Genomic DNA, 118,886 nt, shown 5'->3' on the forward strand with positions numbered 1-118,886 from the left:
TTACATAAATTAATTGAATTAAAATTTAAAATTACAAGTTTTTATATCTAGTAACCAATGAAAAACCGAAATTCATTTTGATTGAAACAGTTACTTCTAAGAATTTAATCTACCATCTTTTCGTATATCTAGGAGTTCATCTTCTGCTAGCTATCATTACGAGACTTTAATATATGGTTAGCTAACAGTATTAGCATGAAGGGAAAAAAACAAAGGAAATTTAATTTGTTTTTTTTATTAATCTTGTTTCTTAATATATCATCATTATGAGACTTTAATATATGGTTACCTGACAGTACTTCTGGCTTGAATATTTTCATATTTTGGCCATATGTGTGGTTGAAGCCATAACAATCTTGAGATGCTTATAGGATTTAGGAATGGAACTTGATTAATCAATTAAAGGAAATGCCTTTATCAACTTGATTATTGCCCAAGCCTACCCTGGTACCCCAGACAACTCAACGATGTTCACGTGAATTTTACATGGGTAGGTTCATGTCTGTTTCTCATCCTAAAACCAGCTCCACTTATTCAAAACCTCAGCTCTGGTCCCAGAGCTGTCTTTTTAGAGCTACTGGTGGTTGACTCTTCATCCATCTGCTTTCATTTTGATTGCGAAATTGTGCTAAGTCGGAGATTAACAGAGAATCAAAAATTAGCTTTTCAGTACATAATTAGTCCGCATTTTATTGGCTAATGATTGAGATTTTTCAATACTAAATCAGGTTCAAGACCTTGGAAATATGGTACAGAATCTTGATCAGGACTAAATTGACGTCGGTGTAATGTCACTGCCAGATGACCACGACCCCAACATCGATCCACTTCTTAGAGCTACCTAACAAATATATAAAGTCAAATATAGCAACTTTCCCTCGGTGCCGTTTCATTTAAATGGTCGGTAAAAATTTTTTATTTTATCATTATATCGTTTTAGGATTGGATATCTTCTTTTCTAATGATCCAAATGAAGCAATAATCAGTTAGTGATTAATTGTATATAACATTGAATTAACCGATAATGAGATTAATTAACTTGATGAAAAAAGATTGAACTTAAAATTTATTACATTTTTATATTTTATGCAATGGTTCAAATACTGAAATTTAAATTTAATTAGCTACGTCTGGGCAAAAAAAATAAATTAGCTACGTTAGGTTTGGCCTAAGACATGCCATTTGTGTTGGTCGAAAATGTTTTCAACAATCAATGTTTTGGTCATCACTCACCATGGTTCTACTAAAATAAGTCTAACCAAGTTTCTTTTTTCCATGTTTCTACCAAAGGGTTTTGTTTTTAATTAGTTTGAAATTTTGGGATAGTGAAGATGATCATGACAGCATCTTATTATTATTATCTTGTCTTTTAGAACTGAAAAAAAGGCAGAGAATGGGCCGAAGATTTCATGATATATGACCAAGACAGTCTATCCTGATAGCATGATTTGACAAAGCCAGACTGTACAAAGTCTTCCCAAGTATAAATCCATAACAACGTAATGGAAGGGGTTTGGAGTTCTAAAATATAAATAACACAACCTCATGTCTATCACACTTGTTTACATTGATTCAAAATTAAAATTACGGTTTAGCATTTATCTCAATAATAATATCATGCAATCGAAATTTTTTATAGTGCAAAAGATTGAAAATTTGAAGTTATTGTTTTTCATAAATTCTAAAATTTTGAAGAAAAATTCGTGTAACGATATCATTTTTCTTAAGGTTTTATTTCATATTCACTGTATTGTTTACTCAATAAGAATGTAAAAAAATTGCAATCGATAAACCTCAAGGATATAATGAAACTCAATAACTAATCATGTTCTACACTAATAAAATTAATTTATCGAGCAATTACTGACATATTACAATATTACTAAACTTTTATAAAATTTTCTATAGCAAAACTTTATGAAAGGAAATCTGAAATTTAATGAAAAAGAAGAAGAGTTTTGAAATTTGTTTTTGTATATATTTTTTTAAAAAAATCAGATGAGTTTTATATAAACAATTAAGTGTTCATTTATCCTATATATATATATATATAACTGTTTATTTTAAATAGACAGAAACTATCTATTTGAATAAACAAAAATTATCTATTTTTAAATAATAATAATTACCGATTTGAACAAATATATCTATTTGTGTTTTTATAGAATTAACTATCCGTCTATTTTTGGACAAACTTAATCAATCAAGCTCAAGCTCCATTAACCACTTAAGTATAGCTATAGTGAATTTTACTACTTTTAATTTAAATGAATGTCTTATCATTTCCCTTTTTAATGTGAGATTATTTTTTATGATTTTAAAAAAAATTTCTAATAATTTGAATTCAAGTCTTTCTTTTTTAAAATTAAAAAAAATCAAAATTGAAATTAATATGATTTTGTCTTTGTGTTATGCGAAAAGGCATGTTCATCACGTATACATACCTACACGAACAAATATATAGCATATAACAAGAATAGATATTACTGATCAATTTTTGCCAATGAAAGCTACCTCTTGCATGTAACTTTTATATTTTTCTCTTGAGCTGCCATTGACAAAAATTTTTGTAATTGAAAAGATTCTAAAGATTTAAGATTAAATCTATAAGTTCGATGTAAACTTTCGTTGAAGTTTCCGTTTTCCCTAATTTAAAACGGAATAATCTTCCTTCACTTAAATTTTTTTATATAAAAGAAATTGAATACGAAACTTAGCTTAAATTTAATTATGTCTAATATCGAACTCAATTATTTTTCTCAAATTAACATTTGATATCTTTTATAAAATTATTATAATATTATAATTACCAAAGAGATCTTATTGTTAAAGTGATTTTATTGATCGAGATTTAAAATTATTTTATTTAGTTAACAATTATCGATTCTTAAAAATCAAATATCATAGTATTTGATATTATTAAAAATCAAATATTATTTTTTAAAAATATGAAAATAATCATACATATTATAATAATTATAAAATAATGGTTTTAATGTTGTTTAAAGATAACAATTTGTAAAAAATTAATAATATTTTATTTGTTTTATAATAAAATACAAATAAATAAATAAATTTGTTGATAGATAAATTAATTTTTATAAATAAATTATGTGAAGAAAATTGAATTAAAAAATAAAATTAATTAATTAAGTTTATAATAAAAGAAAAATAAAAAGATTATTTTATATATAAATATTTAAAAAATACAAAAATTATTTTGAATTTGTCATAATGAATTTTAATTTGAAAATATAAAAAATTACAATATAAAATAATTATAATTTTAGAAGAAATTAATCTTTTAATTCACATATTAAATGAATAATATTAATTATTATAAAATTTACATATCACTTCATCTTAATAATAATGTTTCTTATTTTTTTTATGAGAATTAGATCATTATTCAAGACAAATTACTCTAAATGATTTAAGATTACCTCCTTATAAAATCATTAAATACTTATCAAATATTATAATTTTATCACCGTACGTTTTGAAACGATCACCCATACCAAACATTACCAACACTAAACTTGAATATGGATAAATTATAGCAGCAAGATTTTGTTGTAAAGATAACCTTTTATCTTTTACGTGTATCCAAATTAAAGTGTATCAATGAAAAGAAAATGGGCAAATGAAATAGAAAAAGTAGTTGGCTGCAAAAAAATGTGTCATCTTCCACCACTTGCTTGCCTTTCAAAAAGAGACGCACTAACAAAAACCTTTTTCAGTTCCCATCCATGATTTAACCAATGGCCAAACCAGGTTCCAGCTCAAAAGTATTCTAAAGGTTATCAAAGGAATGAACACCCATTCCATAGGAAAAGAAAAAAAAAAAAGATTTGATAAAAAGTTATTCTCCACCATTTGCATGCGCATGGGACTTGGGATCAAATAAAGTTTGTAAGAACTCGGAACTAAGGACCATGTCTCGCATCTGGAATTACAATGCTTCCATCTGGTTTTGGAATTGAGTAATTGGTTTCTACTGATGTTTCTTTAATAATGAACTTTCAATTTTTAAATAGCCCGAGGAACTTAACACTGAAAAAAATGTTCTATTACATATCCGCAAAATAAGATCAAACAGGTCACAGCTTGCATTATTGGAATTAAATGCCCTGTCTCTGCCCAACTTGACTGCAGCTAAACACATGAGACATGCCTAACAAGTCAGGCTAGCTTCTTGGAAGTTCACAGATAACTCTAGTTCAGGCTCATACGCGTTAAGGGGAGAAAAATATGCGTCAACCATATCTTCAGACACTTTCTCCAGACGGGATGGATCCCACTGCATGCAATGTCAGGTAATCAGTGCACTAGCAAAATTGTTGTTTGTAAAAAATTTATCAGTTTAGAAAATGAAAATCGGAGAATACCTTTGGTGCAAAACATTTATCCACTAATCGTGCCCGAACTCCCTAACATCGAGCATAAAATGGGGTCAATAGAAAGTTACAGTACCAATTTTGAAGGAACCAAGTTTTATTTTGTACCTCCGAGAAGTCATTGGAGATCTGTCTGGTGATAGCTTGAAGGGTCATCTGATACTCGCGGGCAAGACATTGCTCCAGATTTTGGAATCTGCCTTCTCGTATCTGTTATATGGTCCGTTAATCAACCATTAATAGGCTGTGACTCGGGCAATTACTACATTTCTAGAGTTAGTTGGAGCAGGTCTTACAGATCTTAAGGAAACCTTCAAGCTCAATGGTGGAGCTGCTTTTAGTTTCTTCAAGGTTGAAATACACCAGTTGTCTTTTGATCTAGCTGCTTCAGCCTCCTGAAAAGATTAACTAGTTGTTATGAACTATTGACACAGATTCAGTTTGTAAAATTTTACTACTAAACTAACAGAAAACCAAGTGGAGGTGGGATAACCAGCCTGTCCTTAATTATTATTGTAATGGTTTCTGGTTTTTTGCAAATCCTTCAATAATTAAGTATTTAATTTAGTCTTACCAAAGCATTAATAATTTCCTCAACCATGCCATGACCAAAACATTTGTTTAGCATCTCCATCCTGAATGTCGTAATGGCAAAGTGAATTACAACATGCTATGTACAGAAATTAGAAATCGAATTTTAGTATAATTAAAAAAAAAAAAAAAACGTTGGTATGCATATAAACCTGTGAAGAATACTGCTTGAATTGGGACATTTGGGATCACTATATCTAGTCAGAAAAGTTTCCATGGCAGAAAAGTCTTTTGTAGATAATGTACTGAGTTGCTTTTCGATTACAGGAAGCGTCTGGTTATTAGACAAAGAAGAAAAGTCTTAACAGATTACCGGGCTAAAATTGGACAGTCAATACTTGGTACTTATCAACAAGAGATAAGGTTCAGAAGATGGACAAACTGTGCTCAATGAATAGTGAGTTGCAAGTCCACAAGCAAACATTTCTTCTCCGGTAATTGTATCAGCAGTCAGAGCCAGATATTCACCTGTGATGAAAATGCAGTACATTTTTGTTATACGGCAGCAAGAAATATCAGAAATGTTATGAAGTTTGTGCTGATGCAAATCTTCCATCAGTGTAAAAGCATCTGGTTCAAATGGTTTAATAACACCTTACTCAAAAGGTGGTCTAAACTTGAATGGTGTGCAAACTTAAGAGCCTACCTAAGTAACCTGGCAGGCGTGAGAGATAATAAGAAGCCCCGGCATCAGGATGGAAACCAATCAGGACTTCAGGAATACCAAAAACCTGCATTTATCTTTTGTGAGACAGATTGTATTAACAACTAAACTAGCTGATGAAAAGGTAACTGAAACTAAGATAAATGCACAGACAATAATTGCCTTGACGTAGGCTAGGAGAAAGACAGCTTAACTTTGATAGAAAAGAGATTATAATTGAATCAAATTTTAAGAAAGTACTTAATGCTTTTTAAGGCCTCACCAAGTGTTAAGCATTGTAAAGTGATTGTGGATGGTATCAGAGTCTTGTTAAAGGTAGAAACAGCATTGTAAATTAGTTAGATCGGATAATCTAGTAATCTAGTTGCTAGTTGGACAGCTAGAGATACTGGGAAACTTTTACAAAAAAATTGATTTCTTAACATTCCTATTATAGACTTTGATGTCTCCTTTGATTTCCTAGATTAATTGATTCATAAAGTATATGTCCTGAGTACATACGGTCTTATCTGTCGCAACACGATATGAACCATGAACTGAAATCCCTGCACCTCCTCCCATTGTAATGCCATCCAAGATAGCCACCTATTTGCATCAAAAAAGAATTTAAAATGAAACATTATAGTAACTATAGTACAGGAGATTCAAGCCTCAAACTAACTTCTAAAGAACTGAAGGGTGAGACTTGAGACTAGAGTCACCAAATCTGTAAATGGAAAACATTTTCCCAGGCAAAATCTAGTGACAAAAAAATCAGGCAATTAAAAATACAAATTGTCGTGGAGAAGTCCAAATACCGATGCAGATTTTGATGTTTATACTTTATTTACTTGTTAAATCAGAAAGAATAGTAGACTCACATGCGGCTTCAAATATGTACCTAAGAGGTACATGAATCTGTAAAATGTCCTGAAACATTCTTTACATTCTTCCACTCTTCCTGAAGTATACAGTAAAACCATCGTTACAAGATTGTTGGCTGCACGAATCAAATCTTCCCGTATTTCAATTATAGAAAATGGATTTCAATTCGGAGATGTAAGTTCAAAGTTAAAACCTTTGGATAAGGTTATCATGCAATTCCATAGAGTAAATTAAATATGTTTGAATAATTTTCTAATGTTATCCGCTAAAATATATTTTTTAGATCTCATTTTAGAATGTTCTAAACTTTCTCACCTTCATTTATTAATTGATACAGCTTGACGACATCTCCTCCAGAACAAAACGCCCTGCCATTTCCCTTCGAAAACAAAAAAAAAAAAGGTGACCAAGTTTGCTCGGATAAATTTAGGAAAAAATTTCCTTTCTGTTAATAGAAAAAATGCATTACTAGAAAGCCAAAAAAAAAAAAGTTTCTTACAGCTGTGGACTTACCTTGAGTACAACAAAATCAACACTAGGGTCGCTTTCCCAGGATTCATATAATTTATTAAGAAGAAGTCCCTGATAGTAAGTTTTAAAAATGAAAATATTAATGGTATATACTTTTGATAATAAAATAAAAAGAAAAGAAAATGGTAAAAAATGAACAAACCATCGGAGTAGTAAGAGCATTAAGGACATGGGATCTGTTAAGTATGACAGTTCGTGAACTAGCTTGCTCTTCAACCAATACCTTTAAAAAAAAGGGAAAATTTGCTGGTTATCCACTGCTTTAGTTGCCCTTTCAATTGTAAGCAACAAATAGAAGCCATTGTTCTTCAAAAGCTCACCAAGTTGTCACAATTGCCAGAGCTGTTGACGACAGAGCACAGGCTTCTGGTAAATGAGGCAAAACCACGATGCTTGTTGAAAGAACGACTCAATATTTTGAAGCTTTGCATCTTGCTAGCTGTTTCCTTTGAGATTTCTTGAGTTTGTCTTGCCTGCATTTGCTACTGCTGTATATGTCTATGGTTCATTTGCATTGCTAAAGTAATTCATTTAATTTAATTGCCACGTGAATAATAATTTTTCCCCTTACCAAACAAATCATAATCATTTTCTCTTTCCCAAAGGGATTGACCACTACTCTCCCTTTCAACAGTGTGAACATTTTTGGGAACAGAAAGAGAAAGGAACAGGATTAGAACGTAAACTCTCAAATATAACTAGTTAGGTTCCATGCTCCAAGCAAGATTCCAAGTTTTTTCTTGTCTAATTTATCCATTCTTGGAAAAGATTTGTCTACATTCCTCAAAACATGAATCATGAATATCATTGTTATCATAGTCAAAGGAATACACATATGTTATTATTAGATTCTTTGTTTTAGTAACTAAGTTCAATCCTTGCAACCTGATTACCAAAAAAATCAACCATACCATGATGTACGTATAGAACTTCAATATTAAAGTCAAAATTGGTTCCTTCATGCTTTTATCTTGGTTTTTCATGCGTTTAATTAAGCCACAGAAAGTCAAAAATCAAATTTTAATCAGCGTTGGAAACAATGCAACAAATATATATATATATATATATTCATATATATATATATATATATATATATATATACAGAATTAAAACGCACAGCCCAAGGACAGAGCTAGGCATTACTTATTGAACTTCAATATTAAAGTCAAATTTTGGTTCCTTCATGCTTTTATCTTTGTTTTTCATGCGTTTAATTAAGCCACAGAAAGTCAAAAGTCAAATTTTAATTAGCGTTGGAAACAATGCAACAAATATATAATACATAATTAAAACACACAGCCCAAGGACGGAAAGTCAAACAAATATATATATACTTGACGAACCGCATCTTATGTTGCATTCTCTTAAAATGCAATTAAGAATGCCTCCTTCTCCGTTCTTCTCCTTTTGAATTCAATTTTAACTGTGTTTTCTAGTTTTCACACATTTCACCGACCTCCTCCATTAAAGAGCTCAGCAACTTCGAAAATAGTTAAAATTTCCCTGTCTGATACACTGATGAAATATTTTAACTCCTTAAGCATGAAATAGTTTTCCATGGTGTAAAACATGAAAAAGAAATTAGACAAAAGAAGATTGGTAATCGAAATATCCATAAAGCCAAATAGGTTTATTTACATTTCCTTATTAACAAGTACAAGTTCTTTTTTCCAGTCATGAAAACACCCAAAGCCAAATCCCGTATGCAGAAGAAACCAAAGCATCACAATTAAGCATAATCGTCAGAAGCTGGGGATGGGGAATATGACCCAATAAAAATGTCACCATAGATCAGCCCAGCTAACCCTCCTCCAATCAACGGGCCAACCCAATAGATCCAATTATCAGTGAAGTTTCCACTGACAACAGCTGGTCCAAAGGAACGGGCTGGGTTCATTGAACCACCACTGAATGGACCTGCGGCTAAAATGTTAGCACCAACGATAAAACCAATTGCAATGGGTGCGATTATTCCTAGAGAACCTTTCCTGGGGTCAGCCGCCGTGGCATATACGGTGTACACTAGGGCAAATGTTATCACAATCTCCATTACAAGGCCTTCAAGAGCGTTCATTCCTGAAGCAACGCTGTGGGTTGGTATGCTCTGCAAGATTCAAACCATTGAAGAATTCGAGTAAATTAGAACTTTAGTCTGGTCTGAAGAAAAGTCAACAATAATAGGGCAGGTTCAGCCCAAAAATTCGTTCTTTGACTTGACCTTAGACCTAGCCCGTTAATTTTAAAACTTTCTCAAAACTTAAGATCAGTTCTCATTTCTCATCAAAGAACAAAAAAAAAAAGTGACTTTTTTTTATCCTTGTAAAAGGTATTTTTCTTGTTTTTACTAAGCTTAATTCCTTTTATGACTGATTAAAAAAAAAAATTTTAAAGCATACTCTTTCGTATCAATTTGATGCATTCAAAATTTTATTTTTTTGGTACTTTTCACAAGGATCGAATTTTAATTGACTGATTTTTTTTTTCCTTTGTGATTGTAATATAGAAACCATTTTAAGTTTTTACTTGCTATAATTAAGTTCTTCAATTCCCTACCAATCCGTTAGTAACAAACTGGAGAAGAAGGCAAGCAACAATGGAGCCAAGGCATTGGGCAATCCAGTAGAAAAAGCCAGTTAAGATGGTGATGTTGCCTCCAACGGCCAGTCCAAAGGTGACGGCTGGGTTTAAATGGCCACCAGAGATATTGGCTGCAATGGATACCCCAACAAATAAGGCAAATGCATGAGCCACAGCTATGGCCACAAGGCCTGGTGAGTCTAGAGCTGCATCGGACGTGAGCTTGCCTATAAAAAAAAATAAAAAACAATTTTAGTTAGCTACATCTCAAAAAAATTTATCCATACACAATCTTGTTATTTTTAGTTTCAAGGACGGAGATTAATTTTGCACTCTTGCCATAAGCAATAGCCGATCCAACACCAGCAAAGACAAAAAGCAAGGTGGCAATGAATTCAGACAAGTAAGCCTTGAGGGACCCAACACTGGAAGAATCACCAAAGCTACCGAAAGCTAACTTAACCATTTTGGCTCACAAAAACAAAGAGGAAGATTCAGAAACTGAGCTCAACACTGAGAAACCAGAAACCTGTGCCTCTCTACGCTTTTCTTTGGGTGAGTTTACAATTTATATATATATATATATATATATATATATATATATATTTATCGATAGATAGAAAGCTTATTAGCTAGTAGGTTAAGAAAAAAGAGCCATCGCCGGCACCGACTATGGGACCTACAGGAGTGACTGGCACCGTCCGATTGGCAACCGACCAACCGTCTTATGATAAATTATATAGGAATTATGAGCATAAGACAACTGACTTAACTAGTAATTTATGAAGAAATAGACAATGGTTTCCTTTTAAAAACTCTGAAGGATAAGTGTGTTTGCTATGGAATATTATGAAAGTATGCTCCTTTACATTATTGCTAGAGGTCCGATGTCATTTTCCTCCTAGCTTTATTAAATACAAATTGCGAGGTTGCTCGAACAATAATGCCAATGATTATGTTTAAAAATAATTAGAGGGAGTTTAATGTGCTAGCTAGGGACCTTAGGATTTATCATTTATGTATTTTGTCATGAAAAGAAAAAAAAAACTAATAAAAAAATTACAAATAAAATAAAAAAATTATAAATATTGAAATTTAAATTTTAAACTTAGATTGATTCTACCGACATTTTATCACATGCGCCAAACATCAATATCTTCATAGCTTATATCAGTGGTCGTCGCAAGTTAATTAGAGTTTTTGTACATGAATTTGTTGTTGGGGTTGTAATTTAATTAGATAATCTCTAAAAATCAAATTGTTTAATTAGTTTTCTCGTGATCAATGAAAGAATAAGAAATTAATTAATTTATCCATGAATTTGCAAAGTGATCATCATAGTGATAATTATTTTATTAGGCTTACGAACACAAGAATAAAATAAAATGTGGATAGATTTCAAAGTTTCTTTGAGAAAGAAATTTTTTGGAGCGCTTTGAAGCAGTATTTTTTATGTCTAGGTTGACTAGCTAGTGGAAATGCTTTAGCATTGTGCCTTTTATTGCTCTCTGCCATGGTGGAAATCTCTTTAGCTTGAAATTTATCCATGAATTTGCAAAGTGATCATCATAATGATAATTATTTTATTAGGCTTACGAAGACTAGAATAAAATAAAATGTGGATAGATTTCAAAGTTTATTTGAGAAAGAAATTTTTGGAGCGCTTTGAAGCAGTATTTTTTATGTCTAGGGTGGCTAACTAGTGGAAGTGGTTTAGCATTGTGCCTTTTATTGCCCTCTTCCATGGTGGAAATCTCTTTAGCTTGAAATTTTGTTAATTGCAAAGTTTAATGTTTTTCTAACATCATTTTGATTGGATGCAATAATGCCTAGCCTTTGTTTTATTCAAAATAGAGGGAAAAAAAAGGGTTTTCAAGCAAGACAAAATTGATCACCAAATGCATCCTTCAGTCTTGTCACTATAAATTAAATCCCAGCCTCAAGTAGGCAAAAAGCAAGCATTTTGTTGGGACCAAGTCTTTCCAGAATTTAGCCTTGACTGCAAGGGAACTGCATTTCCGAAAATTGTAATTGTGGTGGTTATGGTGTGAAACTGTGAATGCTTGAATAACTGATCATCTTTGTACCCAGTTCAAATACTTACATAGGAGTGCTATTTATGGCATATTTTTCATTTTTTTACAGCAATTTGGTGGTTAACGGAAAATTGTGTGTTAAAATAATGGCAATGGTGGATCTCAAAAGCAAAAGTTATTGCCCCAAAGTCCCGAAAACATGATATGACTTTCAACAAATTACTTGCTGCTTTCATTCGAATTCATCATGCAAGATCTTTTTATATGGATAGAAAATATGGGAAATGGGAGTTACTTTAAATGCTAAATATGAGAAAAATAAGATTTGGACATTCCTACAACCCTTTCTTTTCTCTAAACTTTTAAGTAAAATACTCTTTTTAACTATTAAACTAATTTATGATTTGAATACGAGTTAATTTAATTAATTCATAAATTCACATTTAAAAATTAATATTTAATTTTAAAATTTAAATATTCGTATTTATAATTTTTTTTTTATTTTCAAACTGAGATATGACTGCACAATATTAACCATCAAACTTAAAATCAATTAACAATAAGTGAAGAGACTCAATCTGAATATAAAATTATAAGATATTAAAAATCTATTAGATATGAGATAATTCACTTTAATAAACTCTCATTACATGTAAGCGAAGATGAATTTATCAATGCTGCACTTTTTTTCTTAGCAAGAACAAGTTACGATAGAATGCATTTTTTTTTTATCTCAACGAAATGGATAAAATGACTATTTCGATTTCAAAAATATTTATGATATTCAATATCTTGTCGATGGCTTCTCTTGCATTATTAAGTATGAGTGATTTTGTTAAAGAGTTGATAGTCTTTTTTAGAATAATTAGCAACCAAAAATATTTTTTAATATAAAAAATAGTAATTATTTTCATAATGGCAATTGAATGATATTAACTCATATTTATTCATTATGTATGTTACGTTAAATGTTCTATGAATATAAGCTATTTAATGCTCAAAGTTCTTATTTTATTGATTCTGGAATACAAGAGTTATTTGTTTTAATCTCTATATTTCTATAAGTAATAGGTCATATTACGTATAGATGAAGATAAAAAAACTCTTTCACATATTATGTGTAGATAAAGATAAAAAAAATTTTTCACGTGATAAATTAAAAAATGACAACGAAAAAATTTTTTTAACTTGATACCATGTTAAACATCAAACTCACAATTAATTAATAATAAATGAAAGAACTCAACTTAAATATAAAATTACGTTATATTAAAAATTTGTTAAATAGGAGATAATTCACTTTAATATTAAAAAAATATATGTACGAAATTAAAATTTATTTTAAAGTGTCCACCTATCAGCAATTTTAGCATGCAGTTACTTGGTTGGCATCAATCCCTGTTGAGTTGTTTCCCTTTAATTACTTTTTCTTTTGGATCTTTTTCTTGTTTGAAAATTTGGGTTTTTTCTCGACGTTGTAATCAAAAATTCAGCACAAGGGAGGACCGAAGACATGTCAATTGTCATGCCATACTTCACAACTTGGCATCGGGCCATTGATTGTAACCAGTCATGGTATTGTTAAGGCTTGGATGCTTTGTCTTGAACAAGGAATCTAATCCAATTAATCTCATATGTTACTCTCCTGACTGACTTACCAGGCAACAGAATTCTGGCAAAGTCAAGTCAGTGAAGAGTAGCCACATACTGTAGAAATCCCACTGATTTGCAACTTTCTTATTTTCAAATTTCTAACGGTACCTTTTTTCTAATTCACTTTTTCTAGAGATAAAAGAAAAAAAAATAGAGACAGAAAAGATCAGGTGAAATAACTCTTCACATTGAATGCACTCAACAACTCTGAAGTGATCAAATTGAATACAATGCAGGCAACTAGCTGGTCCCATTGTGGGTGATAAGTTTACTTCACATTCTTTTCTCTTTACAAACTTAATTCCATGTTCAAACGTGAGCATTCAACTTTTCTTTACAAACTATCTCTAAAGTCTTGTGCCTTTTATTACAACATCTTATAATCTTTGTCGGGTGTCGTTTATTTTTGTGACATTGAAACTTGTTATTGGATTGTGTGGGAGCAATAACATATAATACTCTGTAAATAATTATTATAATGTGAAAGCTTGGAATAGTGTGTAGAGTTGATTACACAGGAAATGGATGGCTTCCGTTTAGATCAGGAAGAAGCAGTTGCAGCAGGAAGAGGAAAGAAAGAGACTGAAGAGTCTTCTTGGTCATCACATCCACATTTTCAGGCACAACATAGGCGCTCTAAAAGGTAACCTTCACCTTACAGGTTTCTTATGTTGTTATATCAACTTGTTGGTAATAATCAACCGAGAATATGGAATCAAGTTTATGTAAAGGACAGGAGGGTATTCTGAGTTTTAGATACGTTGGACACTGTTCCTTGCTTGGAAGTATTGTTATTTAGGGAATTATTTTAACTGTCAATTTTTCTGGAGTTTTAAGGGTTTATTTTTCTTTGTACTTGAATAGTGTTTGCATTTTTTTTTTTCAATTTTCTCTTGTAATGTGGTATTTTCATAACTCATGGATTAGACTCTTAGTGTGCCCTTAACTTGATGAGCAATGGGATCTAATAAGTCAGAATATGGAGCAATCGGATATATGGATATCATCCCCTCTTGACCTTGGCTTACGGCTCTCAATTGAGGTGAAGCAGGGTTCAGGAGAATGACTGCATTCTTTTTTGTTTTGCCCCGATAGAGAATTACTGATTGATTGCTAAAGCTCAGCAATGAGCATATGAACCTCAAATTTTGATCTAATTACCTTGGTCATTTTTAGCGGAATGGTTTAGAAATTATAGCATCAGAAATTACACTTCATATTTTTAGCTTTTCACCATTCTGCTTCATCTGCAAGCTTCATTGAGCTTGCTCTGACAGTGAAGTGACAAATAATAAGGTCCTCAATAAGACTTTTGACAAATTGTAATTCTTGTAATTAACCATTAAGTTCTTACAAGGTTGATTTGATTAAATTTTAGTATTGCAATTTTGAGCATATAGTCTTTCCGTTGACTTATTGTAATTCTCAGTGTCAGTTAAATATCATTCTGACTGTTCTAGTACTATTCTTACTTTTCTTTCAGTGCGTCGGACAGAAATTCGGATGTTTCAAGAGGTGGAATTTTGCATCCCGGGAAGAAAGAGCAGAATGAACTATATGTGAGAATACAATTTCTGAACATGCCAAACTATGGCTATTCAATCTCATGTTATATCTTTTTGGCTTCAAGCTCTTCGCATTGTTACATTATAGAGGACTTAAACCATATATAGCCTCGAATTGCAGCGTTGAAAGAGAAGTATGAATACTTCTTCTTTGTTTTGCCATTTTATTGTTTTTCAAATGTGAAAATTGCAGGCATCTCCATTATCAACAAGGGCTTATAGGACTCGAAGTCCTCTTCATGACCGCTCTGCTTATAGCAACAAGAGTACTTCATGGAACCAGCGAGCCTCTTTGGAGAAAGATGTAAGCCTTGAAATTAGATAGCTTTCTTGGATTAGAATGTCGCTTCTGTAAATACAGAACATTCACATAAATAGATGAATGTTGCTGAGATGAATCAATGTGTAACTTTGCTTTTTCAGTTGTCACAACCTTCCTTCATAAATAGATGACTGAAATTAATTATCTACATCATACTGCAAATACAGTAAATAACGTGAGAGGGCCATTTTAAATACTTTAAAGTGTTTGGCTGAATGGCTGGAAAGTGTATTCATGTATCGAGATGGAGTAAAAATTCTATGGTTAAGGTGATGCCTTGGACCATAAATGGGTACTGACCCTTTATGTATTCTGTGAGAGACTTCATGTGCACTGTGCACATAAAACAATGGCTTCTTAATGCTTAATGGTTGTATTTTGATTTCTTTGCCGCATAATTTTCAGCAATAGCATAACCATGGTTTTCCCATTTTCAGATTGAACTGCTGCAATTACGTTTGCAACAAGAAAAATCTATGCGAACAATTCTTGAGAGAGCAATCGGGAGGGCTTCAAGCACTTTATCTCCAGGACATAGACATTTTGCTGCACAGGTAACATTAACTATGAGAATGTGACTTCTTAGCTGTTGCTGAAAACTGATCCTCAGCAAATATTATGCTGCTTTTCCTCCAATATTTTTTCATCAAACAAGAAAAGTCCCTCATTGTTAAAACTCCTTATGTAAAGGTGTGTGTTTTATTAACAAAGATAAAACCAACGATGCAACAGCTAGGCACACAGAATTGCTCATGTTTCTGACTAAAAAGAAAAATAAATCAATAAAAACATTTCAAAATTTCAGAGGTTTTGCTAGAAATCACTTCTGCAAAAATATAAGACCTTGGTCTACTCTCATCAGGTTTCATTCTCTACAAGACAAAATTTACAATTCAACGTGTAAATATTTCCAAAATTTTTCCAGATCTTGATACTTTAAATTGCCTGAATCTATTAAAACTCTTGAAATTTGTTTAACAAGTTTCACATCTTTCTAAATCCTTACGTGAGTTATCTAGAGGGCACTCTGCTTGAAAATAGCTTGACAACTGTATTGGTTAATTTCAGACAAAGGAATTGATTGGGGAGATCGAGCTACTTGAGGAAGAGGTTGCAAACCGTGAGCAACATGTATTATCCCTTTACAGGAGTATTTTTGACCATTGTGTTAGTCGGCCCCCTTCTGAGCAAAGCTCAGGCAAGGCTTCTCCTGCTCATACAAAGCATACATCAAGGAAACACCCCAGTATTATTTCAAGTGCATTTTGTTCATCAAAAAAGTTTCCTCTGAGACCTTTGCAAGCTCTAGTTTCCACAAATGACTCGGGGAAAAGAATCTCTAGAAGTAATGACGCTTCACAGTTCTGTGGCAAAAATGACATTCTATATGACAAGACATGTTCTCAGCCAGTTAAGGTGAGAAATGTGGGTACTCTAATTTTCTTTTTATTTTTTGTTATGTTCATTCTAAAGCTAATTTTGAAATTAGTTTGTAAAAATTAAGAGTTGCATACTTCTGACATTATCAAGGGCTTTGACGTCATAGATGTTAGGGCATCTTTAGCAAGTGCTCTCTCACACTATTCTGCATGCAATTTAAACTGCGTGACAAATCAAAGGGAAGAACACAAAACTGCAAGATTTAACAGATCCTATATGCAGAAATAACAAACTGGTTTACCTAGCAATTGATTTGAGAAAGATGGCTTTCCCAATATTTGATATGTTGCTTAGACTGAATTGAAATTTAATTCATCCTTGTTTAATATATATACCAATGAGAAAATTAAACACAATGATTGTGTTCATTTGTGGGACATCCACTATGCATTTTGTACAATACTTTGTGCTTCATATGGCTGGCCTGTCATATAATGCCATGCATGTTGTTTTCCAGAGTCCAGACATTTATTATCCTCACTTAACTTTTAGGCTCATGAGAAGGTTCAGGGTATGGAAAAAACCTCAGCGCTGCGGAACTTGAAAGATCATCAGTACCAATGTCCAAGCAAGTTGTCTGAGGAGATGGTCAGATGTATGGCAGCAGTATATTGCTGGCTTCGTAGTGCAACATCTTTGAATTCTGAGAAAAACCGATCACCTTTATTGTCAAGATCATCAACTAATGTTGTACTTCCTAGACGTGGCGTTGGAGAGGACCAAGATTTCTCTTGCACGTCCAATGTTGAAATATCTTGGATATCAACTGATAAGAGCCAATTTTCTCGTGCATCTTATGCCATTAGTAACTACAGGTTGGTTTATTATAGATACATATATAACTAAGCAAATATGGAGAGATTAGATAGAGATAGACAGTGAAAAGGCTGAGAGAAGAGAAAAACAGGGGAATGCTGTGTGTTGAGGAAATTAAGGTGCCCATTGCAGCATAAATTTTGGCGAAAGTCTTCCCAAAGCTCAAGTAACATAAGAGAAACTTCTGGATTTTTTTTTTCTTGCGATGCAAATCAAATGGTTTAATGGTTCCTTATCTTTATTAACCTACAGTATTTTCCTCTTATATTCACATTTTTGCATCATTGGTTAAATTTCAGAGCTCTAGTGGAACAGCTAGAAAAAGTGACGGTGAGTCAGATGGAATATAATGCCCAAATTGCATTCTGGATCAATGTGTACAATGCTCTTGTTATGCATGTAAGCTTCTATTTGTTTAAAAGCTCATTGATTTTTTCATTTTCCTTTTACTATACTTAACTCTCTTATTTGCCTTCGACAGGCATATTTATCATATGGAATTCCCCACAGTTCTTTGAGACGGTTAGCCTTGTTTCACAAGGTAGTCCTTTTCTTTATCTAAACCAAAAACAAATTGTTCAGGTCTCCTCTTCTTTATCTTAATGGAAGACTATTTCCTGAAAGATGCTTTATATGATTCCTCCAAACAACTGTTGTTAACAAGTGGCAGTAATATATTTTGGGGATTGGATGCATCTTCAATATCGTTTCATTATGCATGTGTGTATGTGTTGGGGGAGCTGATGCAGCTTCATTCTTCAGTCAGTATTCTTTCTTCATTTTGATCAAGTCGGTTATTAGGCGATAAAACTGAGAGGTTTTTCTGTGTAGTGCAGGCTGCATACAACATTGGTGGCCATATTATAAGTGCAAATGCCATAGAGCAGCCAATATTCTGCTTCCGCACACCTCGAATCGGACGGGTACTACTTTTTGCTTCTAGCAGTACCTAACTGAAATGTTACTATTTCATAACCTTGCATTATTCAGAAAATGTTGGTCTGATTCAATATGCTATAATTTGGTTTCTGATCTATCATTTGTTTCACATCATTCCCCTCCATTAACGATGATCTCACAACTTCATATGATCCTTTAATTCCTCGTTCTTGGCTCTGATGTGATCAATATGTGTGAGTTATTTACCGGTGTAACCTTTTATCCTTTGAATTCTGGAAATTTGTTTGTAATTGGGAATTTTGGAACTGGGGTTCCTTTGCTCACTTGGCTTATATATCAGTCACTGAGCCAAGAAACAGCAGTAGTATGGTAAAACCAGAAAGAGTCATTAGCTTGCTCTTAGTTCACTAACTTCTTGTAATGGAAATCACCTACCATAGCTTCTTTTGATGCATGGAAAAATTCCAGTTTCCTGATATTCACATATTTTCTTTTGTTTAAAAAACAGTGGCTAGAGGCCATCCTCTCCACTGCCTTAAGGAAAAAATCTGGTGAAGAAAGGCAGTTTATCAGTTCAAAATTTGGTCTTCCATATTCCCAACCATTTGCCTGCTTTGCTCTATGTACTGGAGCATTTTCTGATCCTGTGGTAAATTCTACTTCTCTTTTACATGGTAATGTGGTATGACTTCGAAGATTGTCAGACCACCATTTAATAGGGTTTACACATAGTTGATCCATTTCTAAGTCATATTACTTGATTTTTCAAGGCATGCTTTCTTGACATTGCCACCACATCTTAACCTGTTCACTGCTCATTTTAATGTCTGTAGCTAAAAGTTTACACAGCATCAAATATTAAAGAAGAGTTAGAAGTTGCAAAAAGAGAGTTTCTTCAAGCAAATGTGGTTGTGAAGAAGTCAAAGAAAGTATTTCTACCAAGAGTGCTCGAAAGGTTTGCAAAAGAAGCCTCTATCAGCTCGGATGACCTGTTGAACTGGGTTATTGAAAATGTTGACAAAAAGCTCCACAATTCAATACAGAAATGTATCGACGGTAAATCCAAGAAGAAGTCATCATATGTTATTGATTGGTTGCCTTATAGTTCAAGATTCAGGTATATTTTCTCAAAAGACTTGACAGAGAAACCATGGTGGGTGTGAGCTTGACTCTAGACAATTAAAGAGGTTTCTCCACGTCTTGTAAGCAATGAAACACAGCTTTTGGCTGAGGGGTGAGGTATCCTATTATCTTTACTTGTAATTCCAAGTCCATTCATTGTACATCCTAATCTTCGCTTTAACATATTCTTGCTCAATCTAGAATTAGTACCTTCTTGGGAAAAACAGTGCCAAGTTTAGCTACGAGTCTATGACATTTCTTATCTTGTGAGATCCTAATTGTTATGAGACAGTAATTACTGAATTTCGGCATCTGTAATAGTCTTTAGTTGAGTTTCAATATTTCCAACTAAATTCTTATCAAATGAATCACTGTAATATAGGCTTTACCTAGGTTTTGAACTTCAGCATGTTGGTCACAATCTATTTATGTCATCTCAAAATCTTTCTAAGTTTTCCAAATTAACTTTAAAATTGAAAAAGTCAACATTTTTAGAGGAGGTTCTAACCTTTCTCATTTTGGCATATATTCATAAGAGAACCATGTGCATCTTAACCAAATCCAAAAATGAAACCAGAGACCAACCTCCCTCCTTTCGGGCATAACCCTTTCCGTAAGAGCAGTCGACTATTACACTTTGTGTTAGTAACTGATGTTGCTGTGCATAGGCTTCACTAACATCCTTCAAATCAAATTCATCTCAGGTACACCATATCCATCAGGTTTGTGGCACACTGACCTGCTGCAGTCAGCCTTTGAGCATGAACTCAAGTTCTCCCTCAAATTTGGCGAGTTCCATTCGAAATCATTGACAGTCTCATCCTGAGATATCCTGTTGAGATTAAGATAAAGATAGTATTGAATACTTTAATTTGCTAAAAGCTCCAGTAGAGTAAGTCCCTTCCCGCCCATGTAATACAAACACTTAATCTCCTCAAGATTAGCCAAAGATTTAACACAAACAGCTACTTTAAAGAAGAACATCTGAGAAAATATTGAACCATAATCTCAACCCTAACCAACAATTAGCTCTCATAACTCACATCTAGATCTTTGGTCTTTTTATTCTATTATTACTTAATTTCTTCAACTTATTGCTATGGTTCGGAATTTACATGTACAAATCTCTAAATGGTAAACCCTAAAGTTTTTATATGTTGACAATGCAATTTTCAAAATCAAATATTTACCCTTATGCTCATATAGGCACTGATCAAGTTGAGATGCTGTCTTATATATAATGCGGAAGAAATATTATACAAGAATGCACTTCAACAGCTATTTGGTCCAAGAAAGCTTCAATTTCTGGGTTGGTTTCTCTTGCTGGGAGCGTCATGAAGAAAAGCTTGCATTAATAAGGAAATAATAGAGCGGTGGAGAGAGCATGTTCATGAAAAAGCGCAACCGGGGATTTCGAAAGCTTCTGGCGGTAGAAGTATCATTGTCAAAAAGGACTCTGATTTTGAGTTGTTTACCATAAATCTTATAGAGCATGTACGTATTAATCTTGTGGGATATCAAAGAAAACACTAATGATACTTAAATGGTTTCGATATCGTGAATGAGACACGCAAGCCAACAATAAGTCAGAGATGAAAAAAACCATCAGACACTTCCATCAAATTCGAACAGCATAAGCAGAAGAAATTCGCTTTTTTAAATACCAGATGCTGAAAGTTAATTAAGCCACCAAACAACAAAAAGAAATGGGAGATTTGATGGTAGTATCTAGCAGAAATATCTTGTGGGTTTCAACCTGTAAATGTCAAAATTAGATTGCAATCTAAAGCAAATTGAAGACGGAGCTTGCTCCTAACAAGTTTTCTTTTTCTACCTTTTTAATCTAGGATGGGGCAGGGGGGTTACAAACGGTCAAGGTGAATTCACGATTTTTAGATTCTTAAGAAATCTCAAATCTGGTAGTGGAGACCAAACAGGAAAGCCCGGCATTCTAGACTAGAATAAGCAACAGATAATCATTATATGGATACCTTAAACATGACATAAGAACCTAAAGAACGATGTCCCCTCTATATTGCAGCACATTATTTAAGTCTGGATACGTTTGTTCTTAATCAAGTATCAGAAAGGCTTAAATTGTACAACACCAAGATTATGCAACATGAACCAATTTCACATTTCCGAACCTGACTTTGATTATTTATAAATTAAAATCTGAATCAGATTAAACAAGAGAAAACCATCTAATCAACATTATGAACAATATATGGCTATCAACATTCAAGGAACTTATTGCTTTCATACTACATATGATAACAAATGACTGCAGCTAGAATTTTTTAAAGAAGAAAAAACGCATTTCCTTAGCTCTGTTAGACTAGTTCTATCACTCCGTGGGAAATTGCCAGGCAATGATTTGTCACCCCTATGTGTATGAGTAAGTACTAATCGCAAATTAGAGAAAGAATAAAATTCATAAGACAAAGGAGAATCAAATTAAACCAGTTAGCTAGAACTCTACATTAACTTATCAAGGAAGATAAGAAATGGCTGTTGAAACGATTTCAAGCTACTGTTGATTGAAGAAGGGTGCGTATAGAACTCTCTCTTCCATCATACCAGACTGGATGACCCTATGTTACAGGACTGTGTTTAAGTCTGCTAAGAGCTAACTCCAGCAATGCCCAGCTCAGTCGCAGTCACATTAGGACATAAACCTGCACATAATATTGCCTTCAAAAATAATATTAGAATTATGTCCAGAATAAGATGCAGTTATGTGGTTTTAATCGTCCTTTGCTATACACACCCCTTCGCAAGTAAACAATAACGCTTAACAGCACATGAAAATGCTCATAAGTCAATAGATGAATGTATAGCCATACAAAGGGTCTGAAAACAAAATCAATAACTGCTCAAATCAAGATTGGAGGAACTTCAGACATTTCAAGCCCCTTCTCAGAACATCAAACACATAGTTAAAAGTGCCTAATAATTTCCCCACCTACACTCAGCTGGTTTTAAAAGTATAGTCAATGCATGTGCCTGATCACATAGTTATCACAAATTTATTTTTCATTTTCTCTAGCTCCAAATTCTAGAAGCAGTTAGCTAACACCCAATAAGAAAAATATGAAACCAAATTTTAATTACCATGTCCTTGTGGATGTTTCATATCTTAGAGATGCAGGACAATCTGAAGCAAGGTGATAATTGATACTTTCATGTATATCCTCAAGAAAGCAAGTTGTCACGGGATGTGTCCGGCCTTGTCCAGTAATCACAGGGTAAATCCTAAACATCTCGAGAATAAATCAGAAAAAACCGTAGTGGACCTAAACATTTTGAGCATAAGTCAAAAACTAGGAGAAAAAGAAGGTGAGGAAGGGATGGAGATCAAAGCAAGCTTATATAACCTGAAAACGAGTGATGAGTAACACCTACACTTTTACAGAAAACTAAAAATAAACATACATACATAAGAATAACTTTCAGTTTGGGTTAGCTATGGGCAGATTGCTTCTCAATCAGGTTCTTCAAAACAATGAGTAAGAAAATCACCCTGCTTAGGAGAAAGAAACAAGTCAATATCATTTAGCAAATTTGGGCTTTGTATGTATCAGTACCGATTGAAAATTGTATAAGCTGATACGGCTCCAACCTCAAAAAGTAATTTAGTATATACCAGCCATTTCCCTTATGGGTATGGTCAGATTGAACTCCCGCAAACGTTCTACACGACTTGACTAGCCCTACAGGATGAACTTGCGATTTTTTTTCAGAACCGCAAGAACTTGTGCTTGTTATAAATGATGGCAACAACTTCCTGACGAGACAATTACATATAGATGAACATATTATTTGTAACTTAACTGGAATTAAAGACTCTAATATTAATTGGCCTTTCACGTGTTTGTTTTCTTTGTGAAAATAGAGCCAAACTTCTTCTGTCCTTGTCATGTCCTCATAATGCATTTAAGTCGTCCACAAACATCTTAAAACTTCAAAGAGAAGATAAGAGAGAAGATAAACGAGACAGATGGAGGGGTTTGGGATTTGGAATTTGGAAGAAAAAAAGTGAGAAAAGGTATTATTCCCCCAACGCTATTCTTCTTGGTTGCATGCATATGATATTGCAATATCCACCATGTCCTGATTCAATCATATAGCATCCAATATAAATTGAGGAACATACATTCGGAGAAAGAAAAACATAAGGCTGATTTTAGAAGGAGGGAGAAAAGAAATTATTAATGCAATAAGCCAACCAAACACATGAAATTCAAGCTAAGCAGATCAAGGGACTCATGAATGATAAGGGACTGCACCAAAACAAGAGGAATATATAAGTATAACCTGAGTAGTTTTTCCAGATCCTGTTTCACCACAAACAACAAGAAAGTTGCCCTCCTTTAGCAGTTCCAAATGTCATTTTTCAACCCAGCAATAGCAAGAGCAGGTCTAGTTTTCAACATCCCCTGAAAAGAAAGGTACAGAATAGCAACAGCTAAATCCATTGCATGGTAAGGAGAACATTACAATAACAGGTGTTTACATGAACATCATAAAATGCTCAAGAAATTGTGAATTCTTAGAGGAACAGTGTTATAAAAGAAAATTTTTAGAGAAGTCAGATGCTGGCAAGAGAGTGAATTCTTGTACTCAGGCTAACTTGCAGTTCTTGTCATCAATTCATTTTAGCAACCTTACTGAAGCACGTCATTTTGCAGACCATGCAAAAGTAACCTGATGCTTCTTTGAAGAACTTAGTATTGCACAGCCAATGAAAACAAAGATCGGTTCCACTTCCAAGTAACCAGATCCTTGAACAAGTTACATAAATGCATATGTCTCTTGATGCTGTATAACTGTTACAGCAAGTCATAATGCCATGTATGGTCATATCAATTTCAAATAAGTCGAATAATGCTGAATTATGAATAAGCCAATTAGTCACCAGCTAAATTATGAATCTCAAAGCATGATCATATACCTATAATGATGAATTATTTTTGGGTTTGTCTTTAGCAACTAATGTATCATAAACCTGACTACCTCATTATCTACAATAGTTACACTCTACAAGAAAAAAAAAAGTTATGCATCATTACAGGCACAAGCTTTGCCAAAGAAAGATGGGAAACAAATATGAATCTTTAAAAATATAGAAGCAACTGCATGTGGCTAGTTAACCTAGAAACATGATTCAAAGAAAATAATATCCTGCTTCAAGAAACAGCTCAAGTAACCAAACATGCATACCATGTTTCTGAACTATGAAACAATCATTAGTTTGGCAATGAAAATTCAGTTAGAACACAAATAAACTCTAAAAAAATTCCATACCAAGAACCTTTAAGGCTTTAGGCTTTTGCACAAATTTCACATATACTGAGCTTCAAATTTATAACAATCGAAAGAAGACAACTAAACTACAAATAATGACACACAATCAAACCTTTTGCTTTCTAATCAACTCTTTCAAAATTGAATGAACAGCTGATCTAAGTTTCTTACACAAGGCAGCGGTTTGAGCAAGAGTTGTCAGCATCCGCTGTCCATCTATAGCAACCAATGAAGACTATAAAAGAAAAATGTTAATCTCCAAATACTACAAACTGACATGGATAATCAGATATAACAAAGTTTTTAATATGATGGAACAGTACTATTTGGTCCAAGAAAGCTTAATTTTCTGGGTTGGTTTCTGTTGCCTGGAGCGCCATGATGAAAAGCTGCATTAATATGGGAAATAATAGAGAGTAGTGGAGAGAACACGTTAATCACAGAGCCTAAGCAGGGATTTTTGAAAGCATTAGGTGGTAGAAGTATCACTGTCAAAAAGGACTGCGATTGAGTTGTTTACCATAAATCTTAGAGCATGCATATATTAATCTTGTGGGATATCAAACAGTCTAATGGTACTTAAAATGGTTTTCATATTCTGAATGAAACACGCAAGCCAACAATAAGTCAGAGATGAAATAACCATCAGATAATTCCCTCAAATTTAGCAGCATATGCAGAAGAAATTCAATTATTTTATGGCTATTAAGGATTACAAAAAATCCCTGATGCTGAATGTTAATTAAGCCACCAAAGAGCAAAATAGAGAAGGGCGATATGATGGTAGTATCTCACAGAAATACCATGTTGGTCTCGACCTCTAAATGTCAAAATTAGATTGCAATCTATAGCAAATTGAAGATGGAGCTAGCTCCTACCCATTTTAATAAAGGAAAAAGTTTGAAGGTAGATGGGGCAGGGGGTTACAAATGGTAAAAGTGAATTTCACCATTTTCATATTCTTAAGAAATCTCCAATCTGGTAGTGGCGGCCAAACAGGAAGCCTAGCATACTAGACTAGAATAAGCAAACAGATAATCATTATATGGATAACTTAAACATGACATAAGAACCTAAAAAACGGCGTTCCCATCAATATTGCAGCACATAATTTAAGTCTGGATTAGTTTGTTCTTAATCAAGTGTCAGAAAGGCTAAAATTGTATAACACCAAGATTAAGCAACATGAAGTTGTTGAAGTACTGAGACCAATTTCACATTTCCAAACCTAACTTTGATTTTTTAATTAAAAAAAAATCTGAATCAGAGTAAACAAGAGAAAACCATCTAATCAAAATTATGAACAGCAGATGGCTATCTACATTCAAGGAACATCTTACATTTATGCTAAATATCATGACAAACAACTCCAGTAAATGAATAAAAATTCAGACTTTTTCTTAAGAAGAAAAAAAAAGCATTTGCTTAGCTCTTTTAGGCTAGTTCTATCGCTCCCTGGGAAATGGCCATGCAATGGTTTGTCAACCCCATCTGTATGAATAAGTAGTAATCACAAATTGAAGAAAGAAGAAAATTCAGGGGAGAAAAGAGAACTGAATTTAAATCCATTAGCTAGAAGTCTACTTTACCTGTTCATGGAGGATAAGAAATGGATGTTGAAAGGATTTGAAGCTACCGTTGATTGAAGAAGGGTGCATAAACCTCTCGCCTTCCATCATACCAGTCTTGGTGACTCTTTGTTCCAGGACTGTGTTTAAGTCTGCTGAGAGCTACTCGAGGAATGTCCCAGCTCAGTGGCAGCCACAGTAGGATATAAAACTGAACAATATTTCCTTCAAAGATAATATAGAATTATGCACAGAATAAGATGCAGTAATGTGGTTTTAATCATGATTTGATGTATTGTAACATGGTTTTACTGGGATATTTTAGGTAAGCAATTTGATAAATATCTAAATCAACTACCCTTAATCACCCGGTAGGCCCTGCAGCATGGAGGGTGGGAAAGGTAGAACCAAATGTCGCACTGACTTGCCAACTTTGACTCCCTAGATAGAGTGCCATGACAAATATGATATATTTCCTTCCGTTCAACGTGGGATCTCAAAAGGAATGGTAGCTATTGTGGATTTATATAGTCCTTCAAAAGCAGGGAATCATCACGCCATGCAGACAAAATTTTTCTTTACCTCGACTATTGTTCACAGGATTGCTCTGTGGCAGAATGCAAAACTTCATAACTTGTATGACAGAAACCAAGAATAGCACTTCATAACATACTCATAAATCATCAAAATATCAAACAGGTGATCTAAATCGCAATTTTGAACGTTATGCTTAAAATGCAAATGTTAGCTAAAAAATTGTGTTGACAATGAGAAGAAATTCCTATATCAAGCTAATTTTATAAGTGCAGCCTCATTACATAGTTAACACATTTATTTTTTATTTTGTTCCAGTTCCAAGTTCCAGAATCAGTTGGCTAACACTCAATAAAAATGATAATTGATACTTTGTGGAAGTTTCTTAGAGATGCAGGACAATCTGAAGCAAGGTGATAATTGATACTTTCATATATGTATCCTCAAGAAAGCAAGTTGTCGCTGGATGTGTCCGGCCTTGTGCAGTAATCACCGGGCAAATCCCAAAATATCTCAAAAGTAAATCAGAATCAACCGTTGCAGACCAAAACATTTAGAGCATTAGTCAAAAACCAGGAGAAAAAGCAAAGTAGGCCGGGATGGAGGTCAAGACAAGTTTACATAACCTGACAACCATGAGTGATGAGTAATACATGCACACATACGTAAGAATAACTTTCTGTTTGGTTTTGTTATGGGCAGATTGCTTCTCAATCAGGTTCTTCAAAACAATGAGTAAGAAAATACCCTGTTAGGGAAAAAGAAACCATTCAGTTTCATTTAGCAAAGTTGGGCTCTTATATTTCATTATTGATTGGAAATTGTAGAAGCCGATACGGCTGCACCCTCAGAAAAATAATTTAGTATTGACCAGCCATTTCGCTTGTAGGTATGGACAGATTGCTCCTCCCCCGCGCACTTGCCCCCATCAGGATGAACTTGCAATTTTTTGCTCTGAATGGCAAGAACTTGTTATTGTTACGAATGATGTCAACAACTTCCAGACGAGATATTTTGTTGCACTAACCGTAGTTGAACTTCAAATTCATCCACTTACCAGAGAAGACCGTTCATGTACCTCATCAACTATGATATGACTAACACCAGTCGAGCTTTTATCCCCGTGTTAATATTGTTAATATTGAAACGAGAAACCAGATAAGGGAAATTAAGGGAAAGGGATATTAAGAACAAACAGCATAATGTTGTTTCACATGAAATGTTGTCTGCATGCTAATTTTTTACATGTACAGATATAACCTCATTCAAAGAAAAAATTTCTCACATAATTACTCAAGAGTTTTATGTCAATTTGGATTTATCTTATTATCAGTTAAATTTAAATGTTAACTCTAATGACATACATTTTTTTTTTATTAATTTTTTAGCTACAATAATTTTTTAAAATCACAACTACAATAAATTTTTTTTTTTTTAATTTATCTCAATCAATCAACCATCCAAACAGAGACTTGATCTCCTCGAGACTAACCAAAGATTTAAAACCAACAGCCACTTTCAAAGAATAAATTCTCCGTCAAATCAACCAAATGATGAATTAGGATGCTAGAGGCCCAAGCAATAACCTAATAAACTTATCAAGCTGCTGCTCTACAGAGTTACTTTGGAACTTTCGCAGCGTAATCTGCAACTTGGGAACCATACATTGACGCATGTTATGTTCCCAGACGCGACTCATTGGATCGAACACGGCCTTCTCAATAGTGTGTCATTGAAATTGTTAAATCCCATCTATTATTGGGCCTAATCTTTGCTTCAATTGAAGTACGCGGAAACAAAACCTTGCTCATCCTTTCCAAGCCCACCTCCTTTTTTTTTTTTATTCAAGTAATTTCATTTTAATTTATTTTCTCAAAACACAATCCACAATCATCAGCCTCTTAATTTAAGTGGTTAAGAAGGCTTTAGGAGAATATAGAATTATTTATTTCAAGTCTAAGATTTTTTCTTTTTTTCCTTTCTTTTTTGAAAGAATTATGTCTTTTCATGAATTATGAATGATAGCTTAATTCGTCTTTAACGGTTTTTTATTTGATTTATTAAGATTAATTTTTTTTTTAATATCAAATTTTAGATCGAATAGAATAATAATAAAAAAAATCAGGATTGAGTTTTAGATAAATCGTCTTACTTTGTATATATATATAATTATTTTTTAATTATTTATTTAATTATATATTTATATTTATTTAATTTTATATTTTAAAAAATAATATTTTATTAATTTTGAGTCGAGTAAGATTAAATATGATTTTATACAAAATTGAATTGAATGCAGATATTAAAAAAAATAAAACATTTTATTATATCAAATCGAATTCAAATATTATAAATATAAAATTAAATCAAATTCGAGACAAATAAAAATATATTTTGACTTGGCTTATTATTATTTATATCTTGAAAAAAAAAAACACACACACAATGCACAATATTATAGTACACATTTATAGATGGAAACTAAATAACTTTTAATAATTAGATTAAACGGCTTGAAGATAGATTTTAGCAATACTGGAACTTAATTTTTAACATTTGATCTTTTTTAAGCCAATTCATCATGTAAAAAAAAATCGTGTTATACCTTAAAAACCATAATTAAGTATTAAGAAGTCAAAAAAAAAAAAAACTAATTTTGGTTTAAGTTTATTTTTTATTTAAATTTAATATATCATTAATCCCTAATTTATATATATTTTAATTTACCGGAATAATACATTACATACTAAAATTTTCTTTTGTACTAGTAATCCTAAAGAGTCAATGACTTTAATGACACGATTTTATTTGGGAACCTAACAAAACTCTATTATCGAACCCTATAAATATGATCTTGCTGATTTAAGTTCAAATTTACTTGCCAAACAAGTAATTTTCTAAAGAGTAAGTAAAGCATTTATTAAGTTTCTCTTTTTAATTAAAGACAACTGTGAAATTGAATGCAAAGGCATTTCCATAGATATTAAGTTCAAAAGAGAGCTTTCATGCTTAAAAAAATAATAATAATAATTTATTCGTTATACTTATGCAAGGTGATTCAAATTTATCATCAATATTTAAAGTGTTACAATTTTATAATCATACATTCAATTTTTTGGAACAAATTTACCATCATATTTTAAATTTTGAAGCAATTAAAAAAATATTTAGCGGAAATTTGTTTAAGAAACTATTTTACAGTTCAAAGAATAATTTTGAAAAAAAATATGACAAGAAAAAGCCATGAAGATGAAGTTTGAATTTTTATTTATTTATTTTTTATCAATTTTTTTTATAAAATATAATGTCACATAATCCAAATTTTTATTTTTTTTACTTTATCATGACATTCTCTATAAAATATAATGTCAAATAATCCAATTTCTTTTTAATTTTGTTTTTTTTCTTATTGTATCGTGATACTTTTATTACATATAATACCATATCATACTTTTTTCAATTGGTTTTAGCGTTTTATTAATAAATTAATAATTAATATTATTAAATAAATATTAATATTTAATAATATTAATTTAATATTAAAATATTTATTTTTATATTAAATTATTATTTTTTATTCATTTCAAATAATAATTTTTATAATAAATTATATGAAAAAAATAATAATCTTTTAAACTTATTCCAATCATATTTTTGAATTAATCAAATATATAATATAATAACACTAATTATTCCTCTATTTTATTCTAATGATTAAAATTTAATAAAAAAAATTAAATTCTATTCCGCCAAAACATAAATTTCATTTTCTTTCTATTTCATTCATTCTAAGTCGGATATATTATTTTAAAAAATTTTATTAGTCTTCAATGACCGTTTTTACTTTTTGTTTTTTAATTTAATTTTGGTCTGAAACCGGTTTTCACTTTTTACCAATTACCGTTTGCAAAAGTTACCTTTTGGCGACAGATGTCGTGTTGCTTACTTGCTTTCATAACCTAATAATATGCAGTACTGATTAATCTGATCAAACGGTCCAAAAGTATAGGTAACAAAATACAGAAAATTTTCAGACCGTAGATATAATATATATGCGTCTCCTACTTGACGGACCCTTCTTCTGCCACGTGTTCTTACTAGATATGACTCCGAAGTTTTCGACTTGTTTTTAAATGAAAGAACTGTCAACCATTCCTCCGTCAAATTTCACCGATCACTGTTCCCATCTTCACTGTCAATTTTTCCACACGTGCTTTGAATCGAACCGCAAGGAACTCGTCTGTCGCAAAAGAAACGAAGAGTCACGGTACTGTTAACATTATTTTTGTCGCATTATTGACGTATACGAAGAGGCCACATGTCATTTTCCGAAACATTGAGGGCCTGTACGATCACCATCACTCGTTTTTATCATTTTCTCGTTTCCATAGCGAGAAAAAGAACCCAAAACCCTCTCCTTATTACACATCATAAAAATCTCCCTTTCTCTTTCTCTCTCTTCGTTTCCCTCGCTCTTTTCTTTCACTGACTTCGTTTTTTCTTCGATTCACCGGAACCCTAACTCAATCCGCCGGAGAATTCAAGATTCCGGTGAGTAGTAGTTACTAATTAATTCGTCAATTAATTTACTCCTCCGTTAGTTTAGGTTTTATTCAAACAAATATTCTTTTTCGTTTTCTTTTTATCATCTATCTTTTGGTTTTCCCTTTGTTCATAGTTTGGTTCCTTCTTGTTGTTGTTGTTGGTGTTATGGTCTGGTTAAAGTGGCGTTGTGTGAATTGGAGTTTTGTGGTGCAGTAGATGACCGTACGATTAGGGAGGAGCTGAGATCAAACGGCCTGGGATTTCATCAACGGATGGAGGGAGGTAGCATCTCTAGACTTACTTGCTCTGGTAACTGTTCATATTCCTACTTGATTTTTTAATAAACTAATTATTTTTTAGGGTTTTCGTTTTTTCATGTTTAATTAGAGCTTTAAAACAGTTATCTTCTTGAAATGGTGAGTTTTGTGTAATTTAAAGTTTAAAATTAAATTTTGTTGTTTTCTGGTTAATTAGATTGGAACTAAGTTCTTTTCTGCACTTTTAAAGTTTGGCTGTAGCTCGGTCACTTATGTCATACTGGTTTCTTTTCATTTAATAATTTTCTAATAGTTAATGTGTGTGATCTAGAGCCTTTTTTTTTTTTTTTTTCCGTTCAATTCACAGTTAATTAGTAGCGGTTTGAGCTAGGTTTGTTGGAAGTTAGTTAGTGGTATTGATATCTGAGTGCAACTAATTGATAAGTTCAGGAAGAAAGGTACATGTTTATTTTTATTCTTAAGGATTATTATCTTGTACATTGCAGTAGAGTTTTCAAATTCCACAGGTGAGTCTATAATTGCGAGTTTCCATTCAACTAAATATCTTAACCTAATACTTTAGTGTTGAGGTCAGGTGTGGTGCATAAGATGATAATCAACCTATATCATGTTTGGTTTGTATCTAAACAAGGGATGGAATTGCAAGGATGATTCAATCCTACCCAAGTGGAGAGGATTATTTTTAATCCATGGGATTAAACTTACATGCCCAATTACACCCTTAAAAACTACGTCAATAATTTAAATTGTATAAACTTTGAGGAAGGATAATTTTGGCAAATAAATAAATTATCCTATCATAATCCTTGCATATAGCAAACACAAAATATGATGATATTATTTAATCTAATCACATTCATAATATTATCTTATTTTATCTTATCATAATCTTATACACACCAAACACACCTTGAGTTCCTTATATTGGACACATGGCAATTATGTTGACCTCCTTGTGAAACTTTGGAACGTCATTATGACTGTATAGAATTATAATCCTTATTCTTAATTCTGACATAGCCAAAACACAACCGCTAGTTGTCCAAAGATTTCAGTTCTTAACATGATCTAATGTTAATTTAAATTGATTTATGTTTGAATTTTTACATTAAGCTTGCATTGGATTAACCAAGTTGACATTTTTCCGCCTTTGCTACTCATAAAGCTGAAACCTCCAAGTCTTATTTGCCAATGAATTTATGAGCAGTTGCCAGGACTTCCTCGTACTAAATAGTTTCAGAGAACCCATGTTCATTGTTGGAAAAAACGATAGGATCAAAGTGCTGGCATATTCTAGGTTCAGATTAACCTCATACTGGGGACTAGGGAGTTAATTATGGAAATGCATAAGCTTTTTCTCCCCATATAGTTATGTAATTGTAGTTCCAGCAACTTAGGTAATCCTAAATGGGTTGTTTCTGTTTAATTGATGTGATGTGAAGTTTTAACTGTTAAATTTTGTGTTTTTTGTGCATGTTTATTGCAAATAAAATTTTTCTGACATTTTTCCTTTTTAAGTTGACTTTGGATGCTTCAAAATTAGTAAATGTAGTTTAACCAGGAAAGATAAAAGAATTTGTACTCCCCATTTATGCTTTTTTAGTTTTGTTGCTTATTTATTCTTATTGTCCTTTTTTCTAATGACATCGGTCAATGCAATGTGAACAGGTGGCATCTTTTCCATGCTTCTTATTAATTAGTTCATTTGATTTCATTGTTCCTTGAACTGTGAATTAGTATTCAACTCTATTAGAAGTAGTTAGCTTGGTAATGGAGAAAGTTTCTAAAATTTGCACCTTTCCTATGCAATTCATACTGTGGCAGGATGTTCTTAAAACTCAGAGGCCAAATCACTTTATCTTGTTTTATTTGAACTGCATTTTGACTACCCATTTTATTCTTCTTAACATTTTCTATTGTAGGAATACACCCATGGATTATGATGACAATGATTTCCAAAGCCAGAATCTTCATTTAGCTGGTGAAGGGAACAATAAATTTCCTCCTGTTCCATATTCTCTCCCAAGATTTGATTTTGATGATAATCTTCATGGGCAGTTAAGATTTGATAGTTTGGCTGAAACTGAAGTTTTTCTGGGCATTGAAAGTAGCGAAGATAATCAGTGGATTGAAGATTTTTCACGGGGGAGTACTGGGATTGCATTTAGTTCAAGTGCAGCAGAACCTTGTTCAATTTCTAGGGGCAACAATGTATGGTCTGAGGCAGCCTCCTCAGAATCTGTTGAAATGCTATTAAAATCTGTCGGACAGGAAGAAACTATTCCTTGTCAAACAATTACTAAGGATTCTGATGCCTGTGATGAACTGGGCTGCATAATAAATCAGATGGAGCCTAGTTTGAAACACGAAGATAGTGCTCTTTCTAAAGTAGGGGATAACTTACAGCCTACCTTACAGACAGTTGAGGTTCCAGTGAAATTTTCTGGGTTGGAAGTTGACGTAGGTGGAGATCATCGGCTGGTTGAAGATGTTTCTCAGACACTTGAATTTGTCCCATCTGTTGATGGGGTATTCAAAGATCCAAATACCAGAAATAGTGACTTACCTGTAACTCAGAGAGACAAGTCTAAAGATGGTGAACAAGTTGTTGTTGATGATAATCTAGTGGAAGCTTCAACTGGTCAATCTGTGGATAACAGGGAACAAGATAACTTTGCTTCTGGGTCACAAGTTGATACTGTGATTCCTGCTGTGCGAAACACCTCTGCAAGTAGTGCTTTGATAGCTACTCAAGATACCACACATTTGAAAAATGATGTCATTGATGAAAATGTGGACAGTCTAGAGAGGGAAAATGTTGATTTGAGCCAAGCAGTTCACATTGATGCTGAGAACTTGATTGAAAATGCAGTTGCAAGCGTTACCTCGCAGGCACAGAAGCAGTCACCCTTGGACATGCAACCTAAGGAAGGTGGACGTGCTATTGGAAATAGCACAGCTACTGTGGGTGAGCCTTTTGATGGGATATTGAAAGGGAAATCTGACCTCCACACGGTGGAAGGGTGCAGTGAGGGCTTGGGTTTAGAAATCCCTCTGCAGACTGGCATATCCAAAGACATTGTTTTGTGTGAAGGAAATTTACATGACATATCACCAATGCCTTTTGATGGTAATACCAACCTCAAGGAGCATGAAGTTGAGATCAGCAATACTGATATTAGAATTTGTACAAGCCTAGAGTCAAAGATGGAATCAATGGTGCATGTAGCTTGTGATGCTGTTGAGAAGAAGAATTTGTCAGGAAGTGTTTGCCACCCTGATATGAAAATCTTGAGCAGCAAGTCTGAGAAATCTTTGTTGTTAGCGGAAGATGGTAAAAGTTTTAAGGATGAAGGTGAAGGTGCCAGCAATACTTTGGAAGCAGAAACTGTGAGAGTATGTGAAGAATATATAGTCACTGAACGTTATGATGATTATAAATGTGATCAGAGTGTTTCAGCTGCTGCAAAGCAGAACACCAAATTGCCTTCTGATTGTAGTAACACAGTTTGTGGGTATGATAGATCTCCACTTGTAATAAAGGGGGTTGATTCCTCATCCTTTGCCATGGGTGGCACTGTAAATGAGTTAGCTTCAAATTTACAATCTGATGTTGCTGTCAGTGGCAAGTCAAGTATGTACATTTTGAAGAATTAATTCTTATAACTGAGCTTTTTCTTCCTTTTGTTTTGCGTTCTTTTACCTATCATGCATCATGTGCTAACTCGGTGTTCCTGGGGTACAGTGGATTGTGTTCCTTTGCCTTTTGGTAAGGGTCTTCCTGTTGATGCTGTTTTTGATCAGAAAGAGGTTCAAGTGTCATCCTCAGAAGCAAGTTTTTCAATCATGAAGACTTCAGAAGCACCTTGCAAGACCATTGGACAGTTCTCTTCTAAGAAAGTTGATCAGTCCTTGTCAATGGAGGATACCTCTAATGCTGAGGGCCAAATTGGAGACCAGACACTTCGTAGAGTCACACTGGAGGTTGTAAAGGATATGCAAGCATCATCTGTTGTCTCTGATTCAACAGTGAGAGGGACTGAAGGTGCAGAAGCTCAAGTTATTTCTAAAAGGGGTTCTTCAGAAGCTGCAGGTGACCTTTTATGATTGATAGGATAATTTGGCTTAGCTAGTAATCATTTCAACTTAAATTTGAATGTAATAGAGTGCATTCTTGTTGGCAATTTCATATATATTAATCCAGTGGGGTGTGTATGCGAATTCTATTTGGTAGTCTGCTATAGCTGGATCAATTATTTAAATGGCTGTTTTAATGACGCCATGCCCTGTCATTAAGGTGATGTTTCCTTGAATCATTTAGTTCTTTCTGAAATGTTTTATTTTTTGTGATGATGATTGTGCTGTTTTCTTGACTCATTATAGTTCTTATTGTTGTTATACTTTATGAAGCATATACCCTTGCATATCTGTTGCTGGAAACTCCATAGGATTAATGTCAGCAAACAAAAAAATGTCCTTCAGGTGCTGTATCAATTCAAGAGAACATCAAGACTTTGACAAATTCAGTGCCTTCAACTTCAAAGGCATCATCCCATGATACTGACCAAAATCATCTTGAAGATAGTGACCCCAAATTAGTTTCTGAAGAAAAGATCAGTGATCATGTTGCTGTGCATGTTGATGGTGAGTTTCTTTATCATTTTATTTTTTTCTGAAGTAAGTGTAATTAGATATTTTAAGTGTGTCATGGTGGAATTCCTGCTTTACCCTCCCCAGTCTTGTACCTTGGATTTGTTTTCTGTTGTGTTGGTAAAAAGTTGATTTGTTTTCTTCTTCTTTTGCCACCCCTGCCACCTTCCCTCAGGTTATTGGGATGTGTTTCCTTTTGCTTGTAATTACTGCTTGTGAAGTTATATCCTATTTAAGGGTAATTTATGAACTGTCTTCTTGTTTCTGGAGATACAGTCCATAAATCAATTGCATGGTTAGCCTCTTTCATGGCCCTATTTTCTTTTGAGACCATTTCATCTGTTTTCCCTTTTCCCTCCCACATTATTTCATGTTATTCTTCTGATGGATTAATTTGATGTTGCAGGTGATCATGCAAAGACTCATAATAGCTACCTTACTTCTGCGCCGTCATCTGAATCTCAAACTAAGTTTCACATGATGGAAAGTGGAAGTAACAGTGCTGATCTTGGCAATCCTTCCTCTGGCTCTCCTATTGTCATTAGAACTTCTGAGCAGTCACAGAGTCAAATTGAAAAAGAGGGTGTGAAAGGATACAAAGATCAGAGTGCTTCAGCGTCTGGGGTCATTAATGGGGAAGTGAACAAAGAGCAGTCTATTTCTCGGGATACCAAAGGAAATGATATATCTCCAGGGGACAGAAGTTTCACCTTTGAGGTACCTCCATTGGCAAATTTGTCTGAAAAAGAAGCTTGCAAGAATTGGCAACCTTTTTCTACCACACAACATGACAAAATATCCTCGGTAAAATTTTGTTTTCCAATAAAGTGATACTTTTGTTATGTTAAGTGGAACTTTTTGTGCTCTAATAATTTCCCAATTCGTATCTTTTTGCTGAAGATTTTTAGAAATTTTTTGTGGTGCAATTTTTTTTTTTTTTTTTTAATAATTTCATCCTGGTTATGCTCTCTCTTTCACTTGCTCTCTCACTTTGTTTTCATACAACAAGGTTGTGGAGGGAACTCCATCAACCTCTGGCATAAGCAAAATGGGTGCCATGCCTGCTCAAGAGGCGTGTCATGCAAATCTTCAGGCATCAGAGAGGGAGAATGTGCGTGGTGGCTCCAAAGGGACTTCTGAGCGTAAAACAAGGCGAGCAGGTGCTAAGAGCACTAGAAAGGAAGCTGCCAAAAAGGGAAGCTCTGCAAAAGAGATGACTCTTGCAAGACAATCGGAAAGAAGTGATAGAACAATTAATGTGTCTCTCAGTTCAGCTGGAATTGGCCACCTCGTGCAATCCAATGAGATGCAGCACTATGGACACATGGAAGGTGGTAATATGAAACCATTTGGTGTTTTTTCTACTTCAGTATCTAGTCTGCCAGACTTGAACATTTCAGCTTCTTCATCTGCAGTTTTTCATCAGCCTTTCACAGATTTGCAACAAGTTCAATTACGTGCTCAGATTTTTGTATATGGAGCTCTTATGTAAGTTTTTGTAACTATTGTTCATTTTTGCATATATTTGCTTTTAAGTGACATGTTTTTTTCATATATATGTATGTATGTATGTATGTATGTATGCATGCATGGAGCATGTGTTGAGATTTTTTGTACATGTGCTTTGGTATCATTGTCAAACCTAGTTGTCTCTGGTATTTGCATTTTTCTTTAGGACTTTTGATCGTTTGAGCGTGTCTATGTAATTGTTTTGAACAATGTTGCTGCAGACAAGGAACAGCACCTGATGAGGCATATATGATATCGGCATTTGGGGGACCTGGTTAGGTTTGCTTATCTCTAACTATGTTAGCTCAGAGCTTTTCATAGAGATTTAGTCAGTATTTTGATTTTCTGCAGATGGTGGAAGAACCATATGGGAGAATGCCTGGCGAGCATGTATAGACAGGGTACATAGTCAAAAATCTCTTGTTAGCCCTGAAACTCCATTGCAGACACGCATAGGTATCTCCCTTGACTCTAAGTTGTTGAATTATGTTCTTATGATTCTTTTGTCTGGTAACGTTATGCCTTGGTTGAGATGCTCAGGTGCTAAGACTTCTGATCAATCAACCAAACAAAATGCAGTTCAGAGTAAGGTTACATCCTCACCTGCTAGTCGGTCCACCAGTAAGGTTACTCCAGCAACAATTGTAAACCCAATGATCCCCCTTTCATCACCACTGTGGAGTATTCCTACACCTTCCGGTGAGGCTCTTCAACATACTGGCATTCTGAGAGGTGCTGTTATGGATTATCAGCAGGCACTTTCTCCATTGCATCCTCCACCTACAAGGAACTTTGTTGGACATAATGCTCCTTGGATGTCCCAATCCTCTTTTCGTGGCCCTTGGGTTCCACCGACTTCTGCATTTGATGGCAATGCTCGTTTTCCTGTGCTTCCTATCACAGAAACAGTTAATTCGACTCCTGTAAGAGAAGCATCTGTGGCTCATTCTTCTGGCATGAAGCAGGTTTCCACAGTTCCTATGGTCCAGAGTGGGAGTGCTGCTAATATTTTGGCAGGGGCTCCCTTGCTTGACACTAAAAAGGCAACTGTAACACCTGGTCAGCGTTCTGGTGCCCCAAAGCCCAGAAAAAGAAAAAAGTCTACAGTTTCTGAGGACCTTGAGCAGATTATACTGCATGCTCAAACAGATTCCCTTTCCGCTACTGTTGTGACTGGTCATGCCTCTGAACCTGCAGTCATTGCAACCCCTGCTACCATTGATTCCAAGTCGTCCACTGACACATTCATTACATCCGTCTCTGCTGATCATCTCAAAAAGGGCTACCGAGATTCAGATCAGAGGGCTACTCAGTCTGAGGAGACCCTTAGTAGAATCAAGGAGGCTCAGAAGCAGGCAGAGGATGCTGCTGCTCTTGCTGCTGCTGCTGTTAGTCACAGTCAAGAAATATGGAATCAGTTTGACAAGCACAAAAATTCTGGTTTGGCACCAGATGTTGAAACTAAATTGACTTCTGCAGCTGTTGCAATAGCTGCAGCGGCTGCTGTTGCAAAGGCTGCAGCTGCAGCTGCCAATGTTGCCTCGAATGCTGCCTTACAAGCAAAATTTATGGCAGATGAGGCATTGGTTGTCTACAGAAATTCTATTCCAACTAATACGATTGCTTCTGATAGTGTGAAGAAGCTTGGCAAGGCTACTCCTGCATCCATCTTGAGGGGTGAAGATGCTACTACTAGTTCAAATTCTGTTATTGTTGCAGCAAGGGAAGCTGCTAGAAGGAGGGTAGAAGCTGCTTCAGCTGCCTCAAAGCGAGCTGAAAACATGGATGCCATTGTTAAAGCTGCTGTGCTAGCAGCTGAAGCAGTATCACAGGCTGGAAAGATTGTTGCTTTGGGTGAGCCTTTCCCATTGACTGAATTGGTAGAAGCAGGCCGAGAGGCATACTGGAAAGTACCCCAAGGATCTCCTTTGCATGGTGCAATTAGAGAACACATAGACAAAGGTGGTAGTGTGGAAGGTCCTGGTTCATCTGCCAGGCTTCCAAAAGAGGTTCCAGAAGACAAGAGGGAAAAGCAGAGTGATAGCCATGGAATGTCACCTACTCTTAGAGAGATGGCCAGAGAATCTATGGAGGATCGTTCTAGGTCGACGGATGGCATATTGGGTCCTGCTGCTACGAGTGGAAAGGATAAAAAGGGACAAAAGGGCCGCAAAGCTTCAGATATCACCAAAACTAAAGGAGTCACTGCTGAATTGGAGATTGGGTTTGGATCACCTTCCATGACCACTCAGACTGAACATGAGAAAGCAGGGGAAACTTCAAAAGATAACAATATAAGTGAGGGTTCCCATGTTGAGGTTTGTGATTTTTACTTGAAATATAAGTTGATATTTGTAAGCCATAGTTGAAATATATTCCTTTATTAGTTCTAATGTGTGTGCACTTGTATTTGATGGAAATTTGCCAAAATAGTGGTGTGTTTGAAAAAAGTTTGCATGCATTTGTCCTTGTTACTGTAGTGAAATGTTGCAGGTGGACATGTTTTATTGATCTTATATTTGTATATGATTTTTTACTATTTTACCATTTTCTCTTTTCTAGGTATTGAGAGATGGAGGTAACTTGAAAGTAGCATGGTTCTTGGCTGATGTTCTGGATTTGAAAGATGGCAAAGCTTATGTGTGTTACAATGAACTTCGATCTGAGGGTGAGCAATCACACATATTGTAGCTTATGCTTTGGTTGAATCGACTGAATGTTGATACCTAGTAAAGCAGATCTGTCGTGTAAATCCTTGTCCTTAATTTATGTAACTCCTTATTAATTTGTATGCAATTTCACTTTCACTTTGGGGATTTTTGCATGATTGACTGTATGGTGAATCAGGAATTTTACTTGTGTGATATGTGCTTCTGTTGTGGAGAGATAGAAAATATGATTAAATGTGCCAGAGTGATGGTCTCCTTTTCTAATACACTTGTCTACATATCTTGTGTGTTGTAATTTTTGGTTTCTTATGTGAAAGCATTTTCTTGGTATAGAAAATTAGAAGTTCAGTTTCACCCATTTGTATTGATGATGGCTTTCTTAACAATCCTATTTTGACTGCTCATCTTATAGATGGTGATAGGCTAAAGGAATGGGTGCAACTTGAAGGTGAAGGGGATAGAGCGCCCAGGGTACGCAGTGCTCGTCCTATTAAGGCCATGCCATTTGCAGGAACACGGAAGAGACGCAGGGCGGCCATGGGGGAATATAATTGGTCTGTTGGAGATAGGGTTGATGCCTGGATGCAAGATAGGTATTTATGCATTATTTTCTACGTCTTATTGCAGTACATTGGACAAAAATGGTACTGTTGAAGATAATGGGGGCATTAAAAAGTCTGTGTTTTACGAGGAAGTAGCATAGGATAATTTGTCTATTTGCTAGCTAGACTAGCGGCATGAGTAATTTGTCATATTGCCTAAAATAATACTTTGAGATGAATCTCTATGGATATTTTAAGCTTTCAGTAGCTGTACTGGAAACATTGGTTAAAAGGATGTGTAAAAATTGTTTCATACATAGTCTTAGATAAATTATTCAACTGATAAATTCTACATTATTGTCATTCGCATATGGTAACAGTGGAAAATTTCTTGGATACCGTCAAATAGATTGTGCTTGTTTGTGGACAAAAGTGATTATAAATAACAAGTTAACAACAATCCAGCCTTTAGGAAAGCTATAAAGATCTTGTTGTGAATCCTAAAATTGATTCCTTTTTTTAATCTGACAAGTTATTTAACTTTTGAACAAACTGATGTTCAACCTAGGTCTTAACTTATAAGCATACAAGATTGCATTTTATGCCCTGTTTTTGTGGACGTATTGGACCACTTTTGTGAATCAAATGCTGTGTATTTCCTATGCAACCTGTATTTTCTTGTTGTGTTTAGAGAGAGGAGAACCTCAATTGCTTGAAGTTCTTTCAAAACATTAATTGTCAAGAAATAAACCAGTGGTTGAAATTACGTTCGTATATTTGTCTTTCAGCTGGTGGGAGGGAGTTGTCACTGAGAAGAGCAAGAAAGATGAAACATCATTTACTGTCCATTTTCCTGGTATGTGTGATCAAGTACAACATTTTATCAGCAATCTGGATTGTAATGTGCTTAGTATTGAAGTCTATGGAGCCTGTGCTCTGAGAATAATAAAGGTTTTCTTTGTTATTTTTATTGCAGCTCAAGGAGAAACATCTGTTGTTAAAGCATGGCTTCTTCGTCCTTCTCTGATGTGGGCGAATGGTAGTTGGGTTGAATGGTCCAGTTCTCAGGATAATAATGGCTCTACCCATGAGGTGATATGCTAACTTATACTTGTGTTTGATGTTTCTGATAATACTTTAATTGCTTCTTTGTACTAAGTCATTGATCTGTTCTTCAGGGTGACACACCACAGGAAAAGAGACCAAGGATAGGCAGTCCTTTAGTTGAGGCCAAAGGGAAAGATAAGCATTCAAAAAGTGTTGGCATTGAGGAATCTGTGAAACCTGATGACATGAGATTGCTGGACTTATCTGCGAGTGAAAAAATATTTAATATTGGTAAAAGCACCGGAGATGACAGTAAGCCTGATCCACTCAGAATGACACGAACTGGTTTAAAGAAGGAAGGATCAAGAGTGATTTTTGGTGTTCCTAAGCCAGGAAAGAAGAGAAAGTTTATGGAAGTAAGCAAACATTACGATGTGGATCAGAGGAGTAAGACTCATGAAACAAGTGATTTATCTAAGTTTACAAAATATTTTATGCCTCAAGCATCTGAGCCCTATGGAACAAAAAATAAAATTGAACCAAAGGAAAAACGAATGGCTGTATCAAAGCCTAAGGTTCTCAAATCTGGAAAACCGCCTAGTGTTTCCAGTAGAACTATTCTTCAGAAGGACAACTTATCAAACAGTGTGTCTTCTGAACCTGCTGATGCTGTGGCCGCAGATGTGTCAAAATTCAAGGATTCTGTAAGCCATGCTGAGAATACATCAGGAAAGCATAACATGATGGAATTTGGATCATTTTCAAGTTCTGATGGAGCAGCAGAGGGCCCAGTCTTATTTTCTTCTGTGCCTCTCCCGTCAGATGCTCCTTCCAAGAAAACTTCCACAGCAAATGCTAAATCCAAACGTATTAATAAAGGGAAACTTGCACCAGGTGCTGGGAAGTTGGCTAAAATTGAAGAAAAAGTTTTTAATTCATCGAAAACAGTCTCTGAAGTTGTTGAACCTCGTAGATCTAATCGGAGGATTCAGCCAACATCAAGAGTGAGTAAATAGATATGATATTTTCTTATTTGATAAGTTGGAATCATTTATGCATTTAATATTGCAGTATCAAATTTCTAGTTTATGGATTTAATTTTTATATTACTCTATTTTTTGAAAATTAGTTGGAGTTCTTTGCCTGGACATCATGTAACCTGTTAACTTTTGAGTTATGCTTTGCAAAATTCTTTGCTTGTAAAGGGAAGGGGGTGACATGTTATATAAATTCCTGGTTTCAGACTTTTTGTAATGACCAAGTTTGGAAGTAAGGGTTGCTTGGAATACATTTCCCCTGAAGGTGAATAAGGAAATGAAATTGGCAGGGTGGTTGGCAAAGGTTTTGGATTATTATCCTATTCACCACTAGTGGAGTTCAGAGACTTCACAACCAGCATCTTTGCCATATTTCCATTTGATTGTAAATAAAGAAATCAATATTTAGTTATGAAATTAACATATTTGGTTAAAAGGATATGTGGCAAACAATATAAATTTGATATCGGGTATTCTTAAACTTTGCTTCTAAGGTATGTTACTTTGGTTGTTTCAAACCATATAGAATATATATATTGTTGAATGGCAATGGTAACTTAAAAGTGTTGTATTTTACCGTTTTTACTTCTTCAAAGGAGATACCTGTGCTTGGTGCCGACTATATTCAACTAGGATATGCTCTACTTCCCTCTAGGATTTCACTTTACCTGCACCATCTGCCACTGTCTTATCCTTTCTAGCTTTAATTGTCTGAGTACAGCGATGATGATAATTTATGTTATGGAAAAGAAGGAAAACTAGATATCATCACTAACATGTATTTTTATGCTTTCATTTATATTTTGTTCTGATCTGCTTATGGATCATTTTTGTTGCCCGCAGCTATTGGAAGGGCTACAAAGCTCATTGATCATCTCAAAAATTCCTTCTGTTTCCCATGACAAAAGTCACAAAAGTCAAAGCAGGAGTACTAGAGGTGAACTTTAAAATTTCTTATCACTTGGTTTTCCTGAAGTGATTTGCTGTCCTTTAGCCTTGTTTGTTGCTGAATGTGAGCTGATGCATGTATGGATAACTGTCATTACTATGACAGGAAATAATCAAGGTTGAGGAGGAGCATTCTTGCAACTACCGAATCCAGTCTAAAAGGAATTCAGACATTATTGGATATGACCAACATACACCAGTGTAGCTTGTGTAAATTATGATAGAGAGAGAAAGATAGGAATGGAAATTGCTTCTTTGGCTTTTGAGATATAGCAGTAGATATTTATACTGATTTTTAGTTTCTTTTACAATTATAAACTGCACTCTGTAGGCCATGCCCTTCTAGCTTGTATATGGACTGTCTTCATGTAGTTTGGCTTGATTGATATTTGCAGAGCACCATTGCAAGTGATCAGCCCATATATTTTGTTGTTTAACTGCTCAAATAGCTTATCCAGCGTTCTCTTTCGGCATAGAATAAAGTCATGGGGTTTCTTTTTGGTTCTCGATGCTCCTGAAGCTTTTTTTAACCTTGACAACTTAAAATGATGAGCACACATGCTGGAGAAAGCAATGTGCTCTACTTTCTGGTGCATTATCACGCTGATGTTTGTTGCTGTATAATCAAGCTAAGCATTTTGATAATTTCGATGGCTGCCCAATGAGTGCCTACTCAAATGCTCAAGTTCGTCGTGGCTTATAAGTGCAAAGCATGTGCAGCAAAGGTAAAGAATCATGATTTATGACCAATGTCTTGAATAAATTGATCATTAAACGCTTGAATTGAATATAGTCCACGTAAACAAGCTCCAGTATTGTACGTTACGGTAACTACATACCTATTTGCCTAATAATATATATATTAACAGTTGAAATATATTAAGCTTCCTTTCCCTGTACAAAAAACATGAAATTCTTTTGTGGATCAGCAAAGAAACTGAGAAGAAAGAGGAGGAACATCCTTCTCTTTGTTTTGGCACAAATGGTATGTTCTGTCAAATTTTCCGCCAGCATAACACAAAAGATGGCATTAAAGTCGGCAGGGCGTCAGGTATGTTAGATCATTATCAATCAATAGAAAAACAAGTTCCAGTCATGAAATCAACCTGCAGCATTGTTCTTCACCCTAGTCAGGAAAAAATTCTTCATTCTCCTCGGCTCCTAAAGTTGTCTCTTCTTCCTTGTTTCTCTTCCTAAATCCTTGATTTCCTCTGACTTGTTCTGAGAATCTCTACTCTTGTTGACCTCATCACTGGGTGGCTTTTCGCAGATACAAGAATATGGATATTCATGAAATTCACCACGTCCTGGTCTCATCTCATCGGGCTCTCCCATGAATCCTCTTTGAACCGCTTTCACCTTTCTGGCAAAGGTATACCAATCCATCTGATCCCTTTCCATCAACAAAGGACTGAGCCTCTTGGCATTTGGTCTTATGGTCCTCTTGTGCCCCATGTACCTCCTTTGAATACCAACATGCAATCATGAAGAATCAAGGAAAGTCCAAAGAGATACAACACCTTGCTAAATATGCATTAAATGCTGAACTATGTAAAATGCAAAGAAATAAAAAGATACTCTCATATGGAGCCTATAATAAGCAGTTTGATACCAAACCTTCAACTGAGGATGTTCATTAAAGTTCATGCTTTATATATTCTCAGATGTAACATTTAACGTCTAAGCTAACACCACTAAAAGAGGTAAATATTAGCCACTATTATTGCTCATGGTTGATGTCTCTGGAGCCTGGTCCAAATTTCACATCTTCATTAAATTAATTCAACAGAATTAATTTCTAGATTTAACTTAAAAAAGTTCGCTAATATATGAAGACACGGACTGTTACCAGAAATACGCATGATACAAGAAATAACTAGATTTCTCACCTTCTACCTGCAAGAATCTTGGCCATATTTCCATTGTTATTAGTGACGAAAACATCACTTTCGTCACAAACAATGTAGTCAATGGCAGCAAGGCGAGAAGAGAATGGAAGAAAAGGTTTCAGCTCTTCATTAGCAAGCATCTCTTTTGTATAGAAGTTTGGAAAGAGATCTCGTAGTGGTCGCAGAGTCTCTTCTCCACCATATATATCTCCAGATGCAACATAGATGTATGTGTCATTTGCAAAACCAAGTGCCCGCAGCATCAATCCTACTTCATGAGGAGTAAGTGGACATTTACCTCGCCTTCTCTCTCCGTCAGCATCTAAATCCTGCATTAATACAAAGATGAGGGAAACTTTACTAGATAAATGCAGTACTCATTCTGAAAACATGTCTTATTGTGTTATAACAAAGAGATAACCGGTTCAGAAGTCATAAAAGAAGGCATCTTACAGGTAATGTTTCCCATCGTTTTCGTATTTCACCCAGCTCGTATCTCTCCTTGTCACCTCCACCAAAGTAACAGCCAGAAAATGCTAGCATATCAGCTTCAAATCTGTAATTAAAAGAGTTTGACTCAGATAAGGAAAACAGGTCTTTGCAGAGTTTCAAATCATACTTAAAGAATATTTCTCTATGCATATGCGAATGAGCCAATGTGCTGTTACTGAATACACATGCACTCAGATATTGAAGTGCTGCAGGAGTCATTGATGAAGAAAGTAGTTGCTGGATACAACGTCAAACATATCATAATGTTTATATAAACTCACTAAAGTTAAGATGCATTTCCAAAATTTTGAGGGTTGGGCACATAAGGGAAAGGTATTCTATATTGTCACTAGCTTATCTGGTTTAAAGTCTTAGAGTTCATCACCTGCAAGTGAAGGGACTTCAAAATAAGTGTAATCATGCTAATTCTGAAGTATGTAGTGTTTTATTGAAGATATGTCCCCATGGATTACTGACAACCCAATTTCAAGAGGCACATCTCAAAAGGTTACAGGTCAAAGTTCCTTTTGATATGCACAGAACTTTCAAAAGTTAAATTCTACCTTTATGGAATTCGGAACAAACCTCAAATGGACTGCAATAAAACGTTTTGCAGTCTCACGCATTCTCATAAGAAGTTTGTGTCCAAGTTCTTGAATAGGTTTTGTAAATCTTAAAGCATGAAAATTAGCCCGGCAACGTAACTTTTGTAGCTCTTCATCGATGTTGTTGGCCAGTCTGTAATCAAACTTTGTCAGTTGCAGGACCTACAAAATTTTCAGTATTAACTGCTGCACTCCCACATGAGAACCATAACATCCTAGAAAAAGTATAATAAGAATATTCTACTAACATGGTGCTTGGATTGGAGAGATACAGAGAAGATAAAAGGATAGGAAGTTTAAAACTCTCACTTTTGAACCGTAAAACCAGGAGAGAGAGAGAGACAGAGAGAGAGAGAGAGAGAGAGAAATTGTTACTAACAGATTTTCTTCTAAGCTACTAATCAGACTCCAAAGGAGGAGAAATAAAACATACATGAAAAATTACTATAATCGCGGCATTATTATTTTCTTTGCTCATTACTTCTTTCCAGCCCAGACAACTTTAAGGAAATTGAAGTTAATAGCTTCTAGCATCTCTCATCTAGTTTAATTTCAATCTCATTAACCCAAAGATACTATAAGTCTTGACAATTCGTGGAATTATATGCATTTAATTTCACAAAAATACAGAAGTTGCAGATTTATATAGACAATTGAGGCAGTGAACAAGAAACAGAAAGTTCAGTTGTGGAAATTATTTCTACCATCAACCTAAATAGCATTAGTGATATCCGAAAGTGGTCTTACATGTCTTCTTTTAAATATTGGCAGAACTTGGTCTAGATAATATTCTGGAGGGGACTTCCTTGGGACACGCATAGTGTAAGGAGGTTTTTCCATTGATCGCATGAATTTATCAGGAACCCTTTTGACAATAGTAACATCTTTTGCAAGGTATGAAATGAACCAGTTGACATCAAAAATGTTGACAAAGTCGCTGCATGTCAGAAAAAAAGAAAAAAAAAAGGCACTTAACAAGGTAACAGAGGAATAGGGTAATATCAATTAAGCATGACTTCTAATAAGCTCATTCAACTTACCTATCATCCTTCCAATATGAATTATGATCCAACTCAGGCACCACTAAGGTTGCATTCAGAATCCGTGCAACAACTACAGCATCTGATATCTGAGTGCCAGAAGCAAATTATTAATTCTAAACAAATAGCACACGCAGGGTCAGTGGAGATAATAAATTCAGTAGAATGCCTAATCTCAGAGGCATTTTGAAACTCAATTTATTCAAATCAACTAAAGCAAAGCTTATCGGTTCAATATATATAATGGAGGAGTAACAGTACTCTGTAGACACTCATAGATAAGTTACATTTGTCTTGATGCAATTACAAGATCTTCCATTAGGACATTTACCCCAAAATATAGTATAATATATAAATAATTCCACTTACCCCTGTCCTTTGTTGATTCAGTCCTCCACTTGCTGCAATAAGCAAATAACCATTTGATGATCGCTCACGTATAGCATCTAGATGTCAAATTATCAAGACAAATGAAGAATCAGTGAACTTAAGTGACTGGTTTGGAGAAACTTAAAAGAAAACAGTGTTGAACGGATTCTTTTCTAAAAAGTAAAAACAGATGATACAGGACATCAGGTAATTAGAACTATTTTACTGAAAACTTATGCTATAAAAAAAGAAGCCTCAGTAAATTGCTCAGAATGAGTTAATTCCTTCTGAATCCACTCCATAGTTTTAATCTTCAAAGTTAAACACCAATATTATCAGCTGACACTTAATAAACTTCGGCAAATTCAAAGCTCTAAATCTATTTAAGCAAAACAAACAGTCAAGTAAGAAAAAGCTAAACAATTGTTGTAACCAATTAACCATATGATGTATCATCTGCACATCCTTTGCAACATTATCAACTACTAATAGAAATACGAGTACCATAGATTTGCATTTGCTAACATCAGAACCAAAGAATTTACTGGCTGCCATCAGAAGAACCTAAAGCAAACTTAAAGATGCAGACTATTTGGAACTTCTCAGTTCCCAATAAGAAAAATGAGAACTTCGCATAACAAGTAAACGAACATAAACATCTAATGCAACAATTTTTAGCACCAGTTAACATAGTTATAAATTAAATACTGACAAACAAATGTCGAAGTACAGATAAAACTAACATATTTGAGCAGACTAACAAATCCTATTAGGATTGAAATTTCCTTATTAATCCATTTTTATGTAAAGAACACCAAAATTCCCATAAATAAACCAGTGCATTTAAAAGAAAAAACAAATAAATAAAACGTACGACGAAATTTACGACTTCTTTTGCTGCATCCATAGTAGTATTTTGCATTTTCAGATTTCCATATATCAATCGGTGCTTTATTACTTCCATCCTACAGCATTTGCATGAAAATTAGGAAAAAAAAATTTTTTTTTTTAAATTTCAATATTTTAAAAACATAAATAAAACCAAAGTTAGAGTTTTTTTTGGTCATTTTACCAATTTGAAATAGAGACTTCGTTTCACAAGCCGTTGAGAGTACCAGTCGAGATCAGACGCCACGTGTCCAGTGAAGAGCGAAATCATGCCTAAGCAGAAGAGCATCAAGCCACAGATGAGCGGCCACGAGATCGGCTTCCTCTGCTGGACCGCAGAGGATGGCCACTTCCAACACACATTCTTGTTGCCTGGAATGCTGCCGTTCGGATGCTGTAACAGCGCCAGGTTCGCCGATATCACGCTAAACCTCCAAGCATTGGCTACACCCATCACGGAGCCAACAAAAAGGGCAAAAACGACTCCGCACTCAACTTCATCACTTATTTACGCCAAATAACACCCCCCGCTCTTCCCAACGACTACGATCACCAATGAGTAAAGAAGACTGAGTGCAAAGGAGACGAACGGTATGACTGTAAATAACGCGAATGCGGAGGTCAAAATTGAAGAATAATTAGGGTTTTTCCTTCTTTTTTTCTTACTATCGACACTCTCAAAGTCTTTCGAAAAGCGGCAGACTTTGGAGGTTACTGTGAAGTGTGAACAGAGAAAGAAAAAGCGAAGAGAGAATGAGCAAAAGAGCAGAGTGATGTGCGTGTTTTAAATAATTTTAATTTATTATTTATAAATGCAAAATTTAAAAAAAAAATTTAATAATAGTTGTTAAGGGAAGAGAGAATGAATGATGCTCAGCTTTACTCCGATTGACAAGAAAGTTGAAGAACGTAGACAACGGTTTTTTATCCGCTAATATGAGTCCGATTTTGGAAATTCTGGTTAAACCAGGGTCAATTTAGTAATAATATTAAATAACGTGGTCGTAGATCCTTATCAGTTGAGTAGTTAATGTCTGATTAGTGACTACTGAGATATGGATATAAGAATTTAATTTGAATTTAAAATGTAAGAAAATTGAATAAAAAAGATAAATTATTTCATTTATTTTCAATATAATTTTTAATTTCAAATTAGACTTAAAAAGTTACATATATCTTTTAAAATATATTTAAAAAATTAATTAAAAATTATGTATATGTCAATTTTTTTACTTTATTTATAAAATTAAAAATTTTCATTTATAGCATATAAAAATAAAATCAAATAAAAAACTGGTTTGGATGTTTAAGGATTTTGCCAATTTTGGTTTAGTTAGTATATAAATATAAATAAAATTTTATGTAAAACAGTAAAACATGCTTTTTTTATTGTATACTGTTAAGGAAGATAATAACAATAAATGAAAAAGACAAAATACAAAACACTGAGACGGCTGCTTTTCTATGCAATAAAAGGCATTTTTAAATTGAGTAATTTAAAATCATTAAAATAAAAAATACTATAATTGGTCATAATTAGAAGTATTTATTTTTTTTCTTTTTTTCAATTTTATTTTCATTTCTAATTTCATCAACAAAACAGAGAAAACTAAAGCATTTGCATACTTCAAAAATACATAAACAAACTCGTTGCATACATAAGACCAAACAAGCACACACAATGACAAGAAAATCCAGTATAATGCTGATTTTCTTTTCTTTTCTTTTTTATCTTTACTTTGATTTGCGACGTGGAACTTTCATAGGTATTGGATAAGGCAAAGCTAATGACAAACCCATGAATGATGAAACCAAGAAATCCCAAGAAAAAGCGGTCAGTTTCAATGTCAAAAAAGAAGCACACTGGCACAGACCTTTATCAGAGGCTATATATAGCACCGTCTCTATTTTATGTTTATGTCAAAATAATTTGGCCAAGATGGATGAGCATGCTTGTTTTGTAAAACTGTAAAAGCATTACTTTATCACATATCAGCCTTGTATTTGCCGACAAGAATTGGGACGAGAAGAAAGTGAAGAATGGAATCCAAATTCAAGACACAGAATAAAACTAGAAATCCCAAGTTTTATTCAATCTACTATGACTATTTTTCAAGTTTTTTTTTAGGGTTTTTTTCCTCCTTTAGATGCCTTGGACTGTTGTTTTTACCACCATCAAGTGTGCTTCGAATCAGCTAAAGAAGCCTAGGAATAGGCTGGTTTTAGATTGACTTGGTAATTCAAGTATAGATCTATGGCTTAAGCTTGGCCAGCAAGAGAAGTAGAGCTGAGAAGTTAGAACTGGGAATGCCACGCCCCCCCCCCCCCCCCCCCCCCGCCCCCTCTCTTACTTAACTCCACTTTCAACCACATTCAATGAAAGCTTATCCCTAAGCTGTCCTATCACTGGTGACAGAGCCAGTAATTCAAATATGCTTCAATTGAACAATTCGCGACCAAAGATTTTTTTTTTCTCACTTTGCAAGGTCCAGAAAATTCCTGACCATAAAAAAAAAAAAAAGAAAAAAAATCAAATTAGTTTAGCTCGAAGGCTATGGTTTGGACAACAAGAAAAAAATCCAAGATCCGGCTGCAGCCTTGTCAATTTAAATGTTGAATTCAATTCAAAACAAAAATTAAGGGTCTCGCCTGCTTTATCAGTTTCAATCAACATCTTACAGGGATAGATAATTCCAAAATTTCTATTAACTAAAATTTAATGGTGGAATTGATCTCCTTATTGGATGAAGAAAAAGAAAATGTCTTTGTTAAAGGGTTTTTACTTGGGAGAAAAACAGGGGCCCAAGACCAATGTCAATTGATAAGATCCCTCTCAAGACATTGATTTTATCAACTAATGTTGTTGCTGCTGCTGCTGTCTTTATTCACTAAAAAGTGAAAATAACAATGTATTTTGAAGTGCACGTGAGGCAAGTTTTTCTACTTTTTTTTCTTTCAATTTCATGATATTTTTCATGAAATCTGGGACTTTAGCAGGTAAAAATAAGCCGACTTCTGTCTCCAACTGTTCCGGTTTTTCTGCAACCATCATTTTCCCCTGTGATCTTTTTAACTTACTTCGTGGACTTTGTAAAACTTCACAAATATTGTCTCCAATCTACAAATCTTTTTCAAAATCGTTACATTATTGTTTTTTTGGGATGTTAGAGTTCAAAAATTAATTTGTGTGTTACGACTCACAAGCAAAAACCTTTTTAAAACAGTTTTGATAAGAATGAAGATAGTTATGAGTTTATTATAAGCTACCGAAATTATTTCATTTTAATTATGAATTTTCAAGTTACAAAAAACAGATGTCAAATATAAAAGATACTCACAAAATATAATATTTTGTAAGTGCTAAAATTATTTGTTACGATTTATAATAACTTGAAAGATATTATTTATTTTGATTTTATTTAATTTTAATAGTTTTTACTTTATAAATTGAAAGTGATATAAATATTTATGTTCAAATATTAACTTTAGTATATAGTGAAAGTGATATGAATATTTATATCATAATATTAACTTTATAACACATGCGAATGAGAGTTATAATTTTTCTCTAAAATCATGACATTCTTTTTACTTTAACGAGAGTTCATCATCATTGATGAACTATCACTAGTATCTTAAAATTGATTTTAATATCAAATATCACAATTCATATTAATTTATGAGATATTATTTATTTTAATTTTATTAAATATCATAATTTTATTCCATAAAAAATTTTTTCATAAATTGAATATGATATAAATATTTATATCAAAAAATTAATTTTAATACATAATTAATATAAAATCTATGACTCTTCTCTAAATTCACATCACATGGATTATAAGTGGAGTGTCCATGGCGCTGCAGCTGCAGATTCAAGGGTAATATTCAAAGTTAGGGACGGCAATCAAGCCCGTCCCCGACGGGTTTCGGGTCGACCTGACCCTATAGGGTTGGGTTTTTTTTTTTTTTTTGAATTTTGAGTTTCGAGTCGGGGTCGAATCGGGTAAAATTATGTAACAATTGGGGTTGGGTATGTCTAAAACCCGATCCAATATTTATTAAAAAATTATTTTTTAATTAATTATTTATTTATATATATATTTATATAATGATATTTTTAAATATTTATATTTAAAAAATAATATTTTATATTTTAAAAATAATATTTTTATAAATTTCGGATCGAATCAGATCGAGTACGATTTACATAATATCGATCGAATCGGGTCGGATTCGGGGGCGAGCAAAACTCACCCCGAACCCGACTCGATGTCATCCCTATTCAAAGTCCCAAATGCGAGTGAATAAAGGGAAAGAAAATATTGGTTTAAGGTCCAGTTGTTTTCATGATTTTTATTTTTTCTAAGTTAAATTCGTAATTAAATATTATTTTTGTTAATGAATTGAGTATACATAAAAGTGGCGTGGGGACCGGAGACCATTTGATGGAAGGGAAAGTTAATGTTTTGATGATTATGCCTTACAATAAGGATTTAAATTACGATTAAAGAAGGCTTACTTACATCATGATGTTTTTAGACCAGTGGCATGTACTTTTTTTGTCCCAAGGCTAGCGGTGAGTGGACTTCCCTTTGAATTCAAATTTAGAAAAGTGAAATGAAATTGGTATATTTTTCTTTTAATTTTATCATTTAGATAGCAAATTGTGAAGGCTTTTGTAAGCCAGGTTCAAATGCAGGCTCCATGCTATTGGGCTCACCTCTAATTTCTTAAGAATTGGGCCCTCGTTAACCATTCTTTGATTGACCGAGATCCAGTCTCAAGCTTCTTAGGTATATGGGCTTTTGAAATGCTAAAAAAAAAAAGAAGGATTAATTTGTTAAAAAAAAGTTTACGTCTTATATATATTCTCATTCTTAAAGGGAAGAGATTAATTCATATCAAAAAAATTTTACATCTTTTTATATATTTTTAATTATTGATTTTAATAAATTTTAAAATAAGATTAAATATCTTTTTCACTTATTTTTTAGATTTATTGAAATTAATAATTAAAAATATATAAAAAAATTTAATTTTACACTAATCTAAATTAATCTCTCTCGATTCCTAAATGACCAATAATTGTTTTTATTTTAATTTGATTGTTAATCATGGTTACAGTGAAAAATCAAAGTCTTGATGAGGTGAACAGTTTGTCAAATAGCTACTTTGAAGTAAACACGTTTAAGAAACTATATTGAAATCTTTGTATAAAATCATGAATCGATAGGGAACGACGTGGCATTAGGTGATAGGAGTTTCCATTTCATGGGGTGAAGTAAATGGCTTCAGTCACTTCGTAAATTACAATAATTAAGTCCTATCATTTTAACGATGGTTTGATTGAATTGCGTACCCTGCTCATTTAACTTTTGATGAATTCATCATCAAAGTCAGTTGATAATTCTCAAAATCCCATTCATCATGACATCATCCATGGCTACTTCTAAAGTAGTTTACCTTTCTTCCCTAAATATTTTTAATTAATGCATGTATTTCTTTATACTTAAAGTGGAAGCAACACTTATAGGTGTTCCAAACATTGACCTAAAAAGGGTCAGATATAGTTTTGATCAAAGAATCAAGGATATTAATCATCAGCTTTCCTGACAAAGTCCAAAAGATGAACAGATAATTGGAGATATGAAAGGGGAAGCAAGAGGGGCTTGGACCCATTGAAATAGCCAATGGCACTAATTGATAAAACAAAGAAGTATAGTAATTCGTAGTGGAGTAGCATTCCCATTTATCAAGATAACTTCATTGCACTTTTGAAAGCGAAACCTTAGAAGACTTTGGCCTTAAATGTCCTTATTTACAGACACAAATAAACAGTCATCATCATCTCATATATGTAATTTGGTGATTAAAACAAAATTATTGACAGGAAATGGATATGGTTGCTAACAGCAGAGCAGCCTTGCATTGATGGTTATATCATATATGTACTCTTATTAAAGAATAAAAATTTTTGAACTAATTAATCCATCCTGTAGTGGTCCTATGTTTTGCGTTTATGGGTTTTATTACCGAATTCAAAGCAAAAACAATTTTGGTAAGCTCATGCCAAACTCATAAAATTGAAACACTCTTTCTAACCAAATTTTAATTTGTAGATTATTTATTAAATTAATTAATATATTATTGAAATTAACATTCAAAACAGTTTAGACATGTAATTTTTTTTCGATTAAGTGTATAGCGAGGTAAGGGATTTAAAAGCAAATTAAAAACTTCAAAAAAAATTTTCAACTTAAAACTTGGACTCCTCTCACACTCCAATTAACTTGTTCATGAACATTTTAAACACAAAATTTGCACGATAATCCTTAATTTGCTTGCTTATTCATATCATTCTAACATCTTAATTAATCATAAATGATCAAAACTGTAACTTAATTAGAAACGATTGCATGCATAAAAAAAAAAAAAAAAAAAAACTGTAAACGAAGAGAATGAAGGAAAAGGACATGTCAAGAAAATTGGCCGTATAGATTAGTGCATTCATGAATACAATTTCCATTGATTGAGTTTTCCTGTTCTTTTTTCCTCAGGAAATTTCCAAGTAAATGCTGAACTTATTAAATTCTTGAATTTTCATTTTGTTGTAAAACTGCCAAACCCCTTCAAAAGCAACGATCCAATTGATGGAAACATGAAACACGCAATTGAAGAACTTGGGTCAACGAGAATTGTCATGCATTACAAGTTAGAACAAGAGAAAACCTCAACGGAAACTGCCAAGTGATTTGAAAAACAACCAATGCTGAAATCAGCTAATTTGGTCAACAAACAACAATAAACCTAAACCATATGTGAACCAATCAAGTCAAACTATAACTATTAAGTATATCCCCCACTTTAATCCCACAAATATTAATTAAAAATATAATTAGAAACTGAATCAGTGATTAATCCACCATTCTCTGCCTTCAATGAAAGGCGCGCGCGGCAAAATCTATGGAACTTTCTCATGATTTTTCTTGTTCCTCGATCTTATCTTTGCTATGTTTCAATTATTATTGTTATAAAATTTTTTAAAAATTCAATTATTTTTGGGATTTAATCCTAACCTAATCTCATAATAAAAACCTACCCACTCCTTCGATTTTAAGCTTTAATCCCTCTAAAGAAGCTAACAACAGAAACTATGTTTCCGTTGTTTGGTTACTATTCCTTCCTCTTCCTTCTTTTGCTCTGTTTTTTTCCACGTCCTTGTTTTACCGCCAGAATCACACCGGAAAAAATAACTGTCATAACTACCGATACTCACAACGCCACGTCGCATAATTTTACTCGCTTTAAAGACGCCGAGAAGGGTAGCCACGTCAGCGGCATGTCGGAACTCAAGAAATACTTCCAACGTTTCGGCTACCGCTCACTTCCAGATAACCAAAACGACAATTTCACTGACGTTTTCGACACTCAATTCGAATCTGCCGTTACTTTATACCAACAAAAGCTCGGGTTACCGGTAACAGGCCAGCTCGATTCCGACACGATATCAGCAATCATGTCGCCTAGGTGCGGCGTTTCAGACACCGCCCCCAGAATCCATGCAACCAAACATTTTGCCTATTTTTATGGAACGCCAAGATGGGGGCCTGGATCGCCTATGACTTTAACGTATGCTTTTTCGCCTTCGAACATGATCGATTACATAAGCTTATTGGAAATTAGAACAGTTTTTCAACGCTCGTTTTCGAGGTGGGCTTCGGTGATTCCGGTAAACTTTACTGAGATAGAAGATTATGAATCAGCTAATATCAGAATCGGGTTTTACCGCGGCGATCACGGCGACGGCGAACCGTTCGATGGGGTTTTAGGAGTGTTAGCGCATGCTTTTGCGCCAGAGAATGGGAGGTTTCATCTTGATGAAGCTGAAACGTGGGCCATTGATTTTAAGAAAGTGAAATCAGAGGCGGCTGTTGATTTGGAATCCGTGGCGACGCACGAGATAGGTCATATACTTGGCTTGGCTCATAGTTCGGTCAAGGAAGCCGTGATGTATCCGAGCTTGAGACCGCGTAGTAGGAGAGTGGACCTGAAACTCGATGATGTGGAAGGTGTTCAAGCTTTGTATGGCTCAAATCCTAACTTCAAGTTCAGCTCTTTACTAGAATCTGAAACTTCTTCTAACAAAGGTATTGGCCTGAATTGTAGATCATCTAAGTGGCCTTTTTCTTTGGAAGTGGTAGTTTTTTTCCTTCTTTCGATGATTACTTGAGGGGCTTTTATAATTTTTAGCTCTCTTAAACATTTCTTTTTCCTTTTTTTATAGGATTATTTATGGGTGAAGAAAAAAAATTGTTCACACCCAAAAATGGATTGAAACAATTCTTTTGGTTTTAAGAACATACATATTTGTGATTCTTTTTTCTTTTGTATATTTCATGGTGTTATAAGTTTTTTCTTGTTTTATAATACGATTTTTTTCCTTTTTATATTATATGGTTCAAACTTCTTTAAAGGTGCGCTACCTTTTTGGAATATAAAAGAATAATGAAAGAAAAAGCTCTTGGCCCTACAATTAGGACTGAGGTGACGAGGGTAACGAAAGGAATGGAGAGAAAAGGAATCAACGAAGAACCTTCCCATCAAAGCTAATGCCTCAGCCAGTTTGACATCATCAGTGCAATTTACTACCGGAGAATAAAATAATAAATAATTAAAGATAATAATAAATGGTTAGTTTAATTAATTAAAATTTATCTTTTTTAATAAAAAAATTTTAAATTTAAGTTTTATCAATAATTATTTATTGAAATAATCTTAAATGTATAATTTATAATCGTTTATTTTATGTTGTTAAATATAATATATTTTATTTTGATATAAAAAAATAAATAATTTATTTATTTAAAATTTTTTTTAAAAAAAATTAAAGGTAAAATTCCAATAGAAATAGAATGGCTTTTAAAAAAGAAAAAAAAACGTGTTTTCTCTTCTTTTTTAAACATAGTAAAAAAGGGGGACAATGTAATCTAACGAGGAATCTTGAATTTTACTTCAGTTGAACTTTAAGCCACAAAACACAGGACACTCGCACTTTGACGCAACTCCAAACTCCAAAGGTGTAATGTAGGAAAGAGAAAGCAGATTTTCATTTTTACACCAATTGTACTTTTAAACCATATCGGTTCAATGGGTTAACCGACCCGATCGAACAATTGACCAAATCAGATACTTGCTTCATATCGCTAAAACCCTAAACCCTGTTCTCTCGCGTTGTCATATTTTCCAAGTTTTGAGCTTCTGTTAACAAGTTTTTGAATTCACTATCTCCTTCAAAGAAAATTTTTCTCCCAAATGGCTTCAACTTGCAACAGATTCATTAGTAGATCATCATCTTCCATCAAATCCGCCTTTAGACCTAACGGTTTCAAATCCCCATTCTCCAGATCCGCCGCTGCTCCCTCCTCCACTCGATCACCTCTCCCCTCCCAATCCACTTCTCCTCTTCGCCGTTTCTCTTTCTCCAGGTACTAGAAAAAGAAACAAAAAAGACTTTTTTCTGTTTCCATTTTCTAAATTATATTTCTCTGTATTTTCTGTAACTATTCGTTTTTCTAAATAGGAAATTGCTGCTTTTTTAATACTTTTTAGAAGTTTAACTTTTGTTTTAGGTGTCCGTCGGAGCTGGGATGTGCGCAGTCACTGTTGCCGCTGCACAGTTCGGTGGCGGCGGCGAGGTTGACTTCATGCCTAAGCACAACATCGAAGAGTTGCCGGGCACTTTCTCAGGGTACACTCTGCTGCACCTATCCAGGCCTCTAGTACTGTTTTATCTTTTTTTTATTGTGAGTAGTTTTTTTTTTCCTTTTCTGCTTCTCCAAATATTAATATGATTGTATATATCTGTTTTTATTTCACCCTTCTTGGTGTTGGTTTTGAATATGCTGTTTAAATTGATTAAGTTTGTTTTCCTAGCTCAATATTTCGGGTATTAAGATGGTAACATGAGTATACTGAATGATTTTTTTGTAAATGTGATGTCTTTGTTATAGTTGTCGGTGAAAGCTTTAAGAATAAGAGCAGGATTAAATTGATTAAAATGAGCAAATAGCTAGCTAACACCAATTAAAAAATAATGATTCCATGAATGCCAAATTTTTATTTTTAATTCTTCAAAATATATCTTTTTAAACATGTTTTTAGAAGTAAGAAGCAACCAGCAAAATCTCTGTTTCTCTCTCTTTCTCTCTCTGTGTCTTGAAGCTGAGTATTTGTGGAGATTGTAGACCATGCACATATAAGACAAGCAGGGAATATTATGGTTTTGCAGAAAGAGAGTTATGGAAAAGGTGTATGACTTGTATCTGTAGTCATTCATTGAATTAGCCAATTAGGCACAGAAACACTCTATCTTCATGGTCAAATAACCCACCTTGCATTGGATAGGCGAGTCATGTACCCTTAAAAACTTTTCTTTCAAAATCAAACTTATGAGGTATGTCGTATGTGGCAGACACAAATATTGTAGGAAAATATCAAGATGCAAGCTTTCATGAATTGAAAGGTCTGATCCAAATTATAGTTCATATTCTGCTTTAATTTGAAGAATGTTGATTTCTTAACTGCTTGGCTATCACAAATGATTTCCATCTCAGATCCACAATATTTGGTTCCTGCAGGCACATAAGTTCAATATGCTTGAAAGAAATAAAGTGGGAATTTACAGTGACTGGTCCATCTTCATTCTCAAGTACGAAACAATGAGTGCTGCTCTAGTGATTTTGAAAGTATTTAGTTGCATCAGGATAGAGCCTTATTTCACATTTCTCTTTTTAAAATCTAAATCAGTTCCCTTCTTTAAATTTTTCTTATTTCTGGAAAAGAAAGCCTCTATTAAATCTGACACATGTTGTTCCTTTGTACTTGTGGCAATGGAACGTTCCATCTTATTCCTACATTTGTGCACTCTGTGCATTGTTTTCTTCCTGCCTTCCTGGTAATTAATCGTGCTTATGTTATAGGAAAAGATATAACATCAAAATTTCATCTTAAAATCTGCCACCCCACTCTACCCTTCCACCCAGCTTTGTGATTTTTGCCTACGATTGCTTCATTCTTTTGACAAATTCTTCTTTTCACAATCTGCTTATACATCACTGTGGATGATTAGCCCGTCCCTAGGTGTAATAGATGCATAGACCTGGTGAATCCATTATAAGGAGTTGTGCAATAGTCCAATAGAGGTTAGGATATGACCAAATCATCTTTGTGGAATAAAATATTTTGACTTCAATATATTGCACTTAGAGTGATTCAATTATGAGTGATCTAGAACACGGTGGTAACATAACTGTTCCTTTTCCCAGATGGAGTTGATGGTACGTGAGAAGTGGCTGTTTCTGGAGGTGGATCCTGTCATCTATTCTTCATTTGAGTTTAGCATTGAACACTGTGGGAAACGACTTTAGATGATCTAAGCATAATGACATTTTAAATGTTCTTACATTTAGAAGTTTGTACAACCTTCTGGAAGGCCTTAAGCTTTTTTTATATAAGTTCAAAACCAGATATCATTAACAGCATTCATAAATTTCTTAATTTGTTGACATTGGGCTGCTGCATTTGTATGTTGATTGGGATTAAGTGCTATTATCTCTGCATAATTTTCACATTGTAGAATGGTTTCTGCTAATAACTCTCTGATTTGAGTGCATTCTCTGTTGCCATAGAGTTTGGTCTATCAGTTCCGAGGTGACTTGTTAGAGACATGATTATGAGGAGTGTTCAAATGACTGAAGCAGCAAGGACTTGCAGATTTTTTATTTGAAAAAAGTTGTCATTTCTAACAGCAATGAAGCTGATATCAATTCTTACAAGTGACGAGATTATTTTCTCTAAAATATTTAATTAGAATTCAGTTGTCTTGTTTTAACTTGTTCTTATATGCCTAACAGACTAACCATCTTCTACACCTTCCAAGTTCCAATAATCCAATTTACGTGCTCCCTGTGCTTTTTTTTTTTTTTTTCATGTTTTGAAGCGAATCAATCAAATGTGCTGAGCAAAATGTCCGAGTCCAAGGGCAGGTCTGAGAAATTATAACATTGCTAATAGATTATTTGCTCAATGCTTCTTTTGTTGGAAGACAAAAGCCCAATCATTTTTGACCCAGGCAAAGCCCAAACTTGAACCATAACAAAAATGTGATAACAGTTCTCATAAACAAATTCAAAACTACTTTTGAAGAAAAAACCGACAATTCTTTGTCACAACGGTCATTAACGGCCCCTTTTTCTTTCCTTGATATCAAACCGAACATGTTAAACAACATATTATCGGTTTCGATTTGCACTCTCCCTTAATTCTCAAGCACCTACGCCTGCCTCTCATAGGTGCTAGAGGCCCTCGCCTACACTCCACACTGCTACAGCGCTTCCACTAACGTGCCACCACCAAGGCATAGTTCTCCAAAGGACAAAGTTCAGTGTTTTCCTCAACGAAATTGAGATTTTATAATAGCAATAACAATGACATTTTTTTCGGGCATAGCAGATCCATTTTCCATTGTTCCCTTAAGCAATACTTATGACACCCTGTACACGGAGGACATCTTGGATTTCCTGGACGTTCAGAATCCTACTCGAGGACTTGAACACTGAGGAAATACCCTTTCTAAACCCCTCTTCAATGCCTCGGTCCAGTGAGCAAATTGGTGATACTATTGATCCTTTGGAGGATCCTGTCACTAGGGATTTCTGCAATAAGCCTACTGCAGAGGATTCTCAAGCGGGTACTTTAAGGGTTCTGGGAAAATGAACAATCAAAGACAAACAAATTTGGGAACATAAAGTTTAAATAATGTGAATTCAATACCACTTTCAGTTTGGCCAAGTGAACCAGTCCCATTTGTTTGCAGCTGTTGCCAAATACCGAGAGAAATCATTCATACTAATGGTGCGTTTCATGTCAAATTCGAGTTGGATCAATCGGGATTGTTTTTATTTGTGATGAGGACGTTCTTCTGATAATGTTATTTCATTTTTCATTTTGTTTCTTGCATTGGTAGGCATTGATCAAGTTATGAAACTTGAGATTCATGGAAGACTTGGAATGATCTGTCATGCTATTCTTAATGATCAAACGGATAGTACTAATGCAGTTACTCCAGGCCATCAGTATCAAATGTTCGAGAAAGATTCATATTATTATTTCTTCACTTTCTTCTTTTTCTTCTCCAATTATTTGATCATAACTTGGTTACAATCTTGAGTACTAAATTGCAATACCTCATTTCGGTACACCTTCAATAGTTTCTGCAAAAACAGCATTGAGGACGTGAGGCAGTATCTGACTCAATATTGCATGGATAGAAGCCAAGCCGGATGTATCATGATTAAGGATCCACTCTCAATTTCTATGAAGCCTTATGCGTGGGGTTTGCCTGGGATGAAAATTTGTATAATGGCGACTTCAACCAACCATTATCCTCAGATTCAGCTAAATTTCTCCCATTTTGGCACCTCTTTTTTTGTCATATTCAACAATTTGATGGAACTGTATAATTTTGGTGCAGGGGCATTTCAGATGGATCAAGCAGGGAACAGTAATAACCAAGAGAAACCTCCTAAGCCCTCACTGGCAGTACAGGTTGTGGCTACTGTCTTAAATCCTAAAAATAAAGGCTCCCGTAGTCGAATATCAGTAAAATTTTCCTTTTGGTCTTTGGCAGAAGTATTTTAATAGTTTTAGTAAATTACTCTAGCCACCATAACTGACTTGGTTATATCCTAATTGGGATGTCATGATGCAGAGAGAGAGAATAAGAAAGCTGATGTTAAGGATAAATATTAATAAAAAAAAAAGAAAGTTTTTAAAGAAAAAAAAAAGATACATGTAATTTTTATTTAGATAATTAAAATTAATAAAAAAATTTTTAATAATCATTGTTTAGATAAAAAAAATATTCATTATAATAATTTTTTTAATTATAACATATTATTACACGTGATTTTAAAGCACTTTTAGATTATGATATATTTATTATTTTATCTGATCTCATAATTGTTATTATATCAATGGTTGTTTATCAAGTGAAATAGGAAGATATTTTATAAATATAAATTAATAAATTTTGAGTTAGTATGATATTTCATAAATTTAAAAAAATATTTATTTATATTCAATCATTCATCAAAATTAAATCACTAAAAAATTTTATAATAGACTATATATATGAAATTTACTTGAAAAAAAGAATGATTTTAAAAAAAATTATAGAATGATTATAATTTATTTAAATTTTTTATTAAATTTTTAGTTTTAATAAAAAGATGAACATAATAATATTTTTATTAAAAAAAATTTTTTTAACTTTTTTTTTCTTAACTTTTTTTTATTGAAGTATTAAAAAAATTAAATTTATAAGAGAAACCAAAAATTATTTAGTTTTTATCTTTTTTTTTTCAATTAAATATATATCCGAGAGGAGACAAATTTTATTTTTTTTACTTTTCTTTACTTTACTTTTATTTCTTTTATCTCTCTTAAATCCAAACACACCGTAAAAAAAATTGAAAATTATTTTCATCTGCCTATTGAGGAGGCAGCCCAGAAGATGGAATTTTCTGCCACTGTGGCGAAGAAGATATGCCACAAATTTGGTCTGGCTAGATGGCCCCACAGAAAGGTCTGTTTTCCATCCCCACGTGTCTTTCTCTATACGCATATAGGGAGAGAGATTTTGGGTTTTTTTTTTATACTGAAGTTACTGCATGTTCATTTTGTGCGTACACAGATTCAAAGGACGAAAAGCAAATATCCAATTGAGCGTCCAGGTTAAGTTCAAATGATCCAGAAGAAAGGGGTCGTGTTGAAAATGAAATCTGAGAACCTGCAACGAAAGATTAGAGGTGACAACAAATCAAATCAAGATGAATTTTTATTTGTTTCAAATTTAATTTGATTTGTATTTATAATATTTGAATTTGATTTAATTTTATAAATTTTTTATATTTAAATTAAATTTAATTTTAAATTAATAAAATATTATTTTATAATATAAATATAAAATTAATTAATTAATTAAAAAATATTTTATTTTATATCAAATTGGGACGGAACATATTTACTTAAAATTTAATCAAATCCAAAATTCAATTTTTCAAAAAAAAATTTGACATTAAAAATTTACATCGAATCGATATTCATCGAAAAAGAGGGGTTAAGCTGCCATCCTACCAGAGATTACCAAATTTGGTAAGGAATCGATCAGGGTAGAGCAGATAACAACTTGTATTTTTTACTTCGTTTGGTTTGATTAATGGTAAGAGGAATTCTCAATTCACCCAATCATAATTTTTCGTGCCCGCTTTTTCCCTTTGGTCTATTTTTGGGCACTCAGAATCCAATTCACCGTACACAATAAGTGAAATATTATTCCTCTTTTGATAAGTGCTTAGAAAATGTTTTTTAAAAAAATAAAAAATCTTATATAATATATGAAAAAAAAAAAGAAAAAGAGGATTTGTTTCATTGAATCCTTCGCATCAAAACAGACTTGACCACTTCTCATCAAAACAATCCAAAAGGAATGGTGCATTCATGTGTTTTAAGAATCAAATTACTTTTAAAAATAATATAAAAATTTTTGGCTGGAAAATGAATGATAGGGATTGACAGAGATTGAAAAATGAAAGAAGATACGTTACTTTAAATTTTAACTAGCTTTAAGTCCGTGTAATATGTAAATTTGTAATTATATATACAAAAATTACCGGTTGAAATTAATAAGAAAATCCCAAACTAACTTAATTTTTTTATGATTTTTTTTATAAAAAAATTTAAAAATAAATAAATTATTCAATCTCTCATATCAGAATAAAATGTATAATATCTCACAGTCTAAAATAAATGATTGTAAGTCATACATTTGAGATGATCTCAATAAATGATCACCAATAAAATTCGAACAAAAAATTTTTTCATCGATAAGAATAAATTTAATTAATTGAACCAATTATTTATTGATTTTTTTTATAAATTATTTAGTTGTATAAAGCGACCAATTTCGTACTTTTCGTTCGTACAATTAAGTATAAAATAATAAATAATTTTATCAATTAATTTAATATTGAAATAATTTTATCGGCTGCATGCTTAAATTTTTCTTAACGACTGGAGTTAACAATATGTAGAGTTAAGATAAAATTTTACTCGTCTCGAACTCAATCTAATTTTATAATAATAAAATTTGTAATCGATCTGAATTTTTTTATTTTTTTAATGCTTGAAGTCGATGCGAAATTCAATATTACATAAATTGTACATGATTCGAAATTAATAAAATATTATTTTTTAAATATAAATATATAATTATATATAAATAAAAAATTAAAAAATAATTTTTAATATAATACTAAATCAAATTGAGCTTACCTAAAAATCAAATCTGATACGATCTCAATTTTTTTAATAATATTTTATTTAATTTAAAATTTAATTTTTTTATAAAAAAATTAATCTTATAAAATTGAATCAGATGAAAATCAATCGGATTCGGTTGAACTGCTAACCCTAGTAGCGACAAGGCCACAGGCTCATCCCCGTTGTAAGAGACGCTTGGGCTATTGCGTGTAACTGCTACGGACCGTGCGTAAAGGCAAGTTAATTTGACCGGTGGCAATGCCACCGCTTCCACGTGGCAACACACCTCCAAAGTTCAACTCATCTTTTTTTTTTTTTAATTAATTCTTTAATTGGTAGGTGTTCTGTGCAATTTTTGTAGTTGGCATTTCTAATGTTTGGTTAAAATTTAATTCTAACATCACTAAACGATAATAGACTCAAATTTTCTAATTTTCTCTTAATTATTCTTAAAATTTTCAATAAACCTTCAAATTAGTATGCTTTGCACCTTATAATTTGTAAAGGGTAAAGATAAATTGCACAAATACTTAATAGATTTTTTTATTAAAAATTTTTTGAAATAAATAAATTATTTAAAATTTAAAATTAAAATAAAATATATTATACTTGATAATTTTAGAAAATGATTATATATTTAAATATGAACCCTCTAAAGAGATACATGTTTAAAAATAGTCAAAATCTAATTCTAAAGAGAGAGTTTGAGGAGAAAAAAAAAAGTAATAACAAAGAGATAAAATCTAGGGAGCAGAAATGTTCAACGTGTTAAAGAAAGCAAGAGACAGAAAAAAGCCATTGAAGACACCAACCTCTTGCGAATAAGCTGGAGAAGACTGGTAGGAGAGAAACCTCATTAATGTTAGCTAAGAGTCCAAAGGAGAGAGATAGAGATGACCGAGGAAAACAAATAAAGAAGGGAGCGGAAAGAAAAATGGTTGCCATTTATTACAATTACATAACCCAAACACGAAAGTTAAGAGGAAAGAAAAAAGTCAAGTGGTTTGGTGTGGAATCAGAATCAAACGTGTAAAGAAAAAGCATGAAAAAGACGGAAAAAGAAGAGAGGGTTTGATCATCTGTTTGGTTTTGGAGGAAAAAAAAAGAGAAAGAAGGTTATAGATATATAGTTATATACAATATACAAACTTTTGGGCTCTTTTTTTTATTTTGTTTACTTCTGTTTGGAAGGAAGGAAAGTGGGGGGAAAACCAAGATGGTGGTGTACATGAAGAGAGATGTGGTTGAAGATGTGGCAATAATTGGAGGATTGGTAGGGGTGCAATTTGTTTATGCAGGGAACTCAGTTTTACTTGGTTATCTCATGTCCCTTGGCCTTAGCCCTTTCACCATTGTTATTTTCTCCACCCTTGCCACCTTCATTATTCTTTCTCCTTTTGCTTTTTATTTTGAAAGGTAATTTTTGTACTTCTGTCTCTTTTCTTTTTTTTCTTTTTCATTTTTCTGGAGTTTCCAAAGTTGCTTAGCCATGAAAGTTTGGTGAGGGTTTGATTATCCATTTTGCAGGAGCAAATGGCCCAAGCAATTAACCTTGAAGTTGATAATTCAGCTGGTTTTGATCTCCTTTGGAGGGTAAGGATATTTTTCAATTCATTTTTTTATATTTAGATTATATATACAAGCTTATCATATATGGTCCAAATAGAAGATAAAATGCCTTTGTTTTTAATTTTGGTTTCCTGAATTTTGAAACAATAAGAGCAATTAAGGCTTTTCTTCTCTGTTCTTATTCAAATTTCTGTCTTAATTTTTTAATTCTGAGAAAAAAATGAGGGCCTGTGATCCTCCTTTCTTAGTTTATTTTTTATACTTCTCTCCAAAAATTGATTTTGAAATTTACTTTTTAGTGCATATTGCATCAATTTTTTTTCTTTCCTTTTTTTGGATAAGCAAATCATTAATTCACACATGTTATTTTACATACTTTGGAACAATAGAGAATCAAGAAAAATCAGATTCAAAATAAATGTAAATTTTTTGCAAATCATTTTCAATTAATATCTATGAATTGATCATCATTACTAACACACACCTTAGGAAAGTGATGTCAATTGTCAAAAGCAAAGGAAAATGCAATTTCAATTATGTTGGGATTAATTTTTCTTTCAGGGTAACTCTATTCCAATACCTATTTCTCAAAGGGATTAATCTGACTTCACCAGCAGTGGCAACAGCCATGCCGAACCTTGCTCCAGGGCTTATCTTTATAATTGCTTGGGCTTGCGGGTATCAAAATTCACTTAAAATTTTATTTTCTAAAGCAGACATATAATCAAATTAGTAATGAAAACCCAAGGATGAATTTTGCAATGGTGATGCAGGTTAGAAAAAGTTGCTCTAAGTTGCTTATACAGTAAAGTAAAGATTGGAGGCACATTGTTGTGTGTGTTAGGTGCCCTTACAATGAGCGTAATGCAGAGCACTGTCCAACCAAAAGATGCAAGAATGATCGCTCCTCCAGCTGGTGATGTCATTTTCGACAAAGATAAGATCATCGGTTGTTTGTACCTCATGGCAGCAGTTGTAGCTCTTTCAAGCAATGTAGTCTTGCAGGTACAGTTTAAAAACAAATATAGGAGGCAGAATATGAGCTTTTGTTTTTCCTTTTTCCCTAAGATATCGTGTTTCACAGGCAACAACTTTAGGTGACTTTCCTGCTCCAATGTCCTTGTGTGCGATAACATCCTTGATTGGAGTGATTATAACTGCAATGGTTCAATTGGTAGGAGATCATGATTTGCATTGGGGTTGGCCCCTGGTTAGCGTTAGGGACCTGATTGGCTTTTCTTTACTGGTATGCAACTCTTTTGAATAATCTCATATTCCCCAATTGCCCAAGGAATCTAGATGCAAATAAGTGATCAATTAAACGGCATGCAGATTGAGAATTTTGGTAACAGAAGAAACTAGAATTTTCCATGGTAAAGTCGTAAACAGACAGAAATAATACACACTTCACACATTAACAAAACAAAATTTACAGGGAGTACAGAGACATTTTATGTAGAAGACCATGAATGCAGGCTTTTTTTTTTCTTCACTGATGGATTCGATAAAATTGGGATGCACAGGGAGGTGCTGTGAGCGGTGCATGTGTAAGCTTCAATGGATGGGCGATGAAGAAGAGAGGACCAGTTCTTGTCTCACTGTTTAGCCCCATTGGAACAGTCATCACAGTCGCTCTCTCTTTTGTTACTTTAGGGGAGACCCTTTCATTAGGAAGGTAAACATAGATACACACATACATACATACATACATACAGATTCACCAATTTGCTTGTAATTTCTAAAACAAAATTTTCCAGTGTTCTATAAAAATCCCACTTTTAATGCAGCCTTGCTGGGATGTTCATCATGTTCACCGGTCTCTACTTCGTTTTATGGGCTAAAGGAAAAGAAGTTTACTCTGGTGGGGATGGCTTGGAAAGTGAGTTCGACGCAGAGAAGCCTCTATTAAGTTAACATGCTGTCTACTTAGTTCCCACATCAATCTTTACTAGGGCCTATACTAGATAGTAAAGCAAAGCTTAACAAAAATGAAATTCTGGCAGAAGATTTAGTTTCCAAGTTTAATGTGAACTAGATTGATGCAGACCAGATAAAAACATCTGATGTGAAAACCATATGAAGTGTGATTGAAGCTTTGAATGCTAAGAATGTAAATATTACTATATTTTCAACTGTTTTTTGCAGAAACTTGATATACCAGCAGCCTGTACAGTATTCTGATTCTATGTAGAGATGATAGAGGTAGCTTGGGGAAGAGAAACTGAGGGAGGAGGAGTTGGACAAATGTTAATAGTTTTGGAAATTTCCTTCAACCAAAGAGTTTTATCTCTGATTAATCTTATCAGACTTCATTTCATTATTACACCAAATCCGCACCTCCGATGGATGGACATGGATTCCCCCAAAAGGCCCAATTATTGGGTAAGCCCAAAACAAAGTGAGCCCGTTTCTTTTGGCCGAAGTAATTCTAAATATAAAGGAAATTTTGTTTTGGACCAAAATGTACAGTCCTGATCATCAAGAAAATGGGATTTTCATTGGTTTTTGCGTAAATTTAATGGAATGTTTTTTAATAACAAGCTAACTAATAAACGACAAGTGAAATCGATCTGAGAATGAAAGAAAAAAAAAAAAGTATTAATCCATGTGAGCAAGACAGCTAAACTCCAATTACACCAAAGATTCTTTGCTTGATTTGTTTGCCCTGAATGCTTTGCTTTGCTTTGCTTCACTTTTGTTCCATTAATTGCGGTTTTCGATTTTGTTGCTACTGTGATTTCACATTCCTTTACGGTCCATTTCTCATCTCCATTACTATAGTTTACGAATTAATTTGACATTGATGTAATATAAAGTCTCATTTAATCTCGTAACTGAGCCATTACTTTTATATATTGATGATTAATGAGATAATAAATTCCAAATTTTCATTCCCTTCTTATTCTTATTATTATGAAAAAAAAAAAGATAAAATTTAATTTGATTTTGCTATGTGTATATTTATAACGTGATATATTTACACAAGAGAGTGAATCTTTGAGATCATAAAAAATTTGATTAAGTTCAACTTTTTACGCTTGCTGCTTTTTAGCATAAACAACAAAAATACAAATAAAAATAAAAATCGTGAAATCGTTTCAAAGTTGCTCAAAAGGTGAAAAATCAAATGAGTCGGTCCAAGTTAATTTTATATATTTGACCATACATCAACGACGTAATGAGTTGGAACTTTTATAGCAATCCCTTCGTTTCTTTTTCACGTATTTGAATATCTTTATTATTTTTTTTTCTGTGTTTACAATATAAAAGAAAAGAAAAAGAGGGTGAAACTAGCATACAACTTCTGACCAAGATAAAACAACGGCACACCCAGTCTAAAATTATTCCTCATTACTCGATGCACATTTGGAACGTTTGGAACGAAGACATGTCCGTAATAATAATTTGTTCAAGACAATTCCAGACAATATTGACAAGTTTGCATACAAAGCAAAGTTATTAATCTGATATCGATTATATTAGTCAATACATTCTAATTGTATTAAAATATAATATAAATAATTTTTATATCATATTTGATATCAAATAATATTGATTGGTTTTGATGAATTTTGATATATTAATTGGTTTTAGTAGGTATATGGTTGTGAAATATTTTTTACAATTTTGGGACTTATTTTTTGTTTTTTCAACTATTTTTAAGTTAATAAAAATTACATAATAAAATAAAATCCTTAAAAATTAAAACTTTAACCTCATCTCTCTATTTTTTTAGAGCAGCTCTTTTTTTTTTTTTTAGATTTTGTTTTTTTAAACCAAAATTTTATATCTATTTCAATATATTCCAAAAAGTAATTGAGTACTTTTAAGAATTCTAAAGCCATGGCTATTTTCTTTTTTATTTTACTCTTTATATTTTAATATATTTTTATGTAAAAATAACTATTTAAATATCATGTGATTAAATTAAATATTTAAAAATAAAATTTATATTTAATACAATGTTAATGAATTAGATAATGTCATCTCATTAATGAGATAAATCGGATAATACCACCTCATTATAAATAAATTTTTGAATTAATTTTTTACATATTTATTTTAAAAATTAATATTTATTTATTAATGAAGTGACATTATTTAATTCAATAATAATGTATAAAATATATATTAATAATGTATCAAATATAAATTTTTTAAAATATTATGATAAATTAATGATATTATTTATTATACCTTTAAATTTATTTATTTGATATTCGAAGACATTGCATATTTATTTTACTATTGATAGTAGTATTTTATCATGTAAAAATTCATATATATTTTATAAATATATTTATACTATATAAAAAAATCTAAAATAATACGTTAAAATAACTCATAACAACATATATCATTTTTTTTAACCGAAACATTATTTGATATAATATTAATAACAATGATGCAGATTAAACAAAAAGCAATAAGGATGATTATCAATTTTTTTATACATTGAATAAGAAATAAAAATAAAGATAATGAAATTTATATTCTTATTTTATATATTTGTTTAAATCTTCTTAATTATTAAATCAATAAGCGAAAGATTATCGGCAATGAGCCCTTATGAAAAGCGCCAACATGCCTTGAGATCTGTTAAAAAGTCTCGTCAAGAAGGAGCTTTGCGCTATAATCTAAGCTTAGCCCTGCTACTTCTATATACGCATGCGTTTATGTCACAAAATTTTTTTCTAAAGATGGTCAAGGTTAATTTTAAACTTTGTTTAAGCATAATATATAATTTTTAAATGATTTGAAAAACACTTAGTAATGAATTCCTTCTCTTGCTAAATCATTTTTCACTCCAACATTTACCGTGGGTAAAATTTTTTCAGAAAATTACAATAAAAAATAAATATTCGTTAAAAATTGTTAAGACATGGTAGAATTTGGATCCTTTTAAATTTTAATATGCATAACAAAAGAATTTGGCTTTTTTACTATTCTCTATGTTTCCTTTTTTTTTTTTTTGAAAATTTTTAGTCCCAATTTTTTTATTATATAACATTTTATTCCCTTATTTTTATATTTAAAAATCTTTTAAAAAATTTTTCACTTCAAAAAATTATAATACATCACTTTTATTAAAAAATAAAATTTTAATATAAAATATACTAAAATCAAATTTTTTCTCCAAACTTCGGTGAAATAAAAATCAATAATGACAGATGGAGTACATTTATATCCTCTATCAAAGATTAAAGTTTATATCCAACTTATGTTTAATTTTTTTATTTTTTAATACATTATTCAAATAATTAAGAAAATAAAAAACTGTACCATTATTTGATAAATAAACATTTTAAAATATTATTTAATCCATGAATGATTAAAATAAATTTCTTATCATTTTTTTTTTGAAAAGAACAACGAATTATCTAATCAGTCGTGAATGATCCATATATTCCCAATAAAAATTATTACCATAAAAACAATTGAAAATTCAAAAAAGAAACTACTACAGACTAGATAGGCGGCGGCGCCGGGGATACGGGAATTTCAAAAGTGTAATTCCGGTCAAAGCTTAAACGCGAGTCCCAGTTGGAAAAGTTAGGCGCGTCTGTGTCACACGTAAATTGCCCGGAGCGTGGGAGAACTGTATCCATTAAAAGCAACTGCCGGCTGCTTTTGCACTTCCAATTTGGCAGAAAAGGTCACGGTATCTTAAAAAGTTATATATATACATTTACATAGAATGTATTAAACCATGTACTTTCAAACTTTTTTTTTTTGGCGTACATACGTACTTTCAACCAACTTCAACAAAAACGGTTGCAAGAAAATATTCATTTAAATTAAAATAATAATACGTGTGTGTTTTTTTTTTTTTTTTCAAAACGTACATCAGATCTTAAAATATGTAATGGATCAACACTATTATATAAAAATTATTGAATTTGTGTCTGGAACGATATATTATTTATTTTAAAATTTTAAAAATAAATCATTATAATTTTTTTTGAAAAAAAAATTGTTTTTATAAAAAAATAAAATCTTACTTATAAAAACACCTTAGCTATTAGATGTTGGATTGTTTTCTATTAACAACTTGTATATAAATTATAATGGTATTGAACTCTTTTTTATTAAAACCTAATCTTAATTATAGTGGCGTTAACTCTTTTATCAGCAAAAGCTCATTTTTAGCCCTATGTTGGTTAATTAATTCTTCACAGAGATATTACTAATAGATCATAGTCTTTTTTTTATATATACATAAAAGATCGCATATTTGAGATAAAAAAATATTGTATATATTAAAATTTAAATTATAAATTTATTGGATGTTAGTGATTATATGAATTAATTAAATTTAAATTTAAATTTATTATAGGCTTTTAAAAGTTTAAAACTGATTTTTTGAGATAAATTTTTAAAATTTATAATAATAAAAAATAAAAACGATGATGTGATTGTTTTGGCACTTATCTTGATACGTGATTTTATGGTAAATATATCAATTTTAATTATTATAATATAATTAATTAATTATAATTTAATATTATAAATGATTCAAAAAAATTATATAAAACACATATTTTTAAATAATAAAATTTTATATAATTTTTATTATGATTAATTAATTAATTATAATATTATAATAAAAAAAAAAGTTATAGGTAATATAGTCCAATCTTATCATAGATGTCCTCTATGGCCACTACCTGTCAATAGCGTTGCAACAAACCCAACAGTTTTGAGTTTTCCTTGATTTATACAAGGGATTAAAAGCGAAAAAGGCTACAGCTCCCTTTAGATTCAATTGCACCTCTGATAGAGGAGCACTTGTTATGGGAATTTGTGTCAAAAGGCACTCAACGTCCATTTGGATGCAACCGATTAATGTGAACTATACTGATTGCTTGCTCACAAAACATTTTTGTAATATATTTTTTATTTTTATTCTATTTTTTATTTCAAATATGAAATAATTTTATTAATTTAATATAATAAAGATATTTTTGATATATTATCATTTTTATAATTTTTATAATTATTTATTCATGAAATTATTATTTGATATTAAAATAATTTAATAATTGGTAATTATTTATTAATTTTATAATATTCAATAATTTAAAATTATTTTATGTAAACAATTTTAATCTAATACTCTTAACAAATAAATTTTCTTTATAATTTATTTTATTATTATCATTACTTTTATATTTAAATATATTTATCATATTATTACTTTTAATCTCATTATTTTAATTACTATTTTTAATCTCATCAAAATTCATATATACCATGAGAATCTTTTCAAAAAAATAATTATAAGTTTTTTTTTCTCCAATAATAACCACCAGGTTAGGTCACTAATAAAAGGGCGGAAATTCAAGGTGGAGATTTGGACAGGGCACTTGCCCTCCATTTTCGTGCGTCAAATTGTTGGATTCATTAACTTAATTTACATAACATAGATGGCATACTTTTATTTTTTTATTATACGGTTAGGATTTTGGTTTTGTTTTAATTTAATTATTTCTCAATCGATTTTGATAGAATATTTGTTATATTAATACGATGTATTCAAATTTTTTATTTTTAAATATTTATTATGAAAATAAAATCCCAATTGATATAACCAATTAAGCAAATAGTAAGACAAATGGTAGCAGTATATTTTTTTTCCCTAAGAGAAAGAAAATCCCATATCATCCAATTCTTTTCAAGATTTACTCAAAATATGAAAGTAATTTGAACAATTCTTTTTATTAAAAATTCCAGTAATTGTTTTAAGAAATAAATGTGGTTATAAATCTAAATTTAAATACAATTAGCATATCTTTCAGCTTAATTATTCAATTAAAAAAAATGAAGATTAATAATAACATCGTTTAATCAAAAGAAAGGAAACAAGGACCAAACGCGAAAAAATTTTAAAATTGGGTAACTTTATTTTAATTTCTTAATTTGCTAAGTGGGTCAGATTACATTTTTTTGATCTCCAAAATAATGTATTGATATCATTGTATTTATCAAATATATAAAATATAAATGAAATGAATTAGCAAATTAAAAGTTGTATTCCCTGACGGCCAATTTTATGGACTTCCAAATGTGGTAAAAAAAAAAGTTCATTACCCAAATGGGCAAAGTTTGCATGTTACTTGTTCCTATTTCATTCATATTTTCATGTATTTGGAGGTGGCAACTGCCCTGAGCGGCGCGGACTTCGATTATATCATTTAAGGTACGGATTATTTTTGGATCCAAATTATTTGGATTCTAATATTTTAACTAATCAAATAATTTTTTAGATTTCATAAATTTTTTTTATTTTAATACTTTGTAGTTCGAATTGAGTCTAGATTTTGATTATTTAAAATTTAAGTTTTTTTAAGTTTTATTTTTTTTTTAATTTAAGCTTTTTCGAATGGGTTTTTTATTTTTAATTCATTTTGTAACCTCTACATACATTTTTTTTATTTTTATATATTTTTCAAATTTTAATTTAAAGAAATATAATAGAAAAATTATATTTATTTTCCTCTCATATTACAAATATTTTAATTTAAAGAAATGTAATAGCAAATCTAATGAGATAAAGTTATTGATGATATGTAAAATTTATATATTAATAATATATTAAATATAAAATTTTATTTTAATTATTTTATAAATAACTAGTAAAAAAATTTTGGTATTGTGTCTTTTGGTGGAGGAATGCTTGTCACCTACTCCTTTTAAGTTCCCAATCTTTCTTTCCATTGCTTTCTCGTGCTTTTTAGAGAGAGAAAGAGGGATTTAGAGAGAAACCAAACTTGAAAAAAAAAAAAAACAAAAAAGCGAAAGCTTTGATCTTTGCTTTGCTTTTGTTTTGTTACAATGGAGAAGCACAAATGCAAGCTCTGTGCTCGAACGTTCTCTAATGGGAGAGCTTTAGGAGGTCATATGAAAGGTCACTTAGCAACCCATCCACTGCCCCCAAAGGCGACCCAGCACCAACTAGGTGACCGTAGAGAGTCAGCTTCTTCCTCATCTTCTTCGTCAGGTGAAGAGCAAGAACTACATGAAGAGAAAAGCAGAGAAGTAGTACTTGAAGAGAAATCTTTGGTTTACGGGTTAAGAGAGAATCCCAAGAAGAGCTTCAGGTTTGCAGATCCTGAATTCTCTTTTGCAGTCGATTCTGGGTCCGTTGTCCAAGACAGAGAAAGTGAGACAGAGTCAAGAAACCCAACTCGGAGAAGATCCAAGAGAAATCGGAAGGTGGGTACTAATACAATAACAACAGACGAAATCAAGAAACCAAAGTTGTTGAGAAAACCCAGTTTGGTCGAGTCACCGACCGAGCCAGAACCGGTGAGTTCAGTTTCTGATACTTCACCTGAAGAAGATGTTGCTATGTGTCTTATGATGCTGTCAAGAGATGTTTGGAAAAACAACAACATGGGACAAAAATCAGTTGAGTTGTTAAAAGAATCAGAAGGGATCGAGTTGAACAACAAGAAGAGTGAGATAAACAAGAAGAAGATTGGTGGGAAGCATCGATGTGGGAAATGTAAGAAAGTATTTCGATCTTATGGCACATTGGATGAACATAAAAGGGTTTGCTCTGAAACTGAAAAAGCTGGTAAATTTGCAGCTGCTGTGGTTGTTGCTGCTACGGACAGCAAGATATTTGAGTGCCCATTTTGTTACAGAGTGTTTGGGTCAGGACAAGCACTTGGTGGTCACAAGAGATCTCATTTGCTTGCTGCTGCTTCTTCATCTAATACTGTTGCTGCTGCAAATTCTAGTAAATTTGACAACAATTTGATAGATCTAAACTTGCCTGCTCCATTGGAAGATGATGAGTTCAGTGTGGTATCAGATGCATAAATTGAATGATGGTACTATCAAACAGTTATGGGAATTCACGTGGATCTGATGCTATACATTCGATGTTTTTATGCATTGTTTTAAACTTGGTTTTTTTTACTGCAGATGCTAATATTATTTCTTCATTCATAGATGAATCATGAATGTTTTTGTAGCTTTTTGGTTTTGGTATTCTTTCTATTCTTCATTGTTGTTGACCCACCATTCATTTCTTGAATACTCCGCAAATGTTTTGTCTCAAACACTTGTTAATTGTTATTGGTAAAACTTACAAGCTTCAATCTCTTTTAGTACAGAAACTCGACTCTAAACTTCTTACAACAAGTGTGTTTTTCCCTCCTAAAGTACATTTTTCACTTCTTCCAAGGTTTTGTTATTGTATTAGTGGCATACTGGCATTACTGTTTGGTGAAACAGTTGATTAACTGAAGCAGCCATTGTTGAGGAATCAGATAGCGATGGCTTAATCAGGTTTCACCTTCAAGTGTACCCCATGTCAGAAGAAAAAAACAAAGCATTTTTTTTCTGGGGTTTGGCTTGCTTGTGGACCAAGCACTGGTCTCTCTGCAAGTACCAGAGGTGTTCAATTCTGTTACCATGTTCTGTTTCTTGTTTTTCCAGCTGTTCTGTAAAACTGTTTATACCCTGTAAAAACTATAATTAATAATTATTTTATGGGCTTTTTTCTTCCTTTCTTTTCTATACCTCTTTTGTTCTCTGCTCCAATTTGGAGAATCACTGATAAGAACATTAGCCAGAAACTTTAGAATGAATTGACTGAAATAACCTTACTGGAACTAATTGGGTTTTTTTAAGACTTCTTTGCTCTGGGTGTTGGCAAATCTGTCTTTTAAGGTGACTAGTGGGCAGTGGCTAGTTAGTACTGACTAGAAGGAGATCCAAAATCCCTTGAATTTCTGCATGAAAAGATAATGTACAATTTTTATCCGCCTTGAAATGAACGAAATATCTGGGCAAAAGAAGCACCCAATCAGCCATGCTGTTCTTATCGAAGAATCAGTCAGATTTATTAAATGCATATAATAACAATTTGGCTCATTGCTTTTTCCATGGTTTGTAGTTTTGACCTTTTTTTTTTCAATTCATACAAGGACCAATATTTGATTAAAAAAAATACAAAGGACATTTTAGTAAATAGAATGAATGGTTTTCAGGTTCCTTTCTTTGACGCATGCATGTGATTTTCTTGCTTCAAAAGAATCCTACTTAATTTATGCTAAAAACTATTTGTGGATTAGAAGTTGTATCTACTTACTAAACAAACATGTAGTTAGCCGATTTAATTACTTTCTACATGTGAAAACAAAATTTTATTTACGATATTAATAACAGTATGATTTATCGATAAAATATTAAAATTTTAATTTTAATAATAAATATTTTATATTAATTTATGATTTTTATGATAAAATCACACAAAAATGTTAAAATTTTATAATGGAAAATAAAATGATGAAAAAAATAAACCTTCATCCATTATATATATTTGAGTTTAATGATGTTTGCAGGCACATTAATTGGAGGAAATTTATAAATTTCTTTTTTTTTTTTTTCATCTATCCATCCTTTCTACAAACAACACTTTAATTTTGTTATATATTTTTTATGGAAGTAGACAAGTAGTGGCTAACCAAAATGTGAAATTGGTTTATTCATTTGCTATTGTGTCATCTTCAACGGACATGGCTTATCACCATCGTCAAGTATCTTTCAACTTTCGAGACGGTTTTTCCGAAACTAGTTTCTTTATTTCCCTGACTGGAAATTCCATTATTGGAGGAAATATAGTGTTAGATAACTCACTAGGTTAATTCAATTAGTAAAAAGTGAAATGTTTCAATTTTGGTGAAAAATATTTTCAAATAAAATTTCGAATGCATCTTTGACCCAAGCAAACTTTACTAGCTTAAGATACCAAATTACCAAAAAAAAAAGGTTAGATAAAATTAAGTGTTCAACACACTTTTGTTTTTATTTTCATCCCATATCACCTATTAGTTATTTTCCAAGCGGGCACTAATCAAGGCTAGCTAATTTAATTGGTGAAGTTTAGTACTATATTTTTTGCATTAAACTCTTGGAAAAAATTATTTTAATTGAAAAAAAAAATAGGAAAGTTTCAAAAACAGATAAAAGTATATATTAAACAATGTGTGGAAATTGATAAAATGAGAATGAGAGAGAGAGTGAAAGGAAAGAAATAAAAAGGGGTCAGCCAAAGGAATAAGCAAAGCTGGTTGCATATGGCAAACTCTAATAAAAGCAACAAAAACGTCTTCAATCAAATTGTATGTTTGAGTTTGACCCCTCGATTATCATGAAGCTCATTTTTTGTATTTAAATTTTGTTTTTTCGGTAGGAAACGTTCACAATCACATGAAGTGAATGACTCTGAAAAATCATATTTATTATTTATTCATAAACCAATTGTAAAATTACAAAAGGTTAAAATTTGATTTTTAAATTTATTAAATATTATTTTTTAAAATTAATTATACAAATTAAATAAATTAAAATTTGAATTCAATTATTAAACCCATCATATTATTAGTAAGCAAACACTCAGCTACCATAGTTTGGATTTGAGCTGATTTTTTATTTTATTTAATATTATTCGGAGAAGAAAGTAAAGAGAGAAAAAAAAAAAAAGTCGTATTTAAATAATCTTTGGGTATATAAGTAAATTGAGAAGCGTGAGTTATGGCACTCTTTTGGGAGCAAAGAACCGAACCAAGGATGAGGTGGCAGACCTTTTGGGTCAACGTCTTAATATCTTTTTTCTCGTAAAAATGCCTGTGGACCCTACGGGATCTACCATGTTTCTTTCATATATATTAAAAAAAAAGAAAGAAAAAAAAATTGATAGAAATGCAATTAAGGTTGTTGTTGTGCAAAGTTATTAAATAATTCCAAATGAGTATTGAAGGCAATTAATGTTTTCATGACAAAGTACTTCGTTGCATACACATACATATATATATAATTATTTTATAATAATATTTTTTTTTATTTTAAGAAATAAGTTAATTTTTTATTAAATTAAAAAATTATTTATACGTATGTTTGCATGTGCATAAAATCTTTCCTACCTCTGACTATAATTATATAAAGTATAAAACAAAATCAAACCGAAGAGATAATTGTGAGGTGCCAAACTGCCAATTAAATAACCAACCCACAGTTTGTTTTTGCAACCTGTTCCATTTAGTATGTTTTGGACTATGTGGGTTCCTTTTTATTTTTGGTTGTTCTGACCATTCAAAGCATCTGCATAAAATTATATATCAACCAAAGCTTGTGACTTAACCCTTTATTCTTGTACAAATTCTGGTCTTGTGACCAGCATCCGATTCCTAGAAAATTTTAATGCCATTTTTAACCTTGGGTTCTCGCCACAAAATGACATGATGATATCGTGTCCAACTAGTGGATGTGTTTGGAATCTCGAAAAAAGAGTAGTTTGAATTGCAAATAAATCATATTAAATGAATATTAAGAGGATATATAAGTCACTAGGAATTTATAACAAACCTAAAATAATGAATAGTTTAAATACAATGTCCTTAAAACTGGCCCTAAGTTCTTAAGTTATTATTAACTTGATCCCAATCCTATACGAATTGACGTCTCCAAAAATAAATTTATCTCGTCGTACTGATTAAGAGATTATTTATTTATTTATTTAAAACTATCATTAATTGAATTATAATTATTAAAATAAAAAATATATATTTTACCAACAAGCTATCCTTATACGTTAAGAAGTATATAAATTTCGAATTTATTTAGCTATTAATTGTCCGTGGAAAAGTATAATGGTGGAATTAAATTAACTTTATGATCTTCACCGTATAATTAAGATAACAAATGAATGAACTAGAAGGTTATATTGTAACCGTTGAAATGGGAAAAAAAAAAAAGGAATTAATAAGCGATTCGATTCGAGCAATCATGCACTGTATTTGTTAGTGCAACCCACATGCCTTGTGGGTGTGGGGAGTGGTTGCCTCTTCAATTATAGGTGTGTCCTTCAGCAACCTAAACAATAGGACTCCAACTACAAATAGAACCATACAGTTAGGTCATGGATAAAATATATATATATATATATATATATATATATATATATATATAGAAATGGCTGCAACATAGTTTTAAACCCTTTTATTTCCAACGTTCTTAAAGTAGATGTCCCATTTTTCCAGTTTGCTCATTAAGAGCTAAAGTTAAGCACATTTCCAAAAGGGTATTACTTGGCTGCCAACCAGCTTTCAAATTTGATGAGGAAGGAAAGGACCAAGCAAAAAATTTTGCTTTGGTTGGTGAGGATGGCGAGCAGTAATTATTGGTTTAGCTAGTTGGAGATTTATATTCTGGCAGCTGAATTTCAGATGATAGGTTTCTGACAACATAATTTCATGATTTGACGATGAAAGGAAATATGCAATCAAGTAGTCCTGATTGTTTTGTTGATTATGGATTCTTCACAATCCAGAACCTACTTTCAGTTTCTCATTCTGCACATAAACACTCCGATACCAATGGCTGATTGATAGCTCCTTCAGAGCAAATTCATCATGATAAAAGTGACATGATGTTGAAAGTGCTGAGATCAACTTGAATCACTTGAAAGGCAAGAGAAAAAAGTTAGGAATTCGTTATATTCTTTTGTATGATTATTTGAATAGTGATAGTTTTGGTAATTCCAATGATTATATTATATAAAATATTATATTTGTATTGTATTTTATATAAAAATTATATGTCAAAATTTATATTAATATAAAATATAAAATATAACTTTTAAATATTATTAAATTTAAATTATATTATTTTTATATCTTTTATTATTTTAAATTATATTTTAAATTATCAAATTTAATTAGCGATAATTTTGTTTTCCCCCAATGTAAATCTTGAAAATTTCTCAGTGCTTCAATGTGAATTAAAAATGCAGACCAATTTTTTCTAGTATTCAAATCGTAGCTGAACCCAAAATTTGGATGGCCCAAACCTTAACGCTGGGTTGAGCCCCAGCCCCATGGTGCATCATAAAATTGTTCAAGGCCCTCTTATTACATGCCCACGGCCTTCTTTGGTCAGCCACAGGCCTGGGAATCAGCAATGAGCTGCTTAGCTGTTCCGAATGCCAACTAAGATGACCGTGTTACAGGAATTTACAGAAAAAATATTAAGAATCTGAATAAGCCAATTAGGCAATTATTGTCACATCATTGAACAAAATTTGGCCAAATGGGAAAACCTTGGCCGCTTACCGCGTTGACAATCTAAAAATTGGACTTTAGTTAGGGTCTAATTTTAAAAGTTTCGAAAACAGGACAGTTGGTCCGAGTGGGAAAACATGCTACAAAAATGTTGTAAGACAAGCAAGGACAGTTTTCATTAAATTTTTTAGATCCAGATTTAATAATTTATTATTTAAAAAAAAAAAAAAACTATTTTATTTTTTTATTTTTATGAATGTCCAAGGAAAATGATTCGACTTTTTAGTAGATTTGACAATGCAGATGAAATTTTTTTCAAAAGAATACTTCATTTCAATTATTACAATTTACATTAATAAATAAAAGGAAAGAAAAGTAGTACATAAAGTAGATTCGGCACATAAATTTTTATTGTATAAACCTTTATTATTAGTAGAAATTAATTAACACACTGGAGCTGAAGCAGAAAAACAAAAAAGAGTTTCTCATAAAAGCACAAAAATAAGGAAAATAGGCATAATAAATGGTACTAAATTAAACATAAAAAAAAACTAACATACTAACAAAAACAACCATAAAAAAAACAAAATCAAGCTCTCTCTCGAATCCATTTCTTCTCTCTCTTTTGTTGGTTGGCTGGTGCGAAATCCAACTCTCTCTCTCTCTCTCTCTCTCTCAGTTTTAATTTTTTTTGTCTCTGCAAAATTTGACCTGAATCTGTAAGTTTTTTCTATTTCTATATTATTTCTGTCTATCTTAGGTTTCTCTTAGTTTTTCAATTTAACGCATTAAGTTTTTGCCTCTATTTGTCATTATTATTGGTATTTTTTTTAAAATTTTCACATCAATTTATGGTCTCAGGATTTGCGGAGATCTCAAAAACCCTAGATCTTGCTCGATTGGTTCCTGTATTTCATCTGATTCGGGCGTTTAGCAGTTGGATCTCGATGCCTGCGTAACCGTTTCAGCTCGAAATTCACGTAGATCTTTCTTAATTTTCTTTTCTTGAAATTTTCGAGAGCAAATTATAGTAAAGCATTTTATTTTTGGGTTATAAGAGCGCTAGGGTTTTCCGTTTTTTGTTTCATTTGGTCGATGGCTTCGAATCCTCCATTCCAGGTGGAGGATCAGACGGATGAAGATTTTTTCGACAAGTTGGTTAATGATGATGATGATGTCAACACGGGCCCCACTGCCTCTAAATTCACGGAGGGTAACGACTCCGACGACGCTAGAGCCTTCGCTAATTTAACAATTGGCGAAGATTCCGGCGGCGAGGCTGACAATTATGATGAAAAGGAAAAGGATCCTGTGCATGCTGGTCCAGCAACGGCCAATGCACACGCAGGTGATGACGGTAATGATTCCTTAGGGCTTGACAATAATGTGACTGACTCGAATAATCATGGCGAAGAAGGAGCACGGTCAGAGGTTGGATTCGATCAGAATTTAAGTGAGAATGCTGGATCTATGAATTCTGGGGTTAAGGAAGTAGGGTGGAATTCGTTTTATGCGGATTCTAAGAACAATGGGGCGTATGGGTTCGGTTCGTATGCCGATTTTTTCAATGATTTAGGGGAGAAGTCCGCAGAGGATTTCCCTGGTAAAGTGGATGAAATTGCAAAAAAGGGTGTATTAGATCAGAATTCGGTTAGTAGTTATGGGCAGTATCTTGATAGTGGCCACGTTTATGGAACTTCTAGTGCAGATAATGGAAATGAGCAAGATATGACTAGTAGTCAGTACTGGGAGAATATGTATCCAGGATGGAAGTATGACGCAAATTCAGAGCAGTGGTATCAGGTGAATGGTTACGAGGGGAACCTTCAAGGGTCTGCAGGTGGTGATGGCAGTGGGACCACAGATTTGAAAGTAGGGGCTTCTTATTTGCAACAGACAGTTCAGTCTGTTCCGGGGACTATGACAACTGTAGAGAGTGGTGCCACGAAGAGTGTCACAAGTTGGAATCAGGTTTCACAAGTGAATAATGGGTATCCAGAACATATGGTCTTTGACCCTCAATACCCTGGTTGGTATTATGACACAATTGCTCAAGAATGGCGGGAATTGGAGAGCTATAATGCCTCAGTTCAGTCAATGGTTCAAGGTCATGATCAGCAGAATCAAAATGGTTTTGCTTCTACTGGTGGGAACTCTCAAAGTAACAGTACGTATGGTGAATATGAACAAGGTGATAATTATGGGTCAGGCCTTGGAAGCCCTGGTGAACATGGTAATTGGAGCAACTCCTATGGTAACTATAATAGTCCAGGTTTGAATATGTGGCAACCTGGGACTGTTGCCAAAACTGAGTCATTTTCTAGCATTGGTGGAAACGAGCAATCAGATACGTCTTTTGGTTCGAATATGCCTGTGAACAACCATGTAGGTCACTTCAAGTCATCCTATAATTCTTTGCAGGAAGTTCAGTCACTTAATAATGCTAATCAGGTTCATACTGAGGCCAATGGGGTTATTGGGTTAAGAAGCTTTGTTCCTAGTGAAAACTTCAACCGCCAGTTTAATCAGACAAATTTAAAGCAAAATGAGCAAATGCATTTCTCAAATGATTTCTATGGAGGCCAGAAGTCTGTAAGTGTTGCCCAGCAGCCGCTTCAGAGTAGCCAGCAGTTTCCTTATGCTTCCAATACAGGGAGATCATCTGCTGGTCGTCCCCCGCATGCACTTGTTTCTTTTGGGTTTGGTGGAAAACTCATAGTAATGAAGGATGGTAGTCCTCTGCAGAACTCGCCATTTGGTACCCAGGTTAGACTACTTAATAAATATATGTCTGGCAGAAGCTGATGAAATTAAGAAATAGATTCTCTGAGGTTGTGTCTGTTGTTTTAATTTCCAGAAAAGAAAACATCTTTCTTGATTGAAGGTTTAGAGCATGAATTTGTAGCAGGGGATGCCTTATTGAGTTTAAATACCAAACATGAAATGCTCCTGCTGTAGTGTTTGGTTTTCTAAATGCTAATGTTGTATGATTGTGTTCGTTTGAAGGATTCTGTAGGAGCCTCTATCTGTGTTCTCAATTTGTTGGAAGTCGTCAATGGAAACACAAACGATTCTGGTGCTGCACCAGCAGCTTGTAATTATTTTCGTACTCTGTGCCAACAATCTGTCCCCGGTCCATTGGTTGGTGGAAATGTAGGCAGTAAAGACTTGAACAAGTGGATTGATGAACGAATTGCCAGCTGTGAATCACCTGACATGGACTACAGAAATGGTGAAATTTTAAGGCTGCTTCTCTCGTTGCTTAAAATTGCTTGCCAGCGTTATGGAAAACTTCGGTCTCCTTTTGGTGCTGACACTCTCTTGAAGGTAAATACTTTTATTGTAATTTTAACCTAGTTTTTTGTAACCATAATGTTACACTTTCTTTACAATTTTCATTTTTTTAGCCTGTTATTCCATTCACGAAGATGCTTGTCATGCGATTCTTTTTTTCAATCTGATTGTCTTAGGCTTTCTAACATACAACTCAAGAAATAATTGATCTTCCGAGGTTTTTCCAGTTTCAACAAAGTAAAATAAGACTGTTGTTGTTCTTCTCTGTTTTTTTTTTTTGGTGTGCTATATTGTACTTCATTCTTTTTGGCATGTGCCTGTTGATAGGAAACTGATACTCCAGAATCAGCTGTTGCTAAACTCTTTGCATCTGCAAAGAGGAAGGACACACCTTACGGTGCTAGTAGCCACTGCCTGCAGCAATTGCCTTCTGAAGGACAGATTCGGGTATTCCATAAAGTATACTTTACCATTTTTATTATTACAGGCTGTTTTATCGTATTTTCTTAGTTAATTTTAATGTATGTTCTAGGCAACTGCTTTTGAGGTTCAGAATCTTCTGGTTTCTGGTCGAAAGAAAGAGGCTCTACAGTGTGCACAAGAAGGTCAGTTGTGGGGACCTGCACTTGTTCTCGCTTCACAACTTGGCGATCAGGTTTGTTTTCTCTTTCATACAATTGTCTGCGACTTATTCTGATTTTCATGTTCAAGGAAGATTTTAACTGAAGCTGCAATCTCTCTTTACCTTTTCTTCTTGGTGGTGGCTTTGGATCATTGCAGTTTTACGCTGATACTGTGAAGCAAATGGCACTTCATCAGCTGGTAGCAGGGTCTTCTTTACGGACATTATGCCTGCTAATTGCAGGGCAACCAGCCGAAGTTTTTTCCAAAGGCACCACAGTTGATAGCATGGATATGTCTCGACAGCATGTACAGGTGGTGTATTGGTGCATGAAATTCTTTTCTAACCGTTATTTATCTGGAAGAAGGAAAAAAGTCCACTGAACAGGGCAACTGTATTAAAACAACTAACATGGTCTGATCATTTTTTCTGATATAATTGTGGATTCTTTTGTAATAGATTTAAGAAAAAATATGCCAGCATGGTGAAGTGGTTACTCATGAGAAAAACAACATAGGTTAAGGGGATTGTACTTCAGATACTTTTGATGCTTCTATTCCATGTAGTTTTTTGTTTTTTTTTTTGGGGGGGGGGGGAGATCAGCAATAGTTCTGGCAATAAGAATACCTTAGTTGTGGAGAACTCATGCTTCATTCAGCTACTGCCCCTGTTACATTTCATTTTGTTTCTTCACATTTGATGTCCTTATGTTTGAATTCATTTTAATAGGAGTACTTTTACCATAAGAAGCTGAATTCCCTTGCTTCACTTTTTTAATGGGCAGTTAGGGGACAATTGCATGCTTGATGATTGGGAACAGAATTTGGCTGTCATAACTGCAAACAGAACCAAAGACGATGAACTTGTAATTATTCATCTTGGAGATTGCCTGTGGAAGGAAAGAAGTGAGGTGCATTATTGTTTACTCTAGTTTATTCTCTCTCTTTTTGATAGCACACTCTAGCTTATTTACTTATTCTTAATGTTTATAAAACTATGGCTCTTACTTGAGAGTTTTAATTCAGATAATTGCAGCGCACATCTGTTATTTAGTTGCAGAAGCAAACTTTGAGTCATATTCAGATAGTGCTAGACTTTGTCTTATTGGAGCAGATCACTGGAAGTTTCCCCGAACCTATGCTAGTCCAGAGGCTATCCAGGTGCTCTTCAAATTTATTTGTTAATCCTTGTGTCATTATTGTCTAATTTATAGAAGTTTGGCAACTATTTTATCAAGCATGATGTTGGTACTTTGGGATGTTTACCAGAGTTTAAGCACTTTGTTCCCGCGATTGATTTACAGTATGTAGTAGAGGGTGCTTTTTCTCTGCTCGGGGAAATGTAAATGAAAATTCAATGTTCAAGCATATTGATTAGGTTCAAACCTAAATAGGAAATGCCGTGTGCATTTCTCAGCATTTCTCTCTCTCTACACGTATATACACAGTTAACCATTTTTTTTTTTCTCAGAGGACTGAGTTTTATGAATATTCGAAGGTACTGGGGAACTCTCAGTATATCCTGCTACCATTTCAGCCATACAAGCTTATATATGCACACATGCTGGCTGAAGTCGGAAAAGTTTCAGATTCATTGAAGTAAGCATATTAAGTTGTTTGTATTTGATTTCTGAACGTATTTCACCTTCAACTTTGTTAACATAACGAGGCTAGTTCAGGTACTGTCAAGCTGTATTAAAGTCTCTGAAAACTGGTCGAGCACCTGAGATAGAAACTTGGAAACAATTAGTTTTATCTCTTGAGGACAGGATAAGAATCCATCAACAGGTAACTATTTAGCTTCTCAGTTTGGCTTCTTGTCAATATTTTCTCTGATCATATTGGACTTCTTTCATCTTGCAGGGGGGATATGCAGCAAATTTGGTTCCTGCAAAATTAGTTGGTAAATTGCTGAACTTTTTTGATAGCACTGCACATCGTGTTGTGGGGGGTCTACCACCTCCTGCTCCGTCAGTACCAAATGAAAATTCTCAAGGTAACGATCATTTCAACCAACAAACCGGGCCTAGAGTATCAGCTAGTCAATCGACAATGGCTATGTCATCTTTGATGTCCTCTGCTTCAATGGAGCCTATAAGTGATTGGGCAAGCAGGGTGGCTGATGGCAAAATGGCGATGCACAATAGAAGTGTTTCAGAGCCGGACTTCGGCAGAACTCCAAGACAGGTTAAAAATATTTCCACTTGAAGTACTATTTTTGCTGCTAACTGCTTATGCATCTTACCCTGAATAAAGTTAATGAGGTCTTTCTGATATTTGATAGCACCGGGTTGATTCATCAAAGGAAGCAGGAGCATCCACTGCACAGGGCAAAGCATCAGGCTCAGTAGGGGCATCTCGCTTTTCTCGTTTTGGTTTTGGCTCACAGCTTTTGCAGAAGACTGTGGGGTTAGTCTTAAGGCCTCGCTCAGATAAACAGGTAGTTCCTTTTTCTTATTGTTATTATTTTCATATTGCTCTAGTTTTTCTTACTTTTTCTCTTGCAGAAGCATAGATAATCACTCTTATATAATTGTTTGATTTAATTTAACGTGCACTGCTATCTGAAGGCTAAGCTGGGTGAAAAGAACAAATTCTATTATGATGAAAAACTTAAGAGATGGGTGGAGGAAGGTGCTGAACCTCCAGCTGAAGAAGCAGCCTTGCCACCACCTCCAACCACTGCAGGCTTCCAGAATGGAATGTCTGACTACAACTTGAACTCTGCATTGAAGAGTGAGGGATCTCCCCCGAATGGGAGCCCGACATTCAGAAATCCAACCCCAATAGAGCATGCTTCTGGGATCCCACCTATTCCTACCAGCTCCAACCAATTCTCGGCCCGTGGCCGGATGGGTGTGCGGGCAAGGTACTTCTGAAGTTTTACATTTTTTGTAACTTCCACTGTTGCATTTGAATGATGCCATGGAACAAACTTAGTGGAAAAAGGATAGAAAGGAAAGAATGTTGAAAGTAAGATAAGGTGGAAAATATAGTATTTCATTAGACTTAGGTAATAACTAGCTTCCTACCAAGAAAAAAGAGTAATAGCTAGCTAAGAAATAATGATTTAGAGGACCATGAATGCTTCTGAGAATTCATAAGCATATAAGATTTCCCTGATCACTGTTATTGGTGAAATTGATAAAAAATTTTTGGTTTGGAAGTTGAGTTTTATTTGGCTTTGTTGCATTACTTCAGAAACCAAGAGAACATTATTTATATTTTTCATTCATTTTCCCTTTTCTATGGTATTGTGAACTCTTGATAGGTATGTGGACACTTTCAACCAAGGTGGTGGTGGCCAAGCAAATTTATTTCAGTCACCTGCTGTTCCCTCTGTTAAACCTGCAGTGGCTGCTAATGCAAAGTTCTTTATTCCCACAGCTGCGTCGACGAGTGAACAAACAATGGAGGCAATAGCAGAAAATGCACAAGAAGAAAACACAACTAGTAATAATCCTACTACATCCAATGCCAATGAGTCTTATCAATCTCCCGCACCATCATCATCAATGACCATGCAAAGGTTCCCTAGCATGGATAATATTACTCGAAAAGGCATTATGACAAATGCCAATGGTTTTCCACCGCACTCACGGCGAGCAGCCTCTTGGAGTGGAAGCAACTTTAGTAATGCATTAAGTCCTCCTAGTGAGGCCGAAATCAGTTCTTTTGGGGAGGCATTGGGAATGCCTCCATCTTTGTTTATGCCTGGTTCAATGAATGGTAGTTTTGGGGATGAGCTACATGAGGTAGATCTTTGAACCAAGACTTGTCAAGATGTAAATATTAAAGTTTTGCTCCTGCAATCATTGAATACAATACTCCTGATATTCCTGCTCCTGCATCTTCCAAGTATAGGACAAAATGGCAGCACGCGCCGGTACTGGTTTGGTTAAAATGGAAACACAAATATGTTCTTTTTCCTCTAAACATCTTGATCCCGCCTCCCATTTTTTTTTATTGTATTTTGAAATTCAGTTGCTTATTTAGTTTTATTATTAGGTTTCATCTGTACTTCCCAGGGTTCAAGGAGCCGGGGAATTTTTTTGGTTACTGAAAAGCAACAAAAGCCTGAGAGCAGGCACCATTGTACAGTAATTTGTTCATTTGTTGAAGAATAGAAATATTTCTCGAGGTGAAAGATTAGGAGTAAACTGCAAAGGGATCCCCCCCAAGGGTAAAAAGGATTGTGTACTGATTTGCTAAAAAGAAAAAATGTTCGCTCTTTTGTATTGCTAGCTACATTTGTATGATATCAATGAGATGCTCTAGAAGGATTTTCAGCTGAAACCAAAGTTTGAATTTTTACATTAACTGCTTGTTATTAAGAAACCAAAGAATTTTTTTCTAGGTACTACTACTTTCCCATAAAGAAACAAAGATAGATCGTAGAGCTAATTGAGTATTTGTTCAAATGTTATGTATGATGGCTAAGACTGTTGTAGGTTGCAAATTTAAATGATGCATGTTAATTAAGGACTGTTGGTGTTCGGAAGCTGTTGACAGTTGCGAGTCAGAGAGGATTTAGATTGCTTAATATTTCCAGGATCTGGAGTTAAAAGTCAAAACTCTTTTCACTCCTCCCTATTTTAAGTGTTTCCCAAATGAGTTTTTTTTTCTTAAAAAGTGTTTCCCCAATTGAGTCATCATAATATTTTGCTTTTGAATTTTTTTTTTGTCCTTTTGGTACAGACTTCAAAATGAAAGATAAAGCTAATAATCTGTAAGATGTTTAGCTAAACTCAAAAAACTCCAAAGTGTTTAAATGCAAATTAAGACTAAAACATTATGTGAAATACATATAAAAAAAGTTTTAAACGTGAGAATGCACTTACATATAAATTTAATAGTAAATTCATTTTACAACAAAATTAAATGTTACAAATTCTAAATATTTTAAAATTCAATTTCAATATACCTTTTATTTTCTTTACAAAAAAACAAGGAAAAGGGTAGCTAACTAGTCTTCAGCAATCGCTCTATAAAGCAGATGAGATCTCTTAACATAAAAACTTTAAATGAGAAAGGAAAAGAAAGAACCTCAAAACTGCTTTAAAAAATATCAAATCTAAAACTGGTTGGACCACTAAAATTCAGCTGAACCAGGTGTCCTTGGGAAAGGTATTGCATCTCTTATATTCTCAATTCCAGTGGCGAACTGCACTAGCCTTTCAAACCCAAGTCCAAAGCCCGCATGAGGAACTGGCAAAGGATAAATTAATAGATTATGATGAATATCCTAAAATTGGATTTTTTTTATAAAGGTAAATGCAATTAAATGGTCATTACACAAAAATCATGAGAACATCTTTTCGTGCACATCTCCACTCGCACTTCACCTCTATAACATACACATCAGTTCATCATCCCTCCATGATATAAGTCTAAGGGGTTGGAATTGGCTAACTATCTCTTGTGAGCTGATATTACCTTGCTATGTGCCAGAACCTAGACAGAGACTCAGCATGCTACAAGTAGAGTAGTGATAAGAAGAAATTACAAGGCTGGGCCCTCAAGAACTTTGTGGCAGGGAGCATTCTAAAACTAGTTACCACTTTTTTGGAGGGCTGATGTGGTTGCTGCTAGGCTTGATCCACCCCTCAACAAAAAACTAAAAAGTTGAATCTCTATCATCAGTTTATGTAATCCTTAGTGTGAATACAGTACATCCATATGCCTCCCCCGCATGTCTGAATTTTGTTTGCTAGTATTTATAGGACCATTCCCCTTCTATATAATTGAAAGGCCTGTGTTGCCAAACATTCTTAGCAAATATTGTTTCAACAAAAGAAAACAAAATCACCACGTCACCTTTAAGCAAGATTAAGCGCCTTTGCACAAGTACAGCCATAATGTTTTAAAACTACCTTTTATTACAGTGTTGAGATGATGTGGACGCAGAGTGGCTGGTTGAAACCCTATATGTATTCTTTCCTAAACCTGTCCCTTTTTCCACTAAACTGGCATTCCTGACCTGCCCCTACGCTTTATAAAGGCCTTTAACCCGTCCCATTAGTGTTGGTTTGACCAGGTGATCCAACACTCACTCCTTAGTATCCCAAATTTAGAGACAGGTATTAACTTCATTCGCACAGAAGAAAAAAATATCACACAAAAATAAGAAGACAGAAATTAAATTATAGTAAGAGTCTAAGACAACACTACAGTGAAAAAAAAAAGAAAAGAATAGTAAATTGCAGACTTTGAACTATTCTCAGGGTCAGCAGCTATTATAAAAGTTTATGAGAAAGATCTCTAACCTGAACCATAACGATGCAGATCAAGATACCACCAGTAGCTCTCCTTATTAAGCTTTAGCTCATCTAAACGATTTTCCAGATAATCAAGTCGTTCTTCCCTTTGGCTTCCACCAATGAGCTCACCAACCTAACAAATGTAAACAAGAAAAGTAACTACAACGAACTCACCAACCAAGGAAAAGAATATAACAAAACATTCTTATAGAAGAGCATTAGATATGTTCGTAAAGAAACAGACGCATCACATACATCATCTAAACTTATCCATTGAAACATAAAGCAAAAAGGGTACAGTAGCATGAATTTAAGAATCATAATAAATTTGTTGGCAACTATAAATGAAGAAACTTAATATTTACCCGAGGTACCAACATATCCATTGCTGCTACAGTCTTCCCATCATCATTTTGCCGCATATAGAACGCTTTGATTTCCTGAGAATTTTACATTAAAGGACTTCAGGCATTAAACACTGAAAGCAAATAAAATTCCAACATCGAGAAGAGTGATGAGTGACAAATTGCATGCCTTTGGATAGTCCCTGATTATAACAGGGCATCCATTAAATGCCTCTTCAGTTATGTACCGTTCATGCTCACTTTGCAAATCACATCCCCATTTCACCTGTAAAAGAAACCAAGAGTCAGAAATATTAAATAGACATAACTATCCATACAAACTCGTAAGAGGATTATGTCTGATAGACATGGCTAAGACACAAATTTCAGTATATTCATGACCGGGGAGTGGATATCTTCGAATTTAATTTAAAATGAACTAAAAAACGATGATACAAGAAGAGGTTTTATAAAGGTTTGAACAAAAAATAAACATGCGATACCGGAAATTCAAATTTCTTCTCTGCTTTTAGAAGAAGTTCAATTGCATCAGTATAAGTCAACTGCACAAAGTCTTTATCAGCCACATCCTGTTAACCAAATAAAAGTCATCCACATATCAGTACAATAACATTGCCAGTAATGATGTTAAACTCAATAGAAGGGGAGAAAAAAATCTAGAACATCAAATAATGTCTAATAACCCCTCCCAGCTCAGTTCAGAAGAAAAGGTAAGGTTAAAATACACTAGAGTTCATACATTCAGTCGATTAATGATCCCTTTCTCGATCCAAGTGTTGAAAAATTCCATGTCTTCCTTGCAATTATCAAGCACATGCCGTACCTTCCATGAAAACAGCAAATGTCAAAATAAATCCACTCAGAAAGATAACACTAAAGAATTTCATTGTGTGTGCCTATGAGCTTCTGAGTGTACAGTGTAGCAACAGAGAGATGAATTCACCAATAGAAGTGAAAAGTAACATACCACATACTGGAGATATGCAGTTGCACAGGCCATGTCATCATTCAGATCAGCAAAAGCCAGTTCTGGTTCAATCATCTAAACAAAAGAAGGAATAAGTTCTAGGAGACTATTTAGTAAGGCAGAGGCCAAATGCACAAAAAAGGGAGAAGGATGTGAAGTCGAGTCGAAAGTAAAAATTTTCAAGGCTAAACCAAGAATGCTTACCCAAAATTCAGCCAAGTGCCTAGATGTGTTTGAATTTTCTGCTCGAAAGGTGGGTCCAAATGTATAAACCTGACAAAGTATAAGTACAGTGTTATATCTCAATTGTTACCTTCCCATTTTGAATTAATATGAGAACAAGCAGAAGAGGTATACATCTGAAAGAGCAGTAGCATATGTTTCAGCATTAAGTTGACCTGAAACTGTCAGGAATGCTGGTTTGCCAAAAAAATCCTGGCACACGAAAATAGGAAATAAGAATTATATTCGTTGCATTAAAAAACGCTACTGATTTTTGAGAGAGTTGCAAACTGCATCCAATGCAATTTCAGACATAAAGACAGAGATACACAAATGACAAAATTGCAGCACAAGAAAAGTTTACAGGTACATTTTCAGAGAAATGTCTTATGAACTAATTTATCAATTGCATAGATGATGCACACCGAGTAAGTTATAAAACCATATACAGTTGGCTGCCTCTCTGCATTAGAAGAGCCTTGAAATGCAAAAGTAAGTACTTACATTTATAAGAGGTTAAAAATTTTAAAATTGGAAACAGAGTGAAGTAAATCTAACTCACCTGTGACCAATCAATTAATCCATCCTTTGTACTTGGAATGGCACCCACAGGAGAATCAGTGGCTTCTCTGGAGCTTGGAATCTATCAATTAAGAAGAACTTAATGAATCATAAAGATATACGAAAAGCCATAACATAGTGGTATCATAATTGCTAAGGGGTTCTTACTGAAACCATTCCATGCGCAGTGGGATTACACATTTAAATCAACAAATTGACATGAAATAAAAAAGCTAGAAAATAATTGAAAATATAATAAGAATATATTCCCTTTAAGCCTAGATGCTCCACATACAGACATGAACAATAACAGCTAAGTGCTAAACTTCTCACATAAAAAGTTGTTTAAAGGAATCATGTATTAAATTTTAACTATTAAAACCTGACAAGAAAGAAAAAAATAAAGTCATTATAGCTACGGTTCGTACCAAAGTAGTAACACAGAATTGTTCACCAGCTCCTTCACAATCTGAAGTTGTAATGATAGGACTTGAGATCCACACAAAACCATTTTCTTGGAAAAACTTATGCGTTGCATAAGCCAAAGCATTCCTCACTCGTGCAACCTAAAAGGAAGTTGCAGCATCAGAAGAGAACAGTCAAATAGATAAACAAACAAGCTAATAAAATTACCATAGCCTCATCTGGAAGGCAATACATTCAACCAAAAAACAGAAAAGGAAACACTGCAAAAAAACCATGCTCAGCTAATAACAAGTAAAAGTTACAACAGATATGATAGATAATGCCTTGCACAAATTATGCCAACAGTATAAATAAATCAATATAAAGTAACTAGAGATGATAATGAACAAGCAGAAGAATCATACTGCACCAAATGTGTTTGTTCTAGGACGAAGATGAGCTTTAGTTCTCAAAAATTCTCGGCTGACGCTTTTCTTTTGAATGGGATAGGAAGGATCACTTTTTCCAACCTACCAAAAACACAGGATGCATGTAATTAGTACAAAGATTATACTAGAAGTTTAAAAATCATTTTTTATTTGGTAAAGAAGCTTATTTAATAACCCAGCGGAGGAACATGCAGTAACATTAATGCAATATAACACACTCTTTGTCCATTTTTCAAAGTCTAGTCATGAAAACAGGATAGTGAGGAAAACTAATTGAAGATAAAAGAGGGAAGGAATCATGAAGTAGCAAAATGTGTAATGCAGCATGATGGGTGAAAATGTATTAACTTAACAATTGTCTCCTTCTCTACTAAATTTAAGTCCAAAGGAATAATAATTTTCAGATTCCACAAAGCAACTTCGACAGTTTGTTGATGTAGACCATTTGAGTGAATTCTCAAGGCAAAATAGATGGATAAACTACTACATTTCACAATAATCAACTTCAACAAGATAAGAGGGCAAGTCTAACGTACCACAACAACTTTGTCAACCTTCAATTCCACTTTCTGCTTTGATCCTTGGCTAGCCACCAAAATTCCTTGCACCCATATGGATGCACCAGTTGCAATCAAGCCAGATTCCACCTAGAAGCTTGAAACATGTAAATAATTGACAACAAAGATAAACCCCAAATACAAATAGACAATTTCACTTTTGCACAACACATCGAATGTGATAGGAATGAAGCATCCACACTGCAAAAAAGTGCTAAGAAACTGTAACAGATTAATAATGTCTTTAAAAAAATTTAAAATATCAATACTGAAATGGAAAAAACAAGAATTTTTTAAATTAAAATTTATGGATAAGAAAAGTTAAACATAATTATTCGTTCTGACAGTACCTGATCGTAACCTTCAGCATCTGAATTCATCACGCATTGCATATTTGAAAGGCATGAACCATCATTTACCTATAAAATATAAATACAATATCATCCACAGAAATTAATTGAAAAACAAAAAAAAAAAGAAAGGAAATTTTTTTTCGTTGTAACTTCAAGGAATGTAACGCTGCTTTGAACCCGGAGAGTCCGAACCCAACCCATAACCACTAGAGTCTGCCCGACCCGATCCAAACCTTCATCGGGTCCTCCTTTTATGTGGGCGATTTTCAATTTCTGCCTGAACTCGCTGACTGTAGTCCCAGTTTCACCGACTTTCTTTTCTAGGAATTCTATTTTTGCCCTTTCTCCAGACTGCAGCGCAGGGGAAATAACGGGGCGGAAGCATCGTTTACGAGGAATGGTTAAGGGGAAGGGTCGGCGAGGAAGTGGCGGGAAAAGGCGAGGCGTTGTTAGGGTTTGGGAATAGAAGGAAAGGAAACGGAGTGTACAGTAGGATTTGAACCGGAGAGGAGTGACCGGTGCAAAAGCAGCAGCCGCCATTTCGCACTACTCTTTCCTCGGCTTTGGATTGCGCTGTTCGTTTGTTGCTGTGCTTTTGACGTATACTTTTTCTTGACCGTTTATTTTATGCTTTAAAAAAAAAAAAAAACCCCATCAATGCTGTGAGTAAAACAAACCTGAACCAAAGCCAAATTATGGCGGGCCAACATGGATCTACACAAGTTGGGCCAGAAACTCCAAATGGGTTTGGAATGTTCGAAGTTTCTAGACCAAAAATCCAAATTATTGATAATAATTTTTTTTGAAATTAAAAAAAATAAATCAAGTTCGTTCATAACTCCTATTTTATTAACATATATTCTTATCTCATGTACATAATATATAAGAGAATATAACATTTATTACTTTTAAATGTAAAATTAAAATTTTGAAATAAAAAATTTAATGTAAACTTTAACTCATTTTTATTTTTAATAAAAATATTTTGATGAAATAAAATTATTATTTACAAATTAAATAAAATTTATTGATATTTATAATAAAAAATTTAAAATAATAATTCAAAAATATAATAAACATATATATTTACTTTCGTCATTTCAAAATTTTTAGGTGCTTATATATATTATTGTTATTAGATTTTTACTTAATGAAAATTATTTTAGAACAAATACTTGAATCCATTTAAAAAGGATTTTAATATAATAAACAGATTATAGAGAAAAAAAAAACTAAAAAAAAAAAGGAAAAAACTAGAAATTTCCACTTGTCAGTACCAGAGAAGCCATCACGCTAAGCACGGAGTTCTGGGAGTTGTACCATAAAATTCCCTCTCCCTGTTCTTTGCCATTTGGCCTTTCCATCGCCCGCCCCCTCCCTTCTGCTATAATTCATTCCAGAAGCTTGCCTCCGGGTCAAGTCTGCTATCCTCCAAAACCTTTAATATTTTTTTCCGATTCCAATACGCAACAGTCCATATACTATCCATGGACCTCTCTTCTTCTCTTCCAGAATCACAGCAACGGCTGCCTAATCATGATCATCAACAATTGCATAACCAATCAACCCAATCTTGTTACTACCCCCAACCAAACCAACAACAACCACCTCAACATTACTATTCCTATAATGGTCCTCCTGGTTACGCTTATTATCAAGTGCCACATCAGCAGAGTCTTGAATCAGTTGGAGTTTCGGTTAATACCATGGCGCGAATTGCGGATTCTGTTTGGACGACGGCTCAGGTGGGACTCAACCCGGTGTCTGCAGCCGCAGTGGTTGCCCTGTCGCAGTTGGCGCAATTCCAGCGGACAGCAACGGCTGGAATGCACCCCTACTTTGCGGCGCCGCTGCTGCACCATGGACCGACTTTAATGCCTTCGCCGCCGGTACGGTTATTCGATTCTATGTTTCATTAATTGTTATTCTGTTTCTGGTTTCATTCTTTAGAAATTTCATGCTTTTATTTGTATAACTTGCTTTCAAAAATCATGCCTCTACTTTTTTCTTTCGTTAATAATTTTTCGTTTTCTGTACAATTTATTTTGGTAACTTTACACTATATTGGGTACCGTATTAGAGTTTAGAAGCCATGGAAGTTCTATTTTTGGCTTTAAACGTTTCCATTTATAGGTGGAATAAAGTTTTTGACTTTATAACCCTTAATGAATAAAAATTTGGCCTTGTTGAGTGATAGACGACTGCATCTTTAGAAAATGGTAATCTTCCTACACTCCAATTTCATTTTTGAACTTACCTGTTTAAATATGGAGTTAGATTGTTCTGAAGGAAATGCTAAATTTTAGGTGAAATTTGTAGTTAGCTCACTTAAGGTGAAAAAGGTATTGGTTTACACTTGGTTTCGTTAAAAGACTTATGTGTTTGCATTGCACGAATAGATAAGGTTGGAATTCTGCTTTTAATAAATAAGAGACTGAGAAATCCTTTCAGAGCAGGGGCCAATGCGGTGGGGTGAGTGGGTGAACTTCCCATTGCACTCCTAAAAGGGGCTTAACCATTGGATTGACCTATGAACTTCTGCTTTAGCCGAGTCTAATAAGCCAATTATGAGCTTGACCCTTTTTCTGAAAGCATGCTTGTCTGATAACCTGCTACTGCTAGTGACCATTTCTTTCAATTAATCTCTAATAGTTGCCTTCAATTTTTTTGAATTTTGAGAGAATGTCAAACAGTAGGCTCAATCATTTCACTCGCCAAATAGGATAATTTGAAGCCACTATATTGTCAGTTCATCATGGTTATGAATTCTTGGAGTCCTCTTTGGCTTTGGAACGAATAGGTATATATTTTTTGGTTTCTATGTTTTGTTTCTAGCAACTGAAACAATGGTTTAATGTGGTCTAAGACTGTGTGGATCCTGGCAGAGGATGCTATTCTAACAGGGTTGCATGATTACTCTATCATGCTGGGTGGGATTGAGAAGTGTTTGTAAGATAGCTTTGTATTTTGCCATTGCAAATATTTAGACCTGTGTTCTTATGGTTAAGTAAAAATGTCAGTGAATTTGAATTCTAGACTATTCTTTCTTGGTGAACTTAAGGAGTGATTTTCAAATGCACTGTTGATAGAAAAATTGTAACTGCAGATTTTTGTCCCACAAAGGTAAAAAGACTTTATCATTGGTGAATATCAGCACATTAGGAAGTCATTTATGCAAATATCATCATAGAGTCTAGGGTGGTTGAAATATTGTGAGGAACTGACCATGAGAATCTTTCTTCCACAGAAGTTAATTTCTTTTTGATGAATTCAGAGAAGTTAAATCACCACTGTAATTCATCCTCCACTTTACTTTCTGAAAAGTGAAAACCATTATGTTTGGAATTCCATCAAAAGCTGCTGTGTAAAGCTCTGTGACGCCATTTTTTGTTCATGTTGGATCAAGCAACCATTTAAGACATGAAGAAATTTATGCTTCTTACTTAATCATATCTATTATGATGAATACATTGTTAATTAATCTTGATTTGTGTAGGTCTTTTCCCCATGACTTTAAACATTATTTATCCTTCTTTAAGTAATGAGCATTGGCTCGACTGATTCTTTATGTTCTTGAAAACCTTTAGAACCTGTTTTGCAGGCTAGTGGGTCTCCATATAATAGTGTGGTAGAGAAGGCATTAGATCCTTCAGACGTCATGGCAGGGGATATATTGGCCAGTGCTCTCCCAAGACTGGTGACCATGAAACAGGAAGTGGTGAGGGCAGAGGTGGTCCTCAATGCTTCAAACAACATGGAGCATCATCAGCCTCACAGCAAGAGCCGTACAATGAGAATATAAAATCTACAGATAAATCAGAACCCCTGGCTGTTTTACCTAAAGAAACTGCTCAAACTGCAGTGCCTCCCAAGGCATCTCGGTCTATACCGATGGAGGAGAAAGTTCGTTCAAGCAGACAGCCACCACAGGGTGCATGGTGTGCGCTTTGCAGGGTTGAGTGCACCAGTTTGGAAATCCTTGAGCAACACAAGAATGGAAAGAGGCATAAAAGGAACCTGCAGAAAAATGAAGAGTCAAAGATTGCTGTCAAACCTGGGATGGAAAAACAGAATGGGAAGAAACCTACAGCCAAGCTTGAGAATGAAGGAACTCAGCAGCCCAACAGTGCCCAAGAAAATGAGGAGAAAAAGCCAGTAGAATCTGTTGGTGTTGAAAATTCTGTGGAGCCTATACAACAGATTAATGGAGAGAAGAAACATATTGCAGCCTTTGTGGAAGAAACTCCTAGGATTGATTGTTTTGACAGCCAGAGGCTTGGAATGAAGAGGAAGATGCAAGGTGGTCAGGAAGGAGAGTGCACGAAAAGTTTAGAAGCTCCAAGGCTGAAAGTTGGACCTTGCAAACGAAAGGTTGTAATTCCTCTTATCTGTGACCTGTGCAATGTGAAGTGTGATACTCAAGATGTTTTTGACTGCCATCTTTCTGGGGAAAAACACACTGCTAAGCTTAAACAATTTGGGCCTGTGGGACTTCAAGTTCTTTACCCCTCTAACCCAACTGCAAAATCCCTTTTGCTTCCTCAAAGCGATCAACAGCCTGTTCGTGGCTCACCTGGTTCACATCTTGCAACAGAGGCTTACATACCTCCACAAACTCACAAAGCAGCACCAGTAACATCAGGTTTGAATCTCCAGAATCAACAAAATCCCAACCAGATTGCTGCTGAGAGTGCTAGCATAGTGCGCAGCTGATTCTTGATACCGCTCAGCTACAATGAAGTGGCCGTGTCTATTCAGTCAAACTAGCTTTAAGAATGTTAATTCAGAGTCTGAAAAGGGAATTATTTGCTATACTTCATAGCAGAATTACAGGACCCAGTTGCTTGGTCCTATGGTCTTGAATTTGCTGGTGATAATGACATCAGACCTGAAAGCAAATGAAGGCAGGTTGAGCTCCGATGCATGCTTGTAAACTTTTAACTCATTTATCTCTGCTTATGCAAATACTTACTACTTTTAAAAAAAAAAAATATCTGAGAGAATGTAAAATTTTTTACACTCATATTAGGATTGTTTTCTTCAGTAATTTGTTTTACAAAAATCAGATTTAGAAACAAGCTGATGTTTAATCCATATTTAAACATCTTAAAATTCCCTTCTCTGTTTGGCTCTTCTCCTCAGATGTTTCTGACATATACATATGTCTTATTCTTAGCAGCATGTGGGAAGTGAAAGATGTGAACACGAAATAATGGGTAGTGTAGTGTTATATACTTTTCATATTAGTTTTTCAATGCAGCATGCACTATGTTGATCCCATTCCTTACTTCCATTGAAGCATTTATCTTCATTTCTGGTTTAACTTTGAATAAATTGGTTTAAACAAAAACTGTAAAATCTACAAACCCAAAAAGTATTCGTGTTTAGATGCTTCTGTTAATGGCTTGGATTCGTTTATGTAGGCTTTTGGTTAATGAAATTGAAGCCAATCCTCTTCAATGGAAAAAAAAAAAATTTAAACTCCACGATAATGAAAAATAAAATATAACGCTTAATGGTATTAACATTAAAAATTATCTAATATATTGTACAAAAATTTTTGAATTTCACAAGATTAAAAATGCTACTTCATATAATAACAAAAAAGACATAATAATATTTTAATTTCGTTCATAAAATTTAAAAATTTCGTCATGTATCAAATGATAAATTTTTTAGTATTTAATATATTTGGTGTATCTTTTAAAATTATCAAAACAAATTCTTAATTTTTCCTAAAAAATTGGAGTATAGAATAATGTAATAAATAAATATTGTTGAAAATATAAAATCTGGAAAAAAAAAAGAAGAAGGGAAGATTGAAAATACCATCGTTCCAAATTCTTAAGGTTGGAGGGCAAGATTTTTTGAGATATTTTAATCTTTTTGATCCTACAAACAAAAAGACAAAAGAAAGATCTAATAAAGTAGTCTACCTCTTCAAGCAATCTTAACCGTTGGATCCTGACCCGGAATTCATATCGCTTGCACCGCCTGTTAGCTCTCCATTCCAATTCATCGCAACCAAAATCCCTCGAAAACAAAACAAAATTAGACGTTACCTATATAGAGAGACAGAAGAATCGAAGTTTCTGATAGCAAAAATGGCAGACCACTTTGAGGATTTAGACCAACTTCTTGATAGTATGTTTCTTTGTCTAAAATCTTTGTTTAATTTTTTTCCCCTTAATTTTCTGTTTCTTTAGCTTCTGAAATTTGAACCCTTTTCTTTTCAGGTGCTTTGGATGATTTCCAGACTCTCAACCTTACCAATCCTCCTCAAAGGTACTCTCTTTTTCTCTCTCTGAATGTATTTTTATATGGAAAATATTAATCTGTTTTTTAAAATTTTTGAATACGCTATTTGTTTTTGGTCCAAAATTTTGCCCCCAAGCTAAAATTCCTTCCTTTTTCTAACCTTTTTTCCTCAAAAGCTAGATAGTTTATTAATATCTGGGATGTTAACTCTGATGCTTTGCCTAGGTTAAGTTTTTGTTACAATTTCTTCGAAGTATTTAGCTTTATATTTGGTTAGTAGGGCAGGAGGAGGAGATCCTGAAGAAAAGAAGCAAGAATCTGGTTCTTTACCAAGTGGGGTTCAAGGGTTAGGAATGGGATTACCTGACTTGAAAAGCAAGAAAAAGGGAAAGCAAAAGGTTTCCACGGAATCTCATGTCACAGAGGCTCTTGATAAACTGAGAGAACAGACCAGAGAGACTGTAAAAGGATTGGAATCAATGTCGAAACCTGGCGGAGATGATTTCGGTAAGGATGCAATGATGGAGGATTGGGTCAAGCAGTTTGAGGAGCTTGCTGGGTCTCAGGTATATTTGCTTGAGTGTTTTCATATTCCTTTTAAGATTTTGTTTATCTCTCTTATAATTGTTTGGTATTGTTGTTTTGTTTTGTGGAATGTCAGGTAGATATTGCACACTGCAGTTTGGTTTTTGCTGTAGTTTATTTTTGGCTCATTAGCTTTAAAATTTACTACTGAAGCAGGTCCTGGTTGATTCTTGAGTTGGAATTTAACTATTACTATTACATTTTAGAAGGAGACTTTATTCCAATATTTTTTGAAAAAAAAACTTGTAGCATTTTATCCAGTCAATTGAGTGACATTTACTGTCTTGAACATTGACCATCAACACTGGATACTGCTTTCTAGTACTGAGTCGATAATCAAGACAGTTTGTTTTTGAAAGAGGCATGAAAGAAATGAGACTTTGGCATTTTTCTCTCCCATGAACGCTTCTAATTGATGCCACCTTTCTTGTGCTTGCTTGATTTGATATGAGCATTTGAGAAACGTGCATTATATGGCTTACGTCATATAGGAGTATGATGGTGTCCTCTATATCTGCTCCCAGTAAAGTGCCTCAAACTCTCATGAAACTTTGAAATAAATCTCCACTGGCCACTTCTGAACGCACCTCCCACCCTCCTAAAAACATTCCCTGAAAGAAAAGGGCAGCATGTGTTGATACATATTACATGAGATTCAGTCAAGGGGCTTTGTGTGTATAAATGATTGCCCCTTTGTTGCAAGGGAGGAGGCATTGGGAAAAGCCCTAATAAAAAGGTTTGGTTTAAGGAGGGGATCATTGTGTTTTAGCATGCATCACTCTCAAAATTTCACGTGCTTGGCAAGCCTAGCATGTTATAGGTCCAAAATAGATAGATTTGCATTGGGTAACCTGTCCTATTTGAGTTGCATCTGAAACTTTTAAATTTGTTGAGTTATATAGCTAATTGAGTCATTTAGTGATAGATAGCATTATAAGTTACTGATTGTTGCGTGCAATCTTGCATGGACAAGCATATTCCTCATACATGCTTACATATGGGCATTTATTACTTTAAACAATCAAGGGCATACATTTATTTATATACATATCTTATTTTCTAATATGTTGGTCATAGTCTCAGCCTATGTTATCAATTTATTTAGGTTTTAGGTTTTATTAGTAGCATATGCGAGGGAATGGGTACTTAATTATTCCTTTGTTTTGACCAGGACATGGAATCGATTGTAGAGACTATGATGCAACAACTTTTGTCTAAGGAGATTCTTCATGAACCCATGAAGGAAATTGGAGAAAGATACCCACAGTGGTTAGAGGAGCATAAAGCTAGTTTGAGCAAAGAAGAATATGAACGGTACTCCCGCCAACATGAACTGATAAAGGAGCTTAATGGTGTTTATGAAAATGATCCTAATAACTTCACCAGGATTGTTGACCTCATGCAAAAAATGCAAGAGTGTGGTCAGCCACCAAATGATATTGTGCAAGAGCTTGCTCCTGAATTTGATCTATCCAATCTTGGCCAGCTGTAAGTGCTCTTTCTTTTGCAGCAATCTAAACCAACCATTCATTTGTAATATTCTGCTTTTTGTCCAACCTACTAGTCTGCGTGTCCTTTATTTATGAAAATTATAGTCCCTTTTCCTTTAGTTTTAAATTTTGGTGAAGGGCGCCAATTAGCAGGATAAAATGACCTGGGATTGTTTCCAAAGGATCACCATACGGTATCTCGAATCATGAATCAATTGTTGGGAGTTGTTGATCTGTGGAATTTTGGGAATTTGGTATGAGGGTGGTGGCACTATGGGTCTCAGGTCAGATGTTAGTGGGGTAGAATGGCCTGCTGTAGGTTTTAAGTCTCCTAGCCAAAAGGTGGTCAGTCCTTGATTTTACTTCCCCCAAAACTACAGCAGACACTTGAGGATTTTCTCTGTTCCAAATTAGCTTGACTGAGATATTACTCATTGTAGCAATGTGTAATACATGTGCTTATTTAGAGATTGCAGTTTATTTTTTACTGTGGCATGAATTTTTCTGTTATTGGTTTGACGTACAAAGCATTTGCCTAGTGTTCATGGCTAACAAACACTTTTACTCTTGCAGATCCCCAGAGATGCTCGATTCACAGCAAAACTGTTGTATAATGTGAGGCAAATATCCTGTTGCAGACTATGTTTTCTTCTATTTAATAGATATTCTTTTAATGTTTCGGGAAAATAAAGTAGCTTTCCTTTAACTTCTAAGTTATTTGATCCTTAAAGAAATTAGATGATCAATATTTTGAGCCTAGTCTCTTGTTAAGCATATTTATGATTATGGGAAAAGAGGTTTATGAATTATGAACAAGGTTGAGTGTGCAATTTGCTTGGTGATTCTTTAAATGACAGAAACAAATATTCTTCCCGGGCATAACTAAGAATTTCTCTGGATAAATTTATTAAAATTTAAAGAATCAATTGAATGAAAGAACATCGTGTCATTACAATATGCAAGTTGATTGCTTATTAAATTGAATTGGATTAATGAATTGGAATATGGAAATGGAGTTTGTCGTCTTCGGCTAAGCGTCCCAGGGTGCAATCCAGTGTCTCCCATTGACAAAACTTTTAACTAGAAACGGATGGGCTGCATCGAAATCCAGTTCCTTGGCCCATGACACTCCACGAACGGTTGCAGCTCCAGGACCCCAGCATTTATACACCCCGAAGAACACGGTCCTGCAAAGGGAACAAAACGAAGGCATTGCCAATTTGACTCAATTATATCAAAATTCAATCATTTCTCTTTTATGTCTGCCTATATTGGATAATCTATCATGTTGGTATCTTTGATTTCTTCTATCTTTATGTTTTGTTGACTATGAAACGTATTAGGATCATCCACTCATTACTATTGACTAATGAGAATCAGATCTTGCGCTTGTTATTTATTTGGGTCCTACAAGGGAAGGGAACGTACTTATTTTTGTTGCTGACATGGTCCCAGTCGTCCCAGCCACCATGAGCAACCAGGTCATCGAAGTAAGTGTAAGCATAGACAATCCTCGAGTATTGACCCATGGCTCGTCCCACATATAGCGGTCCAGTACCTGTAACCTTGCAACTCACAAAAGCGAAGCCTGTCTTCTCATCCGGTGAGTTTCTGTCGTGAGCCGCAATGGATCCGAATCTTGTGGCTATTGAGTGTAGTTCACAATCCTGAACAAGCAACCAAACCGTGAGTGAACATAAACACTGTACTAAAATACTAACAAGGAAAATATTTTAAAAAAATGAAAAGATAGAGAGAGAGTTCTCAAACAGATTATGCAGCTGTTTGCTCTTTGATTCGATGAAGATGGCTGAAGTAAAGAAGAGATGTTGCCATGCTTATGAAAAATGGTTTCTGCAGTGTAAGATGTTAATGCCATTGCAAAGCTGGATTGAATTATAATTGCAATGTCACGAGGAAAGAGGTCAAACCCAATATTTTAATTTAGGCTCTCAAGCATTTAAACCATCAATTTGGTGGCGAGTTAGTGTTTACTCTTTTAATTATGATTCTTTACTTAGTATTTGGCAGCCCTCTTTTGGCAAGTTGGGTACCACTACCTTCTGACAGACAAAAACGTCTGTTGATGAGAGAAAGGTCTCTTCCTTTTTCAGCTTTACGGACAAGAGAGTCAGACTTGCTATAGAATAATGCAACGTCCTTTTCATTTATCAACTTATAAATTTTGAATATGGAAATTCTCTTTCAGAAGTCACGAGCATTTACTGTACTAGTATTTGTTTTTGCATGGTAGACAGGATATATTCAAAATAAAAGTTCTTACTTTGTACATGGAGCGACCGTTTCCAAAGATGAAGTCAATTGAACCTTCGATATAACACTCCTTGAAGTAATGACGACCAGCATCATCACAAAGAGTGTCTTGTGCACCGTAGAATCCACAGCCAGAAAAGTATGCCTTGTCGCCCGATATGCGAAACGCCACTGCTTGCCATCCTTGCATTCCTGGCATGGGTGCCGGTGCTGTATTCTACAAACACACAAAGCTATTTTGAACCAAAAAAATGATACTATATGGTACTCAAATAAAAATCAATAAATACCGACAATTAATGTCACATGCAGCATTAAGAAGAGAAATATATGGCATATTTAATGTTTTCAGAGCAATGGTAGTAGAGAGGTGATCTCTGGTACTTGCACTTTGTCCTTTCATTATTGTTAATGTGCTGGGAAATTTTGTGTTTAATGATTTGCAGTAGTATGTTGTTTAGTTGTACGGTGCTAATTATATTTACCTTGAAGCTGATATTCCTAGCAGAGAAATAATTAGCATACACAGTGACAGAAGCAGTTTGATAAGTACGCAACTGTTGGCCGTTGGCCCCACGATCACATGCTCTATCATGCCACTCAATGAATGTCACGTCTCTCCCAGCGCCCTGAAACGTGATGTATGGCTTTGTCGCAGGCACCACCACCTTCTCTCTGCACCGCCACCACACCATATCAAGTATCATCAGCATTTTGAAAGTGAAGACAGTGTTTGACGTGTGTGTTTAGATTTTTTCTAAGAATATTTCTCTTCATTTTTTAGCATAAATCGATGCTTTAAAGGCTCTTAAGATAAGGCAGAGAAATTAAATAAAGTGTATAATTACATGTAATATCCAGGGCTGATTTGAATTAGAACGTTCTTTCTATTATTCTCCGGGACTGCATCAACGGCATCTTGGACTGACCGGAAGTGACCTGATCCATTAACGTCAACTGTAATCCTCCGGTGACCGATGGGTCCAATCCACTTATGGTGGTGCCTTGTTGAGTTGGTTGTACAAGCTGTAGCATTGACGACTGAGCTCGTTGCAACTGATATTAATGGCTGCGCAGGACAGAAGAAGGAAGTGAAAGCGAAGAAAAAACAAATGAAGGAACTAAAAAACTCCATTTAAATAACTCTAAGTAGTCAGAGAATAGAAATGATGAAACCAGAGAGAGACAGGGTGATACAATCATGCAAATGTAAAGAATTTTTCAATGTGGAATTTTGTATGAGGTTGGTTTACTTTCAGGATCTTATATATATAATGCAAGAAACTAAGAGAAAGAGAGACACATTTATCATCTGAGTGAATTGAGTTGAAGAATCTGATTTTATTAACTCAATTTTCTACAAATTTGGGTGTTTGCAACGGTCATTTTTTTGTTCCCTTGCAAGGAGGGGGATTGTAGTTGTAGTTTGTAGGCTTTTATGGTAGCTCTTGGCTGCATTATACGCACCAGTCTAAATGTGGGGGCTGTATTTCTTTGGCTTTGCATTATATCTAGTTTGGATTCCAACCAACGAATATAAAATCCTAGTATATGTTTCTGATTTTTGTCATGTTCGACTTGGATTCTCACCATAGATTTTGTGCTCTATCCGACTAGATATTTACTTTAGACTGTTTACAATTTACAAACAACATGATCAAGGACTATATGATATTTGCTACCATTTTTTTTATTGAGTAATCATGTACTAATGATCAACAATACGTGTTAAAAGGATTTATCTTTGCATTTAAAGTTGGATAATGATTAAAACTAAAAATTTAATATTTTATCAACGTATTATGTGATTGTCCTGGTTCCTTGACCACTCCAGATAATTCACAGCATTATGCTTTATCTTTCCCTTTTGATCTACAAATAAATTAACAGGAAACCATCACTTTTCGGTCCAGCTTCCGGTGGTGTTGGCGTGCATGAAGAATGATGGTCCAGGCATGGCTCAATATATAGTTATTTATTTCTTTATTTAACTATTTTGGCCTAGAAAATACTGGACTGGTCTTAATGGGGTCCACTTGTTTTTTTGAACGTTGGGTTGGGACTACAAAATCTTTCCCCGGATCACGGGTAGAGACAAAAATGCCCTGACTTTGGTGCATATAGGTTTTTTTTTTTTTTTCCTTCAGTTTGTGACGAAATAAATAAATCACCGCTAAAAAGTAGAAACATCAAAAGTCATTGTGATGATATGATGGTGATGATTGGCTTGATTATAGGTTTTTGGGACCCACTAAACAGATGCTAGGATACCCTTTTTAACGTTCTGGTCAGGGTTGTGAGGTTATTATTGAGAGACATTGCGAGCCCCGACAGGATTTCCCTAAAATCATGGCCATGTAACTTGGGTTTGTGGATAACGTGGGAAAATCCAGTGCTTTTGCAATGTGCTTGGATTTTTGGTCTCCGATTTGATCACACTCGTTGATGATGAACATGGGTGGGTTATTGGGCTTTAGTGGGTCAAACATTGAACCCCAGTTAAAAACTAAAAACATGTCCAATAACAGCAAGATTTCCCTTTTTGGAGAAAGTGGGCTTTGGTTGGACATAACCAGTTGAAAAGATCAAGTCTTGTTTATGACTTCAAAATTTAAAAGAGCTACGCATAAGCTGAGTCGTTTTTCAAGTCTCCAAGGCCAATCCAGGAAAAAGCCTTTTTTTGAAAGCTCAATTAAACAACATTGACAAGATAAAAAAAAAAGGAAATTTCGATAATCAAAATATGTATCATCCGTTTAATCATACAAATGTTGAATGAAATTCCAATCACCTTCTGTTTTCACCAAAGTCTTCGAATTCTGTCAATATTTTTTTTTTTTTCCCGGGCAAAAGAAAAAGAATCTTGTTAAAGTCCTTGGTCTCCTTGAATATTTATATCGCTGGTAAGTCTCAATACAACTTGTTAAAGCCAGATGGTGGTGAAGATTCACCCAATATTGGGAAAAATTGTTCTCTTTCAAGTGAGACCTGAAGCCTTGCCATGACCTTAACTATTGAACCCCAAGCAATAGGAGCATAACAAAAAGCATAGCCGAAAACAGCTAAAGCTCTTATAATTCCATTGGGGTACCAAGGATATGCCATGACCAAAAGAGACCCAAAAATCCCAATCAAAGGAACAGAAACTAGAATGACTGGCAGCAAAAATGAATTGATTGCAATAGAGGAAAGAGCAATCGAACCAAGGAAATATAATGCCCAGCCTACCAATGGATGAATTGTACGAGGAATAATGGCGAAGGGAACTATATAGGCTGCAAGAATTGACCAGATTGCTATAACCTTTAGGCCTGTTTGCATCAAAGATGTGCTTTTGTCTGAGTGACGGTAACATAGTTTGGAGATGCTGGGGCGTGCTAGACGTGTCATCATGATGATTCCGAGAAAAATAATGGATTGGATTATTACAATAGGCATCTCAGCTGCGTACCTGTATAAGAAGTTGAAAACTCACATCAATTATACAGAGTGGCTAGATATTTTTTTTATCTGTCACTGTTGTATATATTTTTTTTATCTTACCCTAGAGTTTGACGACGATTTTCATGCCATTCAATGCCTAGGGGCAGGACAGGCCAAGACCACCAATACCATGGCTTCAACCATAGTGCACCAGGGAAAGTGATCACACTGTTAGGTCCACATGTTACACTCCAACGAAGTCTAAGATCTGGGGACCAGCAAAAAAATAAAAAATATTTTGAGGTTAGATTTGTAGATGAAAACAAAGCATGGAATCATTATAGATTAGATCCTCACTATTCTACTCACAATAATAAGAGGCATCCATTTGATAGCCCATAGGAAGTCTGTATTGCCCATCTAGATTGGTGCCATTTAGGGGCGGATGGAACATTGGCTGGTCGAGCAAATCAGGGAAGTAGGCACCGATAAATCCCTGGTCTGCACCATCAGGGTTTTCTTTACCAGTTTCCAGTTGGTGAATCATGTCTTTGAATACCTCTAATGATGGCTGCAGATAAATATTTTTTAGGAAACAAAGTTGCTTTATGAAAGTAGTCGAAATGAATCATATGTAGAAGAAAATTTTACCTGCAACACAAAGAGGCCAGTATGAAAGATGCAGGGGTTGATAAAGACTGCACAAAACTGCCCACATTGGAATAATTCATCAGTTTTCTGGAGGAAAAGATTGTCAGCATCTAGCATGACCACTCTGTCATAGTCCACCAAACTCCAGGCATATAGTTTGTTCAATGTTAACTTGAATCTCTTATCAAAATTTTGTTGACCCTTGTAAGGGTTATCAATGTTCTCCACCCTCACCACCTTTGCTCCATCTTCCTGTTCCCTATACCACAAAAACAGAGCCGGTTACATCTGTTTCACCACATTTTTCACTATAATAATGAGCATTCTAAACAATGATAACATAATTTATTCTTTAAGCAGCTATTCCTCGTAGCAGCAGGCCATGGGCGTTGCAATGTAACAATAATTGCCATTTCAAAGGGGTTGTGCACCAAACAAGCTACTCTCGCATGCTATTCCTTGACTAATACAATATCTAAGACCATTTCTTGTGCTTCTTGAAACTAGGCGTGGGGACATGGTTACTAATTAGTTGAATATTGTGGATAGCTTCATAATTCAGCTGGATCCACCCGAAATAAATTCAGGAGCAGGTATTCCCACCCTATAATTAAATTATAGTGGGCTGTGTCTTATGTGGGGGAACTCCGTTCTTATCAATTCCTCCCTCTTGATATTATTTGCGCTGCATTTATCCAAGCTTGAATTAGGATTTAGGAATGATTGAAAACATAAATATATATGTCATTTGTGCAGCATTTGTCCTTCGAGCCTACTGTCTTTGAGTCTTAAAGGATGAGCTTTACTTTCCAATACATAGTGTTTGTATCCGTGGTTTAACATGTGGTTGAGCAAGTAAAGTCAGCTTCATCACTAATCTAAGGAAAACAGAGAAATTTGACCTTGACCAGTAAGTGGAACGAGACCACGTGGAAAATTAAACTGGACCTAACGTGGTTGAAATTTTAAATTCTTAACTCAAAATGTTTAATAATATCAATACTGAAAGTGGTCCTGAATCCTGTGAACCACTATAACTTCGCTGGACTCCGACTGGATTTTTGCTACTTTTATTGCAAAATATTTATTTAGCAAAAAGAAAAAAAAAATGCGTTAAGAAAAAAAAGAAAAGAAAAAGAAAAAAGAAATGCAATGATGTTGTGGGGACTTACAGGGCGCGCACCCAACGGAGGGGAACGTCGAGGGAAGCAATGACGATGAGATCAGCGTCCACTTGGAGCCTAACAAGCGATCTTATCAAAACACGTGTCGCGACATAGAACTCGTAGTCCCTCGGCGTCCCCATGTACATCATCGTCGCGTAAGCGTTCCGGTGCTCCTTCTTCTTCAGCTTAACCCCATACAACCCCGTCGTTTGCACCGCCGCCACTAACACTAGCAAGACTCTCAAGAACGTAACAACTTCTTTTCGCTTCTCTCCGCTCCAAGCCATTCCTTTCTCTTCTCTTTCTTCTTCTCTGAGTTTTTAGGTTAACAAATAACAAAACAATGTAAAAACCAAAAGAAACCCCAAAAAAGTAAATATATTCAACGACTGCCTTTAACAAATTTATTTGGTTGATTTTCTTTTTCCCTTGAATGGCAACTCTTTTAAGCTTTGGAAAGTATCTATATACGAAAAGCAAGTGGAAGGAAACAGGGAAGGAAAGCCCTTTAAAGGAGGGCAGGTGGGGGCATTTTGAAAATTTTCGTTTTCCATTTGCTCGTTTGGCATATATCCAAGCTTTCCGGTGTAACCGAGGAGTTCGTACTGCCCAATGTTTCAGCCGCCAATATATGAGAAATTATGAAGTTGGACAATAGCATAAATAATACAACTAGATATACGAACATAATTAAAATACATTTGTAATACGTGAAATTTATTAGGAGTATAGTTTTTCAATGAATAAAAATAAAAAAAGATTTTATATATATATATATAAAAATATACACATAAGTGATTTTTTGTCACATTAATTTTTTAAATCTAAAAAAAAAGTCATCTATTTTTTATTTTTTTAAATACTATCACAAAATAATTATATTTATATATTTTTTTATGTGTATATAGCATTATTCGTAAAAATAAAATATATATATTAGAAATATTGCATGATTAATTTTGAATATTTAAAAAGAAAATTCACGTAACCTTAATTTTGAATATTTTTAATGGTATTTTTTAAGATTATTATTTTGAGTATCGTGGCACTTAAAGTAAATATGAGGAGATTCGCTCGAAGTATGTTAAAAAGGAAAATTGGACAGTTTGAGGGTGGAAATTGGAAAAGAAAAATAATAAATGCGGCACGTGGAGGGATTGATGAGGGTGGGCAAAATCAAAGTGAAAAAGTCAAGAGATTGAGACCAGAATTACTCGGTCACCGCAGCATAACATTGAGAAGTAAACGACGATTGAGCTTGGCGTTTGTATTTCTAATTTCAGGGCCCTCATTCTTTGACTTCTTCGTAAAGGTTTTGGGATTGTATTTAAGAAACGCGTTAAGGAGTTATTTTCCTACCATTTTTACTTTTCTTTGCTTCCTATTGTTTCTTAAATTTATAGAAACTAAATTTAGCTTCTTGTTTTTTATCATAGAGTTGGTTGATTACTTGTTCCTCTCAATTACTCAAACTATTCCAAAGACAATGGTATAACCAAAAATTCTTAATCCTCTCGTATTGGAACTAATCATTTGGGAAAGAGAAAAAAAAATAATATAACCAAAAACTCTCTGTTATTATTTATTTTAACAAAAGAAATAGTAATTTAAGATAAAATTTTTGATAAATGCTTAAATTTAAAATAAAAATTTATTAAATATCGATTCTTTAAAATAATTATATGAATTAATATAACAAAAAATTCTTTTAAAAAATTCTTTGTTAAATTTTTTAAATGTAATTTAAAAATAAAATTATTATAAATATTTAATTTTAAATTTTAAATTAATTAGATATTAATTTTAAATTTATATATATATCAATTTTATTAAATTAATACTATATATTTCAATTTAAGAAGTTGTTTCTTTCCCTGGTTATGACACGGGGCAACAGAATACGTGGACCTTTTCCATTCAAATACAAGTCAACAGAATTCTTTGACATTGTCCTCAGCTGCTCACTATTTCCTTTAAAAAAAAAAAAGGAGGCTAGTGGGGAGAACAAGTATAACATAAGGAGTTTAGGATTATGATAAGACAAGGTATTATTATGATTAATATTAAATTAAATAATATTATTTTATTTTTTATTTGATATATGAAAAAATTATAATATAATAAATTATTTATTGATTAAAATTATTTTTAGAAATTTTATATAATTTAAATTATTTATATAAAATTTAAGAGTTTAATAAGATATATTAATTTAATTTTATAAATTAAAAATAATTATTTTTACTTTAAAATGATTAAATTATCATACTAAAATAATGATTAATCATTTTTATAATTTTATTTTTTCTTTAAATACAAACTATCCTCATTATATATTTAGATATATAAACCAACCAAAATAACTTAGTATGACTGCTATTTGGCTGCATCGAGGGCTTATAATCATGGGAACAAATGTGATAAAAATTATCTTACATAGAAATAAAGAGTATTATCCTATACAGTGCAATTTTTATTATTAAATTTAAAATTTAAATTTATTAAATATAATTGTATGAACCAATTATTTAATCTCCGGTTCCTTCATAAAAAATTTTAAACGTCTCAAATGAGTTTCTACAATCCTCTTTGAATTTTTTATGCTATTACACGTGTTAAGTAAAATTGACGGTATGGGCTTCTATTTGGTGGGTCCTAACCTGGTCATGGCTATTTTCAATTGGGTTTTAAGTCTTGAACCAAATTAAGCCTGTTTGCTTTTTCTTGATTTGGGCTATATGCTACATCAAAAGGGCACAAGGGAAAAACTATTGATCTCTGCTACGCTGAATTCGGCCTTTTCTTTTATCTTGGGCTAGAACTTTATGATCCTTTTTTTCTGGGCTAAAAGATATTAACTTTTTCATATACAGACCCATCTACCGGTAGAAATTCTCAATATGGTGTCCATCTACAGGTATCCATTTCCCAACATGGTATTCATCTACAGGCAGAAATTCAGAAGAAATTAAAAAACTACAGCATCTAATCTAAACATATGTAGTAGCCACTTTACATGAAAGAGTGAATTTCGGATTATAAAAATCCCCAATTTGCAACCTATTGCAATATTATATGGGCAAAGTGAAAGCATTGTGAGGCCATGGGAGCTAGCCTCAAGAGATGCAGGTGACCTTCTCACACTGACTACTCTCCTGCAGAGTATCTGAAGAGCTTGCTGCCATCTGCGGTTGCTGCTGTTGCTGCTGCTAAGAGCTGGTTCAAATCCAAAGGCTATTTGACCCACATGGTATATTAAAAGCCTAACGCCTTGGCTTATATCGATACAACCCTGATGAAGAAGGCTGACACTGAAGGAGAGTTTAAGTAGAAATGAGCATGCCAAACCAGCTAGAATGGGACTTATACCATGAGAAGGGGATAGAAGGGTAGCCAGAATCACCATTTGCAAAGCCATAGTAATACACCTTATAGAAACTTGGGAAAAGTTTTTGGTTTTGGCTTTGACTTATTTTTTGTTTCTCCCTAAAAGCAATGGATGGTCAAGTATATATTGAATAAATGTGTCAAGGTGAAGCTTTAATTTTTCTTTGGAAAGAAGGCATATGCAGGCAAAGCAATTCATTTGGGAAAGTGGGAAAACTTGAAAACGCAAAACTAGAAAGATAAAGTAATCAAGGCAACGCAAACTTTTGTTCACATTGTGATCACAAATTAAACTCATAATCAATGAAATCCCATGTGCACTATTAATCCAGACACAGTCAATAAAAACAAAAAGATACCCTTTCTTCTATGTTATCTCGCAGATTAAAATGTTTGTTAATTACTTTTAACTGTCACAGCTTTGTCAATAATTTTGCTTTATCATCATCTTGAAATTAAAGGACTGTTCATTGAGTACGATCGTACGATTTATCAAGGAAACCAACTGAAGTCAACAACATTTCTGACATATATTCTAATTAACCATAAAAGTGTAAGAAACAAAAATTCATAGTCTTGACATTAAAAAAATTAAAGAAAAAAAGAGAAAAATCCATATATATATATATACACACACACACTCATGAAGACTAGATTTCAAGTTTTGATCATAAAATATCTCATGTTCTCACCCGAAATGAGCATCTGCTTAAAGTGAAAGCATGCTGAGAGTATGGAAGTTATCCTCGTCCGATTGTCCCGCTGGAGACCTTCTTACATGGGTTATCCTCTGGCAAACTAACCGAAGAGCTCGTTGCCATCGGTCGCCATTGTCCGGAGCTGGCTGATCAGCCTCGAAGGCAATCTGATTCAACTGAAAAAAGAAGAGCCTGGAGGCATCAATCACGTCAATGTAAACCGGACAAGCAGTCCTCAAACTGAAGGAAAGTTTGAGAACGAAAGGGCAAATCAAGCCTGCAACTAAAGGAGTGAAACTACGGGTGGAAGATACGAGGTGGAGTTTGGCTAGTGCTATTAAGTGCAGCACCATTGAAATGGAAGCTTATGAAGTGAAAAACAAATCTTGGAAAAGAAGTTGGAATTTTGTTCTTTTGGGTTTGGTTTATTCTCTAGCGAATGAAATGCGATCCAGCTGTACGATGGAGCCGGTGAAATGTGCCATTGAAGGCAAGAGAATGTATTTGAGACTATGTTCGAGTTTAAGAGAGAGCTTGAAAACCTTTTTACTCTGCCAGTGTAATAACCAATAACGAATAACTTAAGTTGGCTTTATCTTCTCGATGGATAAGTTTATTGTGACTCATTAAAGGCTTCCATGATGATTACATGTCAAAGAAAGAAAGATCAATGTATACTGTTTCTTGACTTAACTATGACACTGACCAGAAATAAGATGCCAAACGGAACTTTTCCCATTTTGTACATTGTGGATAATGAAATACTGTTCCTTTCATCAAGCAGTATTTTTTTTTTTTTTTTTTGCCGGTAAAGCATAGAGGCTTAACAAGCATGTTACTAAGTAAAAAATGTTATTTGAGATTATAAGTATATAAGTATGTTCCATACTAATATTAGTTTAATATGTAAACTTATTCAATTCTTTTTATATGAAATTTATTTTCAACAATTAATACTTTTTTCTTTTTTTATTAAAAAAATGCAATTAAAAGAATCTTAAGTTTTATTTGAATTTAATTTATTTTTTTCATGATTTTAAGAAGACAATCTTTTAATTAACTTTATTTCAAAATACATCTCACAAATATCAATCTTTGAACTTTGATTAAATGCATTTATTATTTTACTCTTTTTTTATAAGTTTATATTTAATATATTAGTAATATATATTTTATACAATATCAACAAATCAAATATTGATAATTCATTAATAAGATGCATCAGATAATAATATTTTATTAATAAATAATTTTTTAAAAAATAATTTATATATATTTATTTTAAATATTTATATTTATTCATTAATAAAATATAAAATTTATAAACTAATAATATATCCAATATAAATTTATTATTTATTATTATTAACTGTTTAATAGTACCATACAAACCATGCAGTTAGAGCAAATCAGATGGTCCGGACGGAAGCGTAACCTAATTTATATCTTCTCCGATTACACATACCCACGTGTCGAGGTTCGAATGATAAAGTGGGCCTGTTAGGAAATTTCCTTGAAGTTTCGGATGATACTTTGAGAGAATGGTGGTTCAGATATTTTTTTTGTGTTAACATGCGGATAATGCAGACGACATATATAAGGAGGGGGCGCAACCAATCGTTTATATAAACATTTATATGATTTGATCTTCTGCCAACCTAATCGTTTTCAATCATGATTTCATCAGAAAAGCAGAGATATTCCTTGCTTTCAGATTAGCAAGACGATCAAAGTCATTATAGTTTTAATTTGAAACATGGTGAAGTGAATTAATTTGACTAAATGACTCAAGTTCAACTACAAATTCTTTGAAAGGGCAAGGAAGTGGATTTACTCTTTCAAATTATAGGGTATATCCCAAAATGCGGTCATCAATTAGGTTACTAAAACCCAAATTTTAACCTAATTAATCCTTTTTCCTTAATGTAAATTTTTTTGACAGGAAAGAATATAAGTGTAGCCTATTTATTTACATTTAAAAAAAATAAATATTTATAAAATTAAAGTTCGATTCCCAAACTCTTATAATTCCCCTTCTCTTATTCTCTGAACTGTAACCACTCTTATATCAACAAGAAAAATTCAATATTGGGCATGTATTGCCATGCATGCCTATCATAAGATGATCAAGAAAGAATAATTGCAGTAGCCCAGAAATAGTGTCAAAAATCTACTTTTTTTTTTCTTTTGTTAAGAACAAAATTAAAATTTTCTGTTTCTGGCATTAGCGTACATAAGCAAAACAACTTTATTTCGAATTGCAGTTAATTTTTTTTTGTAAAAGTTCACATTTCTAATAATGAATTTCGATCAAGTACAGACTACAGATCATATTAATTTATGATAATTATATTTTATATATTCAATGAATCAATTCTAATGGTCACAATTTTATTACAAAGAATTTTTTTTTGGTATATAAAAAGATTCGTAATTTGAAATTAGAAATAGAGATTTCGTATATTAATATTATTAC

General features: G+C 33.6%; 15 protein-coding genes, 2 long non-coding RNA genes and 2 pseudogenes across 72 annotated transcripts; 11 read left to right on the top strand and 8 right to left on the bottom strand.

Annotated features, from left to right (window-relative positions):
- Nucleotides 1-3,678: 3,678 nt before the first annotated feature.
- Nucleotides 3,679-7,667, bottom strand: LOC111291458 (3-hydroxyisobutyryl-CoA hydrolase-like protein 1, mitochondrial). Of its 2 annotated transcripts, none has more exons than XM_089767631.1 (14): nucleotides 7,368-7,667; nucleotides 7,190-7,270; nucleotides 7,030-7,098; nucleotides 6,832-6,895; nucleotides 6,513-6,631; nucleotides 6,154-6,237; nucleotides 5,635-5,719; nucleotides 5,371-5,456; nucleotides 5,141-5,262; nucleotides 4,972-5,032; nucleotides 4,694-4,792; nucleotides 4,506-4,607; nucleotides 4,389-4,430; nucleotides 3,679-4,300 (listed from the first exon to the last, which is right to left on the bottom strand). In XM_089767631.1, exons 1-14 carry the CDS (start codon nucleotides 7,524-7,526, stop codon nucleotides 4,175-4,177), a joined length of 1,299 nt encoding a protein of 432 aa, XP_089623757.1. In that variant the 5' UTR covers nucleotides 7,527-7,667; the 3' UTR covers nucleotides 3,679-4,174. The 2 variants fall into 2 exon arrangements, with proteins under 2 accessions (XP_089623757.1, XP_089623758.1); XM_089767632.1 differs by having other exon boundaries at nucleotides 6,513-6,592; nucleotides 7,368-7,664.
- A 983-nt stretch (nucleotides 7,668-8,650) lies between these two features.
- LOC111290583 (putative aquaporin TIP-type RB7-5A) lies at nucleotides 8,651-10,177 on the bottom strand. The gene is made up of 3 exons (XM_022881939.2): nucleotides 9,964-10,177; nucleotides 9,601-9,851; nucleotides 8,651-9,151 (listed from the first exon to the last, which is right to left on the bottom strand). Exons 1-3 carry the CDS (start codon nucleotides 10,088-10,090, stop codon nucleotides 8,777-8,779), a joined length of 753 nt encoding a protein of 250 aa, XP_022737674.2. The 5' UTR covers nucleotides 10,091-10,177; the 3' UTR covers nucleotides 8,651-8,776.
- A 3,304-nt stretch (nucleotides 10,178-13,481) lies between these two features.
- On the top strand, nucleotides 13,482-19,839 carry LOC111290042 (uncharacterized). Its single transcript, XM_089767633.1, has 11 exons — nucleotides 13,482-13,956; nucleotides 14,797-14,872; nucleotides 15,072-15,182; nucleotides 15,638-15,754; nucleotides 16,269-16,616; nucleotides 17,133-17,455; nucleotides 17,756-17,855; nucleotides 17,938-17,997; nucleotides 18,293-18,379; nucleotides 18,865-19,005; nucleotides 19,190-19,839. Exons 1-11 carry the CDS (start codon nucleotides 13,835-13,837, stop codon nucleotides 19,517-19,519), a joined length of 1,815 nt encoding a protein of 604 aa, XP_089623759.1. The 5' UTR covers nucleotides 13,482-13,834; the 3' UTR covers nucleotides 19,520-19,839.
- Nucleotides 19,840-21,896: 2,057 nt separating this feature from the next.
- On the bottom strand, nucleotides 21,897-22,733 carry LOC149515970 (uncharacterized). The gene is made up of 2 exons (XR_016346152.1): nucleotides 22,593-22,733; nucleotides 21,897-22,156 (listed from the first exon to the last, which is right to left on the bottom strand). It is a non-coding gene; the product is annotated as an uncharacterized LOC149515970 (long non-coding RNA).
- Nucleotides 22,734-23,797: 1,064 nt separating this feature from the next.
- Nucleotides 23,798-26,564, bottom strand: LOC149515971 (uncharacterized). The gene is made up of 4 exons (XR_016346153.1): nucleotides 26,375-26,564; nucleotides 25,109-26,276; nucleotides 24,957-25,020; nucleotides 23,798-23,917 (listed from the first exon to the last, which is right to left on the bottom strand). It is a non-coding gene; the product is annotated as an uncharacterized LOC149515971 (long non-coding RNA).
- A 4,746-nt stretch (nucleotides 26,565-31,310) lies between these two features.
- Nucleotides 31,311-44,618, top strand: LOC111289397 (protein SWOLLEN 1-like). Of its 24 annotated transcripts, none has more exons than XM_022880402.2 (18): nucleotides 31,311-31,438; nucleotides 31,566-31,741; nucleotides 33,633-35,344; nucleotides 35,456-35,803; nucleotides 36,193-36,354; nucleotides 36,767-37,164; nucleotides 37,370-37,691; nucleotides 37,776-37,848; nucleotides 38,091-38,143; nucleotides 38,221-38,325; nucleotides 38,410-40,187; nucleotides 40,432-40,537; nucleotides 40,951-41,131; nucleotides 41,869-41,936; nucleotides 42,057-42,172; nucleotides 42,259-43,131; nucleotides 44,008-44,101; nucleotides 44,219-44,618. In XM_022880402.2, exons 3-18 carry the CDS (start codon nucleotides 33,643-33,645, stop codon nucleotides 44,233-44,235), a joined length of 6,396 nt encoding a protein of 2,131 aa, XP_022736137.2. In that variant the 5' UTR covers nucleotides 31,311-31,438; nucleotides 31,566-31,741; nucleotides 33,633-33,642; the 3' UTR covers nucleotides 44,236-44,618. The 24 variants fall into 24 exon arrangements, 22 of the variants coding, with proteins under 22 accessions (XP_022736137.2, XP_022736145.2, XP_022736138.2 ...); XM_022880410.2 differs by having other exon boundaries at nucleotides 36,767-37,077; XM_022880403.2 differs by having other exon boundaries at nucleotides 31,566-31,714.
- A 620-nt stretch (nucleotides 44,619-45,238) lies between these two features.
- Nucleotides 45,239-50,154, bottom strand: LOC111289399 (O-fucosyltransferase 29-like; annotated as a pseudogene). The gene is made up of 9 exons (XR_016346156.1): nucleotides 49,580-50,154; nucleotides 49,382-49,472; nucleotides 48,508-48,584; nucleotides 48,139-48,227; nucleotides 47,846-48,035; nucleotides 47,079-47,260; nucleotides 46,455-46,557; nucleotides 46,002-46,330; nucleotides 45,239-45,574 (listed from the first exon to the last, which is right to left on the bottom strand). The product of XR_016346156.1 is annotated as an O-fucosyltransferase 29-like (transcript).
- A 5,877-nt stretch (nucleotides 50,155-56,031) lies between these two features.
- Nucleotides 56,032-57,791, top strand: LOC111291366 (metalloendoproteinase 1-MMP). The gene has a single exon (XM_022883045.2). It carries the CDS (start codon nucleotides 56,555-56,557, stop codon nucleotides 57,629-57,631), a length of 1,077 nt encoding a protein of 358 aa, XP_022738780.2. The 5' UTR covers nucleotides 56,032-56,554; the 3' UTR covers nucleotides 57,632-57,791.
- A 674-nt stretch (nucleotides 57,792-58,465) lies between these two features.
- Nucleotides 58,466-61,291, top strand: LOC111291073 (uncharacterized). Of its 25 annotated transcripts, none has more exons than XR_016346174.1 (5): nucleotides 58,466-58,886; nucleotides 59,011-59,149; nucleotides 59,873-59,923; nucleotides 60,039-60,109; nucleotides 60,726-61,008. XR_016346174.1 is itself a non-coding variant. In XM_089767649.1 (3 exons), the coding sequence occupies exons 1-2, from the start codon at nucleotides 58,714-58,716 to the stop codon at nucleotides 59,099-59,101; spliced, it is 264 nt and encodes an 87-aa protein (XP_089623775.1). In that variant the 5' UTR covers nucleotides 58,468-58,713; the 3' UTR covers nucleotides 59,102-59,149; nucleotides 60,726-61,008. The 25 variants fall into 25 exon arrangements, 7 of the variants coding, with proteins under 7 accessions (XP_089623775.1, XP_089623774.1, XP_022738376.2 ...); XR_016346158.1 differs by lacking the exon at nucleotides 60,726-61,008 and adding an exon at nucleotides 61,089-61,291 and having other exon boundaries at nucleotides 58,490-58,886; nucleotides 59,031-59,149; XR_016346157.1 differs by having other exon boundaries at nucleotides 58,490-58,886; nucleotides 59,031-59,149.
- Nucleotides 61,292-61,388: 97 nt separating this feature from the next.
- On the top strand, nucleotides 61,389-64,271 carry LOC149515972 (uncharacterized; annotated as a pseudogene). Its single transcript, XR_016346642.1, has 7 exons — nucleotides 61,389-62,123; nucleotides 62,210-62,313; nucleotides 62,426-62,543; nucleotides 62,670-62,915; nucleotides 63,007-63,090; nucleotides 63,836-64,045; nucleotides 64,154-64,271. The product of XR_016346642.1 is annotated as an uncharacterized LOC149515972 (transcript).
- Nucleotides 64,272-66,477: 2,206 nt separating this feature from the next.
- On the top strand, nucleotides 66,478-69,472 carry UMAMIT8 (nodulin MtN21 /EamA-like transporter family protein). Its single transcript, XM_022882036.2, has 7 exons — nucleotides 66,478-67,197; nucleotides 67,309-67,374; nucleotides 67,912-68,028; nucleotides 68,124-68,355; nucleotides 68,435-68,596; nucleotides 68,874-69,025; nucleotides 69,138-69,472. The coding sequence occupies exons 1-7, from the start codon at nucleotides 66,998-67,000 to the stop codon at nucleotides 69,262-69,264; spliced, it is 1,056 nt and encodes a 351-aa protein (XP_022737771.1). The 5' UTR covers nucleotides 66,478-66,997; the 3' UTR covers nucleotides 69,265-69,472.
- Nucleotides 69,473-76,010: 6,538 nt separating this feature from the next.
- Nucleotides 76,011-77,365, top strand: LOC111290929 (C2H2-like zinc finger protein). Its single transcript, XM_022882450.2, has one exon. The coding sequence runs from the start codon at nucleotides 76,186-76,188 to the stop codon at nucleotides 77,176-77,178; it is 993 nt and encodes a 330-aa protein (XP_022738185.2). The 5' UTR covers nucleotides 76,011-76,185; the 3' UTR covers nucleotides 77,179-77,365.
- Nucleotides 77,366-82,977: 5,612 nt separating this feature from the next.
- On the top strand, nucleotides 82,978-90,583 carry LOC111291465 (protein transport protein SEC16B homolog). Of its 4 annotated transcripts, XM_022883248.2 has the most exons (15): nucleotides 82,978-83,143; nucleotides 83,286-84,809; nucleotides 84,876-85,190; nucleotides 85,431-85,751; nucleotides 86,046-86,165; nucleotides 86,251-86,373; nucleotides 86,499-86,654; nucleotides 87,125-87,250; nucleotides 87,366-87,500; nucleotides 87,811-87,938; nucleotides 88,019-88,127; nucleotides 88,203-88,526; nucleotides 88,624-88,779; nucleotides 88,910-89,208; nucleotides 89,611-90,583. In XM_022883248.2, exons 2-15 carry the CDS (start codon nucleotides 83,520-83,522, stop codon nucleotides 90,104-90,106), a joined length of 4,098 nt encoding a protein of 1,365 aa, XP_022738983.2. In that variant the 5' UTR covers nucleotides 82,978-83,143; nucleotides 83,286-83,519; the 3' UTR covers nucleotides 90,107-90,583. The 4 variants fall into 4 exon arrangements, with proteins under 4 accessions (XP_022738983.2, XP_022738981.2, XP_089623776.1 ...); XM_022883246.2 differs by having other exon boundaries at nucleotides 83,286-85,190; XM_089767650.1 differs by lacking the exon at nucleotides 88,910-89,208.
- Nucleotides 90,584-91,147: 564 nt separating this feature from the next.
- LOC111291024 (asparagine--tRNA ligase, chloroplastic/mitochondrial-like) lies at nucleotides 91,148-97,146 on the bottom strand. The gene is made up of 15 exons (XM_022882569.2): nucleotides 96,629-97,146; nucleotides 96,476-96,544; nucleotides 96,105-96,215; nucleotides 95,545-95,649; nucleotides 95,143-95,280; nucleotides 94,716-94,796; nucleotides 94,289-94,366; nucleotides 94,136-94,204; nucleotides 93,932-94,006; nucleotides 93,704-93,787; nucleotides 93,447-93,533; nucleotides 93,134-93,229; nucleotides 92,965-93,039; nucleotides 92,606-92,732; nucleotides 91,148-91,547 (listed from the first exon to the last, which is right to left on the bottom strand). The coding sequence occupies exons 1-15, from the start codon at nucleotides 97,016-97,018 to the stop codon at nucleotides 91,432-91,434; spliced, it is 1,701 nt and encodes a 566-aa protein (XP_022738304.2). The 5' UTR covers nucleotides 97,019-97,146; the 3' UTR covers nucleotides 91,148-91,431.
- Nucleotides 97,147-97,811: 665 nt separating this feature from the next.
- On the top strand, nucleotides 97,812-101,593 carry LOC111291025 (uncharacterized). The gene is made up of 2 exons (XM_022882571.2): nucleotides 97,812-98,367; nucleotides 100,080-101,593. The coding sequence occupies exons 1-2, from the start codon at nucleotides 97,966-97,968 to the stop codon at nucleotides 100,278-100,280; spliced, it is 603 nt and encodes a 200-aa protein (XP_022738306.2). The 5' UTR covers nucleotides 97,812-97,965; the 3' UTR covers nucleotides 100,281-101,593.
- Nucleotides 100,227-101,593, top strand: LOC149515973 (uncharacterized). Its single transcript, XM_089767654.1, has one exon. The coding sequence runs from the start codon at nucleotides 100,370-100,372 to the stop codon at nucleotides 101,189-101,191; it is 822 nt and encodes a 273-aa protein (XP_089623780.1). The 5' UTR covers nucleotides 100,227-100,369; the 3' UTR covers nucleotides 101,192-101,593.
- A 735-nt stretch (nucleotides 101,594-102,328) lies between these two features.
- LOC111291619 (peroxisome biogenesis protein 19-2-like) lies at nucleotides 102,329-105,627 on the top strand. 2 transcript variants are annotated; one of them, XM_022883415.2, is made up of 5 exons: nucleotides 102,329-102,622; nucleotides 102,715-102,763; nucleotides 103,014-103,302; nucleotides 104,493-104,809; nucleotides 105,385-105,627. In XM_022883415.2, exons 1-5 carry the CDS (start codon nucleotides 102,583-102,585, stop codon nucleotides 105,428-105,430), a joined length of 741 nt encoding a protein of 246 aa, XP_022739150.2. In that variant the 5' UTR covers nucleotides 102,329-102,582; the 3' UTR covers nucleotides 105,431-105,627. The 2 variants fall into 2 exon arrangements, with proteins under 2 accessions (XP_022739150.2, XP_022739151.2); XM_022883416.2 differs by having other exon boundaries at nucleotides 102,335-102,622; nucleotides 103,017-103,302.
- Nucleotides 105,456-108,463, bottom strand: LOC111290044 (putative pectinesterase 68). 2 transcript variants are annotated; one of them, XM_089767653.1, is made up of 6 exons: nucleotides 108,283-108,462; nucleotides 107,934-108,154; nucleotides 107,571-107,760; nucleotides 107,096-107,302; nucleotides 106,240-106,478; nucleotides 105,456-105,998 (listed from the first exon to the last, which is right to left on the bottom strand). In XM_089767653.1, the coding sequence occupies exons 1-6, from the start codon at nucleotides 108,286-108,288 to the stop codon at nucleotides 105,842-105,844; spliced, it is 1,020 nt and encodes a 339-aa protein (XP_089623779.1). In that variant the 5' UTR covers nucleotides 108,289-108,462; the 3' UTR covers nucleotides 105,456-105,841. The 2 variants fall into 2 exon arrangements, with proteins under 2 accessions (XP_089623779.1, XP_089623778.1); XM_089767652.1 differs by having other exon boundaries at nucleotides 107,934-108,463.
- Nucleotides 108,464-109,796: 1,333 nt separating this feature from the next.
- On the bottom strand, nucleotides 109,797-112,925 carry PGSIP8 (Nucleotide-diphospho-sugar transferases superfamily protein). The gene is made up of 5 exons (XM_022883418.2): nucleotides 112,332-112,925; nucleotides 111,160-111,418; nucleotides 110,878-111,079; nucleotides 110,629-110,776; nucleotides 109,797-110,536 (listed from the first exon to the last, which is right to left on the bottom strand). Exons 1-5 carry the CDS (start codon nucleotides 112,610-112,612, stop codon nucleotides 109,996-109,998), a joined length of 1,431 nt encoding a protein of 476 aa, XP_022739153.1. The 5' UTR covers nucleotides 112,613-112,925; the 3' UTR covers nucleotides 109,797-109,995.
- Nucleotides 112,926-118,886: the final 5,961 nt, after the last annotated feature.

Source organism: Durio zibethinus, chromosome 11 (genome assembly GCF_047325235.1).
Source record: "Durio zibethinus cultivar Kanyao isolate XHJ-2024 chromosome 11, ASM4732523v1, whole genome shotgun sequence".
Classification (NCBI taxonomy): Eukaryota; Viridiplantae; Streptophyta; class Magnoliopsida; order Malvales; family Malvaceae; genus Durio; species Durio zibethinus.

Bases quoted from the DNA above. Each gene is read 5' to 3' on its own strand.
- LOC111291073 (XM_022882637.2), top strand. From the start codon at position 58,714: ATGGCTTCAACTTGCAACAGATTCATTAGTAGATCATCATCTTCCATC. The intron at 58,887-59,030 runs GTACTAGAAAAA...CTTTTGTTTTAG, and splicing joins CGCCGTTTCTCTTTCTCCAG to GTGTCCGTCGGAGCTGGGAT.
- LOC111290929 (XM_022882450.2), top strand. From the start codon at position 76,186: ATGGAGAAGCACAAATGCAAGCTCTGTGCTCGAACGTTCTCTAATGGG.
- LOC111289397 (XM_089767634.1), top strand. From the start codon at position 33,643: ATGGATTATGATGACAATGATTTCCAAAGCCAGAATCTTCATTTAGCT. The intron at 41,132-41,868 runs GTATTTATGCAT...TTTGTCTTTCAG, and splicing joins GATGCCTGGATGCAAGATAG to CTGGTGGGAGGGAGTTGTCA. The intron at 42,173-42,258 runs GTGATATGCTAA...TCTGTTCTTCAG, and splicing joins ATAATGGCTCTACCCATGAG to GGTGACACACCACAGGAAAA.
- PGSIP8 (XM_022883418.2), bottom strand. From the start codon at position 112,612: ATGGCTTGGAGCGGAGAGAAGCGAAAAGAAGTTGTTACGTTCTTGAGA. The intron at 111,080-111,159 runs GTAAAATTTTCT...ATTTATCTGCAG, and splicing joins CTGGCCTCTTTGTGTTGCAG to CCATCATTAGAGGTATTCAA. The intron at 110,777-110,877 runs GTGAGTAGAATA...GCTGGTCCCCAG, and splicing joins AATGGATGCCTCTTATTATT to ATCTTAGACTTCGTTGGAGT.
- LOC111291025 (XM_022882571.2), top strand. From the start codon at position 97,966: ATGGACCTCTCTTCTTCTCTTCCAGAATCACAGCAACGGCTGCCTAAT. The intron at 98,368-100,079 runs GTACGGTTATTC...CCTGTTTTGCAG, and splicing joins CTTTAATGCCTTCGCCGCCG to GCTAGTGGGTCTCCATATAA.
- UMAMIT8 (XM_022882036.2), top strand. From the start codon at position 66,998: ATGGTGGTGTACATGAAGAGAGATGTGGTTGAAGATGTGGCAATAATT. The intron at 68,029-68,123 runs GTATCAAAATTC...ATGGTGATGCAG, and splicing joins ATAATTGCTTGGGCTTGCGG to GTTAGAAAAAGTTGCTCTAA. The intron at 68,356-68,434 runs GTACAGTTTAAA...CGTGTTTCACAG, and splicing joins CAAGCAATGTAGTCTTGCAG to GCAACAACTTTAGGTGACTT.
- LOC111290042 (XM_089767633.1), top strand. From the start codon at position 13,835: ATGGATGGCTTCCGTTTAGATCAGGAAGAAGCAGTTGCAGCAGGAAGA. The intron at 15,183-15,637 runs GTAAGCCTTGAA...TCCCATTTTCAG, and splicing joins GAGCCTCTTTGGAGAAAGAT to ATTGAACTGCTGCAATTACG. The intron at 15,755-16,268 runs GTAACATTAACT...GGTTAATTTCAG, and splicing joins ATAGACATTTTGCTGCACAG to ACAAAGGAATTGATTGGGGA.
- LOC111291366 (XM_022883045.2), top strand. From the start codon at position 56,555: ATGTTTCCGTTGTTTGGTTACTATTCCTTCCTCTTCCTTCTTTTGCTC.
- LOC149515973 (XM_089767654.1), top strand. From the start codon at position 100,370: ATGGAGGAGAAAGTTCGTTCAAGCAGACAGCCACCACAGGGTGCATGG.
- LOC111291458 (XM_089767631.1), bottom strand. From the start codon at position 7,526: ATGCAGGCAAGACAAACTCAAGAAATCTCAAAGGAAACAGCTAGCAAG. The intron at 5,033-5,140 runs GTTTATATGCAT...TACGACATTCAG, and splicing joins TCAAGCAGTATTCTTCACAG to GATGGAGATGCTAAACAAAT. The intron at 4,431-4,505 runs GTACAAAATAAA...GCTCGATGTTAG, and splicing joins TCTCCAATGACTTCTCGGAG to GGAGTTCGGGCACGATTAGT.
- LOC111290583 (XM_022881939.2), bottom strand. From the start codon at position 10,090: ATGGTTAAGTTAGCTTTCGGTAGCTTTGGTGATTCTTCCAGTGTTGGG. The intron at 9,852-9,963 runs GCAAGAGTGCAA...TTTTTTTTATAG, and splicing joins TGGATCGGCTATTGCTTATG to GCAAGCTCACGTCCGATGCA. The intron at 9,152-9,600 runs GTAGGGAATTGA...TGAATCTTGCAG, and splicing joins AGTTTGTTACTAACGGATTG to AGCATACCAACCCACAGCGT.
- LOC111291465 (XM_022883246.2), top strand. From the start codon at position 83,520: ATGGCTTCGAATCCTCCATTCCAGGTGGAGGATCAGACGGATGAAGAT. The intron at 86,374-86,498 runs GTTTGTTTTCTC...GGATCATTGCAG, and splicing joins CTTCACAACTTGGCGATCAG to TTTTACGCTGATACTGTGAA. The intron at 86,655-87,124 runs GTGGTGTATTGG...TTTAATGGGCAG, and splicing joins TGTCTCGACAGCATGTACAG to TTAGGGGACAATTGCATGCT.
- LOC111290044 (XM_089767652.1), bottom strand. From the start codon at position 108,220: ATGGAGTTTTTTAGTTCCTTCATTTGTTTTTTCTTCGCTTTCACTTCC. The intron at 106,479-107,095 runs GTAAGAACTTTT...TTGCTTGTTCAG, and splicing joins ACGGTCGCTCCATGTACAAA to GATTGTGAACTACACTCAAT. The intron at 105,999-106,239 runs GTACGTTCCCTT...TTCCCTTTGCAG, and splicing joins CATGTCAGCAACAAAAATAA to GACCGTGTTCTTCGGGGTGT.
- LOC111291024 (XM_022882569.2), bottom strand. From the start codon at position 97,018: ATGGCGGCTGCTGCTTTTGCACCGGTCACTCCTCTCCGGTTCAAATCC. The intron at 94,205-94,288 runs GTATACCTCTTC...ATACTTTGTCAG, and splicing joins ATGCTACTGCTCTTTCAGAT to GTTTATACATTTGGACCCAC. The intron at 92,733-92,964 runs GTAAATATTAAG...TACATTTGTTAG, and splicing joins TGGATATGTTGGTACCTCGG to GTTGGTGAGCTCATTGGTGG.
- LOC111291619 (XM_022883415.2), top strand. From the start codon at position 102,583: ATGGCAGACCACTTTGAGGATTTAGACCAACTTCTTGATA. The intron at 102,623-102,714 runs GTATGTTTCTTT...TTTTCTTTTCAG, and splicing joins TTTAGACCAACTTCTTGATA to GTGCTTTGGATGATTTCCAG. The intron at 103,303-104,492 runs GTATATTTGCTT...TGTTTTGACCAG, and splicing joins AGGAGCTTGCTGGGTCTCAG to GACATGGAATCGATTGTAGA.